Source organism: Trachemys scripta, chromosome 9 (genome assembly GCF_013100865.1).
Source record: "Trachemys scripta elegans isolate TJP31775 chromosome 9, CAS_Tse_1.0, whole genome shotgun sequence".
In the NCBI taxonomy this organism is placed as follows: Eukaryota; Metazoa; Chordata; order Testudines; family Emydidae; genus Trachemys; species Trachemys scripta.
In genome coordinates this window covers 85,547,606-85,691,784 of record NC_048306.1, presented here as the reverse complement: position 1 = coordinate 85,691,784, position 144,179 = coordinate 85,547,606, and the positions used below count along the sequence as shown (strand labels likewise).

The following is a 144,179-nucleotide window of genomic DNA, read 5'->3' as shown; positions in this document are numbered from 1 at the left end:
TACTGTGAGGCAGAAAGAACAAATAAGTAATAACTCATAATAATAATAGTTCATTTTTATATAGCATTTTTCATCAGTTGATCTCAAAGTGCTTTACACCAAAGGGAGGTAAGTATCATTATCCCCATTTTACAGATGGAGAAACTGAAGCACGGAGCATGACAGTGACTTATCCAATGTCACTCAGCAGGTCAATGGCAAAGCCAGGAATAGAATCCAGGTCCCTGAGTTCCAGCCCAGTGCTCTATCCTTTAGGCCACACTGTCTATCCATATCTGACAAATATTTAGTTTCATAACTTGAAGTAACAGAATGAAAATAAGTAAAAAAGAAAAGGAAGAGGGAACAAAAATCTTGAAAATGAGATAATCTCCCAGGGAAACCTAATCATTTGGGATTTTTAAAGCTAATCTGGACAATGCATTTGTGCATGTATTGTAGGGGAAAATCCTGCACTGGCAAAAGGAGGGATTAGAAAACCATAAAAGTTTTCCCCCTTTTTTTTTAGTTTCTGTGACTGTGGTTCTATGAAACATGAACCCAGTAACTCCTGTTTGCAATTCAGACCTAGATATGTGACATGGAAAACATCTTTCCTGTTGTTATTGTTGTAACCACTGTTTTCAAATCCCATAATACCCAATTAAAGCCATTATGAAGACACCAAGGTATGAACTCTAACAAGCTCAAGGGGTGGTTTAAGGCTGGCAGATAACTGTCAGTGGAGCAGTCCCTCTTGGTTGCTGTACCGGTGAGGAATGTATTTCCCTAAGTGGTCTTGTTAGAACCTTGTTACTTCCAGAATTGTCAGAATCCGTTCCAGGATTATTTATAACGGAAGACTTTGCAACCAAATTTCCAGCTCAGCTGCAGTAAACTGCACTACAGCAGCTGTATCCATGCAATTAGGTGTATTAAATAATGGTCAGAGCTGGATGCTAAAGCTGTCCTTTAAAATGAAGACTTTAAAACTAATGGAGTGGAATGCAGGAAGGTGTGATTAATTCTCTGGCAAAGATTTTTCTTTATTAAGGCTCTAATTAGATTTTTATATTTCAAACTGTCAGTTAATAAAAATATTAATATTTTATATTTATCTACTGCCAAATAATAATAGCACACACTAGCACAACTCTGCACTGGGTTAGACTGACATTTCCATGATAAACTCTCTACTGGAATTATATTTTAGTTGTTTTAATTACCATTGAGCTTCACCATGGCATAAAATACGTCAACCTAGGTACAAAAGGAATCACTTATATAGGTGTAAATTTACTGACTTCATCATCATTGTTGTTATTGCAATAAGTGTGTGGCTGAGGGATCCAAATCAGGGTCTCATTGTGCATGGCATTGCACATACCGTAACTAGAGACAGTCTCTGCCCTGCAGAACTTGCAGCCTAAACAGACAAGATGGATAAAGGGTGGAATGAAGAAAATATTCTCCCCATTTTACAGAGCTGGAGCAGCAAAGACAGCGAGTGACTTGCTTGAGGTTATCCAGGAAGTCTATGGCCAAGCTGAGAATTGAACCACAATCATTTGAATTCTAAATCAGTGGCTTACCAAAAGATAATTGTTTCTAAGTACTGGACTAGATTTACATACATATAAGGGAGAGCAGATTTAGAGCAGCCGTTCTTAAACACACTCTTTAAAAAAATGTTTAGGGATAAACTGCTCCTTCACATGAACTGGTGGCATTTGTTCACTGGGTTTTTTTATATCTCAAGTGTAAAATTGTTAGCTTCTTTGAAGTTGAAAAGAAGCTATTGTTTATTCTGAAGAGCTGCCATACAATAGCTACTTGTCATCTGTAGCACAAATGGTAAAACTGATAAAACATTACAGAAAAATCTTCTGGTTCCAAAGTTATATTACATCTGAAGGACTTGTGGCTCCATATGATGTCAGTGGAAGGGAAACCTTATGCTTCTGTTTGATGTCCTGGTGATTTCTTAGAACTGGTTACAATGTTAGTGGCGTCTGTTCCATTGATCTTATAATATGTTTTCAGTAAAAGTGTCTCTCATGGTGCATAAATCAGAGTATTTCAAACGCATCTGAAATAGCTGCAGCTACAAGATGGTGTCAACCACAGTTTGAGTTATTTCATACGTACACCATGACATTTCCACTGTAGTGATGTCAATCCAACCATGGGTGGGAGATGCTTTGTACGGTTTAATTGCCATTTCAAAATATTTTATTGAGATTCTAAACGTTTGGGGCCAACTATAATGGCTAAGCAAATTTTTGATTGTGACCTTTGTTATACAAGTCTGATACAATCTCCACAGGTGTTACAAAAACAAAGAAATAAATAAAGGGAAAGATCCTCAGCTGGTATATATCAGCATGATCTCCATTGACTTCCTTGGGGTCAGTGGATCTATGCTAATTTACACCAGCTGAATAATGGCTCATTATTTCTAATGGAGAAAAAAAATAGATAGATTCAGTAATGTTAAGTCAGAGCAGGATTTCAACTGAGAGTATGAATTAGTGTAGCTTTTGTTCCAAGTAACCCAATGGCTCTGTGGGACGTCCTATGAGCCACTGTCTGAGAAACTGGAAAGCCAGAGATATTTTATGTTGTTGATCCTTGAAATGGTATAATGCATTTAAAGCACTGGTCCCCAAACGGTGACGTGCCCCCCTAGGGGGGCACAGAGGAATGTTCGGGGGCATGTGTGGGGCCCAGGCCAGCCCCCACAGGAGGCAGGGAGAGAGTGCCATGCTTTTCCTGCTCCGTTCCACCCTCAGACAAGCTCCGCCCCAACCCCATTCAGCCCCCAGTCTTGCTCTACCTCCAGGCCAGATCCACCCCCAGTCCCACTCCATCCCCAGCCCCAACTCCACTCTGCTCCCACCCCACCTCCGCCCTCATTCCTTCTCTGCCCCCAGACCAGCTCCGCCTCTACCCCAGCTCCTGTCCAATCCCCAGTTCCGCCCCCAGCTCCACCTTCAGCCCAAACTCTGCTGAAGAGCTGTGTGGTAATGGGGGGGAGGGGGCATGAACAGATTCCAATAATGGCAGGGCCTAAATTCAGCCAAAGCCCACCAGAGCAGAGTTCCGGAAAATATTTTCAAACCCGCGGGAGCCTCAGCACCTGCCATGGGGCTGAAGATCAGAACCCCATCACCTTTTCTGCCCCCCATTCTGCCACCTGCGGGGCTAAAGCCCTGAGACCCCACAGCCCCGCAGCTGAAGCCCGGGGTCCCGAATGGCAGGTGGGAGGCTCTGGGAAATAATCTTAGCCCTGGTTAATGGTAAGGGGTGGGGGCGCAACTGTAAAAGTTTGTTCACCACTGATTTAAAAACATAATATGAAACAGCTGCAATGACAGAAAATACTAGTTGTCGCTCACATCTTGGTTGTGAGTTAAATGCCATTATTATGTAGTTGAAAAATGGAAAAGGGATGAGGTGAAAAAAAGTATAAGTCAGTCAGGAATAATTAGGAGGGTGACGACTGATGCCTTGATTCATGAGGCTCTGGTGAAACTAAAATTGGGTTTCACTTGTCGGATGACAGACATTAAAAATAGCACTGAGAACAATTTAATAATAAACATTAGGGCCAAAAAAGAAGTGTTAGTGATCGATGGCTTGAAAGATTAATAGCTTGATCCACCTCTTACACCACGGAGAATCTGGAGTAATGACATTGTTGCCAATGGAGCTCTTTTAGTTTTACTCTAGTGTCAGTGAAAGCAGAATATGGCCCGATATCTGCAGTGTTAATGGAATCTGTTATGTGATGTAAGAAATACAGAAATAGGAACAATTGTTAAATATCATATCCTTAAATGGCCACAGATAGGAATCTCAAACCTTGCCTGGGATTTTGTGAAAATACCCTGCAAATGCTGCTTTGGCTGGGCAGTGAAATGTAGCACAAAAACAGTTCCTCCTAATAACATCCTCACAGGAAGAGGGACATGAGAAGAAGGGAGCAGAGAGACAACAGAGCATGCATAGGGGCAGTGCAGCCCAAGTGGGAAAGGGGAAGAGAAGGGGGAAAGAGAATAAACCGATCAGAGAAAATCAGAGGAAGGATGAGAAATGCTGTAGAAAGTGTAAAGAGGGGCAGAGGAAAAGAGGGAGATCGGGGGGGTGGGATAAGAGAGAAATAATTAGGAGAAATGAGAGACGTTAGGAGGAAAATAGTCCAGGGACAAGGGAAGAAAGAGGGAAAGAAATGGAGATGCAGCACAATCACTGGCAAAAGGGGGTGATTCAGCAAGAACTAATTCAGGCTTATGGAAGGGCATGAACAACAAATAGGGACCATCATTTTGTTCTCTGTCTGTATGGCACCTCGCACAATGGGACCCTGGTCCATGCCTGTGGCTTCTAGGTGTTATTGCAATACAGATAATAAATAATAGCTACATTGCCAAATGGCTGCCTACAGCACTCTTCTCAAGGGTTGCTCCTGGGAAACACTGAAGCCAAAGGAGCCTTCACTCCCACTATGTCTCACAACAGGTTCCCATGGAAATATTTCAGTAGGTGGGTCATGGATCCGGCATATAGAAATTTATCACTTGGTGGAACAGATTTTAAGTTGGCATAAGTCATGTTACTCCATAGATAATAATGGAGCAAGACTGATTTACACCAGCTGAGGGCTTGTCCTGCTATTTTCAGAGATATCAGATTATAAACAATTATTACACTCTTCAAAGCACCTCAAGGGAAAATGTAGTGGAAATAACAAATGTACATATAGAATTATTCCATTTTGCACCACAGTTTTGATTTTGTGAATTTTTAAAATCATTTAATTTAGTGCAAAGCTAATTTCCCTTTTGCATTTATTTTTAATTCATTAGAGACTCATTTATTTTTACTCCCAGATTATCATCAACAGCACATCCATTCCAAAAAAGGGATAGCACCAAAGTGGTATAGACATGGAGGGGTCACCAATGACAGGAATACTTTATAATTATAATAGATTATTTTACAAGCTGTCCCATGCTGTCACTGCTATTGTCTAAACATTTTCCACTTTGATTGTTTCTATTTACAAATTGTCTCTTCTGTGCTAAAGTTTAAATATTCCCTGCAGGTCTAGGTTTAATTTAATTAAACATTTTAAGCTTTTCAATAATAGCTTCCCTTTAAACTATAAATATATTGGACCAAACCAAAGTCAATGGGGATTGTGTGTATCTGTGCACAGATTATCATCAGTCAAACTCAAGATAGGCTTGTTGTATCATGACAGAGGTGGACACCATGATAGCTGTACCTCTCAAAGACACATATGCCCTGACATGTGGATCATACCCCTGCTTCTCTTAGCTGACAAAAGCCAGAGAAGACCCCCTAGGCCGGACCTGAATTAGCACTTCACAAGAGCATTAGCACTTCCTATAAAGAAGGCAAAAGTCTGGCCAGTCATCACTTGATGATTGATAGCCACTACTTGAGTCCATGATCTTGCCAACTACTGCCCCAGCTCCAACCTCCCACTCCTGGACAAAGTCATTGAGAATGCAATGCCAAGCAAGATCTAGTAACATCTGGTCACTGTTAATACTGTAGAGTCTTCACATTGAGGATTCCAACCAGGACATCAGAGAGAGATGTGCTGTTATAGGTTTTCTCCTCTTGGCCAGGGACAGAAGACAAACATCTGTGGTGAGGTCTTCCCTCATTGGTGATTATTTCCAAACTCCCAACCCTGGCCTGGGGGTGGAGAAACCTCCTACAGCCTTTGGGGAGGCAGGAACGCATCCAGAATAATTCCATCATCATTATTAATAGCACATCATCACCCTTATCAGAAAGTCACCTTTATTAGTGCCAGTGCCCCACCAGCCCCAATCTCTTATGCTCAGATCCTCAAAGATATTTAGGCTCCTAAGTTCCATTTAAATCACTGGAAGTCAGGAGACTAAATGCCTTTGAGGATCTGCCTTGTGCTGGTCACTAGTGCTTAGGCACAGTGCAAACTCAGAGTACTGAGGTCTGTTCTTTGCTCCATTGCTTGGAGCCTATCTCTGTGGTCACTGTGATGGTCAGGTCTCCTCTGCTGGTTCTAGACTGCTCCTTCAGCTGGCTGTGGCCCTGGCCTGCTCCTTGGGCTGATCACCTTGCCCTGGATCCAGGCTAAGTTGAGCCTGCTCCCCAGCAGCACCAACACATGCTCTTATCTCAGCATGTATGTCCTCTTTCTCACCCTACCCTGAGCCAGTCAATTGGCCAAGACTATTCAGATGACCTGCAGGCTGTCTCTGATCTGAAGTAATGTCCCACCCCTCCAATGGGGAGGCTGGTTGGCAGCAGGAAGTTTGCAGTGGCCCTAGTTCTCCAGGGCCGCTCTCCTTTCTGCATCTACACAGTGCTTCAACAACCCCGGGGAGTAGGATGACACTGTTGTCACAACACACATCCATGCTCAGACTTCATGATTTCTCAGCAGATTCCCACACTGATCACAAGATGCTGCTATCTCTAGTGCAAGACCTAAGAGAAGTGGATGGTACAAACCAAGATGTATTCATGGCTCTTGGATGGATCCCAGAAAGTCCTGCTCTTCTTCTGCAAGAGCTTTTACCTGTAGAGTCCCACATGGTATAACCCTATCCCCTCTACTCTTCTACATATATGCAAGACCCTCAATAGACAATGTGAGGCACCATGAGCTCCAGTGTTAATATACCAAAAGCAAAGAGTTGTGCATCTTCTCAGCAGACTCAGACAGCATCTTCACTCAGAGGTCCCAGAGACTAAATGAAATAAATTCATGGATGAAAAGCAGGTAAACTCAGTCCAGGTAGAACAGGGATGATGCTGGAATAATCAAGAAGAAACAATTTGAAGAGCTAGCTGAAATAATGACCTGCATTGAGGACATCTGTCATCAAAATAGCACATTGTCTAAGTATTTTACAGTACCTTTGGCCAAGATTATTAGAGATATTTAGGCATTCTGTGCTCAGTGTCACAATGTCCAACTGATTTAGGAGATTAAATATTTTAAAGGGATTTAGGCACTTAGGAGTCTAAATCCCATTGACTGTTGATGGAATATAAACTCCTAAGTGCCTAAATTCCTGTTGAAAATTAGATTTAGATTCCTATATCAGTTAGGCATTGTGACGCTGAGCACAGCAGTGCCTAACTACCTTTAAAAATCTGGCCCTGTGCCTAAACATATAGACTGATACAATGGCAAGAAATGACTTCTTCAATTTCTTGCTAGTTAGGATATTGCTCCCATTCTTCTCTCTCTGGTGTAAAACCCATGGGAGCAAAAGGAAACTGTGGAGGGAAGGGATAGATACATTGAATATTTGAATTATTTTGCTAAGTTATAAAAATTGTATAAATATTCCATAGAAGACACTTTCTATCATTCATCTTGTCTGATCTGGAAGCCATAAATCCCACTGAAGTCAGTGAGAGACATATACGAAAGTACTGCAAGATAAGGCATTATATGTTGCTCTGGCTCATAACATTCCAACTGTATAAACAATGTTGACAAAAAGGGGGTTTTAACTGTACTTGAACATTTGTTTCTTAGCATGGCTTGCATATTAATACTGGCACTTAAGTCTAAGTAGGCTGTGAATGCAAACCTTTCAATGAGGTAAAACAATGGTGGACTTCAATCTTTCCTGATAATGTTGGCTGTGGATAGTTTTCTGCAAGACTGACTCAAGTTGGTGAGGAGACATTAACTGAATGGTCTTTACTACAATGAAAGGTTCTACAAGTGTGATTGTTTTAAATGGAAGCATTGATTCTGTACTTTATACAGAGCACATTATTTTTTCATGTTGGTGATTTTCAACTTGCTCCGGGCATGAGCAGCCATGATAAAGTTGTTTAATGAACAAATGAATATCCTCAAGGAATATTAGATCATAACATCTCTAATATATATACATAGCACATTCATGATAAAAATCTGAGAAGCACTTGAAGCCAAAATTTTGTAAGTTTAAAATCAACACTTTTTTAATGAAGATTGTAAATTAACAGATATATCCATTGTCATTATGCTTGGAATAATAGTAATTGAGAGCCCAGAAGCACATTAGAAATAAAACAACTGAGTGTATTAAAAAATGTGAATTAGATCTATTGATATGTATCTATATGGTGCTGATAGCCATGGGATCTAGACATTTAATTCCAGCTACTCTTAATTGAAACTACAATGACAAGTGCTAGTTCCAAATCAGTTTCCAAACAATGCCAAAGAAATTTCACACATATTAAATCTCTGGGAAAATATCAAGTAAACACTCAAATAGTAAAACAGAAGATAAAAGTATGTCACTATTAGAACAAATGCCCATTGGCTGTACAAATGTAGAGGTCAAGACACTATATCAGTCTTTGTGGAATCACCTGGGGTGAAATCCTGGCCCCATTGAAATTAATGGCAAACTCCCATTGACTTCAGTGGGGCCTTGATTTCACCCTTGGCTTTTAGGAATTAACTTTTTCTTGGGTTTCCCATATTCCACAATTATCTAAATATGTATAAGTATTAATGGCCCAATTCTTCCATCTTTACTCTTGTTGAGGAAGCACCTTATGCTACAACCCAGACATGTTGACATCAGTAAGGTTACTTGAAGAGTAATGCGCTACTTGTGATGAGTAAGGAAAGCAAAAAATGGCCATAAATTATCATAGCTTCTGCTATACTAGCAAGTGTAAAGTATTGTGCATAATGAGTACAGGAATTGTTGCTACAATAGTAAATATAAGGACATTTTAGAAACTTTTGTGATGTCTTTCAGTTACATGTGGGTATTGCTGTAAAGGTCACAGACTGCAAAGTTAAACAACAGCTGAAAAATGTAAAGTTAGCCAGTCAGATTATATATCAACTAACAATGAGTTTTTGAGTCTTAAAATGTCAACTAAGTGCACTAGATGGTCTGTTGTGCAATTGTAAAAGGACAAATTCAGCTCCACCTTAGAAGGCACCAAGTGGCTTATTGTACTTCAGAACCAGTTAGAATATGATTAGGAAGTATTATAGTTTTGGCTGGTGAACTTGATACAATGAATCACAGCTGATCCTTCCATGCAAATTGTGTTTCAAGGTGATTTTTTTAATTCCGTATTTGCTCATGACAGAATATGAAGTACTGAGTTACCTTAGCCACAAATTACAGTATATGTAAATACAGATATATGAAGTCTGAGGAATTTGGATTAAGGTTTCCTCCATTTGCATGTTAGGTTATTGAGCTTTAGCAAAAATAAATACATAAAAATAAACAAACATTGAAAATATTTTTGAGTTTAAGTGAAGTGAAAGGATCCTCCCTTTCACAGTTTTTCAGCAAAGGGATCCCTTTTGAACATCAGTGGCCAGATGATGCCTCACATTCTATTACATTGTGTCAGTTTAACTGGGTACGACACATAAATCCACCCATGCATAAAGGCAAAGAAATTAAAAAGACACATGGTGCACTGAGAATTATATCTTCAGCACTTGTTTCATGCTTGATTTTTTTACTAGTAAATATTTTATCCAAAGTAACCAATCAAATGATTTCCTATGGAAAATTCCTTTCCCCAGTGGTCCACCCATAAATCTTCAGGGCACCCATAAAAAATGATGTAGCCTGGACTGTCCTCCTACACATCAGCCCACTAGAGTAGGGTTCATTGCACCTGTTGCTTCCTAATGGAGATGCATCCCCACAAACACAGGCCAGTGGCTAAATGCCATAATTTGGCCATAAGTGATTTTTTCCGTAGCCCTCTTACACAATAGTAAAAAAACAATATGGTTTTCCTCTGAGAAGGCCAATGAAAGCAACCCAGAGTCAAAGCTGGAATTTCAACTCAGGAGTTCTTGGCTGTGAGTGCTGTGCTTCTTCCACCACTAGAACATGTTGCTTTTCCTCTAGCAGGCAGTGGTTATTTCTTTACTGGTGGTAAGGAATGCCTTGAGCTTCAGCTTAGCATGCTGAAGGACACAAAGAATGGTGTTTGGCAGAACACATTCACTCAGCAGATGAGCCACTGAGTTTGAGAATGAATGACAAGCTAAGGATTCTACAGTCCCCAGAAATGATACATGAAACTGGACAAAACAAACAAACAAATCAGTGGTTGATACTAGCCATAATGTACTAGCCAAATAACTTTATCAGTTGTCTCTCCTTTTGGATAAACTGCAGCCTCACAAGCAAAACCCAATAACAGGATGATGAGGTATTTTAAGAAGTAAACATACCTCCTTCATTATGACTGTTGCTCTAAATGTCTACTTCTAATCTTCTGCAAGAGCTGGTAAATGGTTCTTAAATTCCAATAAAAGAGAAGACTTGCTGATGCTGTTAGACCTGGAGCTTATCAGGGAAAAGAAAGAGCCAGCCTCAACTATTAAATCCCACTTGCCAAGGTGCAAACTCTTTTCCTTTAGTCATGCAGTATTTGGGCTAAGTGCACTGTTTTTCCATAAATCCAGCAAGAGCCAGATTATCTTTGCTTTGTTTTGAAAATCTAAAGTTATTTCTCAGTGAGGATACTGCATTATTTCTAGGGTTCTGGCATATAGTCTAAGATGCAACCTACTGTACAAATCTTCCTGAAACAAGGAAGTGGTTGTGCAACTGATGACTAAATGATACTGCATATTTAGAAAAGCTATGACTTAATTTATTTTCTTTTGTCATTTAGGGTCCAATCCTGAAGTTATTTCTTAAGCAAAGGTCCCATTGACTGGAAGTCAAATCCAGAGAAAGACCTTATGAATAAAACACCTGGGTATTTAGCTTTGCTGATTATTCAAATAAGGCTCCCCATACAGTTTACAGAAATTGTGATAACAGAACTTATTCAAAACAATGAAAAGTATTGTTGCTTAGTTTAGCTACCACAGTATATATTCTATTCATGAATTCAGTACACGGTTTCCCCCAAATTAAACCAGTTACAGTAAGCTTATTTAATCATTATATTTAAGAATTTAAACCATCAGTTCTATCCATGGATTTTATATTATTATATAAATTACCCTAAATAACAGAGTATGTTGGAAACTGGAGAGCAAATAAAATAAGTTAAATGATGCTTTATCTACAGTGAAGTGGCTTAAATAAATGCAGCTGTCTTGGTGTCACTAACATAAATAGTACACATTGTTTAACACATGTTAGACTTGAGGCCAGATCCTCACTGGTGTAAATCAATGGAGCTCCATTGAGTTCAGCTGAGGTACCCAACTTATATCAGCGGAGGATTTGGTCCTTGAGTTTGAAATACTATGAAATGCTATTTGGTCCTTGAGTTTGAAATACTATGAAATGCATGGGGAAAAAATGAAGGGACTAATCAAATGACAGATCCTAGGAATGGGTAAAAATGTCCATAAGCTGGTATAAAAAACTACACTGTAATTTCTACAAAAGCATATATGCCATTAATAACAGTAACAAATCAATTCATGAATGAATATCAAACATCCTTCTTTATCTGGCATATTATAAGTACTCAGAGAAGGTAACTCTGGAGCGTGGCAAAATTAACAGAGACTGATGATTTTTTTTTTTAATTTAATTTTATTTTTAGGATGCTTTCTCCAATATTGCTACAAAGGCAGATGTGGAAGAAACTTTCTAGTAACTGATGTGGAAATGATCCAGCATGTTGTGAAATCATTACTGATTTAAGGTTAAATATGTTAAAAATTAACAAAAACAACACACCAAATTTTAAATCTTTACCCGACAGCTTTTAAATCACAACTCAGTAAAAAATAGATTTCTAAATTTGGAGAAATTAAGATGAATTGAAAAAGATTCCAAGAGTATATCAGTAACAGTGCCCTCATGGGGATACCACACATTTGCCTCTGGATAAGTGGGCCACTTTCTACACAGCTGTTTGCAGGTTTTAAGCAACAGTCATGGGTGATGGAACTACTGCATTTGGTTGTGGGGAGAAGCAGTAGTTGGTCTTGTAGTTAGAGCTCTGGATTGGGATTCAAATTATCTGGATTAAATTCCTGGCCCTACCACAGATTTCGTGCGTGACCTTGGGAAAATATTTTTGTGCCTCAGTACTCCATCTGTATAAAGCGGATACCTTTAGTAATACTTTTCTTCCATGCTTTTCTGTCTTGTCTGTTAAGACTGTGAACTCTTATGGGCAGGGAGTGATCTTATTATGTGTTCATATAGCATCTAGGACAAAAGGGACCCAATTTCAGTTGGGGCATCTAGGTGCTATGGTAACAGCAATCATTAAAAGGAGAATAAATCCAGCACCAGGTTAAAAGACACAAGTTGCCTCCATCTGAGGAAACAGAACCCACAACAAGAGACCAGTCAACTTTACAGGGGTATCCTTAGTGACTCATTCACACTAATAGGAGCAATGCTTGCAATCCAAGAGCCAATAGAACACACCCAAGGACAGCAAAATCACAGAAGCAGTGACAGCCCAACTTGAATGGTTGTATTTAAACTAACGAGCAGATTAAACTGGCAATAGAAAACTTAAATCTGGTTAAACAGCTCTTTAGCAAAAATAGTAATAATAAACATCTCACACGGCAACCTCTCCCACTTCATGTGTTCATTGAATAGGCTCTCTGCTCATCTCTTGCAGATAAGACTAACATCCAGCATACATTATGATTTAGCTGGGACTACTGAGTACTCACTTATTAAAAAAATATTCACAGAAGAAGCCCAGCTTTAGGTGGTGGGGCCTGTTGCTATTGGTAAGGGACAGCAGTGATCAGGTAAGAGAGAGGCTGAACAAGCGTGGAGATCTCCCAGGAACACTCAGTCTCTGAGTAGGAGTGATGTTGTGGAATTTTCTCAGATTTGTGACAGAAGGTTCCTCAGAGCCACTCAAGGTTTCCATTTTTCTAGCTGGGGGCAAAAACCAAGGTGTTTCTAAGAAGGGCCAGGCCGTACCTGATAAGGGTCTTTCCTATCTTTTTTTCTTTGGCCTGGTGTTTTCGCTGAAGTCTTTACCCAGAAGCTTGGGGCAGTCAATAAATACACATGGACTGAGGCCCCTTGTCTCACCAGCAATGACTGAAGCCTGCTGAGAACTCTGGCTGAGTCCTCCATTCCCCCAGGAGCTCCAACTGGGATGGGTTCTTGTTGCTATGGCAATCAGAGTGAAAACAAGAGCTCCAGTAGGCTTTAGGGCGGTTTCTGTCCTATGTCAGTGTTGAAGTGAGGTGGTAAAATATTTTCATCGGCCCTCCTTGTGCACTGTAGGAAAGACTGGCAGGGCTCACAAACCCTGTATAGGTTGTTTGCCTTTAAAAATTACTTTTAGTTCAAGTTGCTGGAATAACCTAAATACCAAGGGGGAAATATACACTGGAATGTAAGGAATCAGGCTTGCATCTTCCATAAATAATTGCAAGACTTCTGGGCCCAATTTCTTGAAAAGGTTACCCTTAGTGGCTTCAAGCTGACCTTAGATGTACAGGTATGCATTATCCTGACCTACTTTTGTAACTTATTTATGGGATACACTCATATAGTACACACGCACAGTAACTGTTTGTATAAGCCACATGGTGATAGAGCTCGTCATGCTATCCAATAACTCCTTAGAATCTGGAAGATGAAAGCTGGCAACCTGATATAGGTGTAGCATTAATCCTTTTATTAATTTAAAATAATAAGTAAAACCTGATCACTTCTGAAGTATAATTTAGAAATTCTTTATTTTCTGACATACACCCTGAATAGATTTGTCAGCTAGTAATGATATCAAGACCTAGTCTGCAGAACTTCCAGCTCATGGTCTGTAAAAGATGTGGTTGAGATACTGCTGCATGCTGACACGTTCTCAGCTAAATCCTAATCTGAAGTTTTGCTGAACAACCTCCTGCAGCCTTCAATTACCACTGCAGAACTTTAGAATTGGATCAGTGATGGCTTTTCTGACCAGAGGAACATGATGATGTGATTTTTATTGTACACAGCCAGCCATGGAGTGCCAGGTTATACTGTAATGAGCTTTAATGCTTATTTTTAATTATAGCTTTACAGTAAGGGATAATGATCAATAAAGCAATGCCTCCTGCCTGAGTTTTATAAGAGATAATGACCATCATTTCTCGAGGGAGAACCGCTGAATGGAAAAGAAAAAAGAAACACCACAAAACAAAACAAAAAAACATAATCTAGCTGACCAAACTCACTTTACTTTTAAAGAAACAAAAGTTCTACAGTTTTCCCAGGTTTGCGATCATGAGTAGAGCTGGTTGAACAATTTGTTGAATTTAATCTTTTTTTTTTTCCTGTTTGCAAATTGTCTGCAAACAGGTCTTGATTTTTGCACATATTCTTTATTTGCCATTGTTCAACAGAGCTATTCCAGCTTTTGGTTTGCTTGTGAGCCAGTCTGTGGCAGAATTCATGTGATTATTACTCATTAGTAATTTGCTGTTCATGTTGTGTGATTGGTCACCCTGGTAACACAGAACTGTTTCTCTTCCCTGTTGAGTAACCTAATTTTTAATAACAGTGTCTTATTAAATCCACCAAGGTTTTGAAACTCTCTAGAATGGAGAGCTCGGATTGGCTCAGCTGCAGGAAGGGTTTTTTGGTTTTTTGGTTTTGTTTTTTTCTGAGAGATATGCAGGACGGCAGGACAAATACAGCTAAATGCGAGGCACAGCAACAGCACCAAATAGTGTCACGAGCATACAAAGCTATAGACCCATAAAAGGTCATTGTCACCCAGCACACGCTTTCTGAGGGCACATTCAGAAGGTAAGACAATACACTCCCCAATTACTGAATACTATCTGGACAAATACCCTGGTGCTTGACTTACTCCCTTTTCCCCATATGAAGGTCAACGGCTTCTTGAATTGCAACATTCAGTGCAGGACAAATATTTGACATAGCATTTTGGAAATAAAAGGATTTATTGGCATTTTAACAGCCTTCTGAGAGCTGTGAGACTGGCAAAGGTACAACTAACCATAGACACGTGGACCAGTGCTCCTAGCACTCACTGCAAGTCTATCAGGGATCAGATCTGTAGAGTAAATTTTTACATGATCACTTGTCTTGTCTTGCCTTGCCTTGCCTTGTCTGCATTTTGAGTACCTGGCGTGGATTAGTGGTACAAAAACGCAGGAAAGAAAAAGCTGCATGGGTCCTGAGAAGAGAGTTGTGGCTAGTTTCAAATGAACTGTTTAAAAAGCAGATCCTCATGAGCTATGGATATTAGAGAGGAATCAGGGAGAGTTGCAATGAGGACTGTGGTTTGTACAGTATGTTGCTAATCATGAGTGATGAACACCAATATGTTACATAAGGTATTATAACTAATCCCTGAAGTTTCCTTTAAAGCTCTCTCTAGGCTTTCAAGCTTAGCAGCCTTTTTTTTTTTTTTTTTTTTTTTTTTTTTAACTGAGCTTGCTCAGCTCCACTGGCAGGTTTTTCCAAACCCTTCCATGTTAAGCCACCAAAAGTCATTTTGAAGTCAGGCTTCCCCTTTAGCTATAACAATGACTCTTCATATGAAAATGTTTCCTCTACATCTGAATTTTTTTACATAATATTAAAGGCACTGCAAAGTTTACGCAAGAAATATTTATTATGAAAGACAGTTATGGTGCAAGTTAATATTCTAAATGCAACTTGCGAATTCCAAAGGTATCAACCTGTAAATGCAGTTATTTAAAAATAATCTCCTCACATATTAATTTTGTAATATTTTACTCCTTATGGCCGGGATCCGTCTCATCCTTTTTTTCTATAAACATTGTCTGACATCCCTCAGAGATTTCACCCTAAACAGATTTTCTTCATCAAACCAAACTTGGTGGTTGACCCTCCTCACAATAATGTACACATGGCTTGGCAACAAGGGGACTATTCATGGTGGTAAGCACTATACTCATTAATAAGATTTTGTAGGATTCGATTCTTAGGCCTTAAAGGTAGCTCCCATTTGTCTCCCTATCCCTCGTGGTTATCAGAGTGGATGGATGTTTTCAGTATAATACCAATTGGACATATTGGTTCAGTAAATACAGTAGACTATATTACTAGTGAGCAACTTAAATCAAGTCACTGAAACTCACTAACGGGATACATAACTTTGATCCTTATTGATCATTAAGTGAGAACATTTACACAACATTGCCTGTGTTGTCAATGTCTGTTCCAGCATTCACTAGACTCGATGTAAAATCTGGGATCTATTACCTGGGGTCAGTCTCTTCTCTGGTTGCTCCAAAGGTCTGGTTAGAGATCACCAGGGCATTATAACGAATGTAAAATAGAGACGTGTCAAGAAAGGTAAATATATAGGCAGGAGCCACATTGGGAAAGAGGGGCAAACAAAGCCAGGAGCTATTCTTGCACATGGGAGAGGGTAGCTTTCACTGTGTCAAGTATCAGGGGGTAGCCGTGTTAGTCTGTATCTACAAAAACAACAAGGAGTCTGGTGGCACCTTAAAGACTAACAGATTTATTTGGGCATAAGCTTTCGTGGGAAAAAACCTCACTTCTTCGAATCCGAAGAAGTGAGGTTTTTACCCACGAAAGCTTATGCCCAAATAAATCTGTTAGTCTTTAAGGTGCCACCAGACTCCTTGTTGCTTTCACTGTGGTTGCCCAATATCTTTGTGTTTAGAAGGATGCATGGACTCCAAAACTGAGACTTCCCCGAACCTCTCCTACCAGAAGGTAAATTTCTTATGGACATTTCTTCACTCATTAACCCAACCTTGCCTAAGAGTTGTCTGCCAGAGGGTGCAAATCCTCAATGTCTGCTCATGGCTGTGGATACCAGCACTCTGTAATGGATAGAATTTGGAGCAGGAAGATCTACAGTTCCATCCCCAGTGGTATTGTTAAGTTAAAAGTGACTATGGTGTACAACATAATGACAGCCTTGAAGCCCTAGGTGCCCCGTATGTTAACATCTAAGTTTATTTTCATGTTGTGAAGTGACAATTGCTCATGGAGAATTGTCTGTATCTGTTTCATTGATTGGACTGGAAACTGTGTCTTTTGTCTCAATTAAGTAGATTCTTGAGTAGCAGATGTACCAGAAGTCCAACTCCAGCAAGTTCATCTCAACAAGATGGCATCCAGATGGCTGCTCTGTCACTACCAGTTCTGATCTCAGCTACACTGGTATATCTGTGCAATAATTGCATTGACTACAGTCACATTACCTCAGATTTACATTGTCATCAGAGTGTTGCCCAAAGAGTTATAATGTTGAAATCCCTGAACCCTTCAAATTAAAGTGGAATTGCAATAAAGATGTGAAACTATAAACAACCTAGATTATAATTGTTAGAGAAAAGAAATATGAATCAAAGAAGACAGCATTACTGCTACATAAAGCACAGGTATGATTCTTGTTTCCAGTGCTGATCGCCGTGTGTTAAACTCAGCAGAATTTTTCTTAGGCTGGCAGAACATTGGGAGACCCCAGAAATAATGTGACTCAAAACCTTAACTGACAAAAAAATCAAATACTTTTACTGGGTTAAAAAGATTATTTGGAGATCAGAGGGACTAGAAAATTGATCCAAATAAATGTTACATGTTTGAACAAAAAAGTTTATTGGATGTAATATTCGCCAGAAAGTAATACATTAAGGGGTAAGGAAAAAACCACCCTTTTAGGTAAAGCATAGTTCACAACAAATATAATTAATATATGGAACCTGATATAGTGAAACTGAAGTAAAAATTTATACGTTATTCATAGGCTCATGAATGGTTTTTACCAGACTACTACTATAGACAGAGTCTTTCATACCACTTTGGAAATGAATTAAGATACACCAAATTAAGGCCACTTCAATTTGGAATGAGGAAGTTAACACAGGGGTTTAATGTGGTTTAACTAATCTACTTCAAATTCACACCATTAGTTAATTCAGATTAATTGTCCTGGATGTCCCCAAGTAGACAAACTCAAAAATGTTTTTCCATACAATACTAATGTCCACTATATTGTTCAATATGAACTTTAAGCCCTTTCATCGGACAACTGAATATAAAGGCTATAAAATGTACTTTTTAAAACCATATGGTTCTTTAAAAGATTGTTTGTGTGTGTGTTCACTCTACAGATGAGTGAGCCACAACTGTAATATATAAATATCCTACTTCCTACCCTCTTTGCCTCCAGGGAGGCACATACGGTTCTAGAGAAGGCTTTTGGAGAAGCAAGTGCTGTCATTATGGAGTGGGAAAAACAAATTATAAGTATGAAGAAAGTTGCTTTTTGAGAAACATCAGACATCCAAAAGCTCAAATAAAAATTACTTATTGGTCCCAAATATTGTATTCCATTATCTACCTTGTCTACTTCTTTAAAAGGACACTGCCAAACTGGTAGGGTCAAAATCTGACCTGTACTATAGAGGTATAAATATAGATACAGGCCCAAATTTTGCTCTAATTTAAACTCAAGCAAATCTGAAAGTCACTCACTAAAGTCTATTAAAGTCTATTGAGCTTCTACAGATTTACACTGATATAACAGTGAGTAGAATATGTCTCACAATTGCTAACTCAATGTAATTTTTTTAGGCATTTACTTGTTTTCAACAATTTACTTGATATGCCTGCTTTCTTTATTTAAAATTTAAAAAACAAAACAAACAAATAACCCTTTTGCCCCAAAACATGCCAGCTGCCTCTCTGTCATCCAATAGTACAATACCAAGTCGATCTGTGAACACAAACTATTTAGTAAGCAAACGGATTCCATTTCAAATAATTTAAGAATGCTGTTTTAATATAAAAAGCACCTTTATAAAATCCCCATAATAGTCCAATTGTGAAGTGACTCACACTTAATATCTTAGCAATAAAATATTTCTTCCCAGAATTGTGACCTAAAAATGTCAATGGTATCTACTAGTTGTTCATATGGTAATCATTATTATATACTATTTGCACGGTAGTAGCACTCCAAAGGCTACAATTAGGATTGGGAGTCTGTTGAGATAGGTGTTATAAAAACACACAGGAAGACATGATTACTGTCCTGAAGAGTTTACAACCTATTTTTATTGTGAACTGTAATGGGAAATGTGTTATAACTCTCTTTAAGACAGTGTTTCTCTTCAGTAGACCCTAGTAGCCAAATCTACCCCTGGTGTAATGCCAGTGTCTTCAGTGAAACTTCATCAGGGATGAATTTAACTCTCTTGTGTCAAAAAGACATTTTGTATTACCTTTAAATGTAGTTATTTGATATGATGGATAGATCTTTCAGACAGTACATTGAAACAGAGGTCCTGTCTCTTCTGCATGAACATCAGAAGCCTTGTCAACATTAGAAATTGAGATGTGGTTTAAAACCCTTCTAACTCCATTTTACCTTAAGCCATTGTTGAACACTTTTTGTCCACTGGTGTGAAGCATCCTAGTGCATAGGGTTCAACACCAAATGCACCTTCTTAGATCATACTGTATTAGGCATTCAATATGGTTTATCTCTGTCCATACCAACCACTAAATCTGGTCAATCACTTTGCGGCCAGGGTCAGGGGCAGGAGCAGGAAGGAGCTCATTTAGATATTGCACATCAAACCTGGATCAATTCCTAGTGTACACATAAATGAAGTTTGGATTATGACATCAAGAGAAACCCTGTCTTGCCAGAACTGACATGGAATATTTGACCATGCTATGCTCAGCATTGTTTTCCCAAAAATGTTTCCAATGTTGCTTCCTCCAGTTCCTCAAATAATAGTAATGAAGGAAGTGTTAGTGTAGAAAGTGTTCCAGGAAATCACCAATATCTTAAACATCATATCATCTAAAGCTGCTCAAAGCAGATCCACATGAAACAGTGATTAAAATGCCGACAGCTGCCAATGCCTTGACCACATTAGTGCCCTAATGTTGTTACCACCAGTGAGGCTGAAATTATGATGACAACAGCAGGCATTTGGGGCAAAGAAGTCTACTTCAAGTAAGAAGTATAAGCTCTTTGAGACCATCCTTTTGTTCTGTGTTTGTACTGCACAATGAGGTCTGGCCCATCAGATGCTCAGACACCATGTTAATAGGTGCAGCATAAAAATATATAGAAACATTATCCATTTAGATAGTAGCCACTGAGTTCATTAGCTACTGTTACAACTAATAATAACACTACCAGTGTTGCCAACATTAGTGATTTTCTTGCAGATCTTGCAATGTTCGGTATTTTTCTTAAAATCCCAGCTTTTGCAGACTTTAATGGAATTACGTGAACAGAGAATTTGGCATATATTGTTCGGAAGTGGATTTGCTTTGACAAAGATTCTGTGGGTGAGTTTAGATTCAAAATCTGTTCTTAAGGGATTTAAACTCCATATGATTGAAATCTTATGCGATAAACTGTTTTCACAAGTAATTTCCACCATTTCTCCCAGAATCATGATTTTAACTATTGTTCTCATGAGATCTTGGCCATAGGCAAATGGGAATTGGAAAATTGGACCCTTTCAGTATTGGATCCAACCCTGAAACAAAATGGTGGTGGTAGAGATTCAAAGGTGAAGACATGAAAAACTTGAAGGGTTTCAGATTCAAGGTTCTAGCTTATCCTTGTATTCAATGTACATTTATGATGACTGTGACATATCAGCCACTGTATTGTTCTGACAAAGGAACCAACAACAGGTTGTAGCTCAGGATCTTGGAGACCTAATGACTGTCTCATATTTTGTTACACTACTGGGTTAATTACATTTTTAAACAGAAGCTGTATACCTCTTTTCTCTTCTGGGAACTTATATACAAGTTCTTTCATTTCCAGCCAAACCTTCACAATTCAATTAATCCCAGAGTATTAGAGAAAGTATCTACATTTGCTGAAGTTGTGAGCAGCTTATTTGCTGAGTTTAGCAACAGGAGGCCTAAAGTCAATCAGTTCAGCTTTACCTATACATGGGAATGCAATACAATATGTTATGAGTTTGGGAAGGTAAATTGCCCAGTAGGATGAAATATCTGATCAGGAAAATCTGCAGGTCAATTATCTCAATGTCTGCACATCAGGGACAGAGCATTGTAATTCATAGTATTTAGAATATTGCTCTGGTATTGTGGATCTGGGAGGGGGTTCTTGTTTTCTTGCACATAATCCAAATTCAATCAATAATTAGTCCCATAGCTGTATAGTACATTCTCAGCTCAGGAGGTTTTTATGTTTCATATTAGGAAATGTGCAGAAGGGGTTTCCAGAACAAAACATCCCACAGACATGTTAAATCAATGCAAGTTCTTAGTTTTTTTAAAAAGTTGCATTTTCCACATACTAAACACTTATTTGTTTCCCTCTTCTTGTCTGTATTATTATTTATTTATTAATTGAGCACTATCATTTCTTATTCTAAAATGCTTACAAGAATATACCACAGCAGGGTTCATTCTCTATGAAGCCACCATGGGAACGTCTCTCTCTTTCAGGATTCTACTGTGTCCCCGCTTGATTCCCTAAATACAACAAAGTCAATAATGCCCTTTCCTCTACTCTCCACATAGCTAAGCCAATTTCAGGTCACCAAAACACAGGGTATAAATATGAATTGAGATGGACAGTATAAAACTGTCTGAAAAGTAAGGAAAACGTCAACAACAACAACGACAAACACCCTACTGTATATTTTACAACCACGTCGTAATTGGAAAATTGCATTTTACGAGAGCTCCATAAAAGCTCTTCATTGATTTCAGAGCTGTGAAATATACAGACTCAAAGTAAAAAAACCGCAGGAATCATTTCCAGGCAATTGACATTTAGGATTGTGGATTGTGCCTTTAAAATGCAGCCTTAAATAAGGAACAATGCAGAGCCACACCCATCTAAAACAAATTGTGTCTCGCTGGGCTCTGCATTGACTAGGGGGATTGAGCAGTTTGCATCTATGTTATAATCAGGGTTCACCACATATTATAGTCATGATTAGAGTTACTGCAGGTATTCACACGACAAGAAACCTTTTTGAATCTGAGAAGAGCTGGAGATTCAGATTTGTCCAAGTGTAGCTTGAAGGTTGTGCTCTCGAGCACTCCTGGGCGCCCCTTGTTAAAAACCCCACCATCTGGTCAACGTTTTCAAAACTTGTTTCCCTTAATCAATTTTAAGGCACCCACATAAATGTAGCCAGATTTTCAGAGGTGCTGAGCTACCCAGGATAACTCCCTTTGACTTCAACACCTCTGAAAATCAGTTTACTTAGCTTGGTACCTAATCATGGAGATAAGTACTCAGACGCTCAAGCTTGAAAAATTCACTTACATCAGGTTTTGCCCTTATATTTTTCAGTGACAAAGTATAAATATTTCCTGAAAGTGAATCTTGATATGTTTGTTTGCCAAGTTGTCTTGTGCACTATCTTGCTTATGGTGAGAAGAGAGCAGTTTTGTTTAATCAGAAAAAACAAATTGCTAATTCTTTAGATCTTAACCTTCTTCTTTAAGTGCAAATACAAAGTGTTTATCAGAGACTAAGGGAGAAAAGAGTATGGGTGCCCCTTGTGGCTGCCTGCTGCATGGGAATCCAGGGTGGGAATGCAATCACTGCTCTATCTCACAGCTTTAGCACACCTGCTCAGAAGCAATTCATAGAGTGAGTGAGTGTGTGTGTTTGTGCATCTGAATTCATAGGTGTGGGAACTAGGAGTGCGGGGGGTGCTGCAGCACCTCCTGACGTGAAGTGGATTCCATTATCTACAGGGTTTACAGTTTGGTTCAATGGCTCTCAGCACCCCCACTATACAAATTGTTCCAGCGCCCCTGCCCAAATTTCAAACTAAAAAAAATGTCAAAATGTTTGTTTTCTCTAATTAGACAATTGACAATATTAGCGACAGTAAAGATAATATCATAAAGGGGAAGGGAAACTACTTTTACTTATTAAATACATCCCCAACCAGGTCACATTTAGCTTTTGTTGATTGTCAGTAGGGTTGCCAATTTTGGCTGGATGTACTCCTGAAGATTTCATCACATGAAATAATCTTTAATTAAAGATTTAATCTTTAATTCCTGGAGACTCCAGGACAATCCTGGAGGATTGGCAACCCTAATTGTCAAGGAAGTAGGTCTCAGTAAGAAACCATTAACTGACTAGTCTTATGATCCTGAAATGTCTTCTCCTCTCACATACATATTTTCAGCTTGTTAGAGTGGCAACATGACAGTAAAAAAGAATGGGCTGTATTTCTGCTCTTGCATAGTAAGAATCACATTTAGATGCTCTGAGTCAGGATTTTATAGTCAGATAGCAGAACAAGGAAAATGACCTTCTTCTATATTTACCAAATAATAAAAGGAAAATCTAAATAGCTAAGCTGGATATAAGGGACTCTGCAGTGCTTCGCTGAATATTAGAAAATATGGCTGAAAAATCCTGCTTTTTCTTGGTCTCATGTCCTGCAAAATAAATAAATAAATAAATGACCAAATGTTAGAGATGATCTGAATTTATACTGGGTGAAAGCACATACTTCCGCCATTATCTCCTTTACTGCTTCCCATATAAATCCAAACTGGATAGCATCCAATTTCTCATCACAACAGCCTCTGGAAATGAAAGAGAGCCTGAATAGAAGAGGAGATGAGCTGCTTTAAATGCTTTTTCATAGTTTTTCTCACTGCTATGAAAGCGCCATTAGAAGCTGCAGCTTGCTTGTTTTCTGACTCTTCTAAAGTAATGAACATATAATTGCACGGAAAACCTGGGAGGAGGAAAGTATCATTGCGAATCAAATATGGAAAACACATTATTTTTGAAATCATTTTGTACTTTCTTGGGAAATGGAGCCCACTCTATCATTATTAATTCAAGAAAATTCAGAAGAAAAGGTGTCCTTTTAAAGGGCGGGGGTGATTAAAATGTCTGAATATCTATGTACTTGAAGAGATTAGTCCTTCATAAGCTACTGCATGTGAATCTATTTTGTACTGTGGAAGTGCTATGCCTATATTGTCTGCCTTAGCCACAATCCCCCATTACCAAAATAGAACAAAAACAATTACTTTATTGCTACATAATTAGAAGTCTTATTTTATTACCTGTAGCTGGGGTATTTACCTTTGCTGAGATAATGAGATGGAGAAACAAAAGCAGCAATGAGGGAAATTTGTGATATAATTGTAATCTTGGATGCCCAAGACATATTACAGCATATTCAGCTACTCTGCTAATGTATGCATATGCTGTAAGTGATTTGACAAGCTTCAGTCTAATATCTGATGTCATCCAAAATCAGAGTCTGGCATCTCTATGAGAATAATTGTTCTTTGAAACAGCTGGACGTGGTCTTAGACCTTGCTATTAATGCATGTATGATGGCCACCTGTTGGCAGACACACCAGGGATTGAACTGAGGTGCTCCAGGGCTAAAAGAATGAACTGCTACAGCTTGAGCTAAAAAGCCAAACCTCTGTAGCTAGGGGCTGTAACAGCTCATGTCCTCTGTGGATCGGCAGAGAGAAGGACCCAGAACACACACTCACCAGAGGGTTACATATGCATTTAACAAAACAAACTATAACAACAAAAAATCCCTCCAACTATGGATTCTACATATTTTTAAACTCACTCTAGTCTTGTGTTTTCTCATGAGATAGCCGCTTTCCCCAGGACCTGACCTTGTGAAGTGCGGCAAGCCACTGGGGAGATACTTCCCACACTCTGTCGCAGAAGCCACTGGTGTCAGGATATATCAGCCTTTGACCGCGATCATATGACAAGAGTGAAACTTTGTGCAAGCCTACTCCCTGCCATGTGACTAGGACCAGGCAATAAAGATCACTCTTTTTCTTACTCACTACCATGTGTCACACCATTATTCAGACACCTACGAATTGAGGGTGATGGGCACTTTTTGGGAGGCCTATAGCCGCTTGCAGGATTCTATCTAGGTATTTGCATGGCCCTCATCACCATAGCATCTGAGGTCCAGTCCCAAGACACACACATATAATTCACAGTAAGTTTAATGGGTGTTAGACTTGTGCTTTAGGCAGAGATTAGATTCTAGCATATATATATATATATATGGCCAAAGTTATATATATAGCATATATATATGCTAGAATCTAATCTCTGCCTAATGCACAAGTCTATATATATATATATATGAGAGAGAAAGAGAGAAAAGTGGATTCTGTGCATGTAAATACACATTTCTTTAATCTCCTCTGTAACCATATTCCCTTGTCTTCTTTCTGCCTGAAGCATTCATTATATCATGTAAAGATCAAAGATCGTAAATTGTTATTTTGAACCTCTGTTTATGTTATATGAATGCTCCATTGCCTCATTTCCAATTTACTTCTGGAACCTCAATGAAAAATCCTTTCCAGCTTATAATGAAGTAGAGTCTTTGGATTCATATCCTGTGTAAATTTGTGAAGCCATGTATTTCATATGGATTTCTTTCTGAAAATGGAACACTGATAACATTGGCCCTCAAGCCTTTCTCTAGTTAAATCTGCATTAAAATTCAGCAATACGAAAGTGGCATTTGCATGTGTGGCCTTTGTTTCACAGATTGATAAAATAGATGGCCTTTCCAAAAAATGAAAAGTGAATGTGAAAAATGACATTGGGACCAAACACAGATTTTGCTCCCTCTTGTGTCAATGGGAGTTTCTCCATTTACTTTAATAGAAGCATGGTCAAGCCTACTGTGTGAAAAATCAAGTGATTTTCTTTCTGCCTCATCAATATACATTTTGCACTCATGGGATAAACGCCCAAAGCCTTTACTCAACTTTCATTCACCCTTGACTCGTAAAATTCCTACTGATACCAACAATAAATTTCACTGTGTAAGGTAGGATGGAGTATAAATTGTGTAGCCAGTGGTCCCTCTGAGATCTATATATGGAGAAGTCACTCCACTCACGGGTCCTACCAAGCCCCACAGTAGGGAAGAAGGTCAACTATCTCTATGCCATTGTGCAACTCCCCATTAACCCTATTCCTGAACAGGTGATGGGTTCTCCACAAGTCTGTACCTATATGTGGGCAGACCACAATGCTGGAATTGGGAGTCCCTACAAAATCCCTCTCATTATGATAAATAGTTCCTCAATATGTGGTGCTATAGTATGATTGTATATAGAACTTAGAGAACTCTACATTCAGGAGTGCTTGATGAGGGAGTACAGTATATATTGAGAAGGGAATGAAGACTGAATGTTGCACTGATTTGTTTTACTCACTTTGCATTTGCACAAAGAACATCTCTCACCCAATGGAGAATCCAGTTATAAGTAAATACAGGATCAATCTGTATTAACTCCTGAGCAGATCCCCATGGGCATCTGCAGGTGAGGGAAGCACTAACTTCCATTAGGAAGGGCAGGGAGTGTAGAATCAGTGGCACAGAGCCCTGCTCCTCAACAAGTCCTTGAGACTCACAAGGCTCTTGGTAGGATACATCTTCCTTCAAATCCCTCCTTACCACTCACCTACAGAATTCTTAATGATCATATAACAATTGATTTTCCCCTTCTCTTTTTTTCCTATTCCCTTCCCTACCTTTCCCCCCAATTAAAAATGATACAATCCATGTAACTTATAAAGCTAGACCAAACCTTTACCAGGTTCATTTGCTTGTATATTGCACCTTCATCCCTCATCCTTTGTCTTTAGGTTTGAATCCCTTCTGGGCAGGCATTGTCTCTTTTCTATGCACAATGAGGCCCCAATCCCAATGTGGACTTTTGGGAATTATAACAACAATATATAAGCAGTCTGAATTCTTTATTTGTTTGGGGGGTTTTGGGAGGGGAGGGGGAATTATATCCTCAATGGAATATTTTGGAGGAGATCCCACCAGGAGAATTTTGCAGAATATTCTTCCCCTTAGTACTCTCTCACACCTTCCTATGAGTTTTCCATGTGAGGGAGTGATGGGGCTCTTAATAAGGACTTCAGGATTAGTGTTAGAAAGACTTATTTGTAAAGAGCTCTGAAAATTCAAAATGCCACAGAAGTGCTAACAGTTTTGATAATGATGCACAAGACAGTATAGAATCTAGTTTGATTTTTCATAGCCATATTAGCTCTGCAGTTCAAACAATAGCAAATAATTCTGTATGTGCATCAGGACTTGAAGATGTCTGGGACTAGATTTTCAAATCTGGATGTGTGCAGCTACACACCTAATGTATGCACCAGGTCTAATGGTACCTTGTGCATCCTGTGTATTTGTATGTGAACATGATCACCAACTAGATGTATAACTGATCCCCTTGTGAAAAAGCCAGTTTATGCATATAGTCATAATATTTGCCTGAATAAATTAGGCATGCACCATTGTGAATATGAAATTCTTTTAAAATCTAGGCCCCAGAAGAAGTATTCTTGAATAAAATGGTGACTTTTTCCATAGATATGTTCCTGTCTTTAAATATTCTTTAAAATTTGGAAAGTGCCATTTTAATATCAATTACATCAATTTCATTTTTTGAACATCTGGCCAGAGTTGCCAAGGCTATTCTCAAAGAATCTAGTGGCCTGGATACGGAAAACATAGAACCTGGATCCAAGAGATACTGCCCCACATTACTCACTAGAAAGGCTGTATAGACAGGGATTTTTTAAATGGGCTTTTGTGCACCGATGTGAAGTTTCTTTTGAAATACATGCAGGATTCTTTTTTCTCTTGTGCTTAATTTTGGACTCTAGTGAGGAAACAAGGGAAATATTTGCTCTTCCATCTGTACACCAGACTGTCTGAGTTTTCATCAAAAACCTCAAGCATTTTCAGGTGGAACAGTCCCCTGACACTCCCAGAGGCAATTAATATTGTCTGTTTTTGTAAATGTTTTTCTGCACATGCCTATTTGTCATGGGAACTATACAAATATCATTTTCAGGGTATTTTTCAAGCATTGACTGCTTATCCCAGAGCTGACTAAGAGATGGAGAGACCATAAAGTGTCTTGACATCACCACTTATATCGATGCCATGCTGCTAATGAGCATTATTCCAGCCATAGGCAGGAGTAATTTGCCAGCTTGACAGTGAAGGGGCAAACAGGTAGGCAAACAGCGGGCAACCCATCGCTGAATGGCCCTGTCATTTTCTTTCTCTTAATAGAAAAAAATTATCTTGGACCTCTGGGTAAGAAAAAAGCCCTAAACTGATGTTATTGGCAGAGTAGTCTTTTCCCTAGCTGACAAAGCATGTGGTTTCAGAGTAGCAGCCGTGTTAGTCTGTATCTGCAAAAAGAACAGGAGTACTTGTGGCACCTTAGAGACTAACAAAAAGCATGTGGTGTATATCAGTGAGCAGGGCCGGCTCCAGGCACCAGCTGAGCAAGCTGGTGCTTGGGGCGGCAGATTGTTGGAGGCGGCATTCTGCCCAATCCTAGGGCGGCACGGCCACTTTTTTTTGTTGTTGTTCTTGTTCCGCTCCGGCTGCCCTGTAGGGGGCGGAGGCGCAGAGAACCAGAGCGCCCTGCAGGGCAGTCCTCGTCCTTCCCTCCCTGCCGACCAGAGAGGAGCCCTCGCGGCAGGAGGCGGCAGGAGGCAGCGCAGCGGGAGGGGCTGCGTGGCAGTGCCCCTGCTGTAGCCCTGGTCGCCCCCTTCTCTCTCTCTCCTGCCCACTCCCTCCCCCTCCCTCCCAGCCGGTCCACCTGCACCCGCTCTCTGGCCACGCCGCAGGTTTTTTTTTTTTTTTTTTTGCATGGGGCGGCCAAAAAGCCAGAGCCAGCCCTGTCAGTGATCTAAGAAAGTTCTTTAAAGTACCATAGGCTGGAATTTGGATGTGTGCATAAGCCAAGAAAAACAGTATATGCCAACATTTGCATTTACTACTCTTATTATTCACATGGAAGTAGAGACAAATAGTTGGCATAAAAACAAGCAAACAAAAAACCACTTTCCTTGTCTAGCAAGAGAAATGGCAGTTACGAAAGAGGTAGAGGAGAAAATAAAGGCGCATATAGATGTTAATGTTAGTGTTCGCTGATTTTCTTGGCTGACTTCCAGACCACTTCCCAAACCTCCAGGTATCTTTTCAAAATGACTGACATCTAATTCTTAGGCCAGCGAGGGAATAACCCTTCTTTATATTAAGATACTTGAACTGCACTCTCTGAGTATGGTGGGTGGAATTAGGGACTCCTTTCGGAATGTCTTGAAGAACTGTGATTAGCCCTGGAGCAAAGGAGGCCCATAGATCAGCAGTTAAGGCAGTAGCTTTTGTTTAACTAAGCCCTTCAAGGAGGTTACAAGTTTTGGGATTTACTGTATTTAATTGTCAAAATAAAACTCAGACTTTTTATGCTTAAAAATATCATTTTAAATGTCACCCATTTTCATAAATTCACCAACATTTGCTGGACTTTTCATTTTCCTTTTGGACAATGACAGCAACATACAAATAATTTATTGTCAGAAACAAAGAAAGGGCAAGTGAAGTAGTTAAAGAGAATGTGTTTGTGTTTAATTCCTAAATATTTAATAGTGGAAGCAGTAATGCACTGTAGTGTTTTGGCATCATGTAATGTTTTGTTTGCTTGTGTAGGTACAATATGTAAGCAGTTTCTACACCTAAGTAAATCAGTCAGTCAGAGTGAGAGAGATGAAGGCAGAACAGCCCTTGCCAATGATATGCACTAGTGTCTAAAGAGACGTGAACATTTTCCCTACCTATCCAATGTTTTTACAATGTTCCTCAGGCTGAATGGCTTGCTATGCATGATTCAAATATGTCTGGATGTTGCTTTAGGTGTTTAGGCTTACTGTATAATGTCTTTGTGATTTTATGTAATGGCATGATGCCAAGGATTTAGGAATCAGATGTTTTTGGTTATTTTGGAATTCTAAATGAATAATTATATTATTTAGCCTATATATCTGTCTGAGCAAGAAAGAACCAGACGTAACATGAAAAACACCTTTATTCACATAAAATCACTAAAAAGCATTTAAAACTATTACAAAAGTTATAGAATTACAATATATACAGAGAAGACATAAAATAAAGCAAAACACATCTGAGGACAATATCAAACATGGATCACTAAAGCATCATCATCACCAAGTTCACTCAAAATGTGATTAACACCCCAGGTCACCCAAAAAGTGCCCAGGTTTCAAGTCAATATATAAAAAGCATAATCTTTTTATCTGCTTCTAGGCCACAATTAGTGTGCAGAACAGCCCAAGTGCATCACACCACTCCACCCTGGGCCATTCTGTTCTGCTGAGATTTCAAAATATCTCGTTTTGCCTGACCCAGCAAAAAATTAACCAGCCAAATATGAGCACTTGATCTCACCTTGAGATTAAATTCTTTCATCAGCTGAGACAAGAAGTTGGACCCTCTGTCCATCAGGATTTCCCTTGGGATTCTGTCCCTGGTGAAAACCTTCATTAGCTCACCTGTTATTGTGGGCGCCTTCATTGTATGCAATGGGATGGCCCCAGGATACTGGGTGGCATAGTCTACATTCACCAGTATATACTGAAACCCAGATGCACTCTTCTCAAGGGATCCCAACAGTTCTATTACTACCCACTCAAATGGTATCCCCACTAGGGGAAATGGGACCAGGGAGTCTTGGGCATCCCTTTGGGACCTGTCAATTGGCACACGGGGCATGAGGCACAGAAACCATGTACCTCCTTGTGGATGCCTGGTCAGAAATACCTGAGGGCTACCCATTGCAGCATTTACTCTCTTCCTCAGTGTCAGATGTAATAGCATCCACCAGAACCTCCTGGGAACTAATAGCTGCGGCAGTGTCTCTGGGATTTGGGGGTCTTTCATCACCCACTACAGTCAGTCACTGTGGATTTTGAAGTGGTGTCTCAGAGTCCCCAGTCCCGTCCCTTCAGTGGTGACTATCTGTTCCCAGGCACTACTTAGGGTCTGGTCTTATTGCTGCTCCCTCACAAAGTCCCTATTGTCTGTCAACCATTCTTGGCCTGTCGTCTCATCTAATGCCTCCACATCTTAGGGGCCCAACAACAGTGTCTCTGCCTGTTCCAAGGGACCCTTGCCTAGGTCCTCCATCTCCTCTCAGCCCATGACCCTCCTCACTTTCGGGCCTGGGTTTGTTTCTGCAGCTTGGTTGCTGCTCCATCACTTCCAGATCTCCCCAAACCACGTCCAGTCCCATGCCAGAATTACAGGGTAGGAGACATTGGTCACTAAGCTGACCCAGCACATTTCCTCATGGCCTTCTACTTTGTCACCAGGTAGGGCTGAATGTCTCCCTGGATGTACTGAAGGTAGATGGGGGTCTCCACTGTGTCAGGGGATCCCACCAGACTGATCCAGACAATAATCTGGCTCCACCCAGAGTCCACGAGGACTGTTACCTGGATGTTGACCTGAATTAGTAGCAGTAGTTTGGATGGGTCACTCTTCCAAGCTCGGGGGCCTGTGGTCTACACCTAGCCATAGATACAGTCCCTAAAAGGGTACTCCTGCCTGAAATGCCCCTCCTATCTGCACTTGAAACATTGGCCCTTCAGGGCCCCCATTGGTGTACTCCTTCCTGGGATGGTAAGCCCCCTGGGTGGTGTGTCTTCCTCTCCCTGGGGTTCTCAGTCTCCCCTTCATAATGCCTCAGTACCCAAGTTCTTCCCTCTTGTTGGAAATACCTCCCAGAGAGTTGGTCAGATGAGCAGTCCCCATTCTTCTTGTCTCACCCAGCCTCTGCTGGAATTCAGGGTTTTAGTACTGGGCTTCCTGGCCTTCCCTTCTAACAGGACCCAGTCAATGCCCGCATTCTCCACCATGTGTCAAGGGTTAGCTGTGTGCTCTAGGCCAGCAGTACGACCTTAGGGCGATGCTCCAGGGCATAATGCCTAATTGTGAGAGTCCAAAAGTCAATTTACCTGGCAGTTATAGTTCAGGGTAGTGTCTCCAACTGGCAAGTGTTCAAAGGCCACCTTGCCTCGCGGCTGTAGTTCAGGGTAATGTTATTCACTCGTGAGAATCCAAAGGTCACTTTGCCAAGCAGATATAGTTTGAGGTAGTGTCACCCACTGGTAAAAGTCCAAAGGTTGCTTTGCCTAGTGACTATATTTCAGGGTACTGTTGCCCGCTGATGAGGTGTGTGGGTAGGGGAAACCGGGCCCACCCTACTCCATCAGGTTCCAACCCAGGGTTCTTCAAAACAGTTGCCCTTGCAAAGAGCTCAAGTCCTGATGCCTCTAAGGGCACTCCCTGGGTCACTTCCTATGCTTGTTCCAGTCCCTTCAGCGTCGATATGGTTTGGACTTAGGGCCCCTCCTGTGTTCCCCTCTGATCTGTCTCCAGAATCTCTTTCACTGGCCACAGCAAGTTGTCACCCTTGGCTCCCATGGCCAACAGACTTCCAGCAGCTTGGCTGTGAGGCTTGGTCCTGGCAGAGTGGAGCCTTGGTGGCTTCCTGGCAAGAGACTACTGCACCTGACTGCTCTCCTCTGTCAGCTCAAACTGAGCTGAGTTACTTCCTTTTAAATGCTCCCTCCACTCAGAGCATGACCAGTGGAGGGGAGGAGGAGTGGCCTTTTGGGCCCAGAGCAGCTCTTTTACCCTCATGTCACCAGTATGGGGTTGGTACACCCCATCACACACCCCTAAAACAAAGAACTAGCAAGTAAAACAAAAAGAAACACAGATTATCAGAAACACAGCTGGTGCACACAGCACATATTGAACACAGTCTCACTCTCAGAAACTCCCACAATCCCGAGAGAAAGAGAAGTCATTGGTTGGAACAGTAAGGACAGTCGGGGCTTACAAATGTCCAAAGTCTTGATCCTTTTCATATTGGTATAACACACATTGCAATGAAAGTGATATCAGATGTCTCAATATAAAATAAACTTTTAAAAAAAAAAAAGCAAAATTCTTGGGTATCAGCAACTTGACCTATAACCTCCTTTCTTAAGTAAGCAAGTGCCTCAAGTTTCTCTGCCAGCTAAGACAGTGACTTCACCATAATCCACCAAATATTAAATTTTTGAAGGTTGTAAAACAAAAACAAAAAAAGGAAATATGAACTCTGAATAGTATTTAGGGAAAATCATTTGTGCTGGGTTATAATTCGCTACTAATGTGGCTGCACCCTAAGATCATAGAGAGTCAGGAGCCAATAATCAACAGTGTAGAAGTCATTTGCCAAGTGCAATGTAATGAAAAACAGGGTAGAGTCATTGTGTGTAGCCAAAGGAAAGCCATATGATACCTTCATCATTGTGGCTTCCATGCTGACACTTAAATTCCTTAAATAAATGAATTTGATTGAGGTGAGCCTGAAGCAATTCAGCCACCAACTTCTCTAGCAGCTAGCAAGGAAACAAAATAGGTCAACTAGAGAATGGGAATATTTCTTAATTAGTGGTGAACCCTCTCGAAGCCTAAAAACAGATGCTGCATGGCTAGAAGCTAGAGAGGCACTGACAATGATGGTAATGATGAGACCCATAACTACAAGGTTCTTTTTGAACAGCAGCATTGTCCATGGGTCCAGCCTCCAGATGGTTTATCTCAGCCCCAGGACCTAATAGCACACACAGGAAATATTTGAAAATCAGACAGTCCTATCAGAATGTCATACAGAGAAAACATACCCAGGAAATGACTGACAGTTCTATAAAGTAGAATCGACACCATAAATGTAAAAATGGAGACAAATAGAATTGATACAGTGTAGCTAAACTAAACTCAGCTCAATATTTTCTTTGTAAAATATCTGCAAAGTAGTTCTAATTGGACAAAAGAAAAACAAACTGTCATTTTAATCTGTCATTCCACATTTCAGAAGAGAAACACGCAAAGAATCAAGAGACGATTATTACCAGAGAAAACTAAATTATTGTATAACGAAGCTATTTGGAGAATGAAGAGCATCTTTCTGTCATACACGTAACATACATTTTCAACATCATGAAGTATTTTAAAGATATAATTCAGACCATTGATGTTAATACAAACCTGTTCATTGACAAGATTTAGGTCAGACCCTAACTTCCCATCTTGATATAGGGCTTGTCTTCATTATAGAGTTAACTTGGGCTCTTATTTTGTTGTTATCTGTAATGTGGCTCCCATCCACATACAAAATTCTCTGACAGTTATTTTATCTTCACCCAAGAGATCTCCCTGACACCTGTGAGCTACTGGTCTTTTATCAGGACCTCCTCAGGACCTGGAAGTTAAACTCAGTTACCAGGTCTGTAATGGCTGCTGAGGGGGAGGACCTCCATACAGAACCCCTGCTACACAATCTGCATCTTTGTGCGCACTGGATGATGGTCCTGGCTGGTGCCACCAGAATTAGAGACCTCCTGGACTTTGAGATTAGGGACTGGTAGACCCCTCAACATTTGGCCAGCACAGGTGCCTGCTCACTCTGCGTGTCCCCTGTTGTGTGCTCCAGGAGGTGAAAGCAGCCTTGCCTCCTGCTTCTCTCACTTTCCTCAAGCAGGCCCTGTGGAATGATGCTCCTTGCCCACGCCTCACTACTGGCCCTCTGGAACTTGTCAACAGACTCCTGCCCTGTGAGCCTCCCTGGCTGTCCCTGGCCATGACATCAAGCTGCTCAGCTTCTGAAGCATGCCTAAAGGACATCTGTACCACAGTTGCCAACTTTCATGTGGTAAATAAGCACCCCGACTTTCACAATAAGCCAAAAATCAAGCTAATCTCATTTCAAAACAAGGCCAAAAGAAGCCAATCCCTAAGAACCCCAACACTCTATGTGACTAGGTCCCTCTGGCATACAGTCTTGGACTGTGGTGGGCCCACTGTGCACCCCAGACTCTCTCCCCCCCTTGCCCCTGCTTGCCCTTTGCCCCTGCTGCCCCCCCCTTGCCCTTGCTAGCCAGGAGCCGATAAAAAAAAGGAAGCAACAAGCTACAACAAGCTACAAGCCAAACAAGCAACAAGCTACAAGCCAAAAACTAGCCACAAGCAACTCACAAGCCAATTAAGCCCAAAACAAGCCCAATTTCTGCATTTTTTTTTGTGGGTTTGGCATGTCTGATCTGTACATACGTGTGCTTCATACCATCCATTTCCTCATCCTCGTGTCCCATCCTGACACCAAGTGGCAGGACTTGTTGCCCCCATCCCTGGCCACCAAAGTCGTGGGACCTCCTCTTCAACCTCCTCCTGGCACTGGAAAAGACTTTGGGAGAAGGAAGCTGGATGGTGTGGGGATACTCTGTGACTATTGCGGCTTGTGACTAGTTGGGAACCTTGATGTGCACAGGTGCAACACTCACAATATAGAAACTCTTTTATATTTACAAATATAGTTTATTAATACAGTCACAAGCATCCCAACTTAGTAAGATAGATAGAGATACTACAGAATGTACATCAGAATGTTAGCTATCATCTTCCTCATCACCATCACCTTCCCCATCATCACTAGTGGCCATCATTCTGTCACCTCCTAAGAACTACATCTCTCTCTTGTACTGCCCGTAGGCTGGGATGCCACATTTATAATGTGTTACGCTGATGCCGTTATGTTCGATGCATATTCAGTAGGGGATTTTTCCCTTTCTCTTCTTTGTATTTCTTTACCTCACTAATGTTGGAGTATCTTTTTCCTATAGGTTAGTATATCAATGATCTCAACTTATTATATCCATCAATTCATTACCATGGCCCTTTTGTAGCTAGATATCACATTTGTTATTTCTGTCCTAACTGGCTATTTCAGTTCTTTCCAAGTTCTACGTTGTGGTGTACCTGTTAAGTTTAAAAGGGTATGAACTTACGAAAGCTTCTGTGCCAACCTGCTTTAACGCATCCTCTATGTTGAAGGTTGCAGTCATACATGGACCTTATGCTTTGGCTCCATTTATCAAGGTGAAAATATGTATGCTAACTTTGCCTTAGCTCACCATACAGGAAGTATGGCCTGCAGGTCCCTTGTGTTACAGCCAAAATGTACCCAAATATAAACCTATTATAATAAAACAAATAATAAACTTATAAGAAAATAAGAAACTTATAAGAAATATATATGCACAACAGGTACATGAGATACGTTTAAGGCTAGCCTGCTTGCTTGCATATATATATCCTCAAAGCTATATATATGCAAGCAAGCAGGCTTGCCTTAAATGTATCTCATGTACCTGTTATGTACGTCAGTTAGTTGCCAGGACACTTCTGTGGTTGAATTATTTACCTATGGTCAGAACATCCCCTTAAACTCTATTTTCAGCTCCCCAAATATTTGGGGGGTTTTCCGTTGGGCCATTTATCTGTTCAAAGATCACAGGTCTCAAGCCTTATGCTAACTTGCTGAGGCTAATGTCTTATAGGATACAGGCCTGTAAGTTTCTGGCATTACTGCTGAATATAATGCAAAGCACTAAATATAATGAAGGCAAGCTAGCCCACTGCACTACAGTAGCAGTGAATACAATAAAGCAAACCAGCCCTCTGGGCTACAGAACAGGGTGGCAGCCTAAATATTTTAAATCAGAATTTACTTTAGCAACTGGCTAATCACACAGTGGTGAAAATGAACTCACTATGGGAAGGGCCAGAATAAGGGAATATGGGGCTCTGGACATATACAACTCTGCCACCCCCACCTTGAGTAGCACTGTTAGGGATTTCCCCTCCCAAAGAATTGAGGACAGTGGCAGTAAACCCTCTTATTCCCCGGAAGAGGGGCAACATCACCCCTTCTTGTAGATGCCAGAGTGGTAGTGGGGTTCTCCTACGCTCCCCAGAGAAGTAGGAATGGCAGCCAGGAATGAGCTTATCACTCACACCAATAACTGTCATATAGCTGCATAGATGAGGCAGGCCTGCTGCACTCTTCTCCTACTCTCAGAGGTCTTTGTTGGAGTTAGTCTTGAAATTAATGTAGAAGGCAGTTCCCTCCTTCAGATCTATTGTTTCAGGCTGTCTGCAGACTCAGGCAGTTGTCACTGTATCTGTTACACTCAAGTCTCATTTTCAAGGTTTTTTGTAACCAGAAGAGCTGAAATAATAAAGCTGAAATTCTGCAGTTATCACATGACTCCAGGAGCTGGAGTCCTAATCATGACCTTATTGTGTCCATGCCTAATCTGGTCCTGACTAGGCTTGATTCTCTTCTCACTAACACCAAGGTAACTTGACTTCAATGGAGTGTCTCCTAATTTACACCAGTGTAAGTTATAGCAGAATCTGGCCCACTATATTTCCATTGATGAAAGAGCCATACTGAGTAAAACTACAATATTTTTAAGAGATACTTAAATTTGGCCCCTAATTTAATGTTTGTAAAAAACAAGCTGCTGTAAAACCTAACGTCAGTAAAAATGTTTTTTTTTTTTTTTTTTAAAAAGAGCTTCCAGGAAAAGGAGTTGTTTTATACAAATAAACATTCCTTTGCAACATTTGAAACCTAAGGGTTACAGCACTAAGAAGCTGAAAGTGAAAGGTCCAGATCCTCAAAGCTATTTAGGTTCCTAAACACCATTGAGGATCAAGGCCAAACTGAAGAAAAGTGAAACTGGCTACACTGTTTCTCATTGTCCAGGCTGGCAACAAAACAAAAAGCCAAAATGGTAGCAAATTGGATTTTTAAAATTGTTTGACTTTTAATAACTGAAGATGGTTTTAGTACAAAAGTAAATATTATATTTACAACATATGATTTTAAGGTAGGTTGAAAGTTTCCCTTTAAATGCAGTCCTAGGAATTCTGTTTTTAAAATGCTTTCTGCAGCATCATGAGAACAATTTGCTGATTATTTTAAGTCAAAATTTATGCCACATAACTGTAGCTGTTCAATACTGCTGTGTATTCTATCAGTTTCCTCTGTGATTTCTGCTTTGAACTCCTTTTCATTTGCCTCAGCTTGCACTGTTAACTTTAAAGTCAAGTCTGAACCTTCAGTGGATTACTGCAAAAATCAGAGCATCTGAAAGCCACTAAATACTGAAGAGTCTTATATTTCCATTAAGACTTTTAACCCTATGTAGAAAGATTTGTGTTGTTTATTCTGTGTTAGCTAGTGCTATAGATTTATTTGCTGAAAAACATGCTTGATGTTTTTAACAACAGAACAGGTTGTGTTTCTTGATTTGTAATTATTGGGTTAAGTTTGCACAGGGGATTCAGCATAGGAAGCTCAGGTGGTTGGGATTTAGAAAATGTGTTGTAAATTGGAAATCAGCTTTTTGATGAGGAGGCATGAAGGATAAAAGGCAGGTTTCTGGGGACAAGCAAGTGTTTGATAGTTGTTCTGTCAGCTAGGAGGGGAATTTTGGTAGGAACTTTTCCCTACCATATAGATGATTTTTCTTGGGAATTGAAAGGGGAAGGAACAGGAAGTTATCTGCCCATCCTGAGAGTATATGGCAATATTTGCTGGTATAATAGTGGGGAACAAACTAATGAGAGAATAAGAGGTGTTTAACAAGCAAAAATGACACTATGGTTACCCTGACCTTGTTAATGATGGCTTCAAGGGTATAACTGTTTATAGCTATTTGTATACAATGCTCCATCATTTTACTTGACAAATAAATGGAAGTTTTTCTGGTTATACCCATTTGATTTTTGCTTTGTTTTCTCTTGTAAGAATCATAGAACTAGAAATGTCTCTTATTCATTCTAAGTCCATCCTCTTAACAGTGGAGGATTTTTCCCTGCATTAATGTGTTTCATAAGGAAGCAAACTTTGCTCAGTGATCTAGCTCTGGCTTCTTAATATTTTATTCTTCCTTTTTATTTTATTGCATGTTAACTCTTTAGTCAGCCTCTCATCATGTGCTTGGGAGAAGCTGATTTATAAATAAAATTATTTTTACTAGTTCTGGAATGAGATCTCCCAGTAGCACAGTTGAGATTTTCGTATGGAGTACTATTAAGCCTAGGATTTCAGTGTGATTCCTTTTTAAACAAAGGCTGCTCTTTTCATCTTCTGCCCCTCTCTCAGGGGAATAGGGGCATCCTGAGTGTGACCATGTTGCTTCTTGCATTGATGCATAGTTCTTAATTTGAGTCTTTGTGGACACAACAGACTAACTAAATGGAAAATGTCCAACGAAGTATTGCTTCAGAGGGAGATCGATGCGGGGATCAACACAAGTTCAAAACTTGTCCTGGCAAATAGACAGAAGTAATTTCCTGACACAGGACACATCTACCATTAATACCACTGTGTGTCTATAACAGCACTGTAACATTGTCACAGACTTTGGATCAAAGAAGATTTTTATAAGAGGGCGTCAGACATACAGTATGCATACATATAGTTGTGACACTTGGAAAGGTGTTAGGCTAAGCATGGCAGCAACTAATAAAAGAGGATTCAATTCCTTCATATAAACAGAAAAAGTAGCAGGGTATCTTAAGGCCCCACTCATTTCTGAGTAAATAGATGCCAGTAATCCCAATCCAGTATTGCTGAAAAAAAGGATGTGAAAAGTACCTAAACCCCATACGTTAACATCTCTAGTTCAGAGATTTTCATTGCATCCTAAATGCCATTCCTTTGTGATTATATTCTTTAAGTACACAGATAGCTGGGGCGGGGGGAGGGGAAGCAATAGTCATTCAGACCTAAATTTTCAAAAATGTTTCCCTAATTTTGTGTGCCTCCATTTTTGGATGCTACATAGGGCCAGTGGATGTTCTGAGCACCCATGACATGAATTGATTTCAATGGGAGTCTGTAGGTGCTGAGTGCCTCTGAAAATCAGGCCCTACCTGACAATTTGAGAAATTGTCGTCTCAAAAATGAAAGCACCCGAGATTAATGAACACATCTAAACACATAGCTCTTGTTATTCAGCAGCTGAAGATTTGTATTCTGTATAGCAGATTTTTTTATCCCCCTGTCAGAAGAGCTGCTTGGGTGGAAACTTAGATAATGTTTCATTATTTATAATAAAATAAGTTTAATATAATAATGACTGCACCCACATTCCATAAGTAGTATTTGCACAAGAGATATTTGGAGAACAACTGTGGCTTTCTAGCTCTTCATGTCTTCTGCATAAGGTTTTCTGATAGATACATGAAGAAAATATATATTTGTCAATGACAGTGGTTTGTTTATTTTTACCTTGCTTGACGGGTTAAATTGTTTGGATAAGTCTCCTCCCTGCCTTAGCACACTTGGATTTTTTTGTTTCCTGGCTGGTTTTTGAGGTAGTTAAAGTATCTGGGGGGAGTTGCCATCTTGTTTTCTTCAGCAGCATTCATACACTTCTGGATAACCAGATTCACGTCTCCACCCTTAGACAGGTAAATCCAACATGAGACCGGGCATAGGGAGATCTTTCTGCCATCAGATGGCAAATCAGAGAACAGTGTTTATATTAAAAGAATTTCTAGTTCTGAGTCTCTGGGATCTGAAATCTGTTTTAGGGCCAAAGCAGTGGTAAAGCACAGCAGGCCTGCTCTGCATGAAGACTCAGTTTATCCCTAGTCTCTCAAACCCCAAACTGGGACAGCTGTAGAAACAGTGCTGTGCTCAGAAGGGAGGAGGCAGTGCCTTGTATCACTAAAACTACCCTGACAAGCTACAACATTTTCAATAGGGAGTTACGTCCAGTCCTCTTCTTCACCTGGAGTGCTGGCTGGCTACAATTTGGGCATCAGTGGTGGAAGAAATTGGGTCCCATCTGTATTTCTGACAAGGAATGAGGTCAATCCCCTCATAAAAGAAACTTGGGTCAGATGATGAAAGTAACACAACAGATTTCTGTCACTCCTCTGTATATTCAATAAGCTGCATCTCTACGCTGCACTGTAAGGGACCAACTTTGTAATGAACTTCCACATGGATGAGTACCTGCACCTGTGCACAGAGATTCTTGCACGATCAGGGCCAAAGTACAGTATGTTAATCTGCAAAAATGTGCTTGTCTTGAGTATACTCCACTCATAAAATACTTTAGAGTACATCAGGAGCAATAGAAAATTTTATTTGGAGTGTTGTTACCTCTAGAAAAATCAGAGCATAACAGATCCATTCCAAAAGATGTGTTTGGTAAGATCAGGTGCTATGTCTCTGTTCTGTAATAACTATACCACAGAATAACAAATGAGGCAAGAGTGTTTTTATTAGAGTGGCATTGATGGAAGCTTAGAAAACTGAGAAATGTCATACAAAGGGCTTGGATTCTGAAGAGAAAACCACACCGCTTTGCTGCTTGGTGCCTCCATTTCCCCATCTGTAAAATGGACATAGTGATACTCTCCTTTGTGAAGCCCTTTGAGATCTGGATGAAAATGCTGTACCAGAATTAGAATTTTAGTACCATCCAACTCCCTACAATTTCAGGTTATCCCAGGACACACCTTCAGAAAGGCATCTAAGAATGCTCTTTTATAGCACCAGTAACTCTAGAGCAGGATTGTGACCAATTTGCAGGTAGGCAAAGAAGCTCTCTTCCTTCTCACGCCCACATTGTGCTCCTGCACTGCAGAGAGGTAGAGCTTCTGCCCCAGTCCTTCTGGGAGTGCAAAAATTACTGCCTCTGGACACCACGTTGAGGGTATGTCTACACTGCAATAAAAAACCTATGGGCCTGGGTCTCAGAGGCCAGGTCAGTTGGCTCAGGCTGCAGCCTAAACATTGCAGTGTAGAAATTCAAGCTCAGGCCAGAGCCTGGACTCTGAAACCCTCGCCACTCCCGAGGTCTCAGAACCCTGGATCCAGCCCAAGCCTGAACAGCTCCACTGCAATTTTTAACCCTGTAGTCCAAGCCCCATGAACCTGAGTTAGGGTGACCAGATGTCCCAATTTTATAGGGACAGTCCTGATATTTGGGGCTTTTTTTTTATATGGGCTTGTAGTAGTCTTGGCCAAGGTTCGGCCCTCAGTGGGGCTGTGGGGTATCCCACCGCCTCGCTCTGGTACGCCGGCAGTCCTGGCCCGGTGGCAGTCTGGGACAACGGACACATGGTTAGGGGACTCAGGCCCGTAAGCAGGGGCTGAGCCAATGTGTCAGAAAAGAGTCCCGAGCCCTCAATCAGGGCAGGGCAGTAATCACACAGTCTGGAGCTCCGGCCCTCAAGCAGGGGCTGAGTCAGTAGCCCAGAAAACCCAGGCCCTTAAGCAGGGGCTGAGATAATGTCTATAGCAGCCCAGGCCCTAGGTCAGGGCGGGGCAGCAAGCAAATAGTCAGTCAGCAACCCAGGCCTTTAAGCAGGGGCTGGGTCAGTTTGTAGCAGCCCAGCCTCTCTAGGCCAGGGGAAAAGGGGGAGTCTGCCACCCAAGGAGTGGGTGACGGGGGGACGCAGGCCCTCCTGCTCCACTGCGTCCCAGCCCGGGGCCCTAGCAGCGGCGGAAACCCGCTGCTGTCAGTAGGGATCCTGGCCGCAACACACTGACATCGGCTCTGGCAGTGCAGCAGCCAGACTGGGGTCTGCTGCCCCCGGGCTACTTCCACACTCCCCCTCGTATGGCACCTGGGCCGTCCTAGTGTCCTCGGCGCTCTCCACCAGCATCGGCTCATCAGGGTACCAGGCGAAGGGCGGGCTCGGCTCCTCCTCGGGGTAGCTGGCACGGGGCAGGCTTGGCCAGTCCTCCTCGGGGTAGCTGGCACGGGGCAGGCTTGGCCAGTCCTCCTCGGGGTAGCTGGCGAGAGGTAGGCTCGGCAGGCCTGGTAAGTCAGCAGGCCGGTTGCGGCCTGCGACTGTCTCCCAAGCGAGAGCTCAGTCAGAGACGACTGCTCTCTCCACCGGCGTGGTCTCCACTGAGCTCTGCAGGCGGGCTTTCATACTTCTGGGTCAGGGCCGTGACCTCTGAGGGGCGGGTGCCGGACCCGGTGGCTCCGCCCACGTTGGTATTAGGGGAGGTTCGGCCCTCAGCGGGGCTGTGGGGTATCCCACCGCCTTGCTACAGGGCTCCTATTATCCCCCACCCCCTGTCCCGATTTTTCACCTAGTCTGAGTCAGCTGACCTAAGCCACCCATGGCCATGCCTCAAGTCTTTTATTGCAGTGTAGATGTACCCAGAGAGTCTAATGCTTCAAAAGGGGCAGGGAGGGCTGGAAATGAAGTGGGGGCATAGTTCTACAGCCCCCCAGCCTGGTCAGCCACCTCTGCTGCCACCTCTGAAGCATGGCATGGAGATTTTGGAAGAAATTTATCTCCCTGAGGCAGAATTGATCCCAAATCCTCCCTCAAGCCAGTGTGACTCTGAATTGCCTTAATGCAAGACAGTACCTCAGAGGGACAACTGATCACTTAAGGACTTTAATAAGGCTGGAACAGTGAAGGCCCAAAAGTTTTTGAAGCTGCCATTGCACATGGCATACCTGCTGTCCAAGGATAAACTAACCAGCAAAAGCGGTAGGGTGACCAGATGTCCCAATTTTATAGGGACAGTCCCGATTTTTGGATCTTTTTCTTATATAGGCTCCTATTACCCCCCAAACCCTGTCCCGATTTTTCACACTTGCTGCCTGGTCACCCTAAAAAGCGGGCACGCCAAGAATGATCTAGGGCAGACCAGTCCTTCCCTTAATGAGCAAAGGCCCCAACAAAGCTTCCTTTCTCCTGAATTTTAATTAGCAGTGCACAGACATTCTAAAGTATCTAATGGTGGTTGTCATTTAAATAACAAATAACTAGAAACCAATAATATTTGTGTAAAGCTGAATTAGCTGTTGAACAGTAGAATTAATGGCACAGTCACCTGTATTATACCTGATGACTTATTGCAGAATACATAAGTGCAGCCTTGGAAGGATTAATCTTTTATTGGTAAATGTTGGTAAGCATCAATTTCACCACACAAACAAAAACCTATGAAAAAATATTTCCATTGATGATAATAAAAATATACATATAGGCAAAGTAAGAAAAATGCTACTTAAGAACATCTTAGAGTTTGATTTAAGGATATTTACTTTGTATATTTTGACATGTGATGTTGACAATTTGTGTTTTAATGGGCATAAAGCTTTAACTTTTTGAATCTCAACATCTACTGTCATTAAATAATTATTGTCTCTTCTCCACACAAGATTTCACACAATTGTGAAAATGTAAATCAATTAAAAAATTAAAAAATGATAAACAATCAATATTTGCCATTCAAATAATAAATAAAATGAATTTGCCAAATCTACATATGTGTATGTATACACACACACACACTCCAACAACTCAATTTATTAACTTCACAAAATAGAGCACACTAATTAGCTATTTTTTTCTTATTATGTTTGGCTAAGTTGCTATCATCATTATCACATAAGAAAGAAGCACCATGGATGTAATATCTGCTTTTGATTAAACGGATGCCAGGGCATTTCAATACTTAACTGCTATTAAAACTTCAAATTTGTTATTCCCACTTCCTATAAAGAAAGATTAGTCAAAAATGTGTTCTAAAAAGAATTATTTTTCTATTAATAGTAATTAATTGTATTACTGCAGCACTTTGTCATGAATGAGTGCCCCATTGCGCTAGGAGCTGTACAAATAGAGAACAAAAAGACAGTCCCTGCTCTAAGAGTTTACAATCTAAGTGTAAGACAAAAGACAGCAGATGGAGACAGACAGATGGAAGTACAAGTGAATAAACACGTTAGTCAGTGGTATCAGCTCAAGAGCAGCCTAACTCTTGTATAAAACAATAAATGATTTTTTTTGTTAGGTTAGTTCTTCAGAAAAAAAGTGGAACAATGGACTAATGTGTCCTGGAAACATTAAAAGTTTCTTCTAAATGCTCCCTCACTTAAAAAGTGAACTTTGGATCTAATTTTCACAATGGCTGGCCTGCAGCTCCCCTTAGTTTCAGATAGAGTTGTCCATGCTCAGGTCCTCTGCAAATTAGGCTCCAGGAGCGTTAAAGTAATAAGTAAGGCTGCATGAGGATATCCTTATCTGCCGCATTTAAGTAAAGTGTATTGATCACTGCCAGGATTCCTAAATTTGCGCTTGAGTAAGATGGGAATTTGATACTGGTGGAGATGGGTGGGAGAGAGATGATATCTAAAGAGACTGGGAAATGTGCTGGCTGCAACCTGAGAGGGAAATGGATGTGGGCAGCAGTGAACTGGTTATGCACACTCAGGAAGAAGAAACACCAAATGCCATTTGAAGGGAACACTGGGCTAATGTCACAGCAAGTGACATGGAACCTCCTCTTTCCTCCCTGGTCTGGGTCTCACTCAGAATTAGCCAAGAAGAAATGGGGAGAAGAGTCCAACCTGGCTATGCCATAGGTACCATCATGAAAGAATGCTGCCTCCAATTTATTATTTGCCTGCAAATATTTAATCTGGATACCTGTTAGATGCTGAATTTCAGTACAGCCTTAGGTTTAATGGGCCCATGTTTTACTGCATCATTTACAGTCCAGATCTCATTTAGCTGAACAGAAGACAATAAAATTTTATAGATCTGTTTCTGTTTGTTTTGCTGAAGAAAAAAATATAACTTTATGGAGAAAAGTCCGATGTTTGTGTTTTTCATTTTTCTTAGAATCCTTGTTATGGTGATGATGTCCATTACAGTAGCACCTGGCAACCCCATTTAAGGATCGGGGACCCCAATATTGCTAGGCACTGTATAAACATGTAACCAAGTTAGATAGTCCCTGCTGCCAGAGAGTTTATAAAGTAGGTGTCAAAAGGGATGCAATGAGATTAACAAGGTAGGAGATTGGAACAGAGACATGTTAATAGATACTATCTTTGCTTTGTGAATGAAACATCACAGGAAGTTATAAAATCATTTGTGATTACAGTCACATTTCAGAATGAATTATTTATTGGGTCAGCAATAAATGAGCAATTTTGGGCAACCGTATTTATCATATTCCCTATTCCTGTCAGAATTCCAGGGATATTGACCCATTACATAACAGAAAATGTGGAAATGGCAGAGGTGCTTTATGACTTCTTTGTTTCAGTTTCACTAATGTAGTGAATGCCAGTGAAAATGAGGTAGGATCAGAAGAGGCTAAAATAGGGAAATAAGTTAAAAATTGGACAAATTGGATGTCTTCAAGTCACCAGGGCCTGATGAAATGCATCCTAGAATTCTCAAGGAGCTGACTGAGGAGATATCTGAGCCATTAGTGATTATCTTTGAGAAGTCATGGAAGACATAAGAGATTCCAGAAGACTGGAAAAGGGCAAATATAGTGCCCATCTATAAAAAAAGAAATAAGGACAGCCCAGGGAATTACAGACCAGTCAGCTTAACTAGAAAATAATAAGGTGATAAGTAACAGTCAGCATGGATTTGTCAAAAACAAATCATGTCAAACCAACCTGATAGCTTTCTTTGACAGGGTAACAAGCTGTGTGGAAAGCAGGGAAGCGGTAGACATGGTACACCTCTACCTCGATATAATGCTGTCCTCGGGAGCCTAAAAATCTTCCCATGTTATAGGTGAAACCGCGTTATATTGAACTTGCTTTGACCCACCAGAGTGCGCAGCTCCCCTCCCCCCCCCGGAGCACTGCTTTACCGCGTTATATCCGAATTTGTATTATATCGGGTGGCATTATATCAAGGTAGCGGTGTATATCTTAATTTTAGTAAAGCCTTTGATACTATCCTGCATGACCGTCTCATAAATAAACTAGGGAAATGCAACCTAGATTAAGCTACTATAAGGTGGGTGCAAAACTGGTTGGAACACTGTTCCCAGGGAGTAGTTATCAGTGGTTCTTCACAGTCATGCTGGAAGGGCATGATGAGTGGGGTCCTGCAAGGATCAGGTCTGGGTCCTGTTCTTGTCAATATCTTTATCAATGATTTAGATAATGGCATACAGAGTATACTTATAAAGTTTGGGGATGATACCAAGCTCGGAGGGGTTGCAAGTGCTTTGGAGGATAGGATTAAATTCAAAATGATCTAGACAATCTGGAGAAAAGGCACGAAGTAAATAGGATGAAATTCAATAAGGACAAATTCAAAGTACTCCATTTAGGAAGGAACAATCAGTTGCACACATACAAAATGGGAAACGACTGCCTAGGAAGGAGTACTGCAAAAAGGGATTTGGGGGTCAGAGTAGACCACAAGCTAAATATGAGTCAACAGTGTAATGCTGTTGTAAAAAAAAAGTGAACATCATTCTCGGATGTATTAGCAGGAGTGTTGTAAGCAAGACACAAGAAGTAATTCTTCCACGCTACTCTGCTCTGATTAGGCCTCAACTGGAGTATTGTGTCCAGTTCTGGGCACCACATTTCAGGAAAGATGTGGACAAATTGGAGAAAACCCAGAGAAGAGCAACAAAATGAGCAAGGGTCTAGAAAACATGACCTATGAGGGAAGATTGAAAAAAAAATGGGTTTGTTTCGTCTGGAAAAGAGAAGACCGAGGGGACATGATAACATTTTTCAAGTATGTAAAAGGTTGTTACAAGGAGGAGGAAGAAAAAATGTTTTTCTTAACCTCTGAGGATAGGACAAGAAGCAATGGGTTTACATTGCAGCAAGGGAGGTTTAGGTTGGACATTAGGAAAAACTTCCTGACTGTCAGGGTCATTAAGCACTACATAAAATTGCCTAGGGAGGTTGTGGAATCTCCATCATTGGAGATTTTTAAGAGCAGGTTAGACAAGCACCTGTCAGGAATGGTCAAGATAATTAGTCCTGCCATGAATGCAGGGGACTGAACCAGATGACCTCTCGAGGTCCCTTCCAGTTCTATGATTCTATGATTACCTGAGTATCATGATTTTAAACACACAAATGAATAATCATTTGCTCTATTTCTTTTTTGAGTCTTTGTTTCAACCCTTCCACACACCTGAAATTCTGTCTTTGACACCATCATGTGTGTACAGTCGAGGTATTTAATTCCAAATATATCTAATAGGTACCTGAGCATAGTGTTAAGAGTCAATAAACTGCTGAAGGTGACATCTTTTTGGTGAGACATAAAACCAAAGCCAAGTTTATGCTTGCGAAAAATCCCATGAGACTTTTTACAAGAGTAACAGAGTGAGCCCAGATGTGCAGGCTAAGTGGAATCAAATCTCATGCTCAATGTGGTATGCACACCAGCATATTAATAATTATAAACCTTGAGGTGGCTCCAGGGGCAGCTGCAGCCAGGGTGATCCCTCAGCATTTGGCTATGTGGGTTCTGGGAGGCAGAACTGCTGCAGAGGCATGGGCCTTCTAGAGAATGGCCCAGGTCTCCCACTGACTCCCAGGATAGAAGCAGATCCTCTATCATTCCACAGGGTTGTTTGGCAGGCCCAGCAGCCTCTTCTGTAGAGAGACAAACCCTACCCACCAGTGAAGGAACAGATGCATAACACAGAGGCTCAGGTAGGTTAAAAGACTTGCACAAGGTCATACTATAAGTTAATGGTAGAGCAAGGAGGAGAGTTTTGACCCCCAGTACCCTACTGTGTGGGTCAATAATCTCATTTCAAAGGCTAGCTTTATGTTGTATATTTTTTTCTATTACATGTGTCTTTCCAAACCCTCCCGTGTTATTTCAGGGTGACAGCAGTTTTGTAAGGAAAGCCACTCATCTATTTCTATTTGCTTATACGAAAGTGATTTGTTAAAAATAGTTCATAAACAGGAAATGTTGAGAGTATGTTCCACAAATGGAAGAGTTTGCATAGCATAAAATGTCTCATACATTGCTGGAGAATTTTAAAAATAAGCAAGTAAATAATCATAGACCATAAGGATTTATTTTGTTTACAGTTATAATCCCTAGAAAAGCACAGTGCAAAATATGATTTTGATTTAGTTCTTATTTATATATTTGGGGCGAATTTAAAGTTGTGCACAAATACTGGCCCTTTCCTAAAATATTTAAATATTTCATTTGGGTTCCTCAAAATCAGCCAGACCTACACAATGACATCTGACCTTTCATTTAGATGCTAATTTTCATGAATGGCCTTGAGTTACTTTCACAAATAGTCACAAAAGTGACACAAAAAGTGTCACTTTTTATTTACATTTTACCCCCGCCAAAGAGTAGAGTTTGATCAGGGTTCTCGATCAACTTTTTTCTAACTAACAGGTTTTTTTCACCAAAGAGATTTAAGTCTAAATATACCGTTAGAATATATTTCATCATTATTTTGCCTAATGGAAAAGCATTCGTTTTGATAGCAAGCTTAAATTATTGCTGCCTTAGAGACAAATTCTTTACTTTATTAGGGATTTGAACATTAGTTGATTAGTGGTGTAAATCTTGAGCAGAAAGGGCAGTCAAAGCTTGCATTTGGTTCATTCATTTTATTCACCACTGAATAATTTGCAAGCATTTATTACTTTATTCCATTGTTTTGTTGTGTGTGTGTATATGTTCTTCTCATATTGTGAAGTGAATTTGGTTATTTTTTATGCTTTAACTCTTTTCTTTATTTAACAGGTAACACACACAATAAAACATATTAGGTTCTACTGTTGCTGATATACATATAGTAAGAAAATTAAGGATTTGGGAGCGGGGTTGTTTGTATTTAACTGAATCCACTTCTAAAATTAAAATTTACTTGGGAAAGTAAAAGGTTACCATATGTGTCTGATTTTCAATGACTCATTGTCTATTTATGGTACCTGAATTATGTTGTAATATGCAGTGCTTGGTTCTAATAACACCGGAGGATCTTTATGCTCATTTTTTCAAGCAAATTTAACTGATTTTAGCTAAGGATGAAATTCTGACCCCTTGAAGAAAAGTACAAAAGAGAAAAATGACTATATAGCTTTGTGACTCTGTCAGGGCAGTAAAATTTATATTTCATTCTTCCCTTTGAATTTGAATTTCATGGCTCTGACAAGGGGTTTCCATATATGTGTTCACAAATAATGACTAACTTATGCCTTTGTCTAAATATGAGTCTGTACTGAATCACTTGTGTGCTTCATATGTGCCTCATTTTGCTGTCCAAATGGGAAGGGGAAAATCATGTTTTAAGTGCAGGGCTGATACAAGCTCTTCAAATGCATAACTTTTCCAATTTTCACAGCCTGACAGGGTGCATCTGAGAGCAAAATTTGACCCTAAAAGTAGAGGTTGTATCTTGTGCAACAGCAATACTGACTGCAGGCAGCAATAGGCATGAGGAACTCAAGCAACTATTCAGTTAGAGAAAAAAATGTTCAGCTTTTAATACTGTACAAGACCATGGAAACCACAGAAAATTGTTTTCTGCAATTTCTGTAGTCTAGTACAGGCTTTGGGGTATGACAGTCCAATGTATTTACAATTAAATCAGATGCTTTGAGAGGAAACAGTCCAAACGCAAATCCACACGCCTTTTTTTTTTCTTTTTACATTTCTGTGGCAATATTTAAATATTCATCTCTCCTGCTTCTCCGGAACTGACCACTTAGGTAGCCTGCCAAGCTATTGAAAAAGTGTATTGAAAATCCTGAGTGTTAAAATACATTCTAAGGCAGCATTATAACGTTTATATGGATGGCCAAACTTTCCTCATTCCCACAGGCCCAGTTCTTCTCTCACACCAGTGTAAATCAGGAGTAATTCCACTGCAACCAATGGAGTTACGTGGATGTCAAACATGTCTGATAGAAGAATCAGACCTTCATGACTCTGTCTTTTCAACAACTCATTTGCCATAGACAGCCATAGGGGAGTGGGGACAGGCATCTGGGTAACAAAGCATGCAGTCTCCCCATGATTTTCCAACATGGGAAACAAGTTCCTCCTCAGCAAAATTAGCAGATGAACACGGAAATTGAATGGCCTTTGTGAGGAATTTTAAAGGCAGCATGTGTGCTTGACATTCGCCGTCGCTGCCTGATGACTGCTTTGTTGAGACCTATCAACCCGGGGGAAGAGATGGAGGCTTCAGTGGACTGAAAGCTTGATCTCTTGAATATCACAGGCCATTACATTTCTCCCAGTTACACCTGTAGGGAGCCCAATAACTTGTGTTTGGCTAATGGATATTTTCCTGAAAGGCCTCCAGTATACCTGCCTGTGGAGTTGGTGCAGATGCATTTCCCACTTCCTCATCCCATTACTCACTGCCTCAGGTTGTCCCCAGCACTCACATTATGGGTTTAAATCATCCCTTAGACACATGGGCATAATTCCCATTGGGTCTGATCCAAAGTCTATGGAAGACAAGAAAAGACTCCCACTGACTTCAGTGAGATTTGGATCAGCCCCACTGAGTCTCAGAATTCAATAGATGTATCCTATATATTGAGGGCAGACTTGGGGCCTGTCCCTTTAGATTAGTCAGTAGTTTAGGGGTGCAAGAGCATTGTTGTCTTCATTTTTTTGGCAAAGGACACACTTCAAAGGCAATTCTGTCTCAAGTGCATTTTAGCAGGAAAAAAACATAAAGCTACAGAGTATTAAAAAAAAAAGAGTAGTAGTTTCCAACAATGCATTTTATATCACAGAATATTCTCATACTAACATCTTTAAAATCCAAACTGGAATGTGAAAATAGATTTTTTTGGAAGTACTGTTTTAATGAGGTGTTTAGTTTAGCACATTTAGTTTCTCCAAATCACCTCAAGGGGATTCATATGTTAACAAACTACCCAGCTGTTGTTTGTGAAATCGGTCTAGCACAAGCGGCTCATCGTGTGCAAAGATTTAAATGTTCCATTGTCCAGGTCATTGCACTCTTTTATCTGCTATTGGTTATTAATAATAAGCCCACTAGTTAATTTTCTGCACTACAATAAGCAGCAGCTGGTTTTTGTTTCCTTGGGAAAAGAGACGGATTGAAATTACAAGATGACCTAATTTGAAACACTTGATGAAACATTTTAGGGTGGCAAAAGGAATGAAGTTTCACTTTCTGGTGGTGAGCTAAAGAGAGTGCATTGAGGAAGGCTTATATTTGGAATGATGATGGTTGTACAAACATGACTTGATATATTTCAAAAGCTTTAATTCTGATTTTCTTAAATTAGCCAGGATTTGCTCCTGGCAACCAATAAACTGCTTTCATATTAGGGATGCCACTTTACATTCTAGGAAATTAATAACTGGGTGGGGCATCATTTTTGGTAACTAAGGACCAGATTCATTTGAGTAGTACCTTCCTACTTGAGTAGTAGCATCAAAATCAAAGGGAATGCTTGCAGATTAATGTACTCCTCTCTAAGAGTAAGGGCAGCAGAATCTAGCCCATAGAAACTACCATGCACATATAACATTCTAGAGCTCCTTTTATTCTATGTAATTCCAATTTCTAGGTAATTTAATCATTGAAATATTTTGTTTTATTTCCTTCATATTTTAATCGCAAACCTAACAGCAACCTCTGCTGGCAGATAGATGCTGAGCTCTTAACTTTCTCTTTATCTAGTGTCGTACCAAGCTGGGAGAGCATTTGATTACAATATGTCTGCAGTTGAGATAAAGATTACACTATTTCTAGTTTTCCTCTCCCTCCCAAGAAAAATTATCTATATTAATTATGAGAGATGGTCTTTTGTCTTAAATGGTGTATCTCATGAAACAGCCTTATGATGATTGTGTGGTCTATAATACTTTGTAGATTCATAAAAACCTGAATAGGTTCTACAGTGTTCACAACATTATGTTGTATCAAAGTATTGTCATGAAATCTTTCTATCTGAAGACCCAGAATAAATGTATACCTCAGGGTTTCTCAGTGTATATTTATTAAAAGATTATAAATCATGAACAATAAAATTCAAATTAAAGCCTTCACACTGGCTAATACCAACCACCTGTGTTGTTTGGTTAGTTTTTAATTTAATGTAGTACTCTGGAAAGTCATGAAATTTTTAGCCCTAGAGATTGTTCTCTGTTTATCTGTGGAACAGATCTATCTATCTTAGTTATATTACTATAGTATCTGAATGCCTTACAACCTTCAATGTATTTATCCTCACAACACACCAGTGAGGTAGAGAAGCGCTATTATCCCCGTTTACAGATGAGGAACCTAGGCACAGAGAAAATAAGTGACTTGCCTAAGGTCAGACACGAAATCTGTGGTGGAGCAAGTATCTGAGTCTCCTGAGTCACAGTGATATAATGCAGTGAGAACCAGAGTAAGCTTCATTACCCAACCCCACCAGCTTGCTTTATCTCTGATGAAGATGGACCAACCTTAGGAGGTGGGTGATAGTTAATGTTCTACGCCAATTGAAATCTCTGTTGATAATGACATCCAAGGTGACAATTACTGCCACCTGCAGTATTGGTGTATGGGATATGGATATCTGTCTGCAAAGAACTGGACTGAGATCACCAATTTGTTTCAGATAGGCTATAAACAGCAATCCGATACAAGCTTTTGGTCCAATAATGGCAACATCTGGATTTGAACAAGTAACATAGAGGTCAAAGGGTTTGTTATGCCATTATCAATTCCCAAGGTCCCTACCCTCAACTCCCACTTAATCTGAACATATGGAAAGTAGATGAGGATTGTGTAATTGTAAATTACTAATTATATAGAGAAGTTAAATACTGCTATGAAATGTCATGCACAAGACAGGTTCTATAAAGTGACTTGGAGTCATTATGATTATTTATTACATATACATCACCATCAAGGTTGTGTAATGTACTGAAGAAAGAACCCCAGAGGCTGTTTTGTTTTGCAATATGTAAATGTTGAACTAGAATGACTGAAAATATGAATTAAATGATCTTCCTTTGCTAGTTCATTAGTTACAAAAGAATGTGTTTCCTTTTGGATGCTGGATTTGTAGGGTCATATTAGCCCCTTGGTCATCAGAAGCTGTGAAAATCAACAGATCAGTCCAGGGTGGCTTGGAAGTGTTGCTGGTGTACCATCATTCCCATCCATATGTCGTAGTTCAGGGCAACTGCACCTATATTCCCCTTCTGTGGTAAAGCAAGGGCACCCATTTTTAGGCTTTTGGCTCCCAGCCATCACCTCTCTTGGGTGAAGACCCATGTCTCTCTTCCTCCTGACCAGGGTTTTTCCAGGCTGCTCAGTTCCCTGCCTACTCTGTTATTCCCAGCAAGCCAGACTGACTAAACTGGCCAGCATCCACATTTCGGACTCTTTCTTCAGAGGCTATAAATAGTGTAATTGCCCACAGTTATAGGTTAACACACAACTCTTTCTAACCAAGCACATTTATTTTTAAGGTTTATTCTTAAGGCACTACATAGAAAACATATTAAAAACAATAAAAGAACCTACACACCTGTTAATAAGCTTACCAGAGTTGTCTCCAGCTAGTCTGCAAATCAGTCTGTGGTTACAAGTTCATAACAGCTTCAGCTTAGAACAAGAACGTCCATGCATAGGTTAGTCTTTCCTTTATACACATTGGGCCTTTGAGCTTCAGATTCTTGGAACAGGTGACCAGCAGACAGTGGCCCTTTCCTCAGGGTGTAATGTCGAAAGGCTGTTTTTTACATAACCAGGAGAAAGGAATTTACCTCTACCTAGATATTTTCCAGGAATCCCATTTCACATGAATTTTATCCCAAAAGGTCCTCCTCATCTCCCACATTGTTCAATATAATCTTTTGATCACAATAATACAATAACCTTTTTGTTTAATACAATGGACTCCAAAGATATTTAAACTTAATTGAATAAGGTTTTTCAAGGATACTGTAGGAAATTTCCACATTTGTCAAACCATACCCGAGCCTGCATCAGCACTCTCCATAGCACAGCTTTCCCCACACCCATAAGAATTTAACTTACTGTCTCTTTCAACAATGTGAGACTGGGTTGAGGGTCTCCCAGGACAGCAGCCAATGAGGGAGTCTTTAGCTTCCTAAAGGAGTGATGCAGCCATGTGGGAGGGTAGAAATTGGTAGCCATTGTAGAGGCTCAGGGCCTCCAAGCTCATAATCTTGTGAATCCTGTGGATCTTTCAAGATCCAGATGTGGCTATCAGGGCAGGGATCTATTACTTTGATAGGAAGAAAACCCAATCTTGGTGGAAAGAATTAATAGGAAATGCCTCGAGCACAATGAGCCCACACGTACAATGTACAGGTAAGCAACGATATGGCCGTTAGAGTCATAAAATATTAGAAAGTTTGAAGAAATGGGGTTGAATTTTCAAAAGAACTCAGTGTTGCCTTAACTCTGCTCCAACTGAAGCCAATGCTGAAATTTCCATTGGCTTCAATAAGAGCAGAGTTAAACCAAAGCTGACAGCTTTTAAAAATCCCATCCATACTGTATAACTTGCACTACGGAACATTTACCCACAATGTATTCTATTTTTTTTATTGCTATTAATTTTTGTCCATTTCTGCTACAAAATCATGCTAAATTCAGCAACATTTTCCACAAGGAAGTCCACAATACAGTCTATGGAATATTCTGGAAGCCAACTTTGTAGAATTTTTCAAACAAGAATGTGAACAGTGCTAAGAGATACAAATTCACTTTTGCTTTGTGGTCATTTCACACTGTATAGCAATTGGCACATTCTTTTTTCTATTTCTCATTAGGTGCATAAGCTCTTTCTTCTAAGGAAGCCATTAGACCCTCTTTCATTTAAATATTTAACCACACATCTTCAAGTCACTGATGCATCAGGGTATCTTTTTTGATAAAATATCAACACTATTCCTGTATCAAAATAAAATTATAGTGCACTAATTTAATGAACCAGCTCTTCCTTTATATGAGGTCTGAAAATAGGTCAGTAACAGTTTCACAAATTACCCCAATAACTTCTGCTGATGTGCTTATTTGGTCTCATTTATGTCTAGTTGACGAGGCTAATGAAATATATCAAGGAGTTCCCTGCCTCATATTCAGAACAAGCTTCATTAGAACACCTCAGAATGGAAATGTATCTTGAGCACAAACACTTGACTCCAAGAAGGTGTGAGGTGCAGTTTTGTATAACCACATGTAAAAGCTACACATGCTGACGCTAGCATCAAGAAAGGATTGTGGAAACACTTTCGCTTCCCACTCAGACCTATGATTTTAGCACTTTGCACATCTGGTGAAAGACTTCAAAGAAGAAAACAATCTTACAGTGTTTAATTTTGCTATGTTTTTGGAACATTATTTTAATGATCTTTTATGTCATTAAGTATGATTACTTGTCCTCCAAGGAAGTTCCTGTTTACAGTGAAAGAGTATTGGAGCTTGGCCAGATACATTTTAAATGGAATGGTACAAAATACTACATTTTGTTATAAAAGCTCAAAAACAACATTTACAACATGGAAATGCAGCTAGCATTTTGCATTCTGATGGCTTTCTGTTTTGATCTTATTGTAGTGTTAAATAAACAAAAATGAATTAAAGCATAATTACGAGTTAAATTTTACAGAATACCAAAGAAATGGAGGACCTAATTCAAAGGGGTGGCAGTGGTGTAAATAATTGTCAAATTGTTTCCATTTTCATATTGCGTATTGTTTCCTGGAATCAGTAATGGCATAAGGCAAAGTGTATTCAGCACTACAGCTAGACAAATAGGAAGGAAAATTATTCATGAACATTTTGTGGATTCTAATTAGAATTTTTTCTGCAACAGCATTCACTAGCTCTTTCCTTCTCTTTTTGTGAACATTTGTAAAGCAAATATTTGTTTCCAAGAATGTATGTAGAAGCAGAAAGTGTCACAAAATTGTATTTGCAATAGAAGTGTCATACAGCCATTTTATGTATTTGTTCTAATGAAGGCCAGTCTCTCAGCATTGTTTGGAGCAACTGGTGGGTTGGTGTCATACAGCTATGTGAAAGATGATGGACACACAGGCAGTAATTTCAGATGCAACAGTGGTATCCTGCCACACGTACGTTATCCTAGTTTCAAGTTTCTCTTCCTAGAGCTGGGAGGAACAATGATGGCAAGGCCAAAGTCTGGTAGGCTGTCCCATGAGGACCTCCCTAACTCTGAAATCTTGTTTGCATATTGGTGATGGTGTAGCGACTCCCTTCATGTGGCACAATAGTGCCTTGCTTTTGGGTCATTGCTCTGTCGAATGTATTAAGCCACTGCAGCCTCTGTGTCAATTATTAGTCTGTTTCCAGTGGCTTAATATCTCTCTCTCCATCTCTTTGGTGGGATTTTTTTTTAAATCTGGCAGCCACTTTTATAGCAATAATACAAAGATTTCCTGCATTTCTAAATTGGTGATTACCTATCTGCTTGTCCACTGATTTTTGAGTCAGCACCAAACCAGTTTTCTTATATTTATTATGTAATATTCTACACTTTTCTGACATGTAGATATTCTAACACATAGCAAATATTAGCATCAAACCCACTGAACTTCAAGTGTTCATTAAAGGGCTTCTTTTAGGAAATGGAGACTGGCAAATTCAATGAATGTGCATGGTAGATACAGTATATTGTTGTATGTGAGAAGGACATTCACCACAGCAATGGACACTGAGCCTGATCCACCACAACATTACTCCAGTTCTACAATTGTAACTCCATTCAGTGAACTTACTATGACATAAAACTGAAGTAGTGCAGTGATAACTCTGGTCCATGAAATTCTATAGTATATGGGCTGAGACATCTACCACAGCAATTCTTCTTACTTGGGCCACTGAATTCTCAAAGAAGCAATCACAGCAAATAGTTCACAAACAACTGCCAGGCTGAAATTTGTTCGTATAAAAATTCAGCAATCAACTTTGGAACCAAGAACAAATATATAAAAAATATGATCTGTTCCTGGAAAATTCGCACAGACAAAAGGGCTAAATCCATTGAATAGTTTGATCATGACAGCCCAGTCTACCCACAACAACATATCATTAAATCAAACATGACAATCCAATTCCCTGCATTTCATCAGATTAAGGGAATCTATTCTCCCCTTGTTGAATATGCATAGCTCCCATGAGAACAAATGAGACTTAAATGCATGCACTGGAGGGAGAATAGATTCCATTAAGAGCCCCAACTCTTACTCACATGAGTAATACCTATGCATGTGAGTCAATGAGACTACTCATGCACGTAGGATTACTCACATGAGTATGAACTTCAGGATCAAGCCTTTAGTAATAAGGTAATATCCAAATTCTAATCTGGGATTTAGCATTGACCGCTATGCATAAAAAAAACTATTAGCTAACACAGCTGTACAGGGGTCAGAAGGTTAGAGGACTCCTTGGGTCTGCTAATTCACTGTTTGCTCTTCAAACAGCCTGCAGGGAAAGTTGCAGAGTAATGTGATGCTCTACTTCCTCTCTCAGTGCAGTGGAGCACAGCATCTACATAGCGCTAGTGGCCTCTGCTGCCAGCATGTGAGAGATGGAGAGAGAGAGCGAGAGTACTGAACATGGGTCTCCCCACATTATAGCTTCAGCTAAAGGAACGTTCAATCCTTGAATCTAAGCCGGAGGGAAAATAATCTTTAAATTTTATTTTTAAATTTAGAAAGAAGATATAGTGTAAGGCTCTGTCCCCACTATAGTTATACTGCTGTGGCTCGCCCAGATTTATCATCAAAGCGGGGCTAGCAACAGCCATGGTTAAACGCAGTTGTGGTTCGTACATTTTCAGCTGTAGTTTGAAGAGAGCCTAGATGATCTGAAAATGTGAGGACTGTCCAAGTGCATTGGATTGACAAGCATACAGAAAGCCAGTGCATGTAAAAACATGAATAGAAATTAACAAAATGCAAATTTTGCACTGCTTTAAGTGCTGCTATCCTCTTAGCTCTTTATAAAGTACTGTAAACGTCATTTGATCATATTTTTAGCCTAGGCAACTAATTTTTAACTAGGAAACTATTTTCTGTCTTATGTCATCTGCCCCTTCTCCCTCCCCCCCATATACACAAATGGCCTGTAGGTTTGAGACAAAAATCACAGATTTAATTAAGCTAATGGTGCCCAGAACTCAATTTAGTCTCACTTATGTGTGCGTTATGTCACACAATATGTGCTGCAGATACAGGTAATGTGTGCTTCTTTTCATACCAAAAATCTCTTAGAAAGCCTGAGACCACAAGCCCAGATCTCACAGCCCCAGGTTTACAATGCAGTGTACACATACCACAACAGCCTGAAGGTGAAACCATGAATCCATTGAAGTCACTATGATTTTTACCATTGTCTTCAATGGGTAGGTCTACACATTATGCTCAGCCCAGATCTGTGGGATATGAGCTTGTGGACTCGGTGTTTCCAAGCCCATGCTTGAGCATCCACACTGCACTGTAAACTGGAGTTTACCATTGCTGGACCTAGGTCTCACAGCCATGCTCATGCTTCCATACTGCAGACTTTTTGAGTCAGGTCTACGACTTGATCTGTGTCCACACTGAAAAATGGCAGGGCTTAGACCCAAGTTACAGCAGGACTCGGGCTCTGACCCACATCCCTAGCAGGGTCCTAGGTCGTAAGTACTTGCTGATCTGAGTCAGACTGATTTGTGTGTGGATGGAAGGGGGGCTTGGGCTCAAACCTGAATCAAAGCTCAAGGTTAGTGTGCAGTGTAGACATCCCAATGGGACCCGGATTTCACCCAGAGTAAAGAAGGGGCCCGATTCTCTGAGGTGACAGAGATCTGTTCAGCCAACAGAGGAGAGCCTCCCTGCTTCTCTGACTAATTCTACCCGAGCTCCAACCGTGGCATTCAAGGAGCCTAACCTCTAACCTACAACAACCAGCTACAGTCCCAAAGGAACTATCCCCTAGCTGAGGATAGCTGCACTTCACTCTGGCCACACTCATTCCCTGCCTCTGACAGAGACTCTGGTAAATACCCTACTGTGGTAGTGCCCACCTGAGGAGATACAGATGTCTTCCTCTCCCTTAGCATAGCCTCAGAATCTACTCTACACCCCATAACATGGCTGCTCCTCTCTTCCTCATCTGCAGTAAAGATTGGAACCAGATAAAATTAAAGAGGAGGAAGGCCATACATGGATCATGGAATTTAGCCTGGAAAAGTCAAACTATATTTATAATAATTTCTTAAAAGCAGTGAAGAGTCCTGTGGTACCTTCTAGACTAACAGGCGTATTGAGCATGAGCTTTCGTGGGTGAATACCCACTTCGTCAGATGCATTCACCCATGAAAGCTCATCCTCCAATACGTCTGTTAGTCTAGAAGGTGCCACAGGACTCTTTGCTGCTTTTACAGATCCAGACTAACACGGCTACCCCTCTAATAATTTCTTATTTATTAAATACTTTTGATCCCAATGATTGTACATACAGGATTCTCTTCACCCTCTGATAAAATACATTGCCATTGTGTGCAGAAATGGCACTCAGAAGAGTTTTTAGGAGTAGAAGGATAGTAACTACAATGAACTCTTCAATTTGATAAAGGGCTTTTCAATCCAGCTGGAATGGAATGGCTGAAAACTGAAGCTAGACAAATTCAGACTGGAAGTAAGGCATAAATTTTTAAGTGAGAGTAATAAGCCATTGGAACAATTTACCCAGGGTCGTGGTGGATTCTCCATTACTGGCAATAATTAAATTAAGACTGGATATTTTTCTAAGCTCTAGGAATTACTTTGGGGAAGTTCTGTGGCCTTCATTATAGAGGAGTCTGACTAGATTATCACAGTGGTCCCTTCTGGCCTTGGAATCTATTAATGAAAATAGTAACTCTAATTTCCTGAGATGTAATTTAGTCAGGAGACTGGGGCTAACAGTCTTTGTCATAGACTCCTCAGTGACCAAAGAAGTCGAGGACTTTTTTTATATATATCCTCTGAAAGATGACACCTCCAATAGCATCATGCTCCCTGGGGTGTTGCTTCAATATGGACAGTAATACTTTCGTCCCAAACCAAAGAGATCAGGCCTGTGCCCACCTATACATTACATTTTATCTCATTCTCCTCTGATTCAATTAACTTGAATTTCATCCAAGATACAAGTGTTTACGGAGGGCATAAAATCATGATCTCTAATTTAACTGATCTAGCTTACAGTACATGGTATTCACAGGCATAATTACAGGAGAAACCGCAGCTTTATCTCTCTCTCTCTATCTGGCACCCATCATCTTCAGTATGTGGCGTATTAAACCTATGTAACAGAGAGCCAAATCTGGCTGTATGCAGATACCCTGTTTGTTGTCAAAAAGTTGCTGTTGTGTGATTAAAGATGTGACCTTTCTTGCCAGCAAGTGTGTTTCTGATTGATTAGTGAAGATGCGCTCAAGTGTGGAAGCATGCCAGTGTTAACCTGATGCAGCCGCAGGCACTGTGAATCAAGTCATTTTGTTTATTTTGAACATCCTGTTAATGAAAAAATATTCCAATCAAAACAATGCATTTCCTTCAGCTCTTGCCACAGAAGTGTTGTGCTGCTTGAGAAGAATATGCTTCAATTGTCCCTGTTTTGTTCCTAAAATAGAAAAAAAAAAAGCAACCAAAAATGATTAAATACATGTCTTAGCAATTGTTCAGCTACATTCAGTGTTAATTATGTCATTTCTTTTGATTATTTGTTTCATCAGGTAAATGAGAAGAGAATGGAATCTTTTCACTCCAATTTTCATTTCTCAGAATGTTGGCACGTGTGGAGCTAAGTTTCCAAAGTGAGCTGCAAGGTGCACAATAATAACTGCACACACAGATAAGCAGAAATATGTTCACAAAGGCAATCGGAGTGACTGGTGTAACTGAAGATAATAAGGGGTTGTTTCTTTTTTGTGTGTGAATTTTGACACCTCACTAAGCACTCATTTAAGGACCAAATTGTGGCTAGCTTTGTCTAGGTAAATAAGAAGGGAGTGCGGATACAAGGAGGTTTCCCTAGAATGCACATTCATACCCATGCATAGGGGTCAGCCAGAATGTGGCTGGGAAGTGGAACCACTGCTCCGTGTTAGTGCAGAGGGGGATGCACTCATAGCCTCCATAAAGCGGATAATGCCATGACCTTTTAAGCAGTTCAAACAAATAACTAGGCATTAACTTGATGTGCTGTGTACCACCCAAACAATCCCATAACTTTATTCTGGGAATTCCTCCCCCTTTCCTGTTTTTATTATCTTCTCTAGCATTTTCTGATATTGTGCTCAGTTTAGGTTGTAGAGTAACAATTTAAAAGTGCCTTAGATGACTTAGACACTTAAGAGTCATGAAACATAAGTTTCTTAAGACACTAAAGTGTTTTAAAATGTTTTCTGTAAGCTCTTTGGAGCAGGGATGGGGCTTCGGCTGTCATGTAAAGCATCATATACATCTGTGGTGCTGTACGGTACAGCTGTTAAAAAAAATCATCCTCAGCTGAACCAAGTTGAAGGAGAACTCCAACACACACACTCTCCTACTTGCACTGATCTGCTTCCTCCTAACAGGCCCCTGGACCACCTTAGGTAGGGTGGTAGGGTGACTGTAAGAAGCCCTGACTCACCCCTGCGGCGCCTCCTGCTGGTCGTCCAGGGAATTAGCTCACCAGCCTCTGGAGTGCCCTCTGCAGGCCAGTGATCCGCCTTGTCCTCTGCCACTGGCCCCCGTGTCCCTCCCAGGACCCCAGTGCCCCTTGCTCTGGGTGCTGCCCCCTGGCAGTACCTGCATGCTAGGTCTCCCCTCCCAGGGGAACCCCCACCCACTAACCCCACCTCGCCTCAGGATAAGGCCACTGCCAGTAACCATCTAGCCGCCACTCTCTGGGGCAGACTGCAGTATAGTCCACTCATCATTGGCAAGGTTGGGTTTGGACCTGCTGCCTTGGCCTACCCCTGGGTTGCCCTCTGCAACCCCAAGTACCCCTTGGCCTATTACCAGGCTGCAGCCTGGGGCTATCCAGGCTGGAGCTCCTCAGCCTTTCCCCAGCCCTGCTTTACTCAGGTACCCTGTCCCAAGCTCCCTGCAGCCAGGCCCTTCTCCCTCTGAAAGCAGAGAGAGACTACTACTGAGCTCCTAGCTCCCAGCCTCTCTATACAGGCCATCTGGGCTCTGATTAGGGTGTGGCCCTGCTGCAACCACTTCTCCCAATCAGCCAGCGTTTTACCTTGCCCTGCCCCAGCTCTCTGCAGGGCTTTTCCAACCCCTCAAGGCAGGAGCGGATGTCCACCCCGCTACAGTGACCAGATGTCCCGATTTTATAGAGACAGTCCTGATATTTGGGTCTTTTTTTTTATATGGGCTACTATTACCCCCCACACCCATCCTGATTTTTCACACTTGCTATCTGGACACCCTACCTTTAGGAGACCTCTTGGGGATAATGATGCAGACTACCTGGCCACCACTATATCTTCTGGGTGGCCGTTCAAGATAACATACGTGCCTGAGTTCTGTTGGGAAGAGGGAATGATGCAGGAAGGGACAAGTGGCAACAGGGACTTGTTTCATACAAAATGAGTTTTGCAAGGGTTTGTTTCAAGTTTACTTACTATCACAGGGAGACTGGCTCTTTAAGGGAAGATAGATCTCAGCCTACCTTTGACAGAACCTACTTGCAGAGGAGATACATGGGGAGAGCATGCAGGCATAGGTGCTGATTCCGTGGCTGCTCAGCACCCACCAGCAACTCCCCGTCCCCCCGCCCAGCTCACCTCTGCTCCGCCTCCGCCTCCTCCCCTGAGTGCGCTGCATGCTCGCTTTTTCCCCCTAGCAACTAGCACTTGTGCCGCGATACAGCTGTTTCGCGTGGCTGGGAGGGAGGGGGGATGAGGGGGAATGTGGCACGCTTGGGGAAGAGGCGGGGCCAGGGTGGGGATTTGGGGAAGGGGTCCAATAGGAGCACAGAGGGGGCAGAGATGGGGCAGGGACTTTGGGTAAAGGTTTGGAATGGGGGCGGGGCGGGGGTGGGAAAAGAGTGGACTTGGGGTGGGGGCAGAGGGGCACGAGCACCCACGGATGCCAGGGAAAGTTGGCGTCTATGCACGCGGGGTCATGTGCCCTGCCAGATTTGCTGCTTGGCTTGTACTGAGCCTACTCACATGGACTGAGCATGCTCAGTAACACTGCTGAAGCCGGCTGCCCTCACTTTGCCCCCCACTATCGGCAGGCACGAGTCGTCTTTGCCTACTTGCTTCTCCAGGTGGAGAGAATGAATTAAGCAATGTGACAGATGATCATGCAACTAAATGAGGCCTCTGGGGGAGGGAGAGTTAGAAAAACAAAAGCCCATGGATAGTTGGGGGAGGGTGGGCGCAGGAAGTAGAAAATCTGAGGTCTATGGATAGCCAGGGGAGACAGCCAGAAGCTGGAATAGGGGGCAGGGCAGGCCTTGCATCTTCCCTGCTTGCTCCAAGAATAGAAAGAGACAGTCCCTTGGGGAGCAGGTGCTGGGTCCGGTTTCAGACTGGGATGAAGAAGGTTCCTGTCCAGGAACAGGAACCTCCGTGAATCTGCACATCCTGAGGAAGAACGACTGTGACACTTCTCATGGAGAAGCTACCACAGAGAACTACAGTCAACAGATCCTCATGAAGGAGGAACTGGGCCGAGCTGGAGTCTGGGCAGAAAATATTTTATTTTGACTCTGAGCGGAAAGAGACTTTATTTTGAGTGTACTTGGCCTTAATAAAGGAGATCCCCATCAGAGGAATTTAGTCTTATAACTTTTGGACTGTTCTTAAGGACCCCAGAGGAGAGGGAAACTGGCAGGGTGCTGCAGAGCCTAGGTAACAAGAGGTGCTCAGGAGATGGCTGCCCAGTTACACTTGCCATTTCGGGGTTCATGCAAATCCAGAACCCATGCAGAACTTGAAGGGCTGTGTACTAAGGTGAACCTCAGCTACCAGCTATAGTTCACAAAGCCATGGGAACCAGTATGAGTAGGATTTTCAAAGCCCTCATATCTAGTAGATCAGACATGAATAAAGTCTGCTTATATAGAATTAACACTAATAAATATAACTCACCTGTAACTGTATTTGTTAGGTTTGATTTGATCTGCATTGTCTTATTCTTTATAACATTTTTATACTAATTTGTTTCTTCTGAAAGTATATATTTTGTGTCAGCTGGTTGTGGGGTTGTGTGAGCATGTATGTTGATTTACAATGTTATAAATATTTAATGCAAGTATCTCAGTATGTTAGTACATGGGAAATTGATCTGAGTTAGCAGCCTTTTGTTTTCAAGAATGGGAGCTGCACAGCTCAGAATAGGGAGCCTACTTTCTAAGAAAGTAGAAAGAAGAATGTGACAATTATAATGGTCCCTGATCTGTGCCCGTCAAGACAACTGAGAATATCACTGTGCCACATGATCATATTTCTGTCCTTTGCAGGATAATACCTCAGTGCTGGCCTGAGTCAAGGAGAAATTAGGACAATCCTGCTGGAGTAGACATGCTGTTCTTTGTCAGTTACTAATGATCCTTGGTGAAGATGAGGGGAGAGGATTAAAGAGAAAACATGTGCCATGTTATGATACCAAAGTAAATATTCCATTTATATGCTGTTTATATATGATGCATCACTTAATTATTATCATTACTATTTATGACTTGTTTTATTATGTACATCATTGAGATATCTGCACAAACTTCAGATCAAACCCAAACAGCGATGTGCCTGACTGAGTTAGAACCACCTTGACAATTCCATCCATAGGAAGTGAGAAAGCAAAGAACCAACCTGTGTGGGTGTGGAAGGCCTAATGGAGGAATGGAGTAAGAGAGGAAGGGAAAATGACTAGTATTAATACTCTTCATCCAAAAGAAAATTCCCTTCCCCTCTTTTCCATACCCAACCCCTCCTCTCATCTTTTTTTTTTATGGATGATTTTCCTCCTCATCCTCTTCCCCCCACTTGTCCATCCAGTTGAGGACAAGGGTGCTTATGCCATATTCACCCTATGAGAATAAATGAGAACATCCTTAATTTACAGTCCATAAAGTATCCATCAATTTCACTTATATTGCAATTGGAAGTTGTTGCACAGGAACCATGAAGGATGTGCTTTCTTTGAAAAGTAAATGCAGGTGAATTTGAGACAGTAGGGTGTTTTTTGAATGTGAGCCTACCAGAGTCAAAAATAGATAATCTTGATGAGGAATTCAATTTATATCTTCTGTATAGATGTGCAAACTGTTTGGGTTAGTTCCTATTTTACCCAAACCAATCATTCAAAACTCGATTTGCACCTGAAACTATTTTAGAAATTCAAAACAATTTTAGCCAAATCCTGTTTATTGTTTCAGTTTCTTCTGCTGCCTCTGCATTTATTGGTTTCAGCTAGAATCAGGAGAAGGAATAAGGTGATACCTCATTAAGAGCTTTTCTTCTCAATATTTCTGACCTGATTGAACCCAGGAAATACTGGATCTCTCAGGAGAAAAACCCTGACCTTGTGAGATTTCCAGTTCGATTTCTTGGCCAAAGAGATTCAGGTACATTCATATCGGTGCAAATAAACATCTGAAAGTTTGGATTTCAAACATTTCAAACCATCAAAATTGCTTGCAGAAACCTCTACAGGGGAATGGCCCAATACTTCTATTTAACCTTACATGTCTACCTTAAAAACGTCGCAGGAATGAAGGGAACCCAACACCAATGTGAGCATAGGATTCACAGCCTCTTGCAGGAGAACGCTCCCAACACCCTTCCTGCCTTAGTCAGGAACAACAAAGCAGGCTGATTCCTTAGTCATTAATAGCCTCCCCAGAGAACATAAAGTTGTCTCTTACAATGGTGTTAAATGGTATAGACCAAGATTTTCAAAAGGGAGTAATGATTCCGAGTGCCTCTAATTTTGGATGCCCAACTTGAGACACCCCCGATTTTCACAAAGTATTGCGCACTTTGAAAATCTGTTGCCTCTAAGGTGTACCTATTTGGACACCCACAATCATTAGTCACTTTTCCTTAAATTGTAAGTTCTTTAGGGCAGGGACCGTGTTTGTATAGTGCCTATTACAGTGGGGTCCTGATCCATGACTGGGTTCTTCAGTGTTACCATAATACAAATTAATAATAATAATAGCTTTTGGAAATCTTGGCCGTTATCAATAGGATTTGTTTTATTCCTTTCATTGGAGTTACATTTATCGACAGAACATTACTAGTCAAATCAAAAGACTATGATATATAAATAAGGAAATTACTAGTAAATATCACATGATATCATGGCAATTTGGCCTACCTCCTTGGGCTCCATCAGCTTTTACAGACAACGTGGTCTTCAAATCTCTGCAAATGTTTGGCAGTGTGATATCCAGCCCCCCTATCTGCTGGTCTCTGTCTTTTCTCCTTCCCATCTACTGAGTGAGATTTTGCCACAGAACATTCTGATTCTGATCCTGTGAAAATATAAATACTGAGTTTATTTGAGTCAGAACCTTGGATTTCAGAGGTAAAGGACCATGCTGTCCTCCCTGTCTCCCCTAGTGGGTGGATGGAATTCATCAAGTTCATAACAGTCTGACAATATGTGCTTAACAATTACCAAAGAACAGTGAGGGTAGCACACTTCTCTGTTTCTTTAACTAACATGAAGTGCCATAGTCCTGGTATCTATTGCATTTGTGGCTTTTGACTTTTCCCTGCACCTATATGTATTACTAACTTGATGAATGAGGCTGCTCCATGGATTAGTGCACTAGCCATTTACTTCTGGAGACCTGAGTCTAAAATGTTTCTTAAGTCACAGGTGATAATGACTGTGATGTGCCCTCATCCTAAATTCCATTAGTACACATTATAATACTAGCGCACAGTTTAATACAGTTGTCCATCTATGTTCAAGAGATACCCCTCCCTGGATTAACAATGGCTTGGTAACTCAGAAATGAGGTGTATCTACAGAGCTGTATGGTGAGGCCTGCACAGCACTTGCCTCGGTAAAACCTGACTCCAGTAAGTGCTCTTAGCCCCTCATTTTTGAGAGCTCTCCATTTTTAAAAAAGAATTATCGTGAAATAGCTCCAAAAATCCCGATAGCAATAACAAAGTTTCAGTATTCTTTCTTTAGTCCATCAAAAACACTTTCTTACATTATAAAATATAGGTGCCTTGAAGGATAAACTTATTTCCCCAACTAGTCCTTCTGACTACATAAACAAACAGCTGCCAGGCATTCGTTTTTGTGTAGTTCACAATAACTTCACTCTTAGGTAAAATAGCACTTAAGGCAATTCCATCAAAGTAAAAAGTGCTTATTTAAACTTGGAATCTGAAAGACTTGCAATGAAGAGTACTTCTGCAGTACTGTTAAAAACCTTAAATCTGGATTTTGTGTATTAGCCAGTCAGTCCTTTAGCAATGCTCTGTAATTTTCTGTATAAACAGATTCAAAATGTGATCTTGATTCCTTGTGAGGAACTCTTGTGTTATGTCAAACTAACAAAAGGTACTAAGGAAAAAACGATCAACCTACTTAAAGCAATGAGAGGAGGAAAAAGTTCAGAAGGGGTTAAATTGAGAGAGAAAGAACATGAGGAGGTATAATAACCGACAATAAGATAAATACCAGGTACATGCCAAGAAACTTCAAAATTTACATCAGGTACAGTTGCTTGTGAACCACAGACACTTAACCATTCACCTCAATCTGCCAGCTTCATTTTGGGCAACATGCTCTGATTCAAACTGATAGCAAGTATCTGAGCCAAATAAGTGAATATTTTTACTAAATGTTGTCTGTCACATCATGTTATTCTGCTTTGGCTTCTTTGCCATATGCACCAGTATGACGTGGTGCAATATAACATGATGCGTCATAAGTGACTTAATGTAACATGACAGAAAAGCATTGCTGCCTTTTCAGAATAAACACCTGCTTTTAGCAGCTACTGAGCCTGCTGAAAGCAGTTACATAAGATGTGTAGTTTGGGTACCAAGAGAATATATTGTGCTTTGCTACCTGTACATCTCAGATATATTCCATAACACACTCCTTATTTTTTCTCTTTTATATCACGGAACGTGTCTCCTCTATATTTTCCCCCCAGAGGAAATAGTTTGTGTATAAAAAAAAATCTACTCAAAATACAAATGGAGACACATAAGGAAAAAGCTAGAATGAAAATATGTACAGTGCTGACAGCAAATAATACAACTACTCATTAGTAGCAATATACAAACAAACAAACAGATTTAAAGAGTGGGGGGCTCTAAAATTGCACCTGAAAATTTATCATTAAAAACCGGATAGCAAAATCTGTGTTTCTGCAAGGGAAAGAATAGGTATATAAACAGATGTATACTGTAGATATTTAACTGTACATTTTGTATGTGTAAATTTGCATTTTTACTGGTGTAACAATTTATATCCATAGATTTAAAGGACTGTGTGAGCTTTTGGGAACTGTTGGTCCACATACCTACCAAATAACTTGAATCATAGAATATCAGGGTTGGAAGGGACCTCAGGAGGTCATCTAGTCCAACCCCCTGCTCAAAGCAGGACCAATCCCCAACTAAATCATCCCAGCTAGGGCTTCATCAAGCGGACCTTAAAAACCTCTAAGGAAGGAGATTCCACCACCTTCCTAGCTAACCCATTCCAGTGTTTCACCACCCTCCTAGTGAAAAAGTTTTTCCTAATATCCAACTTAAACCTCCCCTACTGCAACTTGAGACCATTACTCCTTGTTCTGTCATCTGGTACCACTGAGAACACTTGGTGTTAGTCTAGAAACTGCACTGACCCACTCTTGACTTGGAGTGTCCATGTCTATGGATGGAAGACTACATTGGTTTACCACGCCCATTGAGGTCACTGATCTGTATGATGAAATTGCCAACACTAATCAATGTGGTAGTTGTCTGTGATGTGAATGCCTGTCCACTGGGAACTGACTGTGACCACCAAACTCATGCCACATTAATAAATAAGAAGAAGACCTAGCTCTTATATAGCAAAAGAACATAAATTTTTTAGGCCAAAAAACAGCCCTCAGATTGTCACTGACCTTCGTTGCGCTCACTTGTTGATACGAGTAACATCTGCTAATCCCAAAAAGCTTCAGGATGAATTTTCTTTGCTGTGATTCTTTATACCAGGTTTTACCAGTATTATTACACACTGAAGTGATGGTGAACAAAATGGGCATGCTAGTGACCTTCGGCTCATCAGATCAGGAAAGTCAAAAACAGATGGTTTTCAGAAAAGCATGAGCTTAGCTCACCATGCTGTCTTCAAAAGCAATAAAATTGTTTTTGAGGAGGCAGAAAAGCAGTATCTGTAGGTAGAAGCGAACAGAGGGCATTTGGTGGGTTCTTTAAATATCTTAAATCCTTTGATGAACAACCTACAACTGTCAGTGTCTACAAACAAGATTTCTATCCACAATATTTCCCCTTCCTTCCCAGGAATGAGAACATCACACTTGTGTATTATGTGCTGTACTAATTAAACATTGAAAATAGATATTTACTAATATGGACCTGATCCTACAATCAGATCCATGCAGGTGCAGTTGTTTGTCCTTACAAGGTTAAGGCTAAAGCTTGGTAATAGGAGAACGGCACTCTTCAAATGAATGAAAATTAAATGTTGCATTCATATGTAGTGCATATATATGTAGAGCAGCCATGTAAAATTGTTATGAAAATTTACCAGCCTAGGCACAAACTACATTATTCTGCCTTTTACTATGAGGATTGGAAATAATGAGAAAACTAAACATATTTGACTCACTGATCAAAAAATACATACTTGCCTCAAGTAAGCAGAATTTGCAAGACTGATATAGAAAGATATAGATGAAGGGCCAAATTCTGGTGCACCCATTTACACCAACAGACAATTTGGCATATAGGGTCAGATTCTTCTCTCACCTGCTTCAGTGGAGTTACTTCTGATTTGTACCAGTATAAGTGAAAGGAGAATTAGTCCCATATTATGTTGGTAGATAGAGCTCCTGACTTCTGTTCCCAACTCTGCCACTGACTGTCTTCGAGTAAGTGGTTTGATTGCTCTGTCCCTCAGTTTCCCCATCTATACAATACAGATGATGATGCCTTTCTTGCAGGCTTGTTGTGAGGTGTAATGAATTCATGTTTGTAAAGTGGGTTGGCATCCTCCATTGAAAGACTGTGTAGTGTATTGATATTGTATGATATGGTATACAGACCTGGTTCAAGCACTTCTGAGGCGCCCTGCAAAAAGCCCTTCATTTAGGCTCCGGCAGCTGCAAGGCAAAAGTTTCACTGCTCAGCATCCTATCCCATTTGCTGCCAACTGCTCTGAAATGTTAGCGTGGGGCCTGGAGGGAGAGATTCAGTCCTGATGGGACTCAGTGGGCTGGAGGGGCAGCCCAAGAAATATATCCAAAGCTCATGTGTGTGTTTCAGATGGGGCCAGAGGATCCTGTGAGATAGGAGGAAGGGGAACCTTCAGTGTGCCCCCAGGCTAGCTCGGGCTGTGATAAATGAGAAGATATCCTGATTTCCCAAATGGCTTAAGCTATTTTTACCACAGAGCTTTGTCAGCTCACAGCAGCTGGAACTCCTCACCATGCAGCAGTGAGGCGTGCACAGTAAACATCACACGAGCATTGCAAGCTGTCCCTGGTGGGGCACCACTCCCCCCACCCCCAGCCCGATGCGCACGCGCACACACATATACACACCAAGCCAGGGCCCCTTGTATTGCAGGTTGTCAGCTTGTCTAAGCCAGCCCTGGAGGTAACACAGGCAGAATGAATATTAATGTACATAGTGTTGTAGTTCATAAATGTAGCATTCAGATAATCCGGGGTTTGAGTTTTTTGTTTTGGTTGGTTTGGTTTGTTTGTTTTTTTAATAACTAAGCTATACAATAGCATACATTTGATAGCACCACAGGCCAGATCCCGCAGTCTTTCCAAATGCAAACCTTCTTTTGACCTTCAATTGAAGTTAAACACTTAGAGGGATTGGGCAAAGCGGATTTTAATTTTATATTAAAAATGGAGACATTGTCGACTGTTTTTATAGCGAGGCCCTGAAGAGTTAGTTCCCTTGCTATGTCAGTCCAACAAGTTGGCAATGTATTTTAATGTAGTTATTTGATTCTGCATTCATTCTTTCATTCATTCATCTATTCAGTCATTCATTCAGACACTCGTTCTTTCATCCCCATCCTTTTGCAGGAAAAGAACATAAGCCAGTAGTGGCATACTTCTCCACTGTCCTGATTTACACTGATGTCTCTGAATTTGTATCAATAAATCTGTTTGGCCCTCTTCAATCTAGCATTATCCCTCATTAAGGACGAGGGTTTAAAAAAGAGATTAAAAAGCTCAGATTTTTTTGAAAATATCAATTGTTGTGCCATGATTAAAGTGCTGGGGATTTGTTATTCTATACCTTTAATATTTATGGCTCTCTGGGTCTTCATAACTCATTTTCACAAACCATCCATGACTTTTATGAGTGTGGCCCACTGGTTTCCCTGTCAGCATTGAATAATACAGCCTTAAGGTACACTAGCAACAAGGAAGTCAAGAAGAATCAGGTAATAACAATACTTAGCATGTAGAGAAAGCTTTTAAATCTTCTAAGTACTCTGCAAACTTTAATCCTCTGTGAGGCAGGTATTATTATTCATATTTTACAGATGAGGAGACTGAGGCAGAGAGATTAAGTGATTTACCTAAGGTAATGGAGGAAATCACTGCTAGATCCAGGATTAGAAATTGAGATTTTCTGGATTTTAGGCCTGTGTTTGGGCTACTAGACCACAACACGGAGTAATAATCCGATAAGAAAATATAGTAGTCTCTATCATTGTGTGGCACGCTGCATTGGAAAAGAGCAGGTGTTATGCAAAGCACACAAAGTACACTGGGTCTCAGGTAAGCACTGAGAGATGTGCATCCTGATCGGGGGCTGGTACTTTGCTACCAAGGTGGGCATGATCCAAGACAATAGAGGGCTACTCAGGGACAAATGAACCATGCATCCAATTCTCTTTCTGCCCAGGCGTACTATCTACTGTAAAAAGTGGACCTGGTCCAGCCGCTGTAAAGTTGCACATCTGACCTTGCTGTTTCTACAGGACCTCAGCTCATTGTCTTGTCAGGAAGGTGTTCTGCAAAGCTGCCCACAGTGCTTGTGGCCTGCTGTGTATTTCTGTTATCCAGCAACACTGCGTTGGTGCCCAAGATCATGATGCTGTGAGCCCAGCACTAGCTGTGAATGGCGTGGCCTGTCAGCTATTCTGTAGTGGCTCTCACTGAACCATCTGGTTCAGTAATGGCTTCCTCGGTAGTCCTCACTAATACACATCCCCCTGTATTGCAAATGGACACTGTCTCTGTTAGCCAGCTGACTGCATCCTGTTCCCAAGGGGTCTACTGTCCTATCATCACAGTTTTCTCTTGGATTTTGCAGCCACTACCCACAATGCTTGCCAGTAGGAGGGAATCCATAACATGGACAGATCACTCACTGTTGCTCTCTTCTGACTGACATTGCTTCTGCTTGATGCAGGTCTGATAATTAGAGAGCATTCCTCTGCTGTAGAGCTTTTTGGAACCTGACTTTTTCCCCATTAGTGCTTGGTTCCATTGAAAGAGGGGGAAGGGCAGAAGCAAGGGATGAGTAGCCCATTAACTGTGCAGAAAGAACATACAACTTACACCTTCTAGTCACCGAGAAGAATAATTTCCATGGAAACCACGGCTCTGTTATGTGCAGAGAAGTGAACATGGCCGCAGTAGGTATGGCAACCCAAAAGTAGCGTGTGGCCAAAGGACAATCTCCAGACTCCTCCCTCTAACAATGACTGCCCTACATAGGGTGTGGCGGGAGGAGTATATGTAGGGTATAGGGACTGCCTAAAAGTACCTAGCAGTGCAAACTGTGACTTGAGCATGTGCAGTGGAAGGCAGGGAGATAGCTTTTGATAGACATCTGCATTCCACTTGTTGCTGCATGCAACTCTTAAATACTTTTCTCCTGAGACCCCTTGGTCCTGCAGCCCTTGTGATTGGTGCTCTGGATGCATTTCTTCCACATCCCTTCACAGTGCTTACTTTGTTCCAGAGCTTGCTCGGGTTGAGCCCCAGCACCTGCCACTTGCCGCATCAGTTATGAAAGTAAAAAAAAAAAAAAAATTGCTTGAGCCCCAGCACCTCTTTCATTACAAATTAAGCCCTGACTATGACACATCAGACATGGGATTTAATGGGAGCAGGAGCAGCAGCATTTGAGTGAGTCGGGGGTATGTTTCTGTGCATGCTTGTGTGCATTGTTGGTGCTTTTTTTTTTTGCACTCAAGGGGACAATAGAACTAGCTATGAGAGATAAGTGGCAATGGTTGGAATCTCTCTATCACTCTCTGGGCCAATATGCACCCCTTATTCTCATTTGAGTATTTCTTACAAATGCGAGAATTCCCATTGAAGAACACCGAAGCCAGCAGGTATTACTCAAATGGGTAACAGTTGAAGAATCAAGCTTTCTCCTTTCCCATCTCTCTCAAATATATTATCTTAATGTTTTAGACAACTTGCAATAACACATCCCCAAACTGTAACCTTGGAAAGCATTTGGCAACATACTAACATCTTAGCTATCTGTTATCACAGGGAATAAGGGTGTTTAAGGAATAAACTCCATTAACATGTTAGTTTCTCTTAAATGCCCCCAAAACACTTCAGTTCTTCCCTTTGGAATAAGAGCTGTTCTGTATACATTTTAGAATTTCTCGTGAACATGAGCTATGCTTGTGGGGGATAAGAATTCAGTCTGTAATGAGGTATGTTTACTTGTAATATACTATCCAGCCACTAGATGTCTTTGTGTGCTGTTTAGAATTCCAGGCAGGGTGTGGTTCTTGGTAAATAAAGAAGAGAGAGCTGGAATTCAAGCAATGTGGAAGTATGTTAGTTTGTAGCTGTAGTTTTTTTGTTTAGTAAATATCTCCTGCTTAAGAACAGTTGTGATTCCATATGTCATACCACTGGTCTGCATTCGTTTGCCTACTTCTCTGTTCACTCGGTTCAGAAACCCATCATCATTTCAAATCAGTACTGGGTTTACAATGGCGCCATGGCGCCGGGCCCATGCTCAAAAGGGGCCAAGGCCCAGCCCAGTCCAGCCTGCTCCACTTGCACTGCGCCCGGAGCAGCTGGCTCCTCTCTACCGCCTGGCTCCCCCCCGTCCCGGTCACACTCCCCTCCACTTGCTCCTCTCAGCTGGCCATCCAGGGCTTCTCTCTGCCCCGGCCCCACCTGCCGGCCCCTCTCTGGCCTCTCCCCACCAACTACTGCTTGCTCCTTGCCGCCAGCTGAGGACTCCTCTCTGCCCCCATCACTGGTAGGCAGGCAGCCACCAGCGGAGCCGGGAGCATAGAGGAGCCCATAGCTGCTGCCACTCTGGGCCAGTGACCATCCTCTTTGGGCTCCCTGGGGGCGGGGCCCACCTCTCCCTGCAGCTCTGCAGAAGCGGTGGGCTGGGGAAGTTGGAGGCTGCCTCCCGCCCCCTGCCCATGCAAGGAAACGCCTCCTCCACCACAAGTACCATCAGTGCCAGGCGGGTAGGACTGTGTGGGGTCCCGGAGAATGGGGCCGCTCTGTGCTCATGAGCTTCAGCTGTCCTGCCCCTTAGCACTGTGCTGGGAGGGGGGATCCCTGCTCTGCACTGGCTCGGCAGGGCATGGGGGAGTGGGTCTGTGGCAGGGATGCTGGGATGTGAGGGGGTGGGAGGCGCTGGGCAGTGGGGGAGGTTTGTGTATTTTGGGGTGCTATGCAGTGTGGGTCTGTTGGGGGGCGCTATGTAGTTATGGTGGAGGCAGGAGCAGCACCAGGGTTTTTGCCGCCCTAGGGGGCAGTGCTCCTCCTCTGAGCATTCGGCAGCGGGGGTCCTTCTGCTCCGCGTCTTCGGGACACTTCGGTGGTGGGTCCCTGAGTGAGTGAAGGACCCGCCGCCGAATTTCCGCTGAAGCCCCAGAGTGGAAGGACCCCCCGCCGCTGAATTTCTGCCAAGGGTGGAAAAATGCCACCCCCCAAATCCTGCCACCCTAGGCGACTGCCTAGGGTCACCTAGTGGAAGCGCCGGCCCTGGGTGGGGGGCCTGTGGGGAAGGGTACTGGGCAGTGTGGGTGGGGAATATCTGTGCATGTTGGGGTGCTGGGCAGTGGGGGATCTGTGTGGGGTACTGGGCAGCTGTGGTGGGGCTGAGTGGGCGCTGGGGATGGGAGGTGGTGTTCAGGGCACTGTGCATTTGTGTATGGGGGTGCTGGGCATAGCGGGTCCAGGGGGTGCTGGGCGGTGGGGCTGTGTGGCATGGCATGGCATGGACCCACCCCCATGGGGAAGGGGCACGCTGGAGCATGGGGCTGGGTGGGCCAGTGTGCGTCTGGCAACTGATGGCTGGTAAACAGTGCCCTCACAGTGGGTGGAGTGGGGCCACTCCCGCCGTGCCATGTCCCTGGTCAGCCCCTCACTCCAAGGGCCAACCTCCCTGCACCATGTTCCATTGCCTCCATAGGGGCCCACAAATATGTTCGGAGCCCGGCCCACAAAAAGTTAATCCAGCCCTGTTTCAAATACATATATTCTCCCACTTTACGTGAATTTTTGGTACTCCGTTCTGTGACCTTATTAAGGTGTTGCAGCTAATGGTTTGCTTCTATAAATTCAGAAGACCCTGCCTTTCAATAGACCTATGTAGGGCAATAGGCTGTTGATGTCAGAGAGCATTAGCGTTGCCAACTTTCTAATTGCACAAAACCGAACACCCTAACCCCGACCCTTTCCCGAGGCCCTGCCCTCCACTCACTACATTCACCCTCCCTCAGTGGCTCGCTCTTCCCAACCCTCACTCACTTTCACTGTTCTGGGGCAGGGGGTTGGGGTGTGGGAGAGGGTGAGGGCTCTGGCTGGGGGTGCGGGTTCTGGGGTGGGGCCAGGAAAGACTGGTTCGGGGTGCAGGAGAGGGGTCCAGGCTGGGGAGTGGGGCAGAGGGGTTCAGGGGTGAGATGGGGCTCTGGACTGTGGCAGGAGCTTGGAATGTGGGAGGGGGTGCGGGCTCTGGGGTGGGGCCGGTGATGAGGGGTTTGGGTGCAGGAGGGGGCTCCAGGTTTGGGGGGGTTCAGGGCTGTGGGAGGGGGTTGGGGCTCAGGGTTGGGGCACGGGCTTACCTCCAGCGACTCTCAGTCAGCGGCACAGCAGAGGGGCTAAGGCAGGCTACCTGCTTCTCCTAAATTCACGCTGCACCCCGGAAGCGGCCAGCAAGTCTGGATCCTAGGCAGAGGCGCAGCAGGTGGCTCTGCGCACTGCTCTCGCACGCAGGCACCGCCCTCCCAACTCCCTTTGGCCAATCGAAAACCAAACACGTGGTCACCTTACTGAGAGCATTCTGTTCTGATCCTGTCTGCTTTTGTCACAGTGTTGTCATTTGAATCTGGTGGATAATAAGCTTAAACAATGATAAAAAGATAACAGGCTATTTGAGATTTTTCAATGCTTCTATGTGTTACTATAAATAAACCTACCTGTGAAAATCAGAGTCTCATTTTGCTGTAGGCAGGGTAAGAAACAGAAAACAATATTTTGATAGACCTAGTTGAAAAATGTGGATCCAGGTTCAGATTGTATGGATTTGGGGCCATCTTTATTTTCATATTTAATCCATGTATTTCTAAGTTGGGGATTACATGTGTAGTTTTGGCAGAAACAGAAAAGTAGATCACTGTTTTACAGTTTAATTTATATCACTTTTGTAGGCAAGGGATCACAGGGACAGCGAAGGAAGAGCATCATTTCTTAGACCATTCCCAGTAGAGTATACCTGCTCCCACGCTGGCATTCTGTTAGAGCGACCCAGTTTGTAAACATCACAAGTATAACTCTTACATTCAGGATCACCAGCCTGGAGAATCTGAAAGGTGAGGGTTTGTGTTTGTTTGTTTTTTAAGAGTCCTTATTCACCAAGTTTTCAATATGGTTTTAGTTTTAATCTAGTAATCTTTGTGTAAAATGGAAAAAAACTGTTGCTAAAACTAATTTGTTTAAGCATCCACAACCCTGTAATCCATATTTTATATCTAAATCTACAAATATTTTAGTACTTTTATAGCCCCCAATTACTATAGTATCTGAGCACTTCACAGTCTTAAACATATTTACCTTCCTAACACCCGTGTGAGGTAGAGCAGTGCTGCCTGTTATCCTATTTTACAGATGAAGAACGGAGGCAGAGGGAGACTAAGGCTCATATAGGAAGTGTGTGGTAGAGCAAGGGACTGAACCTAGGACTTAAAAGTTCTAGACTAAAACCATAACCACTGGACGATCCTTCCTGTGAATGTGTTTTTCAGAGCTATACAAAATTTCAGTTTCATCAGTCCCCTTTAAAATAACTTTTAAAAAGTCAGAGGTCCATCAAAGTCACAGCTAGTAAGAAAACAGAAAACATTTCACAGGAAACATTCATGAGCTTGTTAACATTTTACACATTTTCTGACCAGATCTAGTTACGTTTTGAAATGTAGGACTTCCTTTTTGAAGGAAACATTAGGATCTAATATTATCTTCTTTAGTCTTTTTTCACATGGATTTCTCAGGAGATTTTTTTTCTCTCAAAGCACAGTAACTAGATCCAGCCAAATAATGAAAAAATCAGCTTCAAAACTGTATTGGAGAATAAACAGCTCAAATTTTATTGGCTCCTATTTGTGAGGTCATAATATTCAGTACTTGTAAATATTTGGGTGGCTGCACTGTATTCATGAAATGTTTGTTCAAATTAGAAATTTCTACTGTAAATGTATTATTTGTCCTTTGGTATTTTCTTGTTTGAAAGTTTCACTCATCCAATCAGACCAGAAACAAAACCATATACTTTGAATGACTGTTTTCTATGCTTTCTTGCCTTTTCTAATATCAAATATTTAATATCATTGCTGGAGACTTCACAATTACTCTATAGACTGTTAAATGTTCACTCATTATATATTTTCAAATACAAAATGTATTTACAAAACACAAAACTAGTTTTAAAAAAAATTACTAAACAAAAAATCAAATTCACTAAATTTTGTATTAGATGAATACTATTCAGCCAGCCTTAATGGTAACATTTTATGTCATCCATCAGGTTTATTCCTGGTGCAACTCCAGTTCTATCAGTGAAGTTACAGAGGGCTGAATTTGGCTGTAAGACTTATTAGTCTATGTTACCCTCTCCTTTGAATGATATTTATTTTTTCACATAGCATCCTGTTTGCCCTGTGCACACTACAGCTGCATATTGAAGCAGCACAGAAAAGACTTTGGGGATTTCCCTACAATAATGCCGAAATCTCTTTCCTGGTTAATATTCTGCACCACCATTCCATTTAGCAGACATTTCCCCTTCTCCAAGATTTCGATAGGCTACATTTATCTGCATGGAGCAGCAATCAACATTTATTTGCCTATGTATTTATATAACTCAGATCTTTCTGTATCCACAGCCTCATTATTTGCTGTTCCTCCATTTGAAAATGTTGCTCTTTGTGCCATCATCCAAGAAATACTCTGTGTGTGTGTGTGTGTGTGTGTGTGTGTGTGTGTGTGTGTGTGTGATTTTAACAGTATGATTGGAAAATGTTTGTTACTCTGGGAAAGTCATAAGTGTGTTATTCCTTCAGCCCAAACAGAATATAGTCGAACCTCTATTTCACACCATGGGGTATTTGGTTTATGCCTCATGTGTTACAATTGTAGATATGTTTGAGAGTTTAAAAAAAAATTTTAACTATTTTTTGTATCCCTCCTCTTGTAAAGTCAGTCTGCCTTTGAAACATAAAATCCTATTCTACAGGCCTTGGAGGAAGAGAGAGAATATATATAACAAATACAATTTAGAAACTTCTAAAGGTGATCTAAAAGACCTATATTATATATCAGGAGATCATGAATTTAGGGTCTGCTATTTTATGACATACCTAAGAAAAGAATTACAACTCTTGTATCACAGAAAAAGTAGGATTATTATCTTCTTTCCAGGGGTATAAAGCACCCATTTCTAGCCATGATGGTTTCAGAGCTATTGGAATTTACATCTGTTACTGGCCAGAATTAAATATTACTCAACCTGCACCAGATCTGGAAGGTCAGAAATAGATTCAGTGGAAAGGTATTAGTTGGCAGAGTACAGGTGATTCATTCATTGTAAATGCAACTTATTACATATTTACCACATGGATGATATCACCATATGTATGTAGTATTATTATTATACTAACACATATGCAAACAATCAAAACTGGGGGCAAAATCCTGACCCCATTGAAATCAATGTCAAATCTCCTATTAATTACAAAGGTGAAAGATTTCACCCTGTGACTCTTCCATCATTGATCTGGGTATTGTTTTGCTCTGATAATAAATGTATTCCCAGAATGAAAGATGAAAAAGATCACTCTCTTGGAGCAAATTGTTCATACAATAAGCCAAAATTGATTTACTTAGTACAGGGTTTCTCCACCAGATGATTGAGACCCCCAATAACAGTCATGAAAAGTAATCGGAGGGATTACAAGGCACTGAAAATTGTATTACAATGTAAGGTATAGAAAATCCAGCTGCCCCACTCCTTACATGCCTTTCCCCTCCAAGGTCAAGTATTCTCTGTCAACCTCTCAAAACACACACACAAATAAATTATGTAGGCTTATCACTGATACATTTTTTACGCTTACTTTTATAATAAATGTGAGGAGTCATGAAAATATTTTACTTTGTATACAGGATCATCAGTCTGAAAAGATTGAGAAACACTGACTTAGTCTTTCTATAAATTTGCAAATTAAATATCCATTTCTCTGGCTGAGGCCAGTCTATTAGTCATGCTGCCCTTCCGATCGTAAAATAGTTTGTTACCATAATCATACTGTTCTTTTTCTAATATCTTCCATATAAACTTTCAAAGTGGTATTAAAAAACAGTTCCCATATTCTGATGTTGAACCACAGAATAACTTGTTATAAGCCCCCAATTCAGCAAAGGATTTAAGCATGTGCTTAAGTCCACTGATTTCAAGTTGCAACTTAATCATTAAAGCCTCGATCCTGCTAATTGATTTCATTCAGGAGAACCCCCATTGAAATCTGTGGGGCTCCACCTGGATGCAGGGGCCTGCCTATCCAGTGTAAATTGCAGAACTAGGGTTTAAGAACCTAGCCCCAAACCCATTAAAGTCAAGGGAAAGACTTCAGTGGGCTTTGGTCCAGGCCCTTAGAGGCCAAAACATACAGCAAAATTCAGGGCCTGTGAGCCCCATGCAAACTTGAAGAGAAAAAAGGTTTGTGGGGAGAGCAAGTAAGTTTTCACACAGCTCCAGTGATAGTCCCTGTCTATACATAGCCTTGGATGAATTTTTATTGTTAAATGTCAATAAATGTAGATTTCACTGTAGAAACAAACTGATGAAAAAATAGTTCCACCAATAATCATTGAAATTTACAGCTAGGCAAAGTAAGAAAAATACTGCTTGAGAAATAATTAGAGTGTGATTTAAGGATATTTACTTTTTATATTTTGACATGTAACATTGACTATTTGTGTTGTGATAGTTATAAAACTTTTTGAATCTTAACATCTACTGTCATTACATAAGTATTGACTGACACCCCCATTCCCAATTGTTTGACAGAATTTCCCACAACTGTGCAAATGTAAATGGCTAAAAATAAATTTAAAAAAGCTTAATAATCCATCATTTTGTGCACTGTGAAAATTTCAATTTATTAAAAGCTTAAAAATAAACATTGATATTATCCATCTAAGTTAACAAAAAAATAAAAATCACATTCTTCCAACCCTAGCTATACAGTATTTTTTTCTGAGACCATACCTGGAATACTGTGTTCAGTTCTGGGTAACACAATACCAAAAAGTAACATATAAGCACACTGTATGGGACTGATGGAAGTTCAGGAGAAATGATCCAGGGGTTTAAAGGATTCATCTATTATGGGAGCTCAAAAGAGTGAACCATGTAAAATATGTGTAGCTTGGCTAAACTACCATTAGGAGAGGACGTAATATTGGTCTAGCAGTACCTGAAGAGCCAGCACATTGGAGAGGAGGAATTTTCTGGGTGCTACGCAGAAGTATAACTAGGATTAGTGGGATTAAAGGGAAAATACAGTTGAATATTAAGAAAAAATATTTCCCAATGGAGAAAATATCTACACAGTTAGACTAAAATAGCCTCCGAAGGGAAATAGTAGACGCTGTATCATTTGACATCTTTTTGGATATGTTGCAATAAAAAAACAGCAGCACCAAGTTCAGAGCCTTGTTCACCTGACTCAGACTCAAGGGGCTCGGGCTGCAGAGCTAAAAATTGCAGCATAGACATTTGGGCTCAGGCTGCAGCCCACGCTCGGAGACCCACAATTTCAGAGCCCCAGCTCCAGCCCAAGCCCGAGCCTCTACATTGCAGTTTTTAGCCCCTCAACTCGAGCTCCACAAACCCAGAACAGCTGACTTTGTACAGCCACAGCCATGCTGCATGTCTTTTTTTATTGCAGTGTAGACATTCCTTAAATGCTAGAAGTATCGGCCAAGAACTAGAAAACATACCATGGGATACACTCATACAGCAGTAGATAGATGGATTGGGTAACCTAAAAGATCTTTATTTAATTTCTAACCTTTATAATTGTATGTACTTACTTTTAGGAGCTATTTCTGTTCCAATCCTTCTCCATCTTTACATAAGACCAGTTACTATAGTCATGGGTTCACCAGAAATGCACACATTAGATCCGGTTGGTAGATGGATTAGATAGAATATGAAGATTGAATCAGGTTCCATTTTATGGCCAGGTTTTGAAAATTCTTCCACACCAAGCAGAATTAAAAAACATCCTGACAATATATTTGTCCTGTGTTTGTATAAAGTAGCTCAAGTACTGCTTTTCTCTTGGAGTCCAGCATTACGGTTAAAACTCCATAATCTGGTCCCTAGAGATTTTCCCAAATATAATTCTTATCCCAAAGGCAATTTGAAACAAAGTAAATCTGTCAGCAGGAAAATTTGAATGGGTTTCCCAATCAGATCCCAAAGGTATAGGCTGTGTCTGATTCCAACTGTGTCAAATACATGGTATTAGTAAAAACACTGCTGCAAAACAGGATGTTTAGCACTGCAAGGGCTAGCAGCAGTAAGGCAATCTGGCGGCAGTGAAGTGGCCAGGAAAGCTGGTTAGTTATCGGGGCCTTTAGGAATTGGAGAAATCATTAAGTTTGGCCTTTTATTAAATCCTCTGTGCTGGCCTTTTAATATTCACAGCCTGTTTCCTAGATTATCTAAATCTTAGTTAGCCCAGTCACAACGTATTTCTGTTTTAAACACACATGATTGCAGCTTTGCATTCTTGTTTCTCTTGGCATTAGAGACAATTCAGCTTTACATTTCTCAGTGGTTTAAAAATGAAACATTTTTCTGATCCATTCATTCCAGACTCACTTCATTCTTGAGTTCCTATCAAAGTCAATAGGTTACACTTCAATGGGAGCAGGAGTTCTGTATCCTCAGACATGCCTGCAAGTCACAGCCCTTCACTGGGGGCAGTGGAGAGCTGCACAATCCTTGGGGAAGTATCAGGAGGCTTTCTTCGTACACTGGAATGTGTACCCTGGACTCCAGGAGGCTGAGGCAAGGTGCCTACTGCTGCACCTGTTCAGGAAGTACATTTTCTCCACTCCCTACAGTTGGTCAGCTCTACTGGCTGGTGCATGAGGGGATAGAGCTATAACCCAGCCTCCTGCCTGCCCTCCCTGCCTGGGAGTAGAGAAGGAGCCGTCCCTGAGCTCCAAAGAGCACTAGGATTGTAGTTGTGCCTGATCCTTATTCTTACGACTATGCAGTGGGCACCTTTCTCCACCTTGCATGGTCTAGGTTTCTGTACACAGAAGGAATCAAATAACAGGAAATGGTTTCTTTTGTTCACAGCATCAAGAGCACCTCTTTCAGCCTGCATCCTTGACCCAAAAACCTCTCCCCAGGTTTCTTCTAGCTTCAACCACCATGATTTTAGCTGCTCCTTCAGGCCGCATCTCTCTCTTTGGCTTTCCCAGTTTTGTCCGTTCTGCCTTCTCTCTCACACACACTCACACACACACCCCAATACTCAGCAAAAGCTCCTCAGTGCGTTAACATACTCCTTTTTGTCTTAGGTAGGAGCTTATGCTTACAGATATGTTAACTGAAGGGTGAGTTCACATCTGTCTCAATGAAGTTTGAAGTCAACCCATAAAAAGGTTTCACTCAGTTCATAATGTTATTATAGAACAGGGGTCGGCAACCTGCGGCACGCGTGCCAAAGGCGGCATGTGGGCTGATTTTTAGTGGCATGCTGCTGCCAGCTGGGGTCCCGGCTGCCAGCCTGCTGCCGGCCTGGATTACGGAACCCCAGACCAGCAGTGGGATGAGCCGCTCAGCCCGCTGCCAGTCTGGGGTTCTAGCCACCGGCTCCTGCCAGCTGGGGTCCCAGCCGCCGGCCCCACTCAGCCCACTGCTGGCCTGGATGGATGGAACCAGGACTGGCAGCGGGCTGAGTGGGGCCAGCGGCTAGGACCCTGGCTGGCAAGGGCGGCGGACAGAACCCCATACCGGCAGAGAGCTGACCGGCTCAGCCCGCTGCCAGTCTGGGGTTCCATCTGCCACCCATGCTGCCAGTCTGGCATGTGAAACCTTTTACTGGCATGTGAAACCTTAAATTAATGAAGACTTGGCACACCACTTCTCAAAGGTTGCCGACCCCTGCTATAGAACCAGTAGGAACACACCGGCGGCTAGATTTTGCCTGGTCTTTAGCTAAGTATGCAGAGAGGCAGGAGGGACAAAGAGCTTTGAACTGCCCATATAAAGGATGGGCAAAGAGATACCACTCCCTTAACTGTCACATGGGGCAGTGAGGGGAAGAGACTAACTCTACCTTCCCACCTTTCACACCCTTCTAGGGTACTTGCTTACATTGCTGTTGGCACTTGTGCAATTCACACTGTTACTGATCCACACATGCTGCCCCATATATGTCACATTTCAGGGCAACTGCACATGTATTCCCTCTCTGTGGCCCAGCAAGGGCACCCATTCTAGGATCCGGGCACCCATTCTAGGATCCAGGCTCCTTGGCCATCCCCTAAGATAACAGAACTATCCAACCACCTGGGAGAAGAGTAGTCTACATCCCATAAAGAGATAATGCAGTTTGTGCATTCCTTTGTCAACCAAGTCGCTCTGAGAGGCAGATGCTCTGGGACAAAGCAATTCTATCCTGCCCCTCAAGGCAGGCCTATTCCTCAGTCTTGCCAAGGGATAGCAGCTATTTCAATGCCTACCACTCTCCAGTGGGAATGCAATAAAAATCCTTGTGTAATTGTACATGCCCAAGCCAATCATGGAGCTTGGAATGTCAGGAGCCCAAATCCCTATAGTTGCTTGTTTAATGTATATATTTTTAAAAAATAAACTATTTCCCAGATGAAATTGATCACTGTTGTTTGATGCCAACTCCCATCAGACACACTTAAGTCAACATCTTGCATTTACATTAAAAGTAAACCAAGTGAAATTCCATGAGAATGAAGTTCACCTACTGTTCCAAAGGATTTAGAATAAAGGACAAAGTAAAAAGCAATCACCAAACAGCTGAAAATGTCTGGAAATTCACTGCAATGCTATATACAAAGAAAAGTAAACAAACATGGCTTCATTACACAGTTCACTACACTCAGCAACTGATATGCAATCCCTATTTCCTGGTCACATACAGTATCTCATCAGTGATTTCAGCCCAGAAAAGCCAATAAAATGAGAATGTATTTTGCCAAGGTGAAGTTTTAAGAGTTATAATTTTAAGTTTCCTATTAGGGATAAGGTAAGGCTTATGAATGATATACTGATGTAGAAATCTGTTTAGACAGTAAGTTTTTTTGGCTTTAGGCTGAAATCAGAAAGCTTGGTGTAAAGAAAGATTGTTAAAGGTTTTGCAGTACATAAAATAAATCCAACTTATATTTTCAGAGAACCCTCTGGCTGTATAAGAGATGATGACAGTGACAATGAAAAAAATTTGCTTATATCTACAATTCTCCATTATTTTCTCATTAACTTGAGTTTTAAAGGAAATCATATTAGTGCCTCCAGAGGATGAGCTATATAAACAAGAACTACACATTTATCTGTGCATTAAAATAAATGCTATGGTAACAGGTTTGATTGCTGTGGATGCAATTTAAAATCCTAAAGGGTGTACTATCCTGAGATAATCACACCCTTGAGTCCTTGTATATATTATATCTCATACCTCTAATCCTGTGTGGCTATGACTACCAAACAATATCCCTTCCACCTATCTCCAGATTGTTCTACAACAACTAAAAAGTATCTCTTTCAATTTTAAATAAAACACATCAGTTACGTAATTGTATTTTGATCTCTATGAGCTACGAGTTACTGTTAGAAGCTGATATCTGGAAAACATAGGAAGAAGATGGATCTACCCTATTTGATGGCAAAAAGTGGTTCAGCAACTCCCTCAGTATGAAGACATTTTTAATAAAATATTACAATTCAACATGGGTCTATGAAGTCAGATGTCATTTCTCTACCAGTGGTCAATATGTGGAATGAATAAATATCTCTGGTCTGACCAAGCCAGAGGGCCCAAGATGGCTTTAAACCAGTTTTATGCCACCTCCTCCCCCTGGCACCCTGGGGCCTTCCAGCTGCCAGTCTGGTCCATGGCGTAAAGTACAGCAGCCTCAAGTTTGCTCCGAACTAAATTAACTGCCGATGATTCCAAGGCATCCAGGGATTGCTGGGGTGCAGAGATGCCTCTGGCCAACTTCTTTTCTTTTCCTCAGCCCCTTCTTTTCCTACTCTTTTTCCACACATGTCCCGCTCTGCCCATTCCATGTCCCCTATGACAGGGCCTATCAGGGGCAGGTAGTGTAGGAATCAGCTATGCTGGCGCTGTGACTGCTGAGGACTCCCACACACAAGAATACCCAGCAGGGGAGATACCGCCCAGTTTCTGCCCCTTTCTGCCTTTGTCTATGAATGATAATAACAATCTAAGAAAGTGAAAGTTAAGGAAGGTGTGTTCCCCAGTCAGGGACTGATCCAAGACTCTGAGCACCTGTTAGAAGATTCTCTGCTTCCAAGAGAGTTGAAGGAAATGAGTATGTGCCAGGAGACACTTGCCACCTCAAGGGATTGAGACCCTGAAGTGTCATTCATTGATCATATTGGGTTTCTTACTCAAATGCAACTCTCCCTATAGTGCTTACAGCAGCAGCATTATTCTCCTTTTTTATTCTCCCTGAACTGCTGGTTATTTAACTATATAAACAATAATATGCAGGCATATTAGGGTGATTTATAGATGGAGACAGAGATGCCTCATTAAGAGAAAATGACCTTGCTTTTATGTGTTTAAGGCAGATCCCTAGGGCCAATGAAGTCTCCTCAAGGTCTGCCCCAGTCAGCTGCTGTATGATTTTTATCTACAGCTCCTGGTATAAATAGAGTCTGAGACTGAGCACACCTTTACCTGTCAGGTTTGCTAAGTTATTTTTAAATGTCACAAGCTAAGGCCAAATGTTGACAGAATCCCTATAATTACTCCCACAATGTGAGTGAAACAACTAGGTGATTGTTGACAGGAACACAAATGCCTGATTTGGGCACACAGCCATTTTCTGTGGTCATGTGAGTGTTCTGTGGGCATGCAAACACATGCACTGACAGGTATTACAGACACGGTTACAGCAGCCCTTTGAAACTGTCCCTTGAAGTGTGGTTCTGTTCTGAAAAGTGGCTCTGTACAAATAGCATTGCAGGATTTCATGTGTACTTCCCCCCGGCATATCCAGATTAAATCTGTTCAGTTTACAAATGAATGCATTGGTGGTGGTGTGGACTCCTAATTATGAACTCAGTGTTATATCTGAAAGCCAGCCAGTGCTCTCTGTCCCTTGTACCTTTAGCAATAAAGATTCTGGAACTTAATTGAGAGTTCGGTTGTTGATGCATGGGGTCATCTCTCTCTTAGAGCCTGATCCAGCCCCTATTGAAGACAATGTGAGTCCTTCCACTGGATTCAATGGGAGCTAAATCTCTCCTTAGTGATGCAGGCTCTGCAATGCTATGCTAACATGAGTTCCCACCAGCAAAACCTGTTAGCCACTAACTCAGAAGACTTGACTCTCAGTACAATATGTGGATAACAAAATTGTTGAGTTAGCAGGTAGTATATTTGCTATTACTTTTCCCAGTGCACTATAATATTATATGAAGGATTTTTTTTCTTCATTTTGTATAGATTAAAAAATGGGATTCATTCAAATTCTTCTCAAATAAAATGTTTATAGAAGTCATGTTTGTAGCATCCATGAAAAAAAATGAGCTTGAAAGAGAATTGTCATGGTGCATACATGACAGCTGTCCTCACATCTCTCATTTTCCCCATCTCCAAGTTGCATTGATCTATTAAATGAGGTTTGCAGGGTAAAGGATTTCTTTTTTACATTCCAGATATATTTTGCTCTTTACAACAAATTAAATAGCGCTTGTGGGAAGTGTACATGAAATATTGATACCTGTTCTACCTGTGACATAGCTGCTGCGTGGAACAGAAAGAATGCTACATGATGTGGTAGTTAGCAATCACACATTTTAGCTGGTTGCATCTATAAGTAGTTCTGTTACAGATCTTGCAGCTCATTACTCAGTGCATATATTGTTGACCTGAGGTGGCTTTATTGACCTTGTATGCCATCTTTTCCTATTTTTGTTCTTGAGTATGAAATAGTTGGATGCCGAGACTTCTACATAGTATTTAAATACCAGGTTCACTTCTCTGTCTACAAAATTTGCAAATCCTTGCCTTTTATAAATTAAAGGGTGCCAGGCACCAGGACCCAGTCTCCCCCCGTTCATTTTGATATCTCTTCATAGCCTTCATTGACTGAATTTTCAGTAGTTGTTTTGATCCATTGTCCATTTAATCTGGGAGAGGGAATATTTTATTTTCCACGTCACCATATAGTTTTCCACTTAGGCTTATTCCATTATTATTGCAAACTCATGAAATTATTCCTTCATGTTTTTCAAGCATTGCAACTAAAGATTAATCACATCTCACTCTCACTGGTTAAGTTTGCAAACAAGACACAAAGTTGGCAAAAGCAATAACTTTGCACATAGTGAAAAAAGGAATGTGTTAGGTATAAATGTCTACTTTTTTTTTTTTTAGCCAAAATATCTCTTCTCCACTTTTTCATTGCTTTCTTCATGGTGGACAGAAGGTCAAGACTAATCATATTCTAGATTTCAGGCTTTATACTTTGTTCTGTGTCAGCTTTATACTATCATCAGTTCTTTTTCTTCCACTAAAGTCCAACATCAAACCAAAAATCATTTTTTCATCTATTGTAGTCTGAGTCAGGAGACCTTTACACAGTTTAGTGAATAATTGGATAATGCTATAAGAGGATCTCCTAAGTAGATGTTGGTGACAGATTGTCATAGCTTTTCAAACCAGAAAAGGAGAGATGGGTCACCAGAACCTTCAAATATTCACATGGGCCAGCAGAATGCTGCAAACCTCATTTGGACAAATTGCATATGGGAACTAAGGAACAAATTAATTATCATCCTTGGTGAATTCAGTTCTTTCATTTGTACTGTTCATATCCCAACCTCCAATATTCTACTTCTGATTTTGAGCAGTTTTTACATTTTGAAGAAGTCCTTTTAATCTTGTAAGAAGTAACTTCCACATAAAGTGCTGCTGCTAATGCATTATAAACTTGGATTAGGTTAATTAGAGACTTCACAACAAATTAATGACTTTTTAAGCACTCAAAACAAGCTAATTATTTTGTATCATATCATTGTTGCTGAAATTCCACAGTCCTGAATTTCTATGAAGTGAATATTCAATACGGTGCATGGGAGATAAGCAGATTAACCTAACAAAAAATTTTTATTATGTTGCTTCAAAATGCCTACTTTCCATATGCAATAATCATTGCATACACACTGTTGGTCTACTTAATCCATAATTTAGTGCTATTTGAAATGTTGTACCACAATGCATTTGGGACACAGTTATTAATATGATAGCATCATAAAGCAAAGTTCTGATAATTTTTCTGTAATACTATATCAGAAATGTTTGGAAATTTCAGAATTTAAATTCATGCCCTTCACTTTCTTACTACCAGTTTGCTTATATGTGTTTAACAATATATGTTCAATACTGTTAAATTAATAAAAATGAATATATATGACCTGATCTTCCAAGATGCTGAGCTCTCTCAGCTCCTCCTAATGCATCACTTTCCATTGATCCATATATTGCAACTCCATTGATGCATCAACTCTCATTCATACATTAGATACTGACCTGGAAGTCAATAGGAGTTGAGAGTACCCAGCACTTTGAAGGATCAAGCCCATAAAATCCATATTTATTTTCACAGCATATTTATGGTATTGATCCAGCAACTTCCCCTGCTTGGGCAGACCCCATTGACTTCAACAGGGGATTTTCATGGAAACAGTTGCCTGGGGCCTATGTGAGCATGTAGTGTAAATACCTTATGTAATGAAATATCTTCTATTTAGGTGGGTGCAAGGATTTCTGGCATCTTAATCTGATAAACTGTTATATCTTCTCTATTTTTCTCTTCTCTTTGTATGTTGTTTATTTCTTCTTTACAATCATCTCTTCCACTTTTTTAATTCCTGTGTTCTACTTTTCATCTTCTAAACTTTTCATTTTTATGCTCCTCAGATTATGGGTTCCCCTCATTCCTTCACACAAAGGTGCTCACACACATACCCATGCACAATCCCTAGGAAAGGATTTCATTGGTGTGTTAGCAATTAGCGACCTGAGATATGCTGACGTGCCAGCTCTTTTATTGTCACTGGATATTATTTTTATTAGATAACTGATTTTCATTAAAAGATTTTGGATATATATAAATGGAGTCTGACAAACTTTCAACTCTGCTGTGAACTGGTGCATTGGCCCTTCTCCACCCTGAGTTTCCTGTGGTGTTACTTAATATATTCCTTGCAGTGCTGGCTCCAAGAAAAAAACTCATAGACTTTAAGAGACCATCATGAACATCTAGTCTGTCCTCTAGCACATCGCAGGCTCCAGAACTTCACCTACCCATTCCTGTAAAAGGTCCATAACCTTTGATAACAAAATTCAATGGCAGAAAATTCAAATACTGGGAATATCAGAAGAAAAGAACTTTAAACCAAATAAAATACATACGTGTGCTGCCTCCTCTACCCCACGCCACAAAACAAAAAGAAAAATTTATACATCTCCAGCTACAAATACAAATGGTTGACAGAGTGCAGCTGCAGTCCTATTAAGCATGCATTTAGGTTCTACCACTGGTTATTGTCAAACCAAAGATTATTAAGCCTCATTTAAGAGTTAGTGCCTTTAAAAGAATTCTTCTGAATGAAAGAATCTGTCTTAAATGAGGGCCTCTTAAATTTAAATTTAGATTGACAGATTTCAACTCTGCAGTGACCTGGCTCTGGCCCTTTTCCATCTTGAATTTCCTGTGGTATCATCTTATCTCATCATGGCATGGTAATGCTGGCTCCATAAGAAACATTCCATAGAAAATGAGAGTTCATAATCTGTCTCCTCCTGAAAATACTCATGAATAATGATACATCACATCACTAGTCAGTAAGAAAGAAAACAACTATTCCAGCTATTCCAAAAATGGGATTTTGATTTAAGTTTGGTATCAGGTTCTTTCTTCAGGCTGGATTGTCCCAAGCCCTTACAGGAAGATTAAGGAGGCAGTCACAAAGATACTTTTTCCCATTCCCATGCAATGGCAGAGCACAATTGCAATTTTTGTGCATGGAGGCATGCAGGAACCATTCCCTCTATGCGTCAGAGGATTTCCTGAAAAATCCAGTCTCTCCCAAAGCTCCCCCAGAGGAGGTGCAATTTTATACCATTCTGCAAGAAAGTTACTTGTAGGGTGGGGTAGGGGAGGCAGCACATGTATGTATTTTACCTGGTTTAAAGTTCTTTTCTTCTGATATTCCCAGTATTTGACCTTTTCTGCCATTGAATTTTTTGGCTTGTCCTGTATATTTTTATCACAAAACAAATACTGACCTGCATTTATTACCCAGGCATAAACATATCCTGTTCCACAAAACCAGCTTCGCCATCAGCCTCAGTATATCTGCAGATGAAACAATGACACCTTCTAAGCCTCTGATTGTCATTGTGAGCCCAAGAGCACACTATGAGTTAAATATCTGCTTATTATGATTGCACATTTCACATGATAGAAGTGATTTTTGTATTATGTTCTGGCACAACGTTCTCCACTGTAGAAAAGTCTCTAATAAATATCATATTCAATAAGATTTGAAAAGCATTCATGTGAATGATAAACCTTACTTCATCTAATCTATTATGCAATATGTGTGTTTGATATTACACTATATAGACCGGGGTGGATATAGCCCATTTGTTACCCCAGCATCTGCATCATGTTAAATACCTTGATCAGAATTAAGCACATTTTGGGGATTGGTCATAATTAAGTTTAGTCAAAAAACATTTACTGAAACTATTTTCAACAGAAAATTGGGTTTTCAACTAAATGAAAATTATAACAAAGTATCTACTTTCCTCAGGTTTTTATTACTTTTTTGTTGGGAAACTAAAAACCTGAAAATCAGTAATTCTCACTGGACCCAGAAAGTTTGCATGCCAGCTGGCAAGCAGCACAGCTGCAAGTGGGTTAACCAGCCATAAAAAGAAACTGCATGCAGTGGAGCAGCTATGTACCAGCTGTTGTGGGGGGCAAGATGAAGAGCAGGAGTATTGGGCTGGGTGGGGAGGCTGCAGAATCATATCAGGAAAGCCAACTTTGTCACAGAAAAATTCCAAAACATGGGGGAAGCATTGTAACATTGTGTCAAAGCAGTTCTTTCCAATGTGCCATGTTAATGGCAGATGATATAATTAATATACAATCCAGTGCTTTTAAATTTAAAGAACAGATGGCTTCAAAACAAATCCTTGGATCTGAACATTTCTGGACTTGGGGGAAGTTTGGATCCAGGGCTGAACTATGCAACTTGGGACCATTTCTAATAAAAAGGGTATTCAGAAACAGGATATTATTTGTAAAAACAGAGATTGTTGGGACAACAAAACTTTATTCATGCTAAGTGCTCCAGGTAATACCAAGGAAACATCAGTAGAGTCCTGATCATGTCTACATCTCTGAGGTCTGTTGGATTTGTTTTAATATTTGTCTTTCACTTATCATCTTTCCAAAGAGAAAACCAGTTGAAAGACAAAACAAAAAGAAGTCAAAAGAGGATACTGATATACTCTGGATTATATGGGCTTGATTCTGATCCACATCCATTTCACACTGGTGTAACACCACTAACATTACTTGTGTCACTCCTAATTTACATTGGTGTAAGAGAGATTAGAATCGAGCCCTATATATGTTTTTTTTCTATTCTAGCCATAACCCATGTCCAATGAAGGAGAATTTGCAGCTGCTCCTGCTGCTGTTTTCTGTGATCTGATCCACTACCCCGATGACTCTCTCCACAGCCTTCTTCAGGAAAAGCAAGCTGTTTGTTGATTCTCATTGCCAACTTCAGAACAATCATTGTGGCACCGTGCTATAATAAAAAGAAACCCTTCCTGCCTCTTCTCTGCACCTTATTTATTCCAAAATGCACAGCACAACAAGATTGGCCCGTTTTATAAATCCAAACTGCAAACATGTCAAAAAGTAACATGTTTGCTCTGCACTAAACATAAAGGTACATTTGCTCATTTCACTGAAACCTACAATGTTGCAATTACTGCAACATGATGTAGAAGAGGAAAGAAGGAATCAAATGGTGAGGCAGAGAGTGCAAGTGAAGGTAATGACTTAAGCTCTAGGAGAATATGTACTAAACCTGAGAGAGCATGCTGCAGTCTTGTGGGAGGAGAAAAAAAAAAGAGGAAGAAGAAATAGAGGTCAGGTTCTCTGAACCTAAAAGAGGAATAGCTGCAGCTTGGGCAGTAGTGGCAGGGGGAGAAAAAGGAAAGTGAGTATGTCACGTGTAGCACAAAGGGTCACCTTAAGTTAAAGAAATTCCTCCCTTGTCTTCAGTAAAAAAGGCTTCATAAATTCAATCATCTCAAATATCCACTGGGAGGCAGCAGGGGCTAGTGGATAGTGCACTGGCTCATGAGCCAGGAAACCTGAGCTCTATTCCCAGGTCAGCCACTGGCCTGATGTGTGGCCTAGATAAGTCACTTGGCCTCTGTTTCCCTTCTAGCCCTTGTCTGTCTCGTCTATTTACTCTGTAAACTCTTCAGGGGGTGACTGTCTCTCACTATGTGTTTGTACAACACAGATCTTGGTTGGGACCTCTAGGTGCTATCATAATATCAGGTGCTTTGGTTTTGTCATCCTTGAAATGAGATATATTTGAACTATTAGTTATGAATAAAATTCAATACAAATGTATCTCCTTTGGAGGGTAGGGCACTGCTCACAAACCAGTCCTGATCTCCGAGAAACTTTTGTAGGATTCACCAAATGATTTACATCTCTTTTTGTGAAATGCTATCTTAGACACAAAAAGAATAATAACTATTGAAAACACCAACTATTCTAAGTCACATGGCATTTTTTCTGTTCCTTGGTTGGAAAACTGAACAGGAGAATAATTAATGGAATTTTTGGCTGAATAACCAGTCATACTAAACTTCTTGACACCATGGTTTTAGTAAATGTTTTATGGATACCTACCCTGTACCTGAATACTCAAGAGTAACATATAATGTCACACCATAATTCATAGGGACCTGAACTCAGTGTCTTTTATTCATGGAAACTTTCCAAAATGTGTTTTTAACTATTCATCCAGTTCGAATTGACACTTACCATAAAGATGGAGCTGGTTACATTCCATATTCTGGCACAGGAAGATGAAGAGCTTGAAATAAACACCTAGGTTGTCGTCTTCTGCACAAAAACATTCAGATGAGGAAAAAAAACAAGTAAAAACTTTCTATATTTTAACTCAGTTTATGTTAACTGTGGGATGAAGGAGAGATTAGTGGCTGAAACTGGGAAAATGAGTGTGGAGTCTCATCTGCGCAGAACTTGAGGATCCACAGCAAATCCCAACCTCAAAATTGTTTATCTCAGGTCATCTGCATGAAAATCCAGCTCCTCCATGAGGCCTCCAGAGTTCCCTTCCTACCTGGCAGCGAGGCTGGATCATCGGCAGCGTTAATATTGCCACTGGGGCCTCACTAAACCTGCGCAATTCCCCCAAAGGTAGGGAGAAGACCTGAACCAGAATTAATGCTTCACTGAGCTTTTAAACATGATGGTCTTGATTTGCTTGGAGAACATGCCAGAGAGTTCAGCTACTCCCTAGATTTGTCCTGTTCACCAAAGAACCTCAGACCCTGAGAAATATATTGTTCACATCAAGTGCCCTCAATATACAGAGAAGAGCATTTTGCATAAATTCTACTCTCGTCCTTTGTACCCACTTGGCAAAATTGACCCAACTAGCATCCACAAACCTATCATTCTTCAACTGCTATTTAGAAGGCACCACAATCTTGTATGAGAATACCAACAAAACAAAGGAAGAAGACTAAGAAACCTGAACCATGGTGGGAGGATGAGTATGACAAGACAGGAGGATCAAGTGTTGCCTTTTAAATGCTCTCCTAGATCAACTGAATTGTTCCCACATGCTAAGAACCTGAAGTAAGGTTCTGTAGTTTTTTCTTCTGTTTTGAAGGGGGAAATCCTATTGTATTATTTCATTTATCAGAGCATGAGCTACAAATATAGAGTTTTAAAAAAATATATAGTGAATGTTTCATTCCCTGCCTCCCACGCAGAAAATTTCCCTCTTGACAGTTCTTTTTATCACACTTTCTAGGACAAAATCAATAATTGATCATCCTTGTAATCTTTTGTGTGTGTGTGTTGTTTTAGGTAAAATTAAACCAGAGCAATTTCACATGTTCCAGTAGGTGCTTTTTATCAATAGCATATAAAAGATGAAAATCCAGCCAAGTAATTTTGTGATGTATCATATCCTGTTGTCCATTATAATGGTTTTGCCAGGTTTTTTTAATCTTCACAATTGTGCTTTATTACCTTCAAATTTGGTGCGAATAATTCTACTGTAGATAGTAATGTTTCCTGATGATATGAAGTGTTAATATTTATTATTAGATCTTCATAAATTATGTCCTCAGTCATTCATCATGCTCCATTTCCTAATACAATAGTTCAGGAGGTGATGAGGCACCGTTCTGAAAATTTCAGGAAGAAATGTCAAGATATAGTGAAGAAATGAATGGTAACAACTGGCAAGATATAGTCTATATCCACATACAGTACTGTATTTATACATATATGAATTTTGAACCTCATTTGTTTATGTTACTGACATATGAATAACCAAGGGCATGATTATAATGTTTTGTCGCTCAATATTACTCAGATACAAAATATAAATTTTCATTAAACAGTTAATGATGGGTTTGTTAACCATCTTGAGGTAAAGCTGAGAGCTATCCGGTGTATTAAGGACCAATTTCAAGAAAATTACTGCTGTTGTAATCCCCAAAATGAGATAAAAAGGATTTTTCACCCCTTCAAGAAAAAAGTGTCACAGTATATGGGCCTATTAAACTGTAGCTAGAAGATAGCTCTTGTAGAAAGGTAGTCATGTAATAATAATTACTACCAATTTCTGCATCAGTCAAAATAAGATCAACCTCCTCTAGGCTTACTATCAAGCGATAGCCTCATAAAATTACTTACCGGTACTTATATTTAAGAATCAACATGTTAGTTGATGCTGCAGCAAAGTAGTTAATTAGAGTGGATAATTATTTTGAGGAAATTACTGGCATAACTTAGTTGCCTGTCACAGGAGCTCTATTGTGGAGTCAATCAGTGATGTGTAACTGATATTTTTCCAATGATTTGTCGAGTAGGAAACCACAGCAAAAGTTCCATAAGATCACCATAACTAGATGTCTTTCTAAATTATATGCTTTAGCTCAGACAGAAATTATGAGCTTGATGCAGAAATTACTACTTTAGGTTCTATGGCCGGTGTTATGCAGTAGGTCAGATTAGATGATCAGAATTAATCCTTCTGGCCTTAAAAATTTATTGATCTATGAACATGGCCCCATATTTCTACAACTGGTAAGAAAAATACAGGACAAGCCAGTCTTTGTTGAGCAAATTCCTTTCTTAGTATAATAAAATAGGATTAAAAATACAGGCCAAAATCTTCAGAAATGAGTTCGTAAAGTTAGGTTTCTAAGATAGGTAGGTAGGTTCCTATGGTCTGATTTGAGTCAATGCAAAGTGTAGGGCCATTAAGTCAATGGCAGGTATAGATGCTCTAAAAATCAGTCATTTAGTTAGGTGCTTAAGCATGAATTTAGGAACCCAATTTAAGACTCCTATTTTGAAAATCTTGACCAAACTCAACATGAAGGACAGACCTGTGCCAGATTCCATTCTGTGAAGGATTTAAAATTTGCCTTTGTTCCGAATTGGAATGAAACCCCAAAATTTCAAAATTCTCCACGAAAAAAAAATAAATTGTTTTGGATAATGATTTGATTTTATTTTGAGTTTTTATTTTATATTATATTATAATATGTATATAATACAATTTAAAAAATAAATAAATAAAGTGGTTCAAAAGAAAAAAAAATAAATTTTCATTCCAAAAATGTTGAAATGTGATGTTTTTACATTGTTGGAATTTTTTTTCCTGGCTTTAACTCCTAGATGAAATTTTGGCAAAATCTACATGATTTCACGGAGCCGTTTCACTTTCGACAGAACTGCATTTTCAAGTGGAAAATGATTCTGTCAAAGTTTTTACAGCCAGATCTAATGAAGGGATTAAATTCCTCCTAGTCAATACCCCGGGAATTACCACCATAACATAACAGTTTTTTTCTGTCTGTCTGAAGAGGAGGGAGAGATGACAGAGTAGGATGAGGAAGGGCAGGGGAAGGAAGGAGGAAAAAATTATCTCTGTATTATGGAGGAGTACAGGACAATATTAATGCATAAGCAAATGAGGCACATGCATAGGGCTCAAATTCAGGGAAGGGGGACACCTGAGAGGCGCTGTCACCCTGTACACCAGGTTACAACACCACTCACTCAAATTTGACCCTGCCACCCCTCCATCATAATGGTGCTCAGACCAAACCTGAGCAGTGCTGCAACCCTGTGCTCACCCAGGGCCAATGATAGGTTAATCCCACCCTGGAGGCCTGTTTCTATAAAGTTTTCATTGTCATAAATTTAGGGTGATCACTCTGCTGATGAGAGGGGAAGCCACGCGAGCTGTCAATAAATACTTTAGTGTCCCCATACACTTTCCCATCATTTGTTTCTGCCATGTGCAGTCTAAAACTATATTCTTCTGACACTGTTCAGAGTTTGCCCTTATAGTCAGTCTTCCTCTGCTTTTCTCTGACTGAAGTATATCAGTTGCTATGGAAACCATGATGCCATTGGCATGGTGGGCTTCATGGTGTCTGCTTGTGCAGCAGAAAGTCATTTGATGAAAGGGTTTCTCCTGTATACTATACTGAGTGGAATACAAGCATTATGCCATGTTATTCATGACCATATACAAACAGTGTAGATCAGTAGTGTTCCAACATGTGGCCCTCCAGTCTCAAAACTGTGGCTGGCAAGAGGGCCATCCATTTGCATTTGACTAGCGATTGGAGATGTGTTCCTTGTGTCAGGCCCTGCAATCTCTAAACAGAAGTGTCTGAATCAGCCCCATCGCTGCAGGCAGCACCTCCTCAACTATCTCACAGAACTGTCCCTGCAAACCCAGGATTAACAATGCGGTGAGCCAGCTGTTGTCCTTTACTTACTGCAGCTGCTCAGCAGCTCCTCTGCTGGCTTCCTATTGCACTGTAGGGGAGGGAGAAGAGAATAGCTTTGGCTGCTTCATTGTCTGCATTCCTGCCAGGCTGTGAGAGCCACAGGGAAAGCAGGATAGGAGCTGAACTAAGCCGATGAGAGCACTTAACAAAGGATGTCTGTCTGCCCCAGCAGTCACTCTGGAGAGCCAAGGAGAGGGAGAGCAGAGGATAAGTTGAGAAATAACAGCCCAGTATGGCTCCCTGATTCTCTGCTCCAGCCAGCTGGGGACAGCTAGAGTATAGCAAGCTCCAGCTACTCCAATTCTCCACCTTAGAAAATTACCCCTCCCTACTCTCACTGTGCCAGGGTGTGAGGAGGGAAGCTTAGGAGCCAGACACATCAGCACTGTGTCCACTGGTGAAATCCTCATCTGGAGATTTGGGGGGTGATTCCTGTGCCCTTAGTGCCATCTGCCAGCCAAAAAGTCCAGGGCAGGGAATCTGCTCCAGGTTATTGACTATGGCCCTTTGCCCTTTTTGAAACAATGTGTTTAGCCTTCAGGCTAAGAAATGCAGACAGCACTGCTGTATACACACCTTGCCCAATCAAACCAGGCTAATAGTTGTTCAGTGTATATCTTTGGGGGCTTAGTGCATATTTATGGGCATCTTTAACTGCTTCTGCAATCTAAATATGAATTTCATCAACTGTCTGAGTGTAAAGCACCTGCTCCTGTTCCCACTGACATCAATTAAAAAAACACTTGAAGTCAGTGGGAGAAAGACCCAGCTCATAATGTGCATAAACTGGACAGCAGTATACTTCTCTTGAGCACCGGCTTAAATACATTGCTGCTGAGTCCTCTCTTTGTTTTGTAGTCAGCTCATTAGCTGACATCTCTTAGAGGAACACTGTTCATTGTCATGAATTTCCTCTCAGAGAGGCATGCTTTTCTAAGCAGGCATCTCATAAGTTAATGTAACTCATTTCAGTTGAACATTTCCTGAACAGCGTGCTTATTTCAGAGAAGGAATATTTATTTGGGAACACGAACATGCACTTATAAAGCAAGAAGAGTAAGACCTTCTAAATGCCCTGCCTGAAGCGATCCATCTCTTTAAGATGTTTGCTCTTGAAACCAGTCTGCAAGGATTGTTTGTTCTCATTTGCCGTTGGAGTTGTAGCTATTTAAGGGGCTTATTGGGCAAAATTGTGGTCTTAGATCCACACAAGGTCTACACAGAGTGTTGAATGTTGCAATCCCAAACAAACAGCTAATCTGCTTGTGTTCTGCCATCCATCCCCCTCACAGCCAGATCTCCTGCATATTTGGCTGAAACTCACTGACCTTCCTTACACAAGCACATACATTCAGATACAAACATAAATAGACTTTGTGTAGGTGATGAAGCTTTTGTATATACACCACCAAACTATGCGCTAAAATAGTACCTGCTTCCCATTTGCACCCTCTGTGAGGAGATTTTCAGGTATTAATCCCATGTATGTGTGGCCCTAGCTTCATCCCCTTTATACAGATGTATTTCAGGCTAGCACAGAGCTCTCTTTCCTAGAGCACATTGGTGCAGCTTTCCTTCTTCATAGCCACTCTGCCCATTTATTTCACTTGGGATACTAGAGCCTGGGGACCTATTGAAGCTCTCCTGACCCATTTGCGACTGCGAATCCATTAAGAGATGTTGTTGGACCAAATTGGGATTTTCTTAAACCAAATTTTAATGACAGGTTGTATAAAAGGAATACAAGTTTGTCTGAGTAAAGCATAAGGACCTCAGGATTTAAACCCGTGTGACCAAACTTCAATTAATTGATGTTTAGATGGGTCACCCAAATATATTCATTTCTCCACCTCCACCCTGGGGTGGTTTTTTTTTTTTTTTTTTTTTTTTTGTCCTGGGTAAAAAAAAAATGTGCTCATGTAATTAGACACCCTATTAAAATTCAAACACATAAAGAGCAGAATTAAGAGTACATTGGTTACCACCATTCTGGCATTTCCTAGCTTGTGAGTGCTTTGCTTTACAACCCTTAATAATGTTCTTTTTACATAGCTTTTTGGATGGATTATAGGTATTGATATATGTATGCAATACATTACCAGCAAATCTTGGCAATATGTCGCAATTGCTTCTATACCAGAGGTTTGCATAATTATAGTCCTTTATCCTCCTGGTTATATGAAGCAGGGTGCCTATCTATTATTTGATAAGCAATCTTTACCAGATGTTGGACAGGAAAAAAAGAAATCCCATGTTTAACAGCTCAAACAAAAATAAGATCAAAATAATTAGGCAAAGTCCTCTGCACATGCACTACATCCTAATTACCAGCCTCTGATTTGAACAGGTGGATGATTCAAAATCTCCCATGTTCAAGAGCAGAATGCTTCATCCCCACCTTTCCCCCCTCCCCCCCCAATAGCCTTCACTAAGCTTCCCTTCATTTCTGTTCCATATATTGGGTCTTACCACCCAGCATAGGATTTGTCCTCTGCAGAGTAGCCAGCCCCAACAGCTTAGAAAAATCAAGGATCAGACCTCTTGAGGAAACAGTAAGAATACCGGTAATTTGTTAATAATGGATGAAAATAAATTGGGTGTCATTGTGTTCTGTTCATAAAGGGCTAGACAGAAGGCCAGACTGTGTGCCTAGACAGAGGAGTAAGACAACATTTGAAGCCTGTACACGGACAACCTGGATCTTGGATCAGTGCATGCAAGGTTAAAGGGGGTGTCGCATCTGCTCCTTCCTGCAGGTTGGAGGGAGTGATAGTGCCTTGTCTCTGCACTCCAGCATGCCAGCCCACAGACCTGGGCCAGTACAGTACAGTGGTTGGCATAGTCCAGCAGCAAATTACTACCCCCCTGAAGCAAGGGAAGAGCAGGGAAGCAAGTCAAGGATTTGCAGTTCCCTCCCTGCATGCTCCTGGGCAGCACACATAATCTAGTCCAAAATATTTAGGGGGGGGTGGGGAATCAATCCATCAAAAGAATAAAATCACATACAGGGGAAAAGTTAGAGAGGATCTGAGCAGGCATGCAAGTAGGGTGGTACCTGCCAGTACGCAGTACCAGCAAGAGATTTTTAGTGGGTACGGGGTACCGGAAAGGCTTGGGGCTAGCCAGGGCTGTGCTCTGCTCCTTAAAGGAGCAGAAAGTGGCTAGGGAGGGCATTTATTCTTTAAATGGCTTTAACAGCACAAATACATATGCTAACAAACTTAAACAAAGGCTTTGTTTACGTTTGTTAGCATAGGTATTGTTGATCAGAAGTCCTCAAGAGGGGAGGGGAAGGACTGGGGGGTGGGGAGGAGGAGATGGAAGGTGTTTAATCAGTGTTTTTTATTCTGTTTCACCCCATTAGTCTGAATTATCCATGACATCCATACTGCATCACATCAGGTCCAAATCATTAGAGGAATGCCTCTGCTTACACTGACCAGAGAATGTTTGGATTCTGATGTCAGCCCAGTTCTGCAGCCTGACAGGTATTAGGTATTGTCCCCAGTGTACACAGAATTCTTCCTTGCAGCCAAACTAGTCTTACATGCATTTTGTTAATGGGAACTGTAGCAGCAAAACAAAGAAAACAAATGCCTCATTTCCCAGCTTTGTGAGTGAGAGAACTATAAGTGAAGATTATAATGCCGGATACTGACGGCCTTAAATCAGCTCCCTCAGGAATCTGCCAAGAACTTTGCTGAAAATATGTTCTTCATCTTAGCATCAGAGCTAAGACTTATCACACATCTGCTCACCTTTATTCGAATGAAGCTCTTTCTGATCTGACAGCTCAGGCATTGTCAATTTCATCCAGAACAATTTACAAACTTGGAACCTAATCCTGTAAACCCTTAATCATTTGATCGATCCCATTGAAGACAATGGGACAATTTGCATGACTATGGGCCACTTTTGTGACTGGTAAGAGTTTCAGGAGTCTGTTCTTATAAAGGAAGTTGAATCCCCCATTGAAATGCAATGTTTGGGTACAAAGCATAAAGCAGTTTAGGATACAGTTGTACTTAAAATTTGTCTTTTAATAAGTCATACATATGCTGAAATGGTTCTTCACCCTACTCCCATATTCCATATAAACAGACTGAATACTGCATATGTGGGGGGAAAGTGAATAGTTAAGCATGTTGATGTTTGTATTTACAAAGGGGGGTGACAGAGAGGATGGGGAGAGCGTCGGGGCCCCAGACTGGGGGCGGGGCAGGAAGGAGTCACATGGAGGGTCACGTAGGGAGGTCACGTGTCACCCCACCCCCCTCCGTGTCTCTCCCATGAGTGCAGTACAGGCAAGAAATGATTTATATTCGCACCACTGGATCTGAGATGAGGAAGAGAAGAAAAAATGTTCTACCAAGCCCCCAAACTGGTGTTCTTCAGTTACAAACTGAACAAACGAGCTAAATTCGGTGCCACTGAAAAAATTACAAGCAAAGAGACAGGTAACATCTCCCCACTGATAAAACAGTAGTGTTTGGCAAAGCAGCCCTTACACGACCCATTACTTGCCATGCCTGGGGCTTGTGTTGAGGATAGAGTTAGGGAACAACACATCCAACTATCTTCTAGAACATACCAAGCAATGAAAAATGGGAGGAAAAACCCTAGCAGCAAGGCTAATGCTCGTGTGGGCATTTGTCATGGTGACACTGATGGTACTGAAAGTCTTATATTGTAATGATTGGTTTACAATAAAAATTACTCCAAATGCTAGGTCAGAAAATATGATTCAGTCCATCAAATCACTGTCAGTTGTAAATTAGGTTCACCATCCCTAGGCAATGTGGAACATAATTGGCTTTGCTCACTGCTTGTTTTATTTTTATCTGTTCTATTCAAGCCAAAGTATTTGCTCACTTACTTTGGTGCAATCTGAGAGAAAGTTCACTGAGGCTAGGTCTACACTACGGGGGGGGGTCGACCTAAGATACACAACTTCAACTGCGTGAATAGTGTAGCTGAAGTTGCATATTTTAGGTCGACTTACCTGGCTATGAGGACGGCGGTGAGTCGACCGCTGCCACGCTGCCGTCAACTCCGCTTCCTCCTCTTTCCACGGTGGATTTCTGTAGTCGACGGCAGAGCCATCGGGGATCGATTTTATCGCGTCTTCACTAGACGCAATAAGTCGATCCCCAATAGATCGATTGCTACCCACCGATCCGGCGGACTGAAGACGTGCCCTCACTCGAAGAGTGACTCACTATTTACACCCAAGTTAAATGGGCATAATTTGGCCCTGCATTTGCAAATTTTCCAGTAGGTATCTTTGGTTAAAATAAAGCTACTTAGAACTAAATAAAATAATAACAAATAAAACAAAACAAAAAATATGAATTTGGTGGGAGTCTCCTGCTGAAACAACCTTTAAATTGCCAGTTGCTATGTTGTTGTTTGGATTACATGTAATGCAGCTGGAGTTTGAGGAGAGGGGGAATCAGGGCCGGCTCCAGGCACCAGCTTAACAAGCAGGTGCTTGGGGTGGCCAAGGGAGAGGGGCGGCACCTGCAGCAATTCGGGGGCGGCAGGTCCCTCACTCCTTCTAAGAATGAAGGACCTGCTGCTGAACTGCTGCCGCTAATCGCGGCGTTTTTTGGTTTGGTTTGGAGGGGAGGCTGATGTATGTTACCCTGAACCCCACTGCTGAAGCACCCACTGTTCCACTCACCTGCCCTGACTCCCTCTACCCCCAAACTAACTCTACAGCTTCTGGGGAGCCATCTTCAGGGTATGGAGAGCAAGGAACATGGATAAGGGAAGAGTGTTCATGGAGCATCCCTCCACACATACAGAGTTAAAGGAAGAGATGATCTGACCTATATCTGTCTCAGCCCTCACACAGCATATTATACAAAAGAATATGGGTGTGGATAATAGCCCATAGGAGTAAATAAAGTTTTTTAAACACATTAGCAAAAATCAAAAATGCAAAAAGGATGGATGAACTGGAGATACAAGTCAGTTATTAAGGGAATAAAGAAGTAAAAATTCTTTATGAACTAGCTTTGGCTCAATTTTACATACACTAGCAGATGCTGAAAACCTGAAGCCAGGAGCAAGAGGGTTTTTCACTAGAAAAATAAAGTGAATTAATGATCCAGGTCTAGTGAGAATGTGCATTATTATGACTGCACCATAGGCACAACTGAATGAAGCACACACACACACAAGCAAACAGAGTCATATACAAAGAAAGAAGCCTGTTTTGAGGATATCTGCTTTATTCCATTCTGTTTTTTTTCTGATAAATTGGACTGGAAGTGGAGCAATTGTCTGCTAAAACTGGAAGTCCAGCTCACACAGTAGCTGTTGCTTTCTCTTCCTCCCAGCGCTGGGAATAGTTTGTGACTAATTCCGAGAGACTGCTGCTGCTCTGGGACTAGCCTTCTGAGCTCCTAACCCTAAACTGCTCTGCTAGCTCTAACTTTTTGAGGGTGACTGACCAACCTCAGCACTGGGAGAACAGGACATGAAAGCACCATCTGGGGGAACCTGCAGGCTTTTGCAGCAAACTGGACCTAGCATGGTAATTATGGGGCAGTTTGATATTCACCAGTATTTTCAGAGGGTGGAAAACCCATGTTCTCACTTTAAATTAAAATCAGCTTGCACAAAACAGTACTCTGGTGTTTGTGGTATATGTGTGTGCTCTTTCCTCACAGTTCTCTGCTTAGGGTCCTGCAACATAAATAGTTGGCCACCCACAAAGCTGGAAGTGTAAACAGTGACTGTTTAATAGTGTCAATATTGTTAATTATTTTTCTGCAAGAGCAGAAAGAAGGGGAAAACACAAAGATCATCAGGGTTTCTATATATAAATTGTGTGTGTGTGTGTGTGTGTGTGTGTGTGTGTGTGTGTGTGTGTGTGTGTGTGTTAATGACTAATTTATTCCTCTGTACAAACAAACAGAAATGATGCCATTTTAAAGATCTTCCAACAAATATAAATAGCAAATCCATAATTCTGGACCTGAGATTTTTGTAGTTTGGGACTATATTATTGCAGATATGTTTCAATTAGGTTTGCAATGATAAGGTTTTCATATGACTTTGTGTTTAGTATTTCAATGAAAGTCCTGTGGATTAGTGTCCCCTGAAATCTCTTTAAGCAGCTTTCCCTAAAATGAGCTTTATATAGATAATTTGTAAAACTGCATGAGCTAAAACATTAATTATTGCTATAAAAATAGAATTGCATTGTTTTGTGTAAGGCTAGGGTAATGTGCATTTTAAACATTTTATTATATGCTAATGTTGATACATTAAAAAAATGTATAAAGAAATTTGAGAGGTGACACTGTTTTAAATTGTAAAATGAAAACCAGAATGCAAAACCCTGTATCCTTTTCCTTTGTCTTTAATCAGTCCTGGTGGACCTCATTCTCCACTGCTTTGTGTAATTGACAAAAGGCTTCTGTCATGAAAATAAAACTAACTTCCTGGATAAAGTTTAGTGGCTAGGAGACTGGACTTGGAGTTACAAGACCAGGTTTCTATTGCCAGCTCTGCCAATGAGCTGCTGTGGCACATTGGTCAAGTCACTTCACCTCTCCGGGCTTCTGTTTCTAATGTCTAATGACAGCCTTTGTCTGTCTTGTCTGTTTAGATTGTGGTCTTCAAGGTAGGGACCATCTCTTATAATGTGATTGCACAGAGCCTAGCACAATAGGGCCTTGCTCTTAGTTGGGATTCCAGTGGTGGTAAAGTAACAAAAGACCTAAGCAGCTGTCATGGGCTGAAACAGTTATACCTAAGCAGAGCCAAGCTAGTAACAGCAGCACTGAAAGAATACCTGACAGGGAGACACTATACAAGTATAGAAGATATTCTGATAGTTATATATTCATGTGGCTTTACTAGAGATGTTGCTAAACTTAGATCTCCTGTATGGCACACTGGAAATTAATAACAAAATAATTGCTCTTGAAACTAATGAGCTTTGGGGTTTAAAAAACTGGTGCGAGACCAGAATCAGGCCCTAGGTGATCTCGCGTATGAATACAGTGCCAGAATTTTTAGCACAAAAGAGGATGACCATATATGCATTCACATAGATATTTATTTAAATTGAAAGCTTTCTGGGGGCAGGGATTGCCTTTCCTGTTCCATGTTTATAAAGAACCTAGCACAACAGAACCCTGGTCCATAACTGGGGCTCTTTGGCATTTCTATAATATACAATCAATCGTCATGGCAAACCATTTCTTTGCTCCAAGTTGGCATCTGCAGGTGGGTGCTGCAGCTTGCCTGGTGCAAGAGATAATTGCAGTAAATTAATTTTCACTCATTTTGTAAAACAGAACGAACGCAGTTAATATAGCAGAATATAATGGACACTGAATTTTCCCAGTTCTACAACATATCTTCTGGCTTGAAACAGAGCAGGTATTATCATTGTAGCGGTTGTAGTCTAGCAGGGTGAGATCAGGCCAGCCTATATTGAGTAGCACCTCCATAATCAGTAAGCTCTCTTGATTCCTCAATCATACTACTCAAGGAGTAAGGGGCTATTCAATGTGAGTAAGAATGGCAAAGTCTGCCCCAGAGTCCTTTCAAAATATAACAGATATCCATGATTGCTGACTGTTCAGAGGACAGATATGGTATATTTATGCTCTTGTATTTTAAAATAATATCTGGTCATTTCGTTTACAATTCCATTGTATGTTTTATTTACACTGTTCCTCAGCAGTTTACCTGCTAAACCTTTTGACAGTGGAAGACATAGTATGTTATTTGATGCTTGGGCACTGTATACTGCATAAACTAATGAATTATATACAATTTATTCCTTGGATTTTGAGACTACTTAAATCAACAGATAACAGGAAGTTTCATTTCTCTTTTAGAATAGCTAATAAATAATACATCAAAAGTACTTGTGCAATTCTGAGTTTGTTAAAACTTTTATAATACAGCATACTGCTGTTTTTCATATAATAAGAACAAAGAGTTTTTTGTTTATCTTCAGAGTTACCAACAATTATTATTCTGTTGCAAGTCTTATGATATTTGGTACTTTTCTTAAAGCCCCAGCTCTTGGAATCAGGTTATTACATAAACATTTCAGCTTTAATTTTTTTAATGTAAGTTTCTAGCATTATGGCTGCAGAGAAAAGTTTGCAAATGTGAACCCTAAAGCTCAAAAACCAGAAGGTATTTAAACTTTTCTCTGCAACCATAAGGGCTAGAAATGTACATTTTATATATTTGAAGATTTTAAAGCCAATCTCAGGATTCTGGAGGGATTTGAATAATGATTTTTTAACGCTTGTGGTTTGGTGTACTGTATTATTTTTTAATGTCATTGTATCTACTTACACTCTGTACCTATTTTTCATGCAAAGTTCCTATTAATTTTGATGGGAATTTTGCATTTGTAAGGATGGAATGTGGGATCATGTACATTTCATTCCTTAATGTATAGTGAATAATGACTGCTGAGTGACAAACACTGGGCCTGATCCTCCATTTCTACTAGCTTCTTATTAAATTCAATGGGAATTTTGAGAGAAAAAAGAATATAAGATCTGACCCCTTTCCCTCTCCCCACCAAAAAAAAAACTCACCATCAGACAATAGAGAAGAATTCAGTATTACTGGTTACTGCTTGTAGCATATGGGTATATGGACAAAATATTAAATGCAAGAGTCAGTGAGGCTGGAAAGATCAGAGTTGAAAATATTTGATATTTTCCCCCAAAAATCTTAGAACATACTTTTTTGGTACCTGGTGAAAATTATTGCAGATTATAGATATGTCATTTAAAATCAATTTTTTTTAACTTCCTTTGGCATTATGAAAGAAGTCATTCTTTTCTGCCATGATAGAGTTTCTTTCAATGAACATGTCCATTTAGGGAAGTTCATGAATCAAAAGAATGACTGTTCTTAACAGAATTTCAAGATATATATTCTTTAAAATGTCAAAAGACTAAGTAAATTAGTAAGCAAATACATTGGCTATTTGAATAAATCAAAAACAGTTTTTCTCCAGAATCCTCCAACTTGTATTAACTTAAAACACCTTCTTTGAGACAAGAAAGCAGGAAATTATTGCCTTTAGGTTTAAAAACATTGTCTCAAAAGCATGATCATGTATTTAGCCATCGACTGCTAGAAATCTGAATACTGTGGTGACTATTGTCAAACATTAGATGATATTCAAGGTCCTAAGCAGTGATTCTTCACCCTTTTACCCAGTTTTACACCAGCATAACTCCTTTGACTTAAATTACTCCAGTACAAGTTAGGTCAGAATCAGTCAACCTCTCTTGATTTTCAAAACCTTAATGAGCTGAGTTGATGTCAGATCAGATACTACTGCCTCTGTATTCAAGATCAGATTCTCCTATAGCAGCTGTGTCATCAAGAACAAGAGAGGAGGGTGAGGCTTGCAGGAGAAAGTGATATGAGCATCTGGCCCATGACCTTCTGTGAAAGATTACAGTGACTATTCATCTGGCTGCCTTTGGCATGAAATATAAAGCCCACATCTACATCCTAGCTTTTAATAACTGCAAAGAGTAACTAAGTCTAATAGAAGATTCTAAGAGAAAGAAGAGGGAGAAATGGAAGAAGAGGAAAAGAGGGTAACTCTTATAACTTGGCCTTATTGAAGTCAAGGGTGAAGCTCCAATTGACTTCAGTGAGGCTACAATTTCACCTATATGCAGGGAGAAAGAAGGAGAGAATGGAAGATTTAGTGTGTTTAATCTAGTTCCTTAGTCTAGTTGCTGACTTTAGATAGTTTTACTAAGTAGTTCAGACACCATGGTGATTAACATGATATAAACACATAGATGATATGGATAGTTGGCCAAATAAGTGCTTTTTCTCACAATCCTCCCACGCAATATACAGCATATGTTGGGCTGTTTTATGCCATTTACTCCAATGAACATTTGAAAAAATGTCAGTTTGGCCACTGTCCAACTGGTCGTTTGATCAACTTCTTATGGGTCTGATACTGTACCCCTGAAAAAAATAGGAATTTTGCTATTAACTTCATTGGGAGTAGGATCAGGACTGATCAAAGTAGCAATTACCCATATGTTGGTAATTCCTTGGAGTTTGAGGATAATTGTCTTCCAATAAAATGATTGCTGGTTATTGCTGGCAGATCGGCAGGTGACAAATGAGACCTATCTGAGATCAACAGACCTTGTCACAGTGGGGGCAGACATTTCCCAATGGAAGGGGTAAATCTGGATTGTTAAATTGGGCTGCAGCCCATTCTTTCCTCCTTTCCTTTTCCAAATATGAGCTTTTCTTTTCAGATGAGCAGCGTCTTTCTTCACACAGTAGTCAGCAAGATGGAAGCAGCTTCTATCAATATACTTTGTAAAATGATTCGTGTTATGGCATAATGCTGGTGAATTGCCATGACATGATCTGTTCATGCTGATGTTTCTAATTCTGGCAGCTCTAATGCCATTAACTGATGTTTCGCAAATCTGTACTCTTGGGACAATCGCTATCTTCACATACTCAAATGAAGTAAAGAATGTGGCATGCACAAAAGACAGATCTACTGGTGAAAAGCACACTCAGCACTAGTAGTTGCAAATGGAAATCACCATACATAAAATATACTTGTAGAAATAATCTGATATTACATGTATACCCGGGGATGATGGATGAAATCTTCTACTTGGAGGGATCTGAAGATAACATTCCACATTGCCTAAGGATCTTAGCACATGAGCAGGGCAGTAGATCTCATTTTAAATCTTCTTCTTCTTGCCACTTGGGTATTAGGTCAGGGGTTCTTGCTGTAGAAAGAATTTCCAAATCTACATTCTTCCTTCACATCTAGGGTGGCCAGATAGCAAGTGTAAAAAATCAGGACAGGGGACGGGGGTAATAAGTACCTATATAAGACAAAGCCCCAAATATTGGGACTGTCTGTAAAAAATTGGGACAGCCGGTCACCCTATTCACATCATCAGTGTTCATCGTAATTCAATATATCAGAATCTGTATTTGTGTTGAATTAAAACTGCCCTGCTTTGGCTTCACCAAGACAATGTAGTACCTTGGCACCAATGTGGTTGCAGTTGACATGCTGCAGAAATCTCTATTTGGAGCATAAAAGCATCTGAAGAAGCCACATTTCTGCATTATAACAGAGATAGTTCATTATTTCTGGGAACACCCTAAGGGAATTATTCAGCTTTTGATCCATGCATGAAATTCTCGTTGCTTTCACAGGGAATTGTGCATGCATAACCATGACTGCATATTACCCTAATAAAGGTAAATGAGAAATTCACACATAAATTGGAGGGTGTTTTCTGACATTGGCCAAAATAAATATTTGGACATTTTTAAAAATGTGGGTTGTATGCTGAAGTGGAAACAAGTAATTTATATTTGCCTAATATAACAGAGAAAATGGTCAAGACAAGTGCACCATTAGTTAAAAATTGCCCCTGAAATGTTCACTAGTTCTGGATTTTATATATTATGTGCCATGCATCTGTTGACTGTGTTAGCTAATTTTATGTACCTATCTCTTTTGTTTACTTTATTTTTGTTTTTATATAAAATATAAATACATAACAAAACAAAACATGTATAAATACATACACAAGATGGAAGTAGCATATGAAGAACAAAATTCAACATTCACTATTTGCAAAACCTGGAAGAAACACAACAAAAACAAGCAAACAAACAAACAAACAAACCAACCCCTGAACCCATAGAGGTCATGCAGGGTATTAATTATTAAAGTGACTAAATAGATAAATAAATGCAAACATAACCTATAAGTGTTGGGGACTGATATTCACTATACTACAAAAGTATGTAATAGTTTCGTATGTGACCAGACATGCTCATTTTTATTCCAAGTATTTCTATTAGACAGAGTCTTTTTTCCCCCCATTAATGCAGTAGTGGAGAACTCACTAAGCCAGTCTGTGTATGAGGAAGGAATTGCAAATTTCCATTTTCTCAGAATAACTCCTTTGGCTATTAAATAGTTACTGCAAGCCATTTCTTAATGTTATCTGGTAATATCAACTCCTCCAGCACTCTGAAAACACAAGCTTGGAGAAGTAAAAATATTGACACTTAAACTTTTTAGGAGAGCACTGAATATGATGATCCAGAACACATGCATCTTTTGACAGGTATAGAGGATGTGCAAAAGATTGGCATGTGGCCTCTTTCTCTTTCTTAAAAATAATATTGCATTAAATAACATTTTGCATTCATAATTTAATGGTGTTTGCTGTTCAGTTTGACCCCTCACCATTTTTCCCTCTTACTCAGCTCCTTTTAATATTCACACATACCTTCAAATACTTTGCAGTAAACAATCCCTATGGCTGTACACTGATTTCATGTAATTTGTCTAAGGGTCCCTGTGTGTGAGGGTTTTTCTATGTAAAATACATGAAAATTGTCCTTAAATTCAACATAAATTAGTTTAGGACCAATTCATTAGTAGGTAATGCGTGATAACTTATATTTCTGTATCTTTAATCTCATATAACAGAAGTACACTGCATGTCATTCTGCTATATTAGTTACGATGGATCTACCATGGAAAATATAGTAGATTGGTACTCTGTAGAGTAATGTGTAATTATCTGTTAATAGCTGAAGAATTATAAAAATTATGGCTTGGATTTTCAAATAGCCTGTAGGGAACTAAGTGCCCAAATCCTAAAGAATTTCAGTGCAGCTGGATACCTAACTCCCTTAGAAAATCCGAAGTTTATATATATTATGTATCATCAATATCATATGTGTTCACAAATATTTATATATTTAAACTAATCTGTGTTTGGATTTATAAATGAAATGTCAACCTAGATATCTGTAATGTAGAGTGCAAAGTGCAAAGAGAGCCTTCAGTTGAACAAGGCTGAAATAATCTTAATTTAGGACCTTACCCAACTCCTATTGAAATCAGTAAAAAGATTCCCTTTAATTTCAGTAGAAGTTGAATTGGGTTCATAAGGTCCAGTTTTTCTCACCTTGAAGTCAGTGGGAATACTTATACTGACTTCAGCAGGTTTGGGACTAGAGTATTCAGTCCTTTGTGTCTGACCATTTATGTCCCACCACCAGTAGCACAGTTCATTTCCACTTGACATTGATGGTGCAGTAGCAAGGAGATCTTGGGTTCTAAATTAGGATTAGACCAGTTTGACTCAGCTTCTAGGATAAATGTTCTTTCCCACAGTAGTGTGGATAAATCCCATCGACTAAATTTTGTTCCATCTGATAAATGAACTAAATAATGTTGAAAAAGCAGTTTATACCATGCAAAGTGTTGAATTAACATGTTATGCCAAAAAAATACTATATTGTGGTTCTTCTTTTTCAACATCTTCACTAGAATGCACATCATAACCTACATTGATTGCAGGAGAAAATATCTGATATATATGACCCTAAAACCAATTTTTCCCCCTTAGGAAACAAAATCTATTTTAACTACATTTGTCTCAACAGAACAGACAAAGTGATAGCTTACAGGGAAAATGGATGCCTCAGTAATGGACTAGTAATAGGATTTGAAGTCTTTTACCTCTTCCTCACTGGTTTGAATTTAGCCCAGGTCTATAGTCACTAATGACATTATCATATGGTTGCTATCTTGTGGCCTGGGAAAAGCACGGATGGTCTCCATCTAGGAATTTCTCCTGTATCTGAACTCATTAAAAGTCATGCCATTATATTTCAATGGCAGAGGGATCTGGCCCTGAGCTCCTAATGGAAAGATGTCTGCAGCACAAAATCACTATGGCAATTGGTACTGACTAACACCTTTGTTAGCATTCTCAAGAGAGATCCTAAAAACTGAGTGGACATGGAGAGTAAAGTATGTTCTTACTCCCAGGGGTAGGTCCCTCCAGGTGAATGTAGAAGCACACTGGATGGCTTAGGGAAGCTTGCACTGTCCCTGTGGTACCTGGTCTGTGGATAAACAGAGAACTCCAATCTCCAAGGCTGTCCAGCTGATATCTTTTCTAAGCACTTTTATATTTGGAATTTGCTTCACAAATTAATCAGCTTCACAGCCCACTTGTGTCTTTTTTCACTTCCTCCCACTTGGGATACCGCACATTCACTTGGACTGATGAATCTCTTCTCAGTACTGCTCCCACACTATGTCCTCTCTATGCAGACTGTGCCTGTGTAAGATGCATACCACATGTGTGGTTATATAGTGGTTATTAAACAGAAGTTCATAAAGACCCTGAAACACTGCATGGGCTTATGGTTGTTCCTAAATTACTGCTAAATAAAGATCAACAACATTCTTGCAAAGCCTAAGCTGCATGCTGGGTTTCCAAAATATAGAGAAAACTAGAAAGCAGCTCTTGTATATAATAGTTACAGCAGCCATGAGTGTCCCTTGTTCTTTCACTATTTATTGCGTTCACCCTGGCCACAGCTTGCTGGAGGCATAGGAGACTATTAAACCTCGGAATATTTCTTTCTAGTCAGGCGGAGAAGGCTTGGGAGAAAGCTCCCTCTTTCTCCCAACCATTGTCATTTATGTAGTTGTAGGGGATCTATTAAAAAGGAAACGAGTTGGTTTACACTGCAGATTGAACGAAGCACTAAATGACTGCATTAGAATGACTGCAGTGGGGGAAATGGTCGCCTCCAATGGAAATGTAATGTTGCAATGGTACTTTTCAAAAAGGTGCAATCATTGTTCAAATGCCCTTGTCTAATTTGTCACAAAAGTTGTCCCTGGATTCCTTTTTTTTTTTTTTTTTTTTTTACATTTTACCTGCTACAGCTAAGGCGGAAGAATACGCTGCAAATAGATGGAAGGGCATCCGTCAACCTCTGCACAGATCAGATGCTCTTTAACTGAGTCTATAGCCCTAGGACTGGGTTCGGTTTTGCAAGGAAGCAGCTCGTTTACCAGTCAAAATCAAAATAATAAAAAGGCATAAGGTCCCAGTCTAGGCTACATCGCTCTGCCATATGGTCCTGCCAGGCATTTAACATGGATCTTGTGCCGAGCAGGTTGTATGTCGACCAAACAAGCAAAAATCTAAGAGCATTTCTGCCTTTCTTTGCTTGGGCTGAGATGTTTATGAAATGACCTCTCGGCGATGTCCATGTTCCTGTGTTGGAGGGGGCAGGGGTGGTATCCTTGTTTCTAGTTCATCCGAGAGGTCGCTCTCACAGTGTTGGAACAGTCGCTAAACACGGATCTGGTGAGTACGATTCCGATCTCAGACAAGAAGTTCTCCTTTTCATAACAATCTCTCTCGCCCAGGCTAGTCACAGCCGCTGGTAAATAACCTCGAATCCCCTCCCGGTTCATTCGTGGCCGTTAAGTAGCACTTTTAAAGCAGCTCTGCCTTGGAAGACGCCTCTGTCTCCCTTCTAAGGGAATCTCCCCTCCCTCCTTGAAGATCCCCTGAGCCAAGCAGCGCGGAGTTGTTACCTGACACGCTGCTCCCCACGCTGGTTGATTGCCATCCTTAGCCTTGTGATTTGACTGCAGTACCCTAAATCGAAATTGCAGACTTTTAGCATCTAGAACCCTAGGGATTGTCCTCTCCTCCTCCACCGCCCACCCCTGTGCCATTTCGCCGCCTGGCTGATGCTGGGGTAAAACAGCCGGATCCCCACACCCGTGGGACACGGGGAAAGGATACAGTGGGGCTGAAGGGAGATATCCCACCTCCAGTGGACTCAGGGAGGATCCAGGCAGGGATTGCACTGTGTGACATCCTATCAGGAAGGAAAAAAGACATGCAGCGAGCGCAGCCCACCGCTAAACTCCTGGGGACCAAATCCTTTACTGCTGCATCCGAGGGGACTCCGATTTAAAATCAAAAGGGGTGTCCTTAGAAGCTTCGATCCGACAGCGACTGAGCCTGGGAAGATTTGGCTCACAATGCTCTGTATTGTGATACTGTAGGCACCATGCAATGCTTTTCTATTTGTATTCATCCAACATCCCCCCTTTCCCCTCAATTCATCTGCAAAACTTGAAGGTAGAACCACTTAAACGGATTACAAGCCTTATTCGGTGCCATTGCTGAAAGTTGCTGGCCGGGGGGGGAGGGGGGGGAGTGAAAGTACAAGGTTATGGCATTAGGGATGTAATACATCTTAAAGAGTTCGCCTGACGCCGCCTAGCCATTCAGAGCAAATCTCGGTGAGCTTTTAGCACTCCGCATGGATCGGTATTAACCGCGATCGTTTGCTACTTTCCTAATGAAAATCATTAGCGCAGGATAACCTCCTGGTTGCACTGTTCGGGACTTGCAAGCGGCCTGCGAAAAGATCTATTGACATGGCAACGTGGTGTGGGCAAAAAGACAGACCTTTTGTGAATGTATTTCAAACCCCAGTGCGTTGCTAAGGCAGCTGCGAAAGAGAGACCCCCGGCAAGAATAACAGAAATTCTCATACCATCTGCTTCGGCATTTCTTCCCTCTCATTTCTTTAGAGATCTAATAAAACTGTGTTCACTTCCCTCCCCCAACCTTTTTAGAAGTCTCAAGTGCATTTCGCCTGACGGCACCAAATTTTGCTCCTGCAAATGAATGATGCAGCATTTTAATTAGCAAGTAGTACTGCTTCCACATTGAAATGTTTAACGAGCGCTTGGGATGTTTAAAATCATATGGGGCATGTTACTGATCCGACAGGTATGGGAAGCGGGCAGGGAGAGAGAGGAGGAGGAGGTGGTAAAGGAATATGGATGTTCCTTTTAACAGAGTGGGCACTAGCACCCTATTTGGGAGTCAACAGGGAGTGATCTGTGCTCCTGACAGCTGGGCTTCCCCCCTACTAACTTTTTTATACCAACCTGCTGCCTCTTCAAGGATTCCAGTCAAGCCTCTCTCCACCCAAACATTTGGAGCGGAGAGGGGGACTGGACTGTTCGAATAGCAATGTTAAAGGTTTGGTTTAAGGCTGCTGTGACTCTCCGGACCTAGGGGTTTATGGCTTCCAGAAGGGATGGTAGATCCGCCCCCTGCTTGGAGGCTCGCTTGCAACTCCCAACAGAGGTGGGGTGGTGGAGGGCAGAATGCCACGTCCATTTAAAGTTAGGGAGCGAGCCCCTTTCCTGGTGACTGTAGAGTGTGTCTGTCATGTGCATGCCATGCATGTCGTAGTGAAAAAAAATCAGCCCGTTCAATAAAGTGTACGGAGTGTATTGAATCTCCCTACACTAACTACGTTGCCCAACGCTGGGAAAAAATCTGAATTTGTGCTTTGAAATGCACAGACAGGGATTGAGACGTGTATTACTGACCCAATCGCCCCTCTGTTGCTTAAAAAAACCCTTCGCCCTGACAACCGATCTTGGCAGCTAAATTTAAGCCAAGGGTAAATTTGGACAGACTCTCGAGTCTCAGCTGCAAGGCGCTCCCTCCAGTGATCTGCTACCGGCTGGCAGCAGTTCGCTAACAAATAATCTACTCCCGCCCACACAGTGTCACTTTCCTTCGCCCCGGTTTCTCAACAAAACTGTATTACCTTCTTGCTGCCTCTGTCGTGAAAAGATGTCAGCTGGGTTGTGTTCTCTTCCCGGATCCAGTCAGCATCGGACATGGGTTTCTTCTCGGGCACACACCACACACACCCAAAGCCAGACCGAAAAATCGTGCGGCAGTTAAGGAGTTAAATCCTCCTCTTCGCTTTTGATGCCTTGCTCGGTGACAGAATGCAAAATGTGCCGTTGTTACCCAAGTGATTCCGGGTCTCTTCCCAGAGATTTGCTTTGCCTCCTTTTAAAGCTGGAAGCGAACAGGAGGCTGTTGGATCCTGGAGAAGATTGAAGGCTCGAGCTGCAGCACAACAATAAAAAAAGGGGCGCTCGCGGTGCAAAGGGATCAAAGAGAGCGAGGAAATGCGAGGAGAGAGGAACCACCTTGTTCAAGTCACCCAGGCTGGGGCTTCCCGAGCTCTCACGTTGGGACATCCAGGTGTGATGATGGAGAGCGGCTACCTATGGCTCTGCATAAACTAATCTATTGGCTTTGCAGCAGTGTCTGTGCGCGGAGAGGAACCTATCTGGGGGCAGCTGGCCAGAGATACATTTCTCCCAATGATCTACCCGCAGCAGGAGCGCCTTGCTGGAATTTGCAGTTGGCAATCGGGGGATCTTTTTCCTTGAGAGTTGGGGTGAGGGGACTGTGGCTCGTTTCTGGAGGCTGCTCCTTCCTTCCTCGTTCTTCTTGGCTTTCCCCAGTCTGATTATTTCCCACTCCTCCCCCACCCCACTTTACCATCCCCTCCCCCCTCCTGGAAAAAAAATCTGTACAGTCAGGGCTTCCCAAATGCGCGCCCCCGACCTGGTGCCAAGCGCGCCCCCTTCATTTGTTCCCCTTCTTGAAGCTCATTTTCATGACGTGGAAAAGCCTGATCCAGGGCAACAACACCACACACACACACACACACACACACACGGAGAGAAAGAGAGAGAAGCCCGAGATTCTCCGCTGTGATTGAGCCTCCCTCCCTCTCCCTCCCAACGATGTGCTGCTGGTGCCCAGAGAAAGCAGCAGCCCCAGAGCTGGGAGCCTGCAGCAGCCCCCTTCTCCTCCCTCCTCCATTGAGTGTGCCAAACAGCAGCTCTGCATCCTAAAGAAGCTCATTGAGGAGCTCATTGCATTCCCAACACGTTTCAGGCTTGCTTGCTTGCTTTTTTTTTTTTTCCTTTTGCCTCAGCCTCAGCAGGAGTAGAGAGAGAGAGAGAGACAGAAAGAGACAGAGTGAAACCAGCAATCCTTAAACTCGAGCTTTTAAAAATTGTATTTATTTATTTATTTTTAGACGTGCTAAAATCTCTCCTGCAAACCGGTAAGTACAAGCGTTCTGGATCTTCTTCTTTCTGCCTAGCTTCAAAGACACCCCCCCCCCCCCCCCCATAATCTCCCCCCCCATCATTTTTATTACAGCCCTTGCAGAACAGAAAGAACTTAAGTCGCTATTTTGCAAAAGAGATAGAGAGGACTGACGGATACTGCAATATAGCTCTCCTTTCTCTCTCCCTCTCCCTTCTTCCCAATTAGATCATGGTTTTAATTGCACAGGGTATTTCTCTTTTCTCCCATCTCCCCTTTCCTACAGCTGAGGGTTTCATTTGCAAGTTGATCCTAAGGATTTGTATCCCTTTCCCATTTCTCTCCCTAAATGCGTCTTTCCGATTTTAAGTTTGTGCGGGGAAGGGGGGTGGGGGAGGGTTCTCTAGCTGTACATTGGAAAGGCAAAGAAAAAGGTCATTTTTATTGATAAATTAGGACTAAAATCAACGATCCCTCCGACCAATTTCAATTCGATATTTCACTGACTCAAGAAGGGCTGCATCACCATTATGATCATAATCATTAACGTTTATTTATCCCCAAACATTTGAAATATCTGGCAAAAGGAAGGGGAAAACTGTATCTTGGGGAGCTGCATCTCATTAATACAGTATTTGTTTCCTCTGATTGGAGAAGAATGGTGTCTTCTTTTTGAAAGGTAGTCAGTAGGATAGATAATTTATCAGCTGGTGTCAAGGTATTTTTCTTCCACTTTCAGCTTTTTAACTGGGTCTCTTGGTTGGTCCTGGGGGCGCAAAATCCTTTCTAATAGGAAAAAAACCAGGCTGAGCATTTCAGTCCAAAATGCTTCTTTAGCTGTCACTTCGCCTTAGATCTGATGATCGCATGGGCATGTGCTTTAGAAAGATTAATCATCTCGAAATGCTTTAATCAGCTAAAATGACTAATATGTAGTATGTATTTATCTGATAATATACCAGTAGCATTAATCCATCAGTGGGTCTGGAAGGGGGAGGTTTTATTTTAAATCAGGGTTGTTAAGCATTATTAAAGACACTGAGAATTTCTAAAGGAAACTGTTAGATCAGGGACATTTACAAACCCTGCACATTCCTGCAAACTTACCTATAGAATATACTGAGCCGGTGCATTGGATATCGGACCATTGCAATCTAGCAACTTTGGGAGGGTTTTTTGTGTGTGCATGTGTATATATGAAGGATGTAGTATGATGCTGGTGAAAGATATCCACTGATATTTTCTCCTGCAATCAATGTAGGTTATGATGTGCACAGAGGTAAGCCTGCAAATAAGTGTTTTTCTAAACAATGGTCATGTGGTGAAAAAAATGTGTATATGCAATATGCTCAGTCTGCATGTTCATTTGCTATATGGTATGTGCATGCTGTTTTCATTATAGATGCCATTTACTAAATATCATATGGGAAGGGAAAATATGGCATCTTATGATTAGAGATTTCTATAGCTCTTAAGTCTGAAACCAGCCTTGAACATCAAGCACTGCTAGAGTTTGTTTTGAACGTCTACCCAACAATTGCTGAACTTTCCAGGAGCCTAATAAAAGTCTAGCAAGAATGGAGTTTATTAAGAACAGTGACGTGACTAAACACTAAAATTCTCCATTTTTATTTCTGTTACAGTTTTGTAATCAGCCACAAATGATGAAACCTTCCACGGCAGAGACTCTCCATAAAGGAAGGATGTTGTCGGTAATTCTTCTAAGCACAATTGCTCTAGCATGGACTACACCAATTCCCTTGATAGAGGACTCAGAGGAAATTGACGAGCCCTGCTTTGATCCATGTTACTGTGAAGTAAAAGAGAGCCTTTTCCATATACATTGCGACAATAAAGGATTTATAAATATTAGTCAGATAACAGAGTCGTGGTCAAGACCTTTTAAACTTTATCTGCAGAGGAATTCCATGAGGAAATTATACACTAACAGTTTTCTTCATTTGAACAATGCTGTGTCTATTAACCTTGGGAACAATGCACTGCAGGACATTCAGACAGGAGCCTTTAATGGGCTCAAAGTTCTGAAGCGATTGTACCTGCACGAGAATAAATTAGACATTTTCAGAAACGACACTTTCCTGGGTTTGGAAAGTCTGGAATATCTGCAGGCAGATTATAATGTCATTAAACGGATTGAAAGTGGGGCATTTCGAAATCTGAGCAAACTCAGAGTCTTGATCTTAAATGACAACCTTATCCCCATGCTACCCACCAACCTATTTAAATCTGTGTCCTTAACTCATTTGGACTTGCGGGGAAATAGGTTAAAAGTCCTTTCCTATCGAGGGATGCTGGACCATATTGGCAGGAGCCTGATGGAAATCCAGCTCGAGGAGAACCCTTGGAACTGTACCTGTGAGATTGTGCAGCTGAAAAGTTGGCTGGAGCGCATACCTTACACTGCCCTTGTGGGAGACATAACCTGTGAGACCCCCTTCCACTTCCATGGTAAGGACCTGAGGGAAATCAAAAGGAGTAAACTCTGCCCCATGCTGTCTGACTCCGAAGTCGAGGCCAGTCTGGGGATTCCTCAGTTGTCATCTAGCAAGGAGAACGCCTGGCCTACTAAGCCTTCCTCCATGCTATCCTCCTTCCATTTCACTGCTTCCTCTGTTGAGTACAAAACATCCAATAAGCAGCCCAAACCCACCAAGCAGCCCAGAGTGCCCAAACCTCCCCCTACATCCCGAGGCCTGTATCCTGGGCCAAACCAGCCTCCTATAGCTGCCTATCAGACAAGGCCCCCAATCCCCATCATATGCCCTACTGGGTGCTCTTGTAGTTTGCACATCAACGACTTGGGCCTGACAGTCAATTGCAAGGAGAGAGGATTTCACAACATCTCCGAGCTCCTGCCCAGGCCCTTGAACGCCAAGAAGTTGTACCTGAGCGGCAATTTGATACAGAAAATCTACCGCTCGGATTTCTGGAATTTTTCTTCCTTGGATCTCTTACACCTTGGGAACAACCGTATCTCCTACGTGCAGGACGGGGCTTTTATTAACCTGCCTAACCTGAAGAGCCTGTACCTGAACGGCAATGACATCGAGAGGCTGACTCCGGGCATGTTCAGGGGCTTGCAGAGCTTGCATTACCTGTACTTCGAGTACAACCTGATCAGGGAGATCCAGCCCGCAGCCTTCAGCCTCATGCCCAACCTGAAGCTGCTCTTCCTCAACGACAACCTGCTGCGGACCCTGCCCACCGATGCCTTTGCGGGTACCTCCCTGGCCAGGCTCAACCTGAGGAACAACCACTTCCTCTACCTGCCTGTGGCCGGGGTGCTGGAGCACCTCCACGCCATCGTGCAGATCGACCTCAAGCTCAACCCCTGGGACTGCACCTGCGACCTGGTGCCGCTCAAGCAATGGATCGAGACCATCAGCTCGGTCATCGTGGTGGGGGACGTGCTGTGCGCCAGCCCGGAGAACCTCACCCGCCGGGACGTGCGCTCGGTGGAGCTGGAGGCGCTGTGTCCGGAGCTGCTGCACGCGGCGGCCGCCTCGCCCGCCCCGCCAGGGGGCAAGCCCAGCCCCACCAGTCCCTCGGCCTACGAGCTCTCCCCGGCCGGCGCCGCCGCCGTGCCGCTCTCCGTGCTCATCCTCAGCCTGCTGGTCCTCTTCTTCTCGGCCGTCTTCATCGCCGCGGGGCTCTTCGCCTTCGTGCTGCGCCGGCGGCGCAAGAAACTGCCCTTCCGCAGCAAGCGGCCGGAGGCGGGGGACCTGAGCGGCATCCACATGCAGTGCCACCGCTTCTTCGAGGAGGGCAGCCGGGGGGCGGGCGGCGGTGGCGGCGGCGCCTCGCCGGAGAAGGCCCACCCCGTGGGGCACGTCTACGACTACATCCCCCACCCGGTGACCCACATGTGCAACAACCCCATCTACAAGCCGCGGGAGGAGGAGGCGGAGCGGGGGGAGGAGGGCGGCGGCGGCGAGGCCGGCGAGCGCCTGGGGGGAGGCGGGGCGGGGGAGCAGTTCGCCGAGCCCGGCCACCAGGAGAACAGCACCCACTACAGGACCTTGCTGGAGAAGGAGAAGGAGTGGAGCCTGGCCGTGTCCAGCTCCCAGCTCAACACCATCGTGGCCGCCAACCACCCGCACCACCACCACCCGGCCGGCGGCGGCGGGCTGGCGCTGGCGGGGGAGCTGGCGCTGGCGCCGCCCGGCTTCCCCCACGAGAAGAACGGCGGGGTGTTGCTCTTCCCGCCGGCCGGCGCCGGGCTAGACAGAGAGCGGCCGCCGCTGCCCTGCACGGTGGGCTTCGTGGACTGCCTCTACGGCACGGTGCCCAAGTTAAAGGAACTGCACGTCCACCCGCCGGGCATGCAGTACCCGGACCTCCAGCAGGACGCCAGGCTGAAAGAAACCCTTCTCTTCTCGGCCGGCAAGGGCTTCACAGACCAAACCCCCCCAAGCGAATACCTCGAGTTAAGGGCCAAACTCCAAACCAAGCCGGATTACCTCGAAGTCCTGGAGAAGACAACCTATAGGTTCTGACCCGATAGCTTTTCTCCCTTCCCGCCCCCGTCCCGCCAGTAGCGCCCCCGGCCCCCCTTCTCCAGCCCCCGTGCAACCGCATGATGAGAATAGAGAATACAGCTGGGTGCTCTCCCCCACCAGAGGTGTGTGTTTGGAGGAAGGGCCGTTCTCAGATCATTAATCAATGAAGTGCCTTCGCAGACTTGCCAGCAGATGTTAATCATTATTTTTTATACTGAAACTGAGACTTTGACTGTGCCATGTCTAAGGTATATTATTATTAATTATTATTATTATTACTACGGGGATCTTTGTATTGATCCTAACGAAGTAAATTCTATGTCTCTTTTTTTTCCGTTGCAGTAAACTTTTTACTTTTTTTTTTTCCCCCTGGGGGTAGGGGGGAGATGGCATTTTGTGGCTTTCTTTCTTCTTGCCCATCATGGCACAGATCCTGTACATTTATTTAAAACAATCAAATGCAGTTTGCTGCATGCCTGGAAACTGCAAGGGGGGAGGGGCGGGGGGGGTCTTGTTCGAATGTTCTCTCACTCTTGTCTCTCTCTTTCACATGCACACACACGTAGACGCGTCCACACAGCTCCCCACCCCAGCCGCCAGTCGGGTCCCTAGCCTCTCCGATCGGCTTCCCTTCCGTTCCTTTCGCTCTTCCCTCCTCTCCTCCTGGAGCGGGGGGATTCCATATCCAGTGTGAAGTCATCTGAAACGAAGAAGCCCATTGGATGTAACCACGTGGCGCACGCACACACACCTAGGGATGATCAATGACACTTCATGACGCCATGAGTTTTTGGAGGACATCCGCACTTTCTTATTAAAACAAACCCATACAAATATACAAAAAATAATAATAATAAAAAATTCTGGGTACCTATCACTAACGGCTTTGTAGGAAGCACTTTTAATGTTTTCTCTCTCTCACACACAAAGATACAAACAACAATGTGCATATATTTATTCTGTAATTTCAAGTGAATATAAATTGTAAAGGTAATGTTTAATCATTCATTGTACAGTGATGCGTCTGGTATAGCTTTCCTAATAAAAAGTTTTGAAAACAATATATAGATATATAGAGGATACAAAGCTTGAACCTAAAATTTCAGCTTACCCTCCCCCTACCGATGATTACTTCTCCCACCTTAATCCTGAAAGCTATTTTATTAATCACTGTTCAGTGCACTGTGATGTTAACAGGGAAAAAATCTGTACAACTTCTGCCACAGTACCACTTAGGACTTTACAAAATCCGATTTGAAACCTGTTTTTCTTCCACATTGCACTGTAACGATGTCAGAGTTTCTTCTATTTAAAAATAAGCATCAGAATTAACCCAATTTCTTCTACTAATATTGCTAGTAGAATCTGTGTTCTGCTACAACCTAGGAGAAAATAAGGCATTAGTATTACAACTTTTCAGTGTTTAAATTCACATCAATTATATAAGGAAATGAGTAGAGATTGGAGAAAGGCTTAGATGTACATTTGAATATTTGATACAATTGCACTTGGAATGTTCTTTCCGCTCGTTTGGAAAAGACTGAAACAATATGGGAAACTCAGGCCCACTAGCTGATGTTTGCTGGGTCTCTCCCTTGCCTTGCTGCAATCAGAACAACTAGGGGGGTTAGGCTGATTTTACAAAATGTGTGTCATTAAAATGATGCTGCAAAATAGACTTGCCGCGTCACCCAGTTTACAACCCACTTAGATCTGAGCGAAACCAAAGAAAAACGGGTTTTTCTTTTAAGGTACTAGCTGGTATCTTGTTCCTGGTAGATCTGGATTGACACACAGAAAAAGCCGAGGAAAAGCTTTGTTGGGGGAGTTACCCAATGTGGCCAGTAGATGGCGCCGGAACTCCAGCGATCGCAGCAAGCCTGCAGCTGAGTTGTGCCGGCCGCCCGGTACTTTCCGCTTGCACTCCTGAGTCTGTCCTTAATAGCGTGAAATCGTTACGTTGAATGTAATTCACCAGACGTCACTAATGCCTTACATCAAGCTAGGGAACAAATGAAATGGGAATGTGAATGTCAGCTCCTTAGCCGTGCAGTTACGCCGCTGAGGCCCTGTCCTAAAGATCTCAAATAATGAATTTTATATAGAAATATCAAATCAAAAATATATTTTGTGTTAATAAAAACAACAATCATGGCAGTTTATGAAGGTAAATTGAAAAATGTTTCCACTGTATTAAAAAAGAACCCCCTGTATCTAATGTTCTTGTCCCTTTGGGCATTTGTTATGGGACTAAATGTCCATTCATAAGTTGGAACTTTTTGGATTGGGTGAGGAAAGAGAGCCTATGTTTGCATGGACTGATGGGCCACATCCATGCCAGCTGTCCTGGTCAGGAAAAGCTGCTTCCCTTTCTCTTGTGTAACAAAATTATTCAACCCAGCACATTGTAGTCCAATGGAGTTAAAGGGTGGATGTTCTCCCCAGATGGCCCTAATTATAGGTTTGGCAGGTATGCACAGTACAGGCTCTCAGTCTGTCTTTGAGAGCTATGTGGGGGAAGTAGAAAACATTTTCTGTGAATCAATACTAGCCCTCTGGACCTTAGAGATAATGCGGGGGCGGGGGTGGGTGAGGGGACAGCTTCAAAAGTCTGTAAATCTTTGCATCACCTCCATATTATTGGTTAATGTTATGAACTTCCAAGTTGCCAGATCCCTCTAGTATTGATGTTGGTTTCATTATTACTGCATTCAGCACTAATCTGTTTTTAATGGATATTAGAAAAGCATGCCGGTATTTACAAAAAATAAACATCAAAGTGCAAGGCCAGATTCTTCTGATGATAATCATTATAATTCCATTGATAATGCTGCAGCATGCAGAACATGGAGTATGATATGTCAGGTTAAAGTACAATCCCTGGTGTGACTGGTGCTGTATACATTTGGGGGGGGGGGAAGCAAAACCTGAGTGTTCATAAATCATATCAAAGTGTAAGCCAATCATTATAAATAATGTTTATATTTTATTTAAACTACAAAAAGGCAAAAGCATCTTGACTTAAATAGAGATAGCAATTTCACCTGCAAATGGTGAGGGAATTTATTTATTCAGTGGAAATAAATTTATTCTATGAGAATGGAATTTTGTATTAAAAGAGAGAATTTTTTGGCTTATATTGAGTTATTTTTTTTATTGTGTAGGAAACTTATTTTCTTGTGCATTATAAGCTCTTTGAAATCAGTTGGGGGAGAATATCTGTGGAAGTGTTCAGAATATTTAACTGTGATATCCAATGTGTAATATGATTATTCTTATTTTATTTTATTGTGATAAGCTGTCGATGGGTGGATGGTAAAATTACTATCCACTTCAGAAAACAAATGTGGATCTGTCATATCTGATCTGTGAAGGGAGACAATTCATATCCATCAATCTGAATGAACCTAATTAATAGGGATTATTTATCATTATTAGCAGTATTATTCATAAAATTGATAGTATTTGGAAGGAATGAAATAAAATAAAATTATCCATATTCACATAAGTGATGTTTAATGGAACAATATTTTAAATAAAAATATTTTTTTTAGCTTAATTCAGTATTGTATTGACAAATATTTGACATCAGGTTAATGTATGTGCTGATGCTCAGAATCTTGTGGTAGAATATTCATCATATGGTTATTTTTATTCACTAATTCACTATGTTGAAATTCTTCCTACAGGTGAAAGGGAAAAAAGGCCAGGTAAGTCATAGTCATAGCTTATAATAAATGTATAGCTAGAAAGGGAAGATAACTAAATGTTAGGGTTCCTCCCCATTTCTAGGACTTTTCATACAATTCTTATAAAGCAAATCCCACTTAAAAAGAAGTATTTGGGCCTGGGAAATAAAAGGTCTCTCCTACTGCATCAGCAGAACGGGTGGTGTTTATTTCTAATGGTATGAATACTCTTCTCCTAATGCAAAATCTGAGTTCAGTAGAGTATTCCTTCTCTAAGGCCAGGTCTACACTACACCCCTAATTCGAACTAAGGTACGCAACTTCAGCTACGTGAATAACGTAGCTGAAGTTCGAAGTACCTTAGTTCGAATTAGTTCGAACTTACCTTGGTCCACACGCGGCAGGCAGGCTCCCCCGTCGACTCCGCGGTACTCCTCTCGGCGAGCTGGAGTACCGCAGTCGACGGCGAGCACTTCCGGGTTCGACTTATCGCGTCCAGACTAGACGCGATAAGTCGAACCCAGAAGTTCGATTTCCAGCTGTCGAACTAGCGGGTAAGTGTAGCCAAGGCCTAAAAGTCTGTCCTTGTAAGCCAATAAATGTGTGTTATAGTTAGGTGAATACTGTATATACTCATTCATAAGTCAAATATTTTTGGTAAAAAAGTGACACATCAAAGAGCAGGGGCTTATAAACGGGTCTACACCAAAATTTGATGATTTTAAACTCTACGGCAGGGGTCGGCAATCTATGGCACGCATGCCAAAGGTGGCACACGAGCTGATTTACTGTAGCACGCTGCTGCCAGCCTGGTGTCCCCGCTGCCAGCCCCGCTCAGCCTGCTGCCGGCCTGGGGTCCCAGCCACCGGTTCGCTCGGCCTGCTGCCAGTCTGGGGTTCCATCCACCGGCCCCTGTAAATGTAAAATGTATTACTGGCACGCAAAACCTTAAATTACCGCGAATAAATGTAGACTTGGCACACCACTTCTGAAAGGTTGCCAACCCCTGCTCTATGGAATCATTGAACTGAATGTCTAATACATTCTCATTTTGTTTACCTGGAGCGATGCGCTCCAGGTAAACAAAATGTCCTGACCCGCCAGTGGCTTACTCTGATGGGCCAGGAGCCAAAGTTTTCCGATCCCTGAAATATAGGGTTGGCTTATGAAAGGGTCATACAGTTTTTGCTATTTTTACCTATCCATTTTGGGGGGTCGGCTCATAAACGAACGGGCTAATGAACGAGTATATTTGGTATTTCAAAGGGCTTGTTTATGAAGGATTTCAATGGAGTTGGTTGCCAGAACACAGCCTTTTCAATTCAAGATTATGTCAAAGCACTTTGAACAAAAATTATATGTTTTTATTATTTCTTTCTTTCTTTTGTGATTGCAGTTCATTTAATTTTGAGCTAGAAATGTACAATAATGGTCAATATTGTTAATTTGTTAGCTATAAACATTCAGTCAGTGGCACACAACATTCACTACAAAATGTCCCCCTGAACACCATAGGTTTCTCAAGCTCTACTGCATGTAAGCAGTAACTCATGAGTGATATGTAAATTAGAGCTTGCTCAAGAAAGTAGCCACATTGATGTAAGTGGGACTGTTTGCATGAATAGGGTGTACAAAACGTGGCCTTCTATGTGTAGGTGTACTGGTTGTCTCCATTCCTTAGCTGTCGTGAGGTTTATGGCCAAAGTCCAGCTTCCTTCAAGCACCTGACAAGTGTGAAAATGTTGAAGAATTGCAGTTTGTCCAAAGTTGTCATCTACTTTTCTAACATGGAGTTGCTTATATTGTTGGAACAATCAGAGCTCTCTGAATTTTCGTATTTTCATTCTGAGAGTGTTAAAACGATAAAAATAATCCTCTTGCGAGTATTCCCAAATTTGTTCCTGAGTGACACTTCCCTATAGCTATGAGATTTTTGTAGTGAAAATGACCAGATTTTTCCCATGGAAAAATATGATTTACTGTGAATTTGCTGAATACACAAATTCACTTCTTTTCCACACTGAAAATCAGCTCTTTGAAGTAAAATGACACTTTTCTGTCTTCTGATTTTGGGTATGTTTGAGGCAAGACTGGAAATTATTTTATTTTCCCTGAAAATATGATTTTTTTAGGTGGTGACACACAGCCCTGCTAATCCACCCTGGCTTATGCAACTAGAGCCTGACTGAGAGCCAATTGAAGTCAGTGAAAATAACCCTATTCACCTCAGTGTGCTTTGGAACAGACCCTTATACTGGATATCCACAGTGGGTGTCATCCTGCTCCCATTGAAGTCATTGACTTTGGTGATGCAGTTTTGGGTTGAGTGTGCCCAGCTGAAGTCAAATGGAGTTTTGCCTGTATAAGAAGAAAGGGCAGGTCTGCATACTAACTTGTACCACTTGAATTAAATTGCTTACCTAAAACTCATGTAGTTATTTTGCTATAAACCTTTGTGTGAACAAAAAAGTGGCTAAAGTCAGTTTAGGAAATGTTGTTTTTTTACCAACAGACCAGCATTAGTCAAATTGACTTTCGCCATTTTTATTCTGAAATATGAGTCTTTACACACACTTGTACTGAAATAACTGAATTGGTTTTAGGAAAGTTAAAATTGGTGCAATTCAGCCAGCCTTTGGGGGTTGAGGCCAAATATCAGGATGTTTATTAGCTAGCCAAGTTCATCACATAATGTCTGCTATTTAAATATTTGAAAATACTGTATTAGTATTGTTAGTACCTTATTTTTTTCCAGAAGTTGTGAAATTAAAGGGACACTGTCAATTCGTTTTTATATAGTTTTTTTTATTGGTTAATCTTCGTTTGTAGCACCCTTTAAGGAGCTCAACATTTTCTTTCTCTCTTACATGTTTTGTACTTTCATTTAATTAAATACTGCGTGTGTGTGTGTGTGTGTGTGTGTAGGGGGAATATTTATCACCCTGCAAGAGTCAGTAGCTCCATTTAATCTTTTGTCTGTGCATGGATTGCATCAGGAGGACAACTGTAGGAATGACATTTTGTTGGTTACTTGCCTTTTGCTGTGGTGAGAGTAGTAGGTCATGTTCCCCGTTTTTTTGTCAAATTGGCGGTTATTGTGGTGGCTTTCAAAACAAAGACTGAAATAATTCCTTCCCAGGGAAAATTGGTGGGAGGAAGGTCAAAGGGGAGGAAAGCCCTGTAAGGGTCCTCTCACAGAGTTCCCAGCAGATCGTTCTGTTGGATAAACTCCCAAGGACTTCAGTGGATCAGGCCTATATCTGGGAATGTTAATAGTCCCAATGTAAACTGTGAAATTATGCCTAGATACTACAAAGAAGCCATTTGCAGAATCAGGATGTTCTCCAAATAATAATAATAATAATGATTAATTAATAATAAATACATTATTTGTAAAATAACAGAGCACAATGATACATAAAACATGTCAACGGTTCAGAATCACGCATTGCATTTTGAAGATAATAATTGTCACCTCACTTTTTAAATTTTCCTTCTTTTCCTAGTAGTAAAGTTCTTTAAATATTCTTAGAGCATTTCACATATTCTGTTAGTTCTAAAGAAATATTTTAATGTAACTAAGGGACAAATCCTCCCATGTCCTTCCACCAATTTCACAGGAAAATCCTGCTCACCTAACTATATATGTATAGCATATAATGTAGCACCCTTTCCAAAGAGAGATCCACTCTAGTGAATTTGGTTTGTAAGGATTGGAGTTTGGCATGAATATGGATCACTCTGCCTGAGGTTCCTGATATGTTCCCAGATATGGAGTAGGCAATAAGAGTTTATTTATGAACAGAGTTGTTCTCTTGTTTTTCCCAGTTTCACCTTAGTAGGAGTTTTGTAGCTACACTGAAGTTAGTGGGTATTTTATGTGCTGAGGAACTGCAGGATCAGTTAATGGTATTTGAACATAAATAATTTAAAATGAAACAAATCTACTGTGGAAGTAATTGTACTCGAGGTGAGATTGTTTACCTGGTAGGCTGTGCAAGTGTTTTTTTATTTAATTTTGCCAACTACGTTCTTCATTATTATTTGCTATAAGGAATTTTAGATAATTGGGGTTCAGCTATTCAGGACTTACTTGTATTAATTTATTTGGTCTGTTTAAAACGAACACACAAACAAACCGAAACAGCCACGCCAGCATATTTGTAGTATAGCATGTAAATCAAACAACCAAACTAGTTTTAAGATGGACCTTGACAAGTTTATGAAAGGGATGATATGACTGGGTTGCCTGTGAAAGTGGGGGACTGGACTTGATGTCCCGGGGGGGGAGAGGTCTCTTCTAGCCCTATGTTCCTAATTCCTCACCAAGAAACCATTTTTTTAACCTAGTGGTTCTTATTCTTTTCTTTGGAGACCTAAGGACCCGATTTGCATAGGAACATAGGAATTGCCACACTGGACCAGATTTGAGACCCATCTAGACCAGTATCCCGCCTCTGATAGTGAATACCATCAGATGCTTCAAAGGAAGGTTTAAAAACCCTGCAGTAGCAGATGTGGAGTAATCTGTCCCCACAATAGGTCTCATCCTGGTTAGGTACACACCATGCTGAGCTCTTGGAAATCCCAGCCTCATGTCACAATGGGAACACTTCTAAATATCTGATCCTTATTTTCGTGCCTAGATGTGAGCTGAATTCTTTTGAAAATCTGGCCCTAGTTATGGTTGAAGATCACTTAAAATGTTGTCCCTGAGCTCTTTGGAAAACCTGTCACTATGTTTCTCTCATGTTATTAGGACTGCTGTGCATGGGCATCCTAAAAATCTTCCAGGCAACATCACTAAAAAATACGCACAATCCCCGCATTTTTCTAGATTAGACAGCATGGATTTTTCTCTGATGTAATTTTACTATGTTTGTCTGCAGTATCCCATAAAGCCTGGCTATATCTTAAAATGGGTATAATAGTGTTGTAGCTAGCTGTGTCAGTCCCAGGATATTACAGAGACCAAGTGGGTGAGGTAATATCTTTTATTAGACCCAAGTGCTGTTGGTGAGAGAGACAAGCTTTCGAGCCCTTCTTCAGGTCTATCTCACCAGTAGAAGTTGATCTAGTAAAATATTAAGTCACTAACCGTGTCTCTCTAATGGGTATAATAGTCAGTCAAAGAAATCTGACATGTAAAGATGATATGGTATCTGACTGTAAACAGGGCAAGTGATGCCTATTCTTTACTAGCTAGGCAGCCTTCACTGAAAATATCTAAGGCTCTAATTATAATAAGCACTCAAAAGCACCCGCTAGACTTTCAGTCTTTTTTCAATTTCCCTCCCATTTTTCAACCAGCAATGGTGAGGAATGTGTGTATAATCGCTTTAGAAAACCTTCTCAATTTGAACACTAATGGACTGTGATCTTGCTGCTATTGAGATCAATGGGAGTTATGACTTTAATTTTATTGGTAGCTAGACCAAGCTCTGACTAACAGACAGTACCAAAATTCATAGTCTTATAACTCAACAACAATTTTGTTTTTAGGCTGACATTTTGCAAGTCTCTAATGAGAGACAACGTAGGTTAGGTAATATCTTTTATTGGACCAACTTCTGTTGGTAAAAGAGACAAGCTTTCCAGCTACACAGAGCTCTTCAGGTCTGGGAAAGGTACTCTCAATATGTCACACTAAATCGAAGATAGAACAGATGGTTTAACATAAGTAAGTTAACACACATTCTAAGGGACTAATCTAGGTGAAGTGGCCCATTCATTCATCTGCAGTCATAGGACAAAAATGGGGTTGGGGTTACAGATTGTTATAATAAGCCATAAATCCAGTGTCTTTATTAAAATCTTGATTTTTAGTGTTTAGCAAAGTTATGAATTTAAGCTCTCAAGTTTGTCTTTTGAAGATGTTTTTTAGGTTTCCGCTGAGGATTAGGACTGAGAAGTCAGATAGAGAGTGATCATTTTTTGAAAAATGATTGCCCATGGGTGATAGGATGTTTGTGTCTTTTATCATTTTTCTGTGTGAGCTCATTCAAGAGCATAGTGATTGTCTGGTTACACCAGGGGTCGGCAACCTTTCAGAAGTGGTGTGCCGAGTGTTCATTTCTTCACTTTAATTTAAGGTTTCGCGTGCCGGTAATACATTTTAATGTTTTTAGAAGGTCTCTCTCTATAAGTCTATATATAATATAACTAAACTACTGATGTATGTAAAGTAAACAAGGTTTTCAAAATGTTTAAGAAGCTTCATTTAAAATTAAATTAAAATGATGATCTTAAGCTGCTGGCCTGTTCAGCCCACTGCCAGCCTGGGGTTCCGTTCACCTAGGCCGGCAGCGGGCTGAGCGGGGCCTGTGGCCGGAACCCCGGCTGGCAAGGGGCTGGCAGCCAGAACCCCAGGTTGGCAGCGGGCTGAGCGGGGACGGCGTCTGGGACCCCAGCTGGCAAGGGGCCGGCAGCCAGAACCCCAGATTGGCAGCAGGCTGAGCGGGGCCGGCACCCCAGACCAGCAGCGGGCCGAGCGGCTCAGCCCGCTGCGGTTTTGGGTTCCGTCTGCTGGCTCCTGCCAGCCAGGGTCCTGACTGCCTGGCCCGCTCAGCCCGCTGCCGGTCTGGGGTTCTGGCTGCCAGCCCCTTGCCAGCTGGGGTCCCAGCCACCGGCCCTGCTCAGCCTGCTGCCAACCTGGTGCTCAGGGTGGGGGGTGGGGATGTGAGGGGTGCAAGACTCAGGGCATGGGGTGTGGAGGGGCTGGGTATGTGTGGGGAGTGCAAGACTCATGGCATGGGGTGTGGGGAGGCTGGGTATGTGTGGGGAGTGCAGGAGTCAGGGATGGGGTTGTGGGAGGGATGCAGGGAGCTGGGGTGCANGTGGAGGGTGCAGGAGTCAGGGATGGGGTTGTGGGAGGGATGCAGGGAGCTGGGGTGCAAGGGGGTGCAGAGGTCAGGGCTGGGGGCATGTGAGGGGGTGCAGGAGTCAGGGCATGGAGTGTGAGGGGGCTGGGTATGTGTGGAGGGTGCAGGAATCGGATGGGGTTGTGGGGGGGATGCAGGGCGTTGGAGTGTAAGAGGGGTTCAGGGGTCAGGGCAGAGGGCTGGGCTGGGATCGGGGGTGCTCCTGTTTGTATTCAAAGCATTTCCATTTACCTATTTGCATGCACAGATGGATATTTATAAATGTAGCTCGGGCAACGGCGCATCCAGTACCTTGATTTGCTCATGTAACAGGATGCTTTTTTAAATTTGGCATGTGCAGAAAACAAGCCAGTTGAAAATATGACAATGCATGTCAGATTTTTTGGCAGAGTGGTGCTTTACATGGACAGACTCCATCCTGCAAGATGTATTAACTGGACTAGCCTGCCTATACACTAGTTCTGGTGTGCAAGCAGGCTTCTTAGGGCAGCAATGGTTAATTCCACATTTTACAATGTCTTGTATGCTGCGAACACATCTGCAATCTATCCACAGTGTATTAGAGTATTCAAAGAACTATATGGGATATGCTGGATGTGTAAAAGGGATGTATCAGGAGCAAAGCAGAGATGCTTCAGTTGTTGTTGTAGACCCAGATCAGGAATAAGCGCCTCCTTTGTTGTTACCACTGATGGGGCTAATGCAGGTGAACATTCTAAGTGCTAACATATAAAATCTGTACCTACATATCATATCTTTGTAAAACTAGAAATGGGCCCAACCTGTAAAGTCTGAGGGCTTGTCTGCACGATTGGGGTACTATGCATTATGGGGGTGTGAATTCTAAAGGGCACTAACATGTTGCACATCAATTGATCAGTGTAGGCCATGCTGGTGCACACTAAATGTTCCCTCTTGTTAGGGCCCTACCAAATTCACGGTCATGAAAAACACATCACGGACCATGAAATCTGGTCTTTTGTATGCTTTTACCCTATACTATACAGATTTCACGGGGGAGACCAGCGTTTCTCAAATTGGGAGTCCTACCCCAAAAGGGAATTGCAGGGGGGTGGAGTCACAAGGTTATTTTAGGGGGTCACGCTATTGCCACCCTTACTTCTGTGCTGACTTCAGAGCTGGGTGGCCGGAAAGCGGCGACTGTTGCCAGCAGCAACGCAGAAGTAAGGGTGGTAATACCATACAATGTCATCCGTACTCGTGTGCTGCTGCTGGTGGTGGCTCTGCCTTCAGAGCTGGGCTCCCGGCCAGCAGCCGCCACTCTCCAGCTGCCCAGCTCTGAAGGCAGCGCCGTCGCCAGCAGCAGCACAGAATTTGGTAGGCCCCTACCTATTGTGCTTTAGCATAGTGCAGCATTAAAGCATGCTAATGAAACATTGTCAGGAATCAGGGCCTGCAGCAGAGCTAGTCTCCAGACAGCCTCATCAGTACAGCTTGCCTGCAGCAGGCTGCCTGATTAGCCATGTCACCTGATTGGTTGTAGAGGCCAGCAGGCTGACTCTTAAATCAGCAGAGGCTACAGCTTGCTGGCTTCTCAGTGTTCATACCCACCCCTGTGCCTTCTCCTGTGATATCTGGTTCCTGCTGCTCCTGCCTTTCCTCTGTCCTGCGCCTGCCTTGAACCCCTCCTTGCCTGATACGCTGCTTGCTTCAGTTCCTGCTTTCCGATTTGATCCTGGGTTCTGGCTCCTGGCTATGGATTCCAACTCAACCCTCATCCCCGGTATCTGGTTTCTGCCTTCTGGTTTGACTTTGCTTTGTCTCCTTGCAACTGTTTATGTCTTTGACCCTGATCACTAGGCTACACTGCCCTTTCTGACCACTAGGCTACATTGCCCTTTTCCCAGTCAGCTGACAAACATTTAGTGTGTGCCAGCAGGATGCACTAGACCAGTTAATGCACAACATGTTTGTGTGTTTTAGGAATCACACCCCCGCAGTGCACATTACCCCACCATATAGACAACCCCTGAGTGTAGAGATGAACTTTGCAAAGTTCTAGTATGTTCAAATCTGTGGTTTTGCTTTGGTGTAGTATAAATAGAGCTGTAAAGTTTGGATCTAAAGCTAAACATCTCCAGGGTTTGAATGCAATGTTCCGTTTTGCACCCATCTCTATTGGAAGCCTTACATTCCTAGTATATGTAGGTATAGGAAACCTGAGACATACTAACATTTTGGATTCTCACATAGCAAATATAAGAGTGATAACAGCAATACATTACATCTCCCACTGCTTCGGATTTCATCTCGGTGGGTTCAGGGTGTTCTCCAGCCCAAAACGTGTAGCCTTTCAACTGGCTTTGCAGCACTTAAAAATATGTCTTTTAACATTGTGTGTTTATTTCTTTTCTTTTAATTTTAGGTATAACATTTGTTAGACTGTATTCCAGGTTAAATGGAGAAAATAAAATACTTTCCTAATAAAGAGGGGTGTCCTAGTTAATTAGGGGGAGGATTTTCAAAGGCACAGACCTTATGTGCCCAACTCTCATTGATTGTCAATAGAGTTGGGAACCTAAATATTCTTTGTACATTTGACAGTTTCCTCCTGAACTTTTGTAAAGAGTTTTGATTATAAGTGCTAAATATCTTGATTATTTAGATTGTTGCAGTGCCAAGAATATGTTAAATGCTTTCAAAAACAGAGGAAAACAAAGACCTTGCCTCAAAGTAAATGACCTGAAGTGTTGTTATTTAGATTGAGTGACAATAAAGGTACAGTGAAACAGGCAGGTCAGATTCTCAGATGATGTATGCTTTGACTCTGCCCATTTACACTAGCTGAGTATCTGGCCCTTAAGTTGTGTTCCTTTTAAAATCATTGGAAAATGCACACGATGTACTGGAGAGAATTCCCAATTCATGAAGGAACTGACCTGGTCTCATTCAGGTCAATGGGAATTTTGCATTTGACTTCAGTGGAAGCTGCATCAGGCCCAGAGTTTTGCAGGATATACTAGTGCGAAATGGTTCCCTAACTGTACAGCAGTATTCAAATAGAGCTCATTAATAATAATGCTTGTGTAGTAAATTAAGAGCCTAAATAATGATTACAGTATATTTATAGCAATGAGATTTTTAAACAGATACTGTAGATGCAACGAACTGACTACAGGCCTGATCCTATGCCATTGCATTAAGTCAATAGGAGTTTTGCCATTGATTTCAGTAGGAGCAGGATTAGGTGCTATAACAGCACACTCAGTTAATGCATTCATAATATGCTGCAGTTCAAAGGCAAGGCTGTAAAGTAATGTTCTCTTCAAGCTGCTCCCTAAGCCATCTACTTTAAATGATTTCTGATCACTAAATTGCCATGTGCTTTATGTTGGATTAAAAGTAGGTCACAGTAATATGGATTTGTCATTGCAAGTTCAGCTCCCATGTATTAAAGTCCATGGCACAATCTGACCACATACTGTGGCATGCATAGCAGTCTTTGGGTAAGTGTCACAGACACAAAATGAGCTTCTCAGCCTTTAAATAGAACAGACCTTCTATTTCATGGCTACTAGAGCAGCATGAATCTGTCATGCTGCCAATCTATCATCATTTGCAAAGTGTAATGTTATTAGTGGGGGAGTGGGAGGGGGAGAAGAAGTGGATTATTTCATTTTCAGTCTTATGCTTCATTCAGTGCAGAAAAAACACAAACAAATTAATCACAGAGATGAAAACTATTACATGGGGTTTTAAAATATGTGGTATTGGGTGAAATCTTTCTTTCAAGTTTCTTGGTTATGCTTTACCTTATTAATCTATCTGAGGGAAATAAGTGTCTTATGGGAAAGCACTTTACAATCTGTTTTTACATAAATGTTACACTGAAACTTTGTGTGATATTTAGCAGCCTTGTTCAAGTAAAAATAGGTCATTTCCATACACATGTCATGTTTTTATGCAGAAAATGTGCTGAATGCACAGTCTATATTTTGGGCAAGGAGAGTCATTTGCTATGTTTGTGTATATTTACCTGAGTGGGGACTGCTGCAGAAGGGGAGCAGAAAAATCTATTATTATTTAATCAACTCATATGTAAAATAGCACATTAACTCCTGAGTGCAGTACCTCTTGGCTATGCAAAGTTATATCATTTTCAAATAGGCCACTTTTTAGAGGGAAGCATCAGATTTATAGCATAGGGTTAGATGAGTGCTGCTCTGCTGTGCATCTAGGGTACTCAGAGGGTTTCGTAAAATGGTGGGCTCGTCTATTTTCTTTACGTTAGAGAAGGTGCATAAACGTCCATGTCCTTAGGAGAACAGTCACTTTCACAAGAAGCTCAGGTTTTATGAGCCTGTTGATTGCATTCTAAAATTTGCAAATCTGATAGTTCCATGTGGTTAATTCTGCATCTCCCAAAGCCTGTACAAAGGAACCTGATTATGAGATGAAATTCACCTTTTTGCAGGGGCTCACAGACAAAGCCTATAGATCCCTTAAGTCCTACTTAAACCCTGTTTTGAAAGCTTAAATAGTGCTTAGATCTTGCAGGTGCACCATACTGGGGCAAATTAAATCCAATATAAATTTGGCTTATAGATGAATTGTTCAGTTCAAAAATACTTTGAATACAAGAGTCTTGCTGTTCTCTTTAATATTTAGAAAATATACAGTGTGCTTTCAAGATCAAACATACAAGACCATGTTATTTCTGTAGCTAGACATACGAATAAGTAACCCTTATCTGTTTGACATATAGGACCAGATCCACCGCTAGTATAGATCAGTGCAGCTCCATTGAAAGGAGTGGAGCTATCCTGATTTACACTAGGGAGGCTCTGACGAAAAGACATTTAACATCAGTCGGGTATGGCTAGAGTAAGCCCAACGTTAGCAGAACTCAAGTTAGACGACCCTGTGTTTGTTAAGATACAGTGTTTACACTCATTTGTAACCCCAGATTAGGAATTGTTGAACCCTGAGTTCCAACCTGGGGCTCCAGAATCTGTACTGCAGTATGCGGGAACAAGTCCAGCCACTCATATCCTAGTGCCCTCCCAAAATGTGCCCATTCTAGCCCTTTGTTCATGTTGCCGTGTGGGAGAACTTGACTGTCCATCAAACTTGACTGTCCAGAGGACAAAGAATGTCAGCCCGTGGGATTGTGGGAAACTTTTGGCAGAGTCTCAGAGCATGAGTCCAATGGGATTGCAGCTACACTGCAAAGCAATAATAGGACTTGAACCTTAAGTCCCAGCTTGACTCAGGCTTGGACTCTCCATTTCGGTGGGATCCTGCGACCCTGGATCTGAGCCTTGGGTTAGCACTATTTGTCTGTAGACGGACGTAAGGATAGGCTTGACCCTGAGTTTGAAATGTGGGCTTTCATTGCAGTGTAACCATGCCCTCTGTCAGTGTTAATAAAGAGCCTGTTTGTCATTCTCACGGCATGACAGCCTTTTGAATTTGCATTACATTTGGGGAGATTTTATATGCAGCCATTAGTGTTCTTAGTTAAGGTGTTTTTATTTTATAACAATTAATTATAAAGGAAGAAAGAGATGAAAGATTGTGAGGCAGATTCTCACTGATGTAAATTGGCAAGTTAATGGAACTGATTTACACTAGCTGAGATTCTGACCCTGTAGGTGGCTATTCTCCCCATACACATTGGAGGAGGTTGTACTCATGGGAATGCAGTAAAATAAAGCTTTTGTTGCTTTGTTGCATACAGAATTGTAGAAATTTCAGCTATTGACCAGCATGTGAATAGCTCATTAATCCTCCACAAAGAGTGTACCAGGTTTATGTTTGATTTTTTGCAAGAGTATTCACTCTGACGTAACCCGGCTCATGTCTTTCTGGGTAAAAATAAAATGAAAGAAATGCAAATTCTCTGATTCTTTCCTTTTACAAATGTTACTTATGCCAAATTTAAATTAGTTGTTTAAAAGTCCAGTGACATTCTAGTAGAATGTGCCATTGAAAAATTACAGGGATTAGAAATCGTATGATTTGTGTAAAGCAAGATGTCTCCAAGGCTGGTTTAAAATAATATTTTTTTGTTTTATGGTTTAAAAACATTTAATGACTAAGCAGGTTGAGTATTGGCCTCTGTAAAAAAAAAAAAAAAAAAAAAAAAAACCGATGTAAATAGTTATAACTCCTACCTGTAAAATAGAGTAGCATTAGATATGGGTCTTCTGGTGCAGGAGCTGAACTCGTAAGACTGCAGTTTTAATGGTTATAAGGTAGCTAATGAGCAAAGACTGAAGTCTGGGAAGTAACAAGAATATGGTGGGGCTAGCACAGAACTGAACAATATTCTGTATATGGACGTTGCCATCATCTGTATCTGAACACAGTGCTTATTTTTTCCCTGTGTCCCTCTTGGGGCCCGGAAGAACCACCATTAACCACTTTCCCCAGATTTTTCAGTCTCTGATCTTGAGGCTAATATTATGGTCAGAAGCCATTATGGTACAAAATATTTAATAATGCAGTTTCTCAGGCACTGATTCACCAGTATAGCACTAAGTAAAACAAATAATATAATACCAAATAAATCAAAGTGACATATGTTGAGGCGTAAAACAAGCTATCAGATTGTCAGTATAATAAAAATAAAAAAGTGGTATGTACCATTTCTTAGAAAATGAGAAGAAAGATGATCCAGTAGTTGGGGTGCTAGCCTGACTTCCTATATGACCTTGAGCAAGTCACTTACTCTGTGTACCTCAGTTTCTCATCTGTAAAATGGGAATAATAACATTTTCCTACCTCACAGGGGTGTTGTGAGGATAAATACATTAAAAATTGTGAGGAGCTCAGATACTGTGGTGATGGGACCATTTAAATACTATAGATGGAAAAAGTGTGTGTGGGGGGAAATCTGCCATTTGTTTCCTGCTTTAGCAGGAGATTTTAAGTGGTGTGTAGCTTCTACACAAATTGTATGTTGTATGAGTCCTAACAGTGCAAAATTGTGTGCGTATAAAGATGCATTTTGGGCTATGTGAAATATGTTAAAGGATTCATATTGCTCTAAAAATATGCTGAAGAAATATAATATTGAGATTGAGTGGAGAAAAAGTTTAGACATTTCAATAACTGTGGTGATGGCCACAATATAAACCTGAATATATAGAGAGCATGTTGGAAAATGTTTTTTTTTCTTATTCAAAATATTGATGAAGATGAAAAATATGTTTTCATTAATATTTTCAGTGGAAAATTTACACTTTTTATCAAAAAACTGGAAACCCCAAAACTGAAATTTTGGAGACTTTTGGTTTTCCAACATAAATTGAATATTTTTGAGGAAAGCAAAATCTTGGTCTTTTTTTCATTTTGTTGAAAACCTATTTTCTTTTAAAAAAAAAGTTTCATCAGAAAATTTTCTACTAGTCCACATAGAATTTTTGTGCAGAACTACGATCAACATTACAAGTCGGCTATTACCAGGATGAGGGATGGGGAACATTAGTCCTTTTGTTCTTTATGGCACTTGTCAAATCAATAGTTGGCAAAGGGCTTGCAGATGCAAAAATCTAACACACAGTGACAACGAATGTAGATATAGTCAACGGGTGGCTTATGAGTGCACACTCCAACTGGATGGATGTCAGCACCTTCATTGACTTTGTCCCTTACTACACTGGATTAGTCCCAAGGTAAACTATAATATGAACTCATCTTTCTTATATTCCATCTTGTCCCCATTAAAAATAATACTTAAATTTTCTTATGTGCATTATGTGACAAGTAGAGCTGTAGGAAAATGGCAGCAATGCTGGTTTATGAACAGCTTTTTCAGGTGATTAGAAACTATAAAACCAGAACCCTAATAACATTACTGCTCTGTGCTGAGTGATCCATATAACTGTGGTGGGGGGGAGGGATTGAGCAAATAAAACACAGACTCTTTTTCTTACATCTGCAAAGTCCAGCTCTACCAGACATTGCAGGTTTTTATTGTTATTGATGTACCAGCATTCACTCTATATAATGGCATCCCACTGCAGACTTGAGCTGGCCTGGAGGAGTAAGGTAAGTCTGAATTTTCGTGAGCGTATCATGGTTTTGCAAGTTCTTTTAAAAATAGTATTATTTATTTTACACAGTAAGAATCTATCCTGCAATGGCAAGGAGATGGTCACTAGATCACCTAGTAAGTCGTTTTCCATCTCTTAACTTGTATGCTTCTGTAATAATATTAAAATCTTTGCAAAACCACATAGATCAAGATTTTCAAAGATGTATTTGACCTTTCATTTGTGCATGCATTCAGCATACAAATCAGGTATTTGCACATAGATACGTTAGGTTTGTCATGGTCATATGTACATGCAAATAACCATTTGCATGTAAAAACATGGTATTTCCATGCACAGATTTAGGGTGACCAGATAGCAAGTGTGAAAAATCGGGACAGAGAGTGGGGGGTAATAGGCACCCATGTAAGAAAAAGCCCCAAATATCGGGACTGTCCCTATAAAATCGGGACATCTGGTCACCCTACACAGATTAGTCACAGCAAATGGTCAGAGTTGCCCAATTAACTTTGAAAATTGGGGCCATGACGCTGGAGAAAATTCAAACTGACATTATCCATGTAGGCCAACTCCAGCATGCTATGGGGTTCTTTTGTGGGTGTCATGTCCTCAGCAGTGTGTTCTTTTTTTATTTGCACATTAAGCATGAATCAGCAATCTCATCATGCTTGGACTTTGTAGAGCTGAAATTTAAAAGAAAGATAAATGTTAAGCTGTTAATGTATTGAATTACCCACATACCTTAGTTGGCGGCATTCAGCACATTACTACACTTTGACTGTTGTGTTCTTTATGTTTGCCTATCAGTATTGGATTACTAGATTCATTTAACAAGTTACCTGTGCATAACCATTTTTTTAAATTAAAAATCATAATTACTAAAATCTAATAAACATATATATGTAATTGTGTGGTATCAGAAGCAACATTTCTTTACCATATGAAGAAGGCACATACACTCCCACAAATGGTAATTGTATGAGAAATACACTAATAACTGGTTTTTAACAGTAGCCCCAGTAGTCAGTGGATTTTGAGGCCCGCCATGTGGCCTTCACCTGACTCTTGAGACTGGCACCAGGAGGTAAAGTGGAATCTCTTGCCACCATATGTTTATTATAACATTTTGGTTTATAGCCTCTTCACATGGTTCAATTGCTTTCATATAGCTTCCTTTTGTTAACTAGGAAAAAATGTCCCATTTAGGAGCCAATTTCTGTGACCTGGGTATGAGTGAAGGTCACCAAAGATATTTCCTATTGGAGGTCCACGTGATCATCTGTGGATCATGACATGATCACGGTGTGATTCCTCTGCAATTAATTTTGTTTTAATATGGCCATAGGACTCTAACCATGCTCTCTTATCTCTTATTTATAATACATATTGAAGCAATAATAAAAAAAGAATCTGCCAAGGAAAATATTCCAGGTTATACTGTTATCAAAATGGACTCTGACTCATCAGTAGTAGTTTGCTTTTATGCTTTCACCTTTTAGGGAACATTAGGAATAATTATAATTAGCAAGCTGATGTATCTTCCCCTTTATTAAATCAGTGCAATGTCTAAAGTGAATATGAAACATTTTTTTGTAATTATATTGAAAATTTGTATTATCCTATTACACTGGACACTTTTACCATGGATACAGTTTTCCTAGAAGCTTTAATACTCAAGATTTTCCATTTTTAGTACAGAGAATTTTCTCTCGGGTCATTATTTCAAACTTCAACCAAAAACCAACAAACAAAAAACTCTCCACAGAAATGTAAATATAGTTTTGCATGAAACATTATTTTCCCCCCTAAACTGAAGTTCTAAACATTTTTTGGACAAATTGTATGCTTTACAGTTGATTAAACACTTTACTTCAGTAACTGTCATATACATTAATCATGAAAAGTAAATTCAGTCTTCTTTTTTTTTGGTTTGTTTTTTGTCCTTTTTACTTGGTTGAAAATGAAGGCAACTTACAAGGCTTCTCCCGCCCTGTAAGGACAATTCCATTCCACCAGTGTTGAAAAGACACTCTGTTCCAGCAGGGCAGGTGACCATTTAAGGCTGATTTTTCTGAAAATCACCTTGTGTATGTATGTGCAGCTTTGTGAGTGCAATGCTTTGTGCTGATACCTTTGGCTCCAAAGGTAATTTACGTGTATGATAAGGTAAAGGTTTAATTTTTTTTTTAAATCTTTCAAAGTGGCTTCCCAAGTTTGTAGCTCAATACAAGAACAAATGAAGCTAACAAAGATAGGGGGAGTGCACCCCTTGGAATAGAGAGTTGTCTGAATGACAGCCTCAGATCCTAACACTCCCCAGTTCTGTTTTTAAATTCAGACCTGTTTCCACTCCCAGTCCCTAATTTTTCAAATCTTTATAATAAGCTGAACCAAACAGTCAGATTTAAACACCCTCAAATCCTAGTGTCTTTAAAATCCAGATCTAGTATTTTGCAGCTTTGGTCCCTCTTAATTTAGAAAGAATCTTGCCAGCCAAATGAATGATTAACTTTTGAATATCTCATTTAATGTGTGAGCACAGCAAATATTACTATTTAAATAATA

General features: G+C 41.1%; 1 protein-coding gene and 1 long non-coding RNA gene across 5 annotated transcripts; one reads left to right on the top strand and one right to left on the bottom strand.

Moving 5' to 3' along the window:
- Positions 1-60,355: 60,355 nt before the first annotated feature.
- LOC117882844 lies at positions 60,356-117,273 on the bottom strand. Of its 2 annotated transcripts, none has more exons than XR_004647122.1 (6): positions 117,194-117,273; positions 115,143-115,206; positions 94,665-94,745; positions 91,862-91,931; positions 66,896-67,052; positions 60,356-61,190 (listed from the first exon to the last, which is right to left on the bottom strand). It is a non-coding gene; the product is annotated as an uncharacterized LOC117882844 (long non-coding RNA). The 2 variants fall into 2 exon arrangements; XR_004647123.1 differs by lacking the exon at positions 66,896-67,052 and adding an exon at positions 65,386-65,603.
- A 298-nt stretch (positions 117,274-117,571) lies between these two features.
- On the top strand, positions 117,572-126,160 carry SLITRK3 (SLIT and NTRK like family member 3). 3 transcript variants are annotated; one of them, XM_034781684.1, is made up of 2 exons: positions 117,572-117,642; positions 120,147-126,160. In XM_034781684.1, exon 2 carries the CDS (start codon positions 120,165-120,167, stop codon positions 123,018-123,020), a length of 2,856 nt encoding a protein of 951 aa, XP_034637575.1. In that variant the 5' UTR covers positions 117,572-117,642; positions 120,147-120,164; the 3' UTR covers positions 123,021-126,160. The 3 variants fall into 3 exon arrangements, with proteins under 3 accessions (XP_034637575.1, XP_034637573.1, XP_034637574.1); XM_034781682.1 differs by lacking the exon at positions 117,572-117,642 and adding an exon at positions 117,643-117,841; XM_034781683.1 differs by lacking the exon at positions 117,572-117,642 and adding an exon at positions 117,972-118,519.
- Positions 126,161-144,179: the final 18,019 nt, after the last annotated feature.

What these genes read in the sequence shown, in the direction of transcription:
- SLITRK3 (XM_034781682.1), top strand. Translation starts at nt 117,668, where the DNA reads ATGGCTCTGCATAAACTAATCTATTGGCTTTGCAGCAGTGTCTGTGCG. An exon ending in CTTTTTCCTTGAGAGTTGGG is followed by an intron (nt 117,842 to 120,146) that starts GTGAGGGGACTG and finishes TTTCTGTTACAG; the next exon opens with TTTTGTAATCAGCCACAAAT.